At 35.4% G+C, this 144,179-nt stretch overlaps 5 protein-coding genes across 46 annotated transcripts in view; 3 read left to right on the top strand and 2 right to left on the bottom strand.

The window, feature by feature from the left end:
- Slob (Slowpoke binding protein) overlaps positions 1–13,634 on the top strand; it is a 531,959-nt gene extending 518,325 nt beyond the window's left edge. For all 19 annotated transcript variants that reach the window (XM_073969636.1, XM_073969624.1, XM_073969623.1 and 16 more), the window contains one exon: positions 10,060–13,634. In XM_073969636.1, coding sequence (XP_073825737.1) covers positions 10,060–13,327 — 3,268 coding nt within the window. In that variant the 3' untranslated portion in view covers positions 13,328–13,634. The remainder of the gene's footprint in view (positions 1–10,059) is intronic.
- A 10,611-nt stretch (positions 13,635–24,245) lies between these two features.
- Positions 24,246–30,011, bottom strand: LOC141392431 (uncharacterized). The gene has a single exon (XM_073965374.1). It carries the CDS (start codon positions 30,009–30,011, stop codon positions 24,246–24,248), a length of 5,766 nt encoding a protein of 1,921 aa, XP_073821475.1.
- A 29,228-nt stretch (positions 30,012–59,239) lies between these two features.
- Rim2 (replication in mitochondria 2) lies at positions 59,240–125,462 on the top strand. Of its 24 annotated transcripts, none has more exons than XM_073969605.1 (8): positions 59,240–59,761; positions 59,866–60,791; positions 118,361–118,556; positions 118,788–118,858; positions 119,069–119,200; positions 119,284–119,557; positions 119,626–119,846; positions 123,077–125,462. In XM_073969605.1, exons 2-8 carry the CDS (start codon positions 60,745–60,747, stop codon positions 123,201–123,203), a joined length of 1,068 nt encoding a protein of 355 aa, XP_073825706.1. In that variant the 5' UTR covers positions 59,240–59,761; positions 59,866–60,744; the 3' UTR covers positions 123,204–125,462. The 24 variants fall into 24 exon arrangements, with proteins under 24 accessions (XP_073825706.1, XP_073825694.1, XP_073825703.1 ...); XM_073969602.1 differs by having other exon boundaries at positions 59,247–59,473; positions 60,645–60,791; positions 118,361–118,577; XM_073969599.1 differs by having other exon boundaries at positions 59,247–59,473; positions 60,303–60,791; positions 118,361–118,577.
- Positions 125,463–131,902: 6,440 nt separating this feature from the next.
- mRpL27 (mitochondrial ribosomal protein L27) lies at positions 131,903–132,608 on the bottom strand. Its single transcript, XM_073966096.1, has 3 exons — positions 132,450–132,608; positions 132,220–132,383; positions 131,903–132,154 (listed from the first exon to the last, which is right to left on the bottom strand). The coding sequence occupies exons 1-3, from the start codon at positions 132,511–132,513 to the stop codon at positions 131,951–131,953; spliced, it is 432 nt and encodes a 143-aa protein (XP_073822197.1). The 5' UTR covers positions 132,514–132,608; the 3' UTR covers positions 131,903–131,950.
- A 7,201-nt stretch (positions 132,609–139,809) lies between these two features.
- On the top strand, positions 139,810–141,317 carry LOC141393140 (uncharacterized). The gene has a single exon (XM_073966095.1). It carries the CDS (start codon positions 139,906–139,908, stop codon positions 141,118–141,120), a length of 1,215 nt encoding a protein of 404 aa, XP_073822196.1. The 5' UTR covers positions 139,810–139,905; the 3' UTR covers positions 141,121–141,317.
- The last annotated feature ends 2,862 nt before the right edge of the window (positions 141,318–144,179 follow it).

Genomic DNA, 144,179 nt, shown 5'->3' with positions numbered 1-144,179 from the left:
TCCATACTATGGTGGAGGGTATACAAATTAAGTTACAGTGTTTTGTTTATAAATGCAAACTAAAGTAAAAACAAGGAAATAATTTTTCTCTTACCCTCAATAAGTATTTTCATCTTCATAAAACGCTTGTCGTTTATCGCCATTTAATTTTGTCACCATTTTTAATTTAAATGCAAGCGCTTTATTGCAGTTATCCCATCATGAGGAAGAATATGCATATTGAGGCTAAGAGAAAAATTATATTCTAGTTTTTAGTACATTTATAAATAAAACACTGTAGCTTAATTTTTAATTATTTTTTATTTTTTAGATTTTACTATTCCGAACTTCCGAACAACATCCTCCGAACTTCTCCTTCTCAACTTGCCCTTTCCACATTCTACGAACCCCATAATCAAATTACAGACAATTCAGGCCGAAAATGTAGATCAAAACTTCAAGTACCTATATATGGGAGCTATACCAAAACCTGGACCTATGTATGGTTGGGAAGTTTCCGTACCATTGGAAACTCCAAATGCCATGTTACAACCAATTTGGACTAAAAATGAAGATAAAATCCTAAAAGTACATGAAATCGGGTAGTACAGCTATATGGGGACTATGGGAATAAGTGGACCCATTTTGGTTTTGGTTTCATATTCATGTATTGTCATCCAAATCTAAAAGTCGCTTCAGTCGTTGCACAGAAATTCGACGTCAAAGTTCAACTTTTAAATTATTTAATATTTTGTATCAAAATATGAGTGTTTTCGTTTTTATACCCTCGGCTTTTAGGCGAAAAAGGGTATATACAGGTACACCTTCATACGACCAAAAATGTGCCTCATCGAAATAATGAGTTTAGACTCCAAATAGGTTTGGAGTAAATCCGTTTCAGACAATTTGGAGTCGATCTCGCAATGTCCGTCAGTCTTAAATTTTAAATTTGGCCCTCGTAATATTTTGTCCAAACTTAGATCAAGTTCGGAGGTGGGCCATTTCGGTCTACTCCCTCGGGTACGTCCGCCATAAAAGTTTAATTTTTTTCGCAAAAAGTTTGCGCACGATGACACTCGATAACAAGGTCTATCGCACAATTTTTTTCGATGGCAAGTCCATACTTCCTGGGATAATGGACCAAAAGCTATAAAAAAAAGGCACTAACTAAACTAAGTAGTACGTTGAGTAACCCTCGAAGGGAGAAAGCGATTTGGTCCATAAGTTCCATATCGTATTATTTCTTACATACTCGGATTACGTCCGAATATTGACTACATCGGACCACTCTTTCGGGTTTATCCCACACAAAGTTGGGAAAGAATGCAGTTTTAGGACTAGCCTGGGATCGTTTTTAAATTTTTGGCAACACGTTGTGTATGCGGCCCTAGTTACGACGGTACATTTTTTTCGGGGTAGTCAGGTGTAGAACTGCCGAATTAGAGTTGCTTCACATATAAATCCCGCCGATTAATAGCTTTACTCCAGTTTATAGGTCCATGACTAGACCCTCTTTTGCAAGGTCATAACTGAATGGTCTTAGGTGACTTCAATGCTCATCATGTATTATGACATTCGGTCCTAGGTAATGACCAGAGGTGTATTACGTTGGTTGAGCAAATTTCTAGTTCTACGCTTTGCATGGGCAATGAGGAGAGCAGAGCAGAGAATGTCATAGTTCGCCAGACATAATTATCGTGTAAATTGGTTTGATAAATCAGACCATCTCCCTATAATCGTCTCTGTTAGCAGAATTCCCGACTTCATCACCTCAGAACGCAGGATTTTCATCAATCATGGGCGGGCTAATTAGCCTAGTTTAAGAGAACTGTCCAACCCTCCTGAAGTTTGGGTAGCAGAAGGGATGTTCCAGGACATCATCACAATTGCAGCCACTATATACCTGCTGGTCGAATACCCCAAGTGAGACGAAATTTCACAGAAGAGGCGGCGGGACCAGCAAATGAATGTGATGAGCCACGTCGAACCAAATGTATAGTCGGAATTATTGAATTGTGGGCAACGGTTATGTTACTCTGGAACAATAAAAAGAAGGAATATAGGACCTCAGTCATGTTTGGCGACGCTACGCCGACGCTGATCTGAAGATGTGCGCAAATTATTTGAATCGACAATTTGTCGATCACCACGGGAGTGCCAGGGCAAAGAACAGAGTACTGTGTCGTATTAGATCTCTTCCTGCCGAAGATCCACAACAATGAATAATGGATGATGTAGCAAAATCTACTAGGAACGCTAAATCATCCAAAGCCAAAGGAATTCGGAAACATAGAGTGTAACGGGGATTTCCCCATTGGGGGATGATATCTCCGTATATCTACCTTTCCTATATTTCACCCAATATAGATGGTTACGTATACAGATGATTGTACGTTCATAGCGTCAGGTGCCATTCCTAATGCAATTTGTTAAAGGCCGAACTAGCATTTGCTCAATTTTACTTAGTTTTTTTCGCCCTATACGCCGATGAGCACATAAAGTTAAATGCTCTGATCGATTGTAGCATAGTCCGATCATTAATTACCCCAAGATCCTAGGTGTAACATTCGACGGCATGTTCACAGCGTGCACGCATGCTATCGGTGACAGGCTGAGATATAGCAAAAAGGTCCTCGACTCCCTTGTCGACAGAAACCTTGTTGGCCATATATAACGCGATATGTCGATATGTGGTAAGCTAGGCGGAGCCAATGTGGTCCGCGACTAAATGAGTTTTCCTTTCAGACAGATAATTAAAAAAGGAAGTAAAAAATAGCTGTCAGCTTTATCGACAGAAGTATATCCTCAGCCTGTGACCCCTAATTTTAAAAATAAATAGCATTCTGGGACAAAGGAAGTTTTGGAAGCTTTCAGCGTAAATTTTTAGGTATTTTAGAGGTAGGTATCAGTAAATACAGTGGTCCTAATTATTCCACTGACAGACCCAATAAATACAACCTACACAGAATTAAATAAAAACATTGTAACAAAGTCTACTAAAAACTACATTGGGAAAGGTTTATCAGAGGTGACCCTAAATATGCACAGATTTCACTAGCAAATATATATATATATATAATAATTGTTCCACAAACATCCCAGACGGGACAAGAGAGACTTATCTCATATCAATGAGTGCTCCCCGATTCATATTAGCTCAATGATATGGTACCTACAGTTTACTGCCGAGTCCGAACGGCGTGTCTTTAGACACCACTTGCAGAGAAGGTTTACATGGCTGAAATACTCAGCAAATGTCGCCAACATTACTGACGGGTATTTTGCCACCGTTGTTGATGTTGCCTTGCCGGGGAATCGAACCCACGACCAGTTGTTAATGTTGCCTTGCCATGGAAACGGACACACGATGTGCAAGGCGGGTGTGAATACCATTGCACCACGGTGGAACCCAGCAAAAATATTAAACATTAATCTAATTTTGGAAGTCGTTCGTTTCGATATTTATCGTGCTAACCAGCCATTTTAGTTGGACACCGTAAGCTTTTTTAAAGATCTTGAATCAATATGACAAAAAGCATGGACTGAATGCTTACGAAAAAATTATACGTTTATAATCAGAATCTAAAGGATTACGTTCGATGAAAATTTCAAAATAATCCTATAACAGCCCTTAAACTGTACGTTTGAAAGATATATTAAGATGTGTAAGGAAGGTATCGACCAAATCGAATGTTCAATTCATAAGACATCGTGCTCATTTTAGTTGGTATATGCAGGATATTTTTGTGCTTTAGTGTGGCAGGTACCCGAAGGTCTGTAAGGTATATTGCAACATGTAAAGTTTGGACAAAATCAGCGACTCCCTTTTAGAGATATCGCCCACACAAACTGATACCCATTTGCGTGGCACGTCGTCTAATCTATGTCGAAGGCGCTTCCGTGACATCCTCGGCTACATCAGCAATATTCTCTGCAGAACGGATACTCCGGGGTCAGCCATGCCTGGCAGCATCTCGTGTTGTGCCAGTCTCTTCGAAGCGAGCGGCTAAACGTCTGCGACATAATTCACGTTGTGCCAAAGTCACCGACCGATTATTGGCCAAATAAATAGTCACCAATATTCCGCATTCTGGAGCACCAATATTCCGCGTTCTGGAGTAACATTGTTTATCAACGTGTATTTCGCATGTGTTTACTACACAAATGTCAAAATAGAACTGACATTAGGGGCCAATGGCAAAAATTATAGCATTTTCTGATAGGAGGATTACTTTTGCGCCACCTTGTATTAATAAATCCAAACTTTGACAAGTTCGACACATATTGTACGCTCCAGGAATGCGTAAAGAGGGTAAGATCTTCCCAATGCGTAGGAGGGTAAGAATGTGTAATGAGTGTAAGATCTTCCGAGGACCCACATCCGACTGCTAAGAGGATGTTGGAACGTCGGCCGGACAACCACTCGGTCCCTTTTGCTGAAGTGACTGCTCACCGGACAGTAGAAAGGATCCAACCGGGGATGACTACCGAAGTCATCCAAGGTTCGAAACCCCTAAATCCTAAAGTCCTAAATTGCCACGATGTGGAATCCAAGGACTTCCTCATCCAAAAAATTGAGGGCTATGGTGTACTGTGGGACGGCTGCAGGCTAGCCGCGGTTCCTGTTGACGAGATACCTCGTAGGATTGCAGCCACGACATGGGTGCCACCTCCGAATTCAGACTTGGCGGAGGTATTAAAGATGATCAGGAAGCAAAACATAGGACTTCTGACTGACAACTGCAGGCTGACATACTCCTTCATAAGTGGTGGAGGAACAGTGATGAAGTTCACGATGGACAATGAGAGTGCGAATTATATAAGGGACTGTGAGGGAGTCCTGTACTTCGGGTTAAGATTTAAATATAGTTCCCATTATTTATACGCTCCACCATAGTATTGAGGGTATATTAAGTTTGTTTTTCCTTTAGTAACATATTGAAATAATCATTTGCGACCCGATAAAGTATATATATTCTGAGCCGATCTATGCATATCCGTGCGTCCGTCAGTGGTTGTCATTCTAGCATCCACAACAATTATTTTAGGAGGCTGCAATTTTGGAAAAATGCGTCTTTTCTTTGCAGGAAGATCTAGTTCAAATTGGGGCTCCAAGTGGTCAGAAAATATATCCACCAACAATTGTCAACATAGGCCCATGTTTTTTATAGGCCCCATATAACGGTACCTCCCGATTTTCGGTATTTTGAGGATTTTAGCTTATTTTTTTTGGCCGAACTACCAGTAATTTAAGATTTGAGGTTAACTGTGGTCACAAAATATCTCCACCAGAATTGTCAACATAGGTCCACACTTTGGTATAGCTGTCAATTCCACGTTCAAAAAGTAGGTTACCATCTGCCTGATATCAAACACTCTTCTTTCAAGCATAATGTAGACTATAAACCTATTTTTATTATCGTACCCTTCATTCGCTACCCCCATTTGCCCATCCTCTACTGGCCACAACAAATCCAAAATATGCATTTAAATCACAGCTTGCAATACATCACCAAATGTTTTGTTATAAATCGTCTATTGGTGTTACTAAATAAAATATTTTAAAAATCTATCCCCAAAGCAAAATTAACAGCTTTTAGACCTAAATATACATATACTCGTTCGTACATTACGCATCCACACAATAAAGTAAGTAAATACATGTTTTCTTTTTTAGCCAACATTCTATCTGACTGTCTATCTATCTGCTTATCTGTATGTATGTAGTTCATCTGTCTTCTGTTCAAGTACATAGTTGCATAATAAATATTTTTGAATGTTAATTGCATGTCTGTTGCTACATATCCCCTAAAGTGTGTTCTTTATTCAGACATAAGTTATATAGTAAGAGTTTATAGCTCTTAACTGGCATTCGACATGCTTTGCACAACTGCATACTGTCTCAGCAATAGCAATTATTGGCTTCTCGAAAAAACACTTACAGCTCTAGGACAATGTACTGCACTTTCGAATACTCTCACACACACTCCAAGACACACACATGAACACACAATTCATACACCATACTCCACAAAATAACAGTGTTGTATTTATGATAAGAATTATGCAATGTATATATACATTGGGGTGTAATGAGAAATGTGAAGTGATGTAAAAAACAAGTAAGAATGGCGCTAAGCTCGGCCGGGATGTTTTGTACTTTTAGTGAGGACTAAATAGCAACATTCACTTATTCCGGTTGAATAATGTGGTTAAAACTAAAGGAAATTTGTGTAACTTAAACGAAGACTAAATTTCAGTCATTTCGGTTGAACAATGTGACTAAAACATTCAAAATACCGAAAATCGTGGGTTGACGTTCTATGGGGGCTGTATGAAGACGTGGACCTATACCAATAAATTTCAGGTGGAAAGTTTTATATCCCAAATGTAGACTAAATACCACATTTCAGTCACTTCGGTGGGATATTGAAGCCACAAACTTCAAAATATCGAAAATCGGGAGATATCGTTTAATGGGGGCTATACGAAGACGTGGTGCTATACGGACAAATTGCAGGTGGAAAGTTTTATACCCTCAACGAAGACTAAGTAATAAATTTCCACCGTTTCGGTGGCATATTAAGGGCAGAATCTTGAAAATACCGAAAATCGGGAGATATCGTTCTATGGGGGCTGTGTGAAGGCATGCACGTATACCAACAAATTTCAAGTGGAAAGTTGTATACCCCCAACGGAGACTAAATACTTAAACTAAGCCACTTCGGCGGGATATTGAGAATACAAACTTTGAAATACCGAAAATCGGGAGGTACAGTGCTATGGTGGCTATATGAAAGCTTGGACTCATACTAACAAATTTCTGGTGGGAAGTTTTATACCCCCTACGAAGACTTAATACCACATTTCAGTCGTTTCGGTGGGATATTGAGGCCACAACCATCCAAATACCGAAAATCGGGATGTACAGTTTTATGGCTATATGAAAGCGTGGACTCATTCCAACAAATTTCTGGTGAGAAGTTGTATACCCCCAACGGAGGCTACATACCAAATTTTAGTTGTTTTGGGGGGATATTGAGGGCACAACCTTGAAAATACCGAAAAACTGGAGGTACCATTCTATGGGGGCTATATGAAGACGTGGACCTATACCAACAAATTTCAGGTGGAAAATTTCATACCCCCACCGAAGGCTAAATCTCAAGTTTCAGCCATTTCAGTGGTATATTTAGGACACAACCTTTAAAATTCCGAAAATCCGGAGGTACCGGTCCAATGGGGCTATATGAAGACGTGAACCTATACGAACAAATTTTAGGTAGGAAGTTTTGTACCCCCAACGAAGACTAAGTACCAAATGTCGGCCGTTTCGGTGGCATATTGAGGGCACAACCTTGAAAATACCGACAATCGGGAGTTACCGTTCTGTGGGGGCTATATGAAGACGTGGACCTATATGGACACATTTCAGGTGGAAAATTTCATACCCCCACCGAAGGCTAAATATCAAGTTTCAGCCGTTTCAGTGGGATATTGAAGGAGGTACAGTTTCATGGGGCTATATGAAGCCGTGAACCTGTACGAACAAATTATAGGTGGGAAGTTTTGTACCCCCAACGAAGACTAAGTACCAAATTTCGGCCGTTTCAATGGCATATTGAGGGCACAACCTTGAAAATACCGAAAATCGGGAGGTACCGTTCTATGGGGGTAAGTAGTTTTTAGCGTGGACCTCAATGCTCTCCAGATAGGATTGAAAACACTCTCTCTCTCTCTCTCTCTCTCTCGTGATCAGCACTTCTCCTTAAGATACCACTGAACAGTCCTTTGCTTGTCTTGGCACGTCATCGTCAGTGACTTGTCTGAACATCCACATCTGCGCTTGTGACATTCCTATCGGTAAAGATTCAGTCCATCTTATAGATGCCTCCTGAATCGGCAAGTCCTTGTTATGTTGAATTTTGTAGAACACAATTTCTTCCTCGATTTGAAATTTGTTATTGGGCTGGCACATTTCCATTGCTCGATAATCGGATTCAGAGTCTTGCTTGTGACCCGTGACAGTCCTGTACTAATCCAGGAGTTCGAACCTCGGTTTAAACGACGGACAAATGTCCAGATTTGGGCAGCTGCTGGGGAATTAATATAGGACACGTCTTTTCGTGTCTGTTGAATTTCCTCCCCTGTCATGATGCCTAGCATTGAGGTGGCATCCAACGATTACACCTCAACTGCCAGCAGACAAAGTTGAATACAGCTTGGGCTATACATTGCCATGAGGACGATGCTTGTACCAACTCTAGTTCTAATCCTGGTTTCATAGAATTCTATTTCCCTGGTTTCCTTTCTGAGTTGATACAGCCATGTCCGCTTGTTGTAATCACTCTAGCGTTCGCACTAATTGAGCTAGAACGCTATATTTTCCACCCGAGCGTTGTTCTTTCCATAGACAGATCAAGTTCGAAAATGGGCTTTAACGGTCCACGCTTTGGTATAGCCTCCATATAACGGTACCTTCCGATTTTCGATATTTCGAAGATTTTAGTTACATTTTTGAACCAAACTACCTGTAATTTGACATTTGAGCTTCCAAGTGGTCACAAAACGTCTCCACAAAAAATTGTCGCCATAGGTCCATTGTTTTAATATAGCCCCCATATAACGGTACCTCCCGATTTACGGTATTTTGAGGATTTTAGCTTTATTTGTGGACCAAATTACCTATAATTTCACGTTAGAGGTTCCCACTGGTCACAAAATATATCCATCAACCATTGTCACCATAGGTCCATGTTTTGGTATAGCCCTCATATAACGGTTCCTCCCGATTTTCGGTATTTTGAGGATTTTAGCTACATTTGTGAACTAAACTACCTATAATTTCAGATTTGAGGTTTCCAGTAGTCACAAAACACCTCCCCTAAAAATAGTCACCACAGGTCCATGTTTTGGCATAGCCCCCATATAACGCTACCTCCCGATTTTCGGTATTTTGAGGATTTTAGCTACAAACTACCTGTAATTTCACACTTGAGGTTCCCAGTGGTCACAAATTATCTTCACCAATAATTGTCACCACAGGTCCATGTTTCGGTATAGCCCGCTTATAAGGGTACTTCCCGATTTTCGGAATTTTTAGAATTTTACCTACATTTTGAGAACAAACTAAGTGCACTTTCACATTTAAGGTTCCCAGTGGTCACAATACATGTCCACCAAAAATTTTCACCATAGGTCAATGTTTTGGTATGGTCCCCATATAACGGTACCTCCCGATTTTCAGTATTTTGAGGATTTTAGCTACATTTGTGGACCAAACTACCTATAATTTCACATTTCAGGTTCCCAGTAGTCACAAAACTCCTCTCTTAAAAATTGTTACCATAGGTCCATGTTTTGGCATAGCCCCCATATAACGCTACCTCCCGATTTTCGGTATTTTGAGGATTTTAGCTACAAACTACCTGTAATTTCACACTTGAGGTTCCCAGTGGTCACAAATTATCTTCACCAATAATTGTCACCACAGGTACAGGTTTAGATATAGCCCCCATATAACGGTACCTTCCGATTTTCGGTATTTTGAGGATTTTAGCTACATTTTTGAACCGAACTATCCGTAATTTGACGTTTAAGGTTCCCAGTGGTCACAAATCTTCTCCTTCTCCACCAACATAAATCCACCGCCATGTATAATGAAGACATTTTTGATACATTTTCTGACCTTATCTAGGTATTTGCGTATCCCTGCGTGAACTTAACGCTTTTTTACTTGTTTTTCACACACTTTTAATTATTTTTTTTTCACTTTCCGCGATAAACTCCGACCCGTCCGCACACATGAAAGGTCAAATTGTCAAACCAACTTAAAAAAATATTTTTCGTACATATGTTCTTCACTACACCCTAATGTATACACAACATCACTTGTTAGACATCTTAGAAAAACAATTTTATGAACTTTTCTGAAGGAATTGTTTGTTAACCTCAGACACTTGACATAAATACCGACTAACCCAAACAATGATGGTTTTTCTTGTTCTTCTCTTTCTCTTATTTTCCCCCACGTTTATGTCACTCCTTCGAATACACAATGGCCATGTGGACGGACAATAGCCTAAGTCGAACAATGGAATCATTTGATTGTATATCAAGTGATTCGGAAGAAGGACTGCTGGATGAAATCATAGTTGGCTGTAATTATCAAACCAAACACATGATGCAACGTCTCAAATATCAACAGCATCAACATCAAATGCTTCAGCAGCAGTATCAACATCAGCAGCAACATTCCGCCTCACAGCCAACCCTGGCCACAGGCTATTATCACAGTCAACCGTATTTGTGTCATAAATCATCATATGAGACCATAGACTCACCCATACATTATTGTGACAATGCGACACAATTGGAGGAGCATGGTAGTCCAGAACAGAACCAGGGGAAGTATGGTGGTAATAGTAGGACAGAAAAGGAGGCCCAGTTGCAGCAGCAGCAATATCCTGTTATGATACGTTGTAGCTCAACCACAGAAAGTGAATTGAATCTCAAGATGGCCAGCCACATGAGTGGTGGTAACTCAAATTCGACAAATAATCGTGGCAGCATTTGTTCCTCGGAAAGCACCACCAGTGTAACCGGTACCACAATTATGTCCCATGAAGATACCGATCAATCTTCAATTACCACCCAACTGGAAGTGTCGGATTATGAGACTCACACCTTGAAAGAGAATTTGAGTTTGAATAACTTAACTTCAACACATAATAATCAGTCGGGGGCATCTACTTCCTCTAATTCTCACAGTTTGGCCAATGCCATTGGAGCCTCATCCTCCTCGTCGGTGGCCATAGCAGCTGCAGCGGCCTTGGGGCCCTCATTTAATCACCAACTAACCGCCGATATGTGTAACTTCAAAAACTCCAAGAGTCGCCGTTTGGAATATTCTCTGAAATGTTTGAAATATGGCCGCAGCAACCCATCGCAAGATTCAGCCTTCGGTTCCCTTACCGACAATGATCTTTCAAGTGGATCCTCATTTCGTTTGAGCAGCTTTCAATCGATTTCCTCACCCATAGATGAGGGTGTGGAAGATGTCATTATTGCCACAACAACAGCGGGACTTGAAACCTGCTTAGAATTGGCCACAATACCCCGCAATATGGTGTCGCAGGATTCAGCCATATCATCGCCTTGTCGTGAATCTTCACCCAACAATTTTCTGCACATTGAAGATGGTTCCTGTTCGGGAGCATCTAGTTCTTCGGGTTCAACTGGCAACCTAAGGCCACAACATTTCCCCGTATCACTATCACCCAAAATTTTGGTTACAGCCACCACAAATTCAAGTAACTCCAGCTTAGCCTCGACAAGTGGTGGCCCAGCAGCCAATCAGCAGCAGCAACAACAACAATCACAAAATACCACACAACAACAGCAATTTGATCCTCCAAAAATATTGGTAAATGATCAAAATTCCATTTACACCACATCACCCTCCAAGAAGTCGGGCACCATTGAAGTATTCTCGCAGAAATATCGGGTCAGCTCTTTTGAGGATATGTCACCGGCCAAGAGAAGCAGTTCGGGTGATAAGCAACATTTGAAAAATGTCAACCGTTTGGCATTTCGTTCGTTGGAAGAGGAAAGGCGTATCGACAATGCCTTTATACCCATTACCGATCGGGTACATTCCGATAATCGGGTCAATGTACACAGTGAGAAATACAAGAAATTAACTCATGCCTCTTTTCGCATTAGCAAGACCTCATCGCAGGTCACCATGTATGATACATCGCCAGGACAAATGATAACCTCTTCACCGGGTTCGAGTACCATGTTGGCCCAATGTGGCCAATCGCTGGAGCTGCAAAGACCAGCCACGGTGGTGGGTTCCTCGTCCACTTCTCGCCAGACCATGTGGCGTGATAGTAAATTCTATCGCAAAAATCGCATTGCCAAATCTAATGATTCGCTACTGGAAACATCACCCAATCATTCGGCACGACTGTCACCCTCTTCCCTGAGAGACAATCACTATGACAGCTCTTCATCGTATGGCAGCCGCAGCCACAGTCGACAATCATTGAATCGTGGCGGTTCCATTAATGAAATTATGGGTTCCAATCACACCTTGGGCCCAGAGATAACAGTTACCACCAGTTTTTGCAATCAACCGAATGCATCGTCGCACAGCAATAATCGACGTTATTGCAGCTCCAAAAGTGAAGATCTTGGCGATTCCAATGATTATTTGCGTGTTATGGATGCTCGCAAATCCTATTCCGAAAGGCATTTGGTCACATTCGAAACCACTCTCAAACAGACAGCCATCAATAATACCATGCCACTGGATGGCAGTGATCCTTACTATCAATCGGAGGATGATTTAAGTTTCAAAGATGACAATAATGTGTACGCCGCATCAGGTGGTGGCGGAAAATATCAAAATCAAAATATCCCCCCACCACCACCGCCACAGCCACAAAGGCTGCGACAACACTATCAGCATGGCAGCAAATCGCATGTACCAACTCATAAATACAACAGCTATGATTACTATCACCAAGCCTCCTCAGCTGCAAAGCAGTCGTCTTCTTCTTCGTGCTCGGGCATTTCATCTCTACCCAAATCAGGAGGCAATAACACTGCTAAGCGTTCCCACCCAAATCAGCTAAGCTGGAGTTCATGCTCCATAAATCGCCTAAAAACGACCAATATTAAGACCACCTCGTTGGCAACGTTGCCCAACTGCCAATCTGCGAATTTAAGCGGTTCTTCGCCCAGAACTGCTACGGCCTACAATCTAAGTCCCCAACATCAGGGACAAACATCATCTGCAGTGCCATATCACTATCATCAACAGCGTTCACCTTCACCCATGATGGCCTCGACTTCGGCTTCCACCTCGCCCACACCATCGTCTTCGTCCACAAATACCAACACCAATTCCCATCACCACCACTTAGATACCACCAGTAAATCTCCCAAGAAGTCGTCGTCCTCCACTACACGTAATCCCGTTGTGTTCAAATCTCTAACCAACTCTTCTTCGTCCTCCATTAATACAAATGCCACCACAGCTGCTGCCACAGACACGAGCAGTGATAATGGTAGCCACAATTTAAGTTTTGGCCCCGATACATCATCATCGCCCGATGAATCGCCAACACATCGCTCCATCAGTGGCATTGAATTGGCGAAAATATTCTCCATGGATTCGAAAAGTGATTCGAACAATTGCAGTGAGGAGAAAACGCCACTGCTGGACAGTGTGGAAATGTCTCCCATAAGTCCCACAGGTCCAGAGGATGATGATGACGATGTTATTCCGCCATCAGGAGACACGGTTAACGGCGACAGTACTCTTCATGACACCAAATAAACAGAAGAAAAAACCCTAAAAAAATTAAATTGTGATAAAAAAATTATATTAAAACGAATGGAAAAAAATTGCATAAAATGTAATGCGAAGTTGAATAGCACGAAGTTGGAGCCTAAAGTTCTTTAGCATCAAACGAAGTTCTGTTAAGTAGTTGAGAAATTTTAATCCAAATTCCAATGGTAGTAGTTTAGGAAAACAAAACTCCAACTGTTTTGACTAGCCAAGCCAAACCAAAAGATAAATATTACAACAAAACAACTATGCTTTCAATCAATCTATGATTAAGGTTAGGATATTTTTAAAGGAAGAGGAAGATAAACAGAAAATAAGAGAAGTATACAAAGGGAAAATATATTGACTTTCAATTTCTAACCTGTTAAACACAACGTATTTTTACCGCAGTGCCGAATGACCGCTGATTGACTAAAGTTTGTGTTGACTGACAAAAGCCAATACCGACTGAATACATTCAGTGTTGACTGACAAAAGTTTGTGTTGACTGACAAAAGCCAATACTGACTGACAAAATTCAGTGCTGACTGACAACAGTCAGTGTTGATTGACAACAGTCGGTGTTGCCTGCCAACAGTCAGTGTTGACTGACAACAGTAATTTTTGACTCACAACAATCAGTGCTGACTGATAAAAAACAGTGCTGCCTGACAACATACAGCAGTCATTGCTGACTAACAAGAGTGAGCGCTGGCTGACTAAACTCAGTGCTGATTGACTGAAAAAAGTCAGTGCTGACTGACAAAAGTCTGTGGTTACTTCAAAAAGCCTACATTCATTCAGTGTTGATTGACAAAAGTTTGTGTTGACTGACAAAAGCCAATACTGACTGACAAAAGTCAGTGCTGACTGACGAAAGTCAGTGCTGATTGACGAAAGTCAGTGCTGATTGACAAAAGTCAGTGTTGACTCACAGCAGTCAGACTTGACTGACAACACCCAGTGCTGACTGACAACAGTCAGAGCTGACTGATAACAGTAAGTGTTGACTGACAACAGTTAGTTTTGACTCACAACAGTCAGTGCTGACTGATAAAAAAAACAGTGCTGCCTGACAACTTACAACAGTCATTGCTGACTAACAAGAGTGAGTGCTGGCTGACTAAACTCAGTGCTGACCGACAAAAGTCAGTGTTGACTGAAAAAGTCAGTCCTGACTGACAACAGTCAGTGTTGATTGGCAACAGCCAGTGTTGATTGACAACAGTCGGTGTTGCCTGACAACAGTCAGTGTTGACTGACAACAGTAATTTTTGACTCACAACAATCAGTGCTGACTGATAAAAAAACAGTGCTGCCTGAAAACTCACAACAGTCATTGTGAGAGCTGACTAACAAGAGTGAGAGCTGACTGACTAAACTCAGTGCTGACTGACAAAAGTCAGTGTTGACTGAGAAAGTCAGTCCTGACTGACAACAGTCAGTGTTGATTGACAACAGTCAGTGTTGACTGACAGCAATCTGTGTTGATTGACAACAGTCAGTGTTGACTGACAAAAGTGAGTGCTGACCTAAAAAAAAATCAGCGCTGACTGGCAAAATTCAGATTTTTGTCTGGTTTGACTCACAACAGTTATTGCCGACTGACAAAAGTCAGCGCTGACATAAAAAAGGTCAGCTGACTGGTAAAAGTCGGATTTTTGTCAGTTTTGACTCACAACGGTCATTGCTGACTGACAAAAGTGAGTGCTGACTTAAAAAAGGTCGTCTGACTGGAAAAAGTCAGATTTTTGTCAGTTTTGACTCACAACAGTCATTGCTGACTGACAAAAGTCAGTGCTGACATAAAAAAGGTCAGCTGACTGGTAAAAGTCAGATTTTTGTCAGTTTTGGCTCACAACAGTCATTGCTGACTGACAAAAGTCAGTGCTGACTTAAAAAAGGTCGGCTGACTGGAAAAAGTCAGATTTTTGTCAGTTTTGACTCACAACAGTCATTGCTGACTGACAAAAGTCAGTGCTGACTTAAAAAAGGTCAACTGACTGGAAAAAGTCAGATTTTTGTCAGTTTTGACACACAACAGTCATTGCTGACTGACAAAAGTCAGTGCTGACTAAGAAAAGTCAGTCCTGACTGACAACAGTCACTGTTGACTAACAACAGTCAGTGTTTTGAGTGACAACAGTCAGCGTTGACTCACAAGAGTCAAACTTGACTGACAAAAGTGAGTGCCGACCTAAAAAAAATCAGCGCTGACTGGCAAACGTCAGAGTTTGACTCACAACAGTCAGTGCTGACTGACAAAAGTCAGTGCTGACTTAAAAAAGGTCAGCTGACTGGCAAAAGTCAGATTTTTGTCAGTTTTGACTCACAACAGTCATTGCTGACTGACAAAAGTCAGTGTTGACTGAGAAAAGTCAGTCTTGACTGACAACAGTCAGCGTTGACTGACAACAGTCAGCGTTGACTGACAACAGTTAGTGTTGATTGTCAACTGTCACTGTTGACTGACAACAGTCAGTGTTTTGGGTGACAACAATCAGTGTGGACTCACAAGTCAGTGTTGACTGACAAAAGTCAATGCTTACTGAGAAAAAACAGTGCTGAATGGCAAAAGTCAGATTTTTGTCAGTTTTGACTCACAACAGTCAGTGCTAACTGACAAAAGTCAGTGCTGACTTAAAAAAGTGAGAGCTGATTGGCAAAAGTCAGATTTTTTTCAGTTTTGACTCACAACAGTCAGTGCTGACTGACAGAAGTCAGTGCTGACTGACAAAAATCAGTGCAGACAGAGAAAAGTGAGTGCTGTCTTAAAAATAGTCAGCACAGACTGGCAAAAGACAGATTTTTGTCAGTTTTGACTCACAACAGTCAGTGCTGCCGGACAAAAGTCAGTGCTGACTGACAAAAGTCAGAGCTAACTGACAAAAATCAGTGCTGACTTACAAAAGTCAGTGCTGACTGACAAAAGTAGTCCTGACTAACAAAAGTAGTGTTGACTAACAAAAGTCTGAGTCGACTGACAAAAATCAGTGCTGTGCGAAAAGTCTAATTATAAATTTTCTTCAACATTCGTATTAGATTTAGATCTCTCTCACTCTCTCTCTCTCTCTTTCTTCCCATGAAAATGATTTGAGCAAGCAAGGAGAAATATACTCTTATGTATTTTAAGGAAAACAAGCTAAAAAATCTATTTTTAAGTATTAAGAAAAAGCTTTCTGCAAAAACAATAATTTCTCTATTAAAAAACTCTATACAAAAATTATTATTATTGTATATTTACCTTTACAATTATTTAAAAATATTTACTATAATTATTATTATTACAAAACAACAAGAAAAAGGTCCATTTAAAGCAAAAATTTAAGAAATAAATTCGATTTTTTATTAGGCTTTTAAGATATTTTATTGACGAATAAATAGAAGAACAACCAAAAACAAAGAATAAAAAGCGAAATGCATCTACTACATATTTTAAAGGAAGATTACAAAGAAAACGAAATAAACGGTATACATTAAAAAATAATAAACATACATACAAAACATATTTATTGCGCACTTTAAAATCACAAGCAAACAAAAAAACTCACACCTCCATCCTTATGACTAAATTTTAAGGATCTAATCGATGAAACAAAAAAAAAAAAAAGAAAAACAACAAATAAAATAATCATTTTTAGAGAAGAGCAAACGTTTTGAACTTCAAAAACTAAAAACAAGACTTTAGCTTCAGAAAATAATAAATTAAATTATATATTCGAAATAAATAAAACAAAACGTAAATATAAATGCGTCGTAATAAATTCTTAAAAATTGAAATTGTAGCTTCAAATTTTGAAAAATAAAAGAATCGCAAATTCTTATCAGAGCAAAACAAAAAAGAGATCTAGCAAAGATTTTCTTAATAGATTTAGGGAATTTAATCAATGTTTTCAAAGCCCACAAAGATAGAAAATAAAATCATTATTACAAATAAATAGTAAAATATAAAAAAAAGATTTTAAAATAATATTTAAATAGTTTAATAGTTAAATAAATTACAAAAACATGTTTTTTTTATTTTAAATTATAATTTTAGAAAAAAAATATAGAACAAATAAAATATAGCTTGATGACATTCGTACCATGCAAATCAAGTGAGAAAGAAGCTTTAATACTTTTATTTTGTTTTGGAAAATTTAAAATTTTAATGAAGAATTCAATTAAGTTTCTAATAAATGAAGATTGCCAATTTATTTATTTCATCTGGGAATGTATAGTGGCTTCAAGAAGAAATTTGTTTTAGTGTTTTCAATACTATTATCTGCTTTTCTCACAACAATTGTCTTAAACCAGTGCCGAACATACGCTTGTCGCTTCCCAGCAAACCAAATGTCGGATGTTCGACACATCTGTGGTGGGATTCTCTAACGCACCGACAGAAATCGGTAAAATTAAAATGGTTATAGTTCGGTAATTAACGAAATTTGTCCGTATATTAGCGACCAAAATTAAGTTGTGGCTAGGTATTACAGATGGCAACAATCTTTTCACTTATAATGTTGCGTTTTAAATTTGCCGATTTTTTCGGTAACCAAAAAATGCGTTAGAGAATCCAGCCCCTGAACAATTTCGGAAGCAAAATCGTTCAGATTTTGTTCCAATTTCTATGCGATTTTTCGTAGGGGAATTCGTTCAGACTTTGTTCCGATTTCGGAGAGAATGTCGGAAGTAAATTTCCCTTCGAATATACCAATGTTTTTCTTCCGTTTTCGGAGCGAAATGTCGGAAACAAATTTCGCACAACAACCAACTTTTGTATGTATCTAAGAGCAAGAGGTTGGTTTCATTTGAGTTTGTTGTCGAAAAACAAAGTGGTTTGTTATAAAATTCGCATATACATACAATTTTTAAATACAAATGCAACATATAATAATTCAGGCTAGTGCTGATAGATTCAACATATTCGTACAGAAGTTTACATTGTTCAAAATGATAACAAATCATAAGAAACGTTTGAAATTGAAAGGGCCTGTTCGGTAACTTCGCAAGTAAAAAGTATTTGTAAGTTCTTGCAAGTACTTGCAACTACTTCTCATTTCACTTTCACTGAACAGGTTTGTTATCGAACAGCATTTTGTAAAAGTTTGTAAAAATTTGTACAAATTTTTGGGTTATCGAACAGACCTATAATCTTACAATAAAAAAACATAACAAAGAAAAAATGATCAATAAAAAAGACGTCTGAGAAAATCCTTTTCCTTCGATATTCATGCAACATTATTCCGAAATCGTTCAGGAATATTTACGAAGATTCGGAAGGTACCTCCGATTCTCATACGACATTATTCCGAAATAGTTCAGAAATCACTCCTTTCAAAATTTATCGTGCGCACAATTTTTCCGAATATTTTTGAACATTTGTGGGGGAGGTACCTGAAGGAGTAGACCGATATGGCTTATCTTCGAACTTAAAATAAGTTTGGACAAAATATTACGTAGGCCAAAGTTTGGACCGAATCGGCAGATCCGTTCGAGAGTTATCTTGCGCTCCAACCACTACACACGGTGTCATAGGCTATTTTCTCAGGAAGTATGGCTATTTTCTCAGGAAGTATGGACTTACCCCAGATGAAACTTGTTCCGTCGTATGGAGAGCCGTGAATACAAGTTGCTAAAACAAAAATCAAAGCGATTCGAGAGCGGGTCCCAAACTGAACTTCTCCGAAATTTTGTGTGAGAGGTACCCGAAAAGGTGGACCGATTGAGTCCATATTGGAACCTCATCTAAGTCTGGTAGAAATTTCACGATGTGCAAAGTATGGACCAAATCGGTTATTCCCTTCAAGAGTTATCATGCGCACAAATTTTCCGAACATTTTCGAATTTTTGTGGGGGAGGTACCGGAAGGAGTGGACCCATATACCCCATCTTCGAACTTAAACTAAGTTTGGACAAAATATTACGAAAGCCAAATTTTGGACCGAATCGGTTGATCCGTTCGAGAATTATCGTGCGTTCCAGCCAGTCAGACAGACAGTCGGACAGACGGACACAGCTAAATCAACTCCAAATTGTCTGAAACGGATTTCGTCCAAACATACTTGGGGTCTAAAACCATTATTTCGATGAGGCACATTTGCCCGTATGAAAGTGTATATACCCTCGTTAGCATAAATGCTGAGGGTATAAAAACATACGGCAAATTAAAAATGTATTGTATAATGCTAGGTTTACATTTACGAAATCCACTCGATTTCAACTGTCAATTCCATAGCTCAAACGTCAAATGAAATCTCATCTGAAATCCATTGGATTTCATTTGACGTTTAACCTATGGATTTGACAGTTGAAATCGAGTGGATTTCGTAAATATAAACCAAGAATAATATTGAAAATGTTAGCACATCATGTTACTAATGAGCAAATAAATAATTATTTTATCGTTTAGACATCGTAAATATTACTCTTGGTTGATTAAAATGAACTTTGTATATCAAAACAAATTTAATTTTTTCGCCTTGTTTACAAATTTTGACATTTTAAATTAGTTTTGTTGTAGCAATTCACCGATGCATCTACCTTGTTTCTTGTGCCAGTTTACAACTTTTTGTATTTTCTAGCCACATGTTTCATAAAACAGAGTTGTATACGAGGATTTATGCCGGATTTAAAACAAATCCACTCAATGCGAGGATTTATTTTTGTATGGGAAATCTGGTAGATTATCGCTGGATTTAGCAAATAAATCCTGATAATGCGCTAAATCCGGCTAATGAAATCATATCCGGGGGTTTGGGTTTCAAATATCAATTTCATAGCGCAAACGTCAAATAAATACTCACGAAGTGGGTTAACCCGACAAAAAACTCTAATGTAATAGTACGGTTACACTAGAGTTTTTTGCCTGGTTAACCCACTTCGAGAGGATATATTTGACGTTTGCGCTATGGAATTGACATTTGAAATCCAAACCCACGGGGTTAATCCGGTTAAGTGTAACCGGGGTATAACCGTACTATGAAATCGTTTTAGTCCAATTTTCATGTTTGATAAACATTTTCCCCATATATATTTGTAATATTTTATGGACATTCGTCGAAAATATGGTGATAAAGTTTTTAATCAAAATTTTTGGGGGTGGCTTGTTTTCTGTGTACCATAAATTGCCGTTTTGAGTTAGAAGCAGCGTACGTAAAAATACTTTAAATAACATTTCCAATCGTTTCGTTTCGTATTTTCCATAGGAACAATACAAAACGAAACATAACCCACGTTGGCCGAGCTCCCTGTTTTGTTTTGTTTACATTCATGAGTGCGAACAAAACGAAAAGCGAAAAGTACTCAACTCCACAAGAGCAGATAAAAAACGGAATAGTACTAAACACATGTGAATAAATCAAAAACGTTTGGTGGTTGATAAAATTCACTGTGGTATGCTGATGCTAACTTATAGGGTTGTTAAGCAATCACATGTGTGTGTGTGAGTGTGTCATTGACAATACGCACGGCAAACGTTTCCCAAAAACACTTCTTGTTTCGGTGGTGAATGAAACAACTCGGCAAAGCATAGCCGAAGTTACATTTCAGCAATCGTACGGTTTCCACCTTTTTACATTGAAAAGTTTGTGGTTTTGTTTTGGTTGTGAGAATGAAACGATTCAGAGAAGCTGAAAAGTTTGTGGCTTTGTGTGGTTGGTACGGGAATCGTTTTGTTTGTTTCCGTTCATTGGTTAGAAGAGTTAAACACGAATTACTTTTATTTAAATTAAATACTGCCGACTAGGGACTTTGGCCTCAAGCATTACCAAAATTGTTAGCTTTGCCGAAAGTCTATTCCAAAACGTGAACCTATCTCCGGAAATTTTTGGTGGAGAAGTTTGTTTACCACTTTGAACCCTAAGTGGCAAATTAAATACAATTTAGGTCAAAAATGTCGAGAAAAACCCCTAACTACGTGGATCAGGCCGGTGTTAGGGCCTATTCCAAACGTGGTTGAAAAGTTTTTTTTTTACAAGTAGTGATATTCGGTAACGTTTTCCAATTTATCCAATAACGTTTTCCATTATTCAAAAATAATGAACCGGTGTTTTGTTTTCGCACAATTCTCCCATCCCATTGTTAATCGGTACAAAAAGTTGAGAGTGTATGAGTTTTCAAATATTGTTGTAGCACTCAAATGTTTGCCAGAAGCCCAGAGTATTTTAATATATTCTATCTTAAATAATTAAATTAGTTTTTTTAATTTTCCTCCGATCTTATTTTCAAAATAAAATTATTTGTTGGAATTAAAATGGTTTTCGAAAATTTAAACAGGAAAAAAGTACCAAAGCAAAGAAATATAGGAAAGTTCAACAATAGAAAATTTGAAATACAGAATACCTGCAAAATATACATAAAATAAAATAGATTTCAATATGATTTTATTAATAGATTTCAAATGATTTTAAATTGAATTATAAACAGTCATAATATCCAAATAAATACCTAGATATGAATTATAAAAATAAAAATATTACATTAACAAACGAAAAAAATCCATAGAAACAACATTTTAAATAATTACAAAACTTTTGAAAATAACAAAATAAATAAATCAGTGGAAACAGTAACCCAAATCAGTCACATTCTTACCTAAAATAAAAGCAAAAAATAGTATAATAATTAACAAATTTCAATAATTAAAACGAAAATAGCCATAATAAAAGAAAACGTTTTTCAGATTTCAAAAGTAAACTTAAAGAAAACATAACCTTAAAAAACAAATAGAACAAGAAAAGTCATTACAAAAGTAACTCAAATAGTTATCTAAGACGAAGAGAAAAAACAATCAAATTAACATTACATACACATACATAGATATATCAAAAAAGAGGAAATCGAAAATCCAAATCCAAGAAAACAGACAAAACAAAAAGAACGAATTAAGTCTCATAAAACCACAATATATACCTATATTTGAAATAAAACAATAATCCGTTGTAGCATTATATGGCGCCACAGACAAGAAATTGAAATGTTGGTATTTGTATATAGTCACATACCACACCATGAAATAAATTTAATGAAATTATGCGTCCTTAGATCGAGTTCCATGCTAGAGTAATTTTATGAAATTTCTGTAGTGGGGAGGGAACTCGACCTATGAACGCCTATAAAATGGGACAGTTTCGCCGTGTGTCATAAGACATATTCTATCACCGTTATAAATACGATGATCAAGAGTATTCTTTTATAAAAAAGAGTGCACTATTTTCGAATGCGTGGCAAATATTTTTTACGTATTTCATTGAGGTTTTGTGCTACAAATGGGAACTCTCTTCATATTTGCAATTCCAATTCAATCCAATGCACCACTTGATACTTGATCCATGGAGGGGAGTCTCCATGGGTCCAGTGGTGACATTGGATTAAAGTTTTGTCTGTAGCTCCATGTAATGACATTCTCAATTCAGCGTAATACGTAATATCCCCCTTTCACCTTTAATTTTCTATACAATTATTTATTAGCTTAATTATTGTATTTTCTATTAAATTTTTATTACAGATATAATTTGTATTTTTATTAAACGGACTACGAAAGGCGATAAGTGTTATGGCACCGAAGCCCAATGTCACTTTCACTGACGTTAGTTAATTCCGCTTTTTGTTTTAATAAAAAAATCACATTAATAATATTAATACAAAATAAAATAAAATCGGTGATATTTTTAAGTGTATAAAACAAAATGTTATATTTAGAAACAAAGAATGAAATTATAAATAAAGAAAAATTAATCGAAAACAAAAAAGGCAATTCAATTTATTTGTAGTTTTTTTTTAGGTAAGTGATAGGAAGGACAACAATTTTGAAGTTAATGCAATAATTCCATCAACAATCCAATTTTAACTTAACATAGCTTGAAAGGATGAGAAATAATTGAAGTTTTTTTCCTCCTTTGAACATAGACAAATAAAAGTATAGACCATAGACAAATAAAAGTATAGACTTCAAAATGGAGAGATTTAAGTTTTGCAATAGGTGTCGTCATGTGTCGCGCTGAAAAGCTTTAAAAACACTTTCACTCAAGGGTCAGTGTACCTACTCAAATGTGAAAATCTTAAAAATTTATCTAACATTTACGGTAAATGTTAAGTATTGTCTTTGCTATGGAGACTCTGGCTGTGGTGAGCAAAATCAATGTTTAAAACATTAATCCAATCTAAAATTGTCCAATAAATAAATTATTACTAGGCGTTTACACACAGACAGTATTGAACAGACAATAGCAAAGCTACAAACCATTTTCACCAATACATTCATATTTTTCTCTATACATATTTAAAAATGTATAAATGTATTGGTGATAAAGGTTTGTATTTTCGCTATTGTCTGGCCAATACTGTCATTTGTAAACGCCGGGTTAACTAATAATAGCAAACAAATCATAGATTTTTATATTTTGTTCAATTAACAAAAACTTGAGAGTATAGATATGGATGACATTGATTGTGGATTTAAGTGTTAATCGGCATTGGTCGTTGAATGCTTGTGTACATTTACGCGGATGGGTTATTTATGGAATATTTTAATAGGTAGGTAAATTTACGTATTATTTCCTTGCCGTTGGAAAGAATATGATAATATTGTTGTTGCAGTCGGAGAACTTACTAGAAGCCTGGTTAGTTCCTTTTGAGAGCACACCAAAGACGTTTGGGTTATTTTTTATAATGGTTTATTGTGAATTCAGTTTTAATGTAGTTTTACAGGTTGATATGAATTAAAGTTTATGGAAATGATAAATTAATTGTTGATTGGTATGATGATGGATGTACGAATTTAGTATTGGTGAATTGAAGAGGCGATGAAATATGATGAAAGAGTGAGTGAGTGGGTAGGTAGTTGAGTGGCTTCAAAATTGTATGAACGCACGGCTTCTCTTCTCCCGAACAACTGACAAAAATTCAAATGATGAAATAGATTTTGACATTTACATGTCAAAGATGATTAGTTATTTTCAACGGCGGTAATGTTACCCCTAATCGGCGGCAACATTCCCCCCTCCGTAAGCGGGTCCAGTTCTCCCGCCTTACCTTTCTCTCTATTGCCGACGTCCAACACAGCTATCTTGGAAACAGGGCGGTGTACAATGCCATTCTTAGTCTGGACCGTGGCACGTCTGACTTGACCATCTTTCGCAACGATACGGTCTATTACAACTCCTCTAAGCCAGCAGTTTCTAGGTTGGTGCTCGTCCACAATGAGAACCACATCTCCTATGTCAACTGGTTTCTGTCTCTCAAACCATTTACTTCGTCTTGTAATTATAGGTGCGTATTCTTTCAGCCAGCGCTCCCAGAAACGATTTGCGAACGCCTGGACTTGGTTCCATTTCTCTCGTAGATTGGTATCCTTCGTAAAAATTGGTTTGTAACCCGTAGATGAGCCAAGCAGCAGGTGGTTGGGGGTTAAGGCTTCATCGTCCTCTGACTCTAGGGATACAAACGTTAATGGTCTTGAATTTATTATAAATTCCACTTCAATTAATGCGCTTCTCAATGTATCGTCATTAAACTTATTATTCGGATAGGCTTGATGTAGCACGGTCTTCACTGATCTCACAAGCCGCTCCCATGCTCCACCCATATGTGGAGCTGCCGGAGGATTGAAGTACCATTTAATGTCGTCGAAACTCCTTGCTAATTCGCTTTCGCTGAGCCTTTGAAGTTCTTCTCGTAAAACCCTTTCTGTGGCCTTAAAGTTGGTGCCGTTATCGCTATAGATTACCCTTGGGTAACCACGTCGTCCAATGAAATTCCTTAGGCACATTATACATGATGACGTATCTAGGCTATGAGCGACCTCCAAATGTATGGCGCGCGTTGTCATGCAGGTGAATATTACACCCCATCTCTTCTCTGATCTTCTTCCAAATGTTACTATCATGGGACCGAAGAAGTCGATGCCGGTATAGGTGAAGGGCTTTTCGTAGGCTCCTAGCCTACCTTTAGGAAGAGACCCCATTAAGGGTATCTTGGGCGATGCTGTTGTTATCTTGCAATGTTGACAGTTCTTCCTCACTGTTTTGTATAAAACTCGCAATTTCGGTATGTGGTACTGACCCTTAAGAGAGTTGATGACGGTTTCGTGCGAAACATGGTGGTACTTCTCGTGGTAGTGCTTGATGATCAACGAAGTTACTTTGTGCTTCGGTGGTAACACAATGACATCTACATAACCTCTCAAATGTTCGGTGCGACCATGTATCTTGATGAGACCATCCATTTCGTCTAGAAATATATCTAAACTTCTTAGTGGTGAATCACTTTCAATACGCTTACCTCTCTTCAGGTTGTAAATTTCTATGGGAAATACATCTAACTGGGCTTGCTTTAATAGAACTGTTTTTGCTTGACATATCATCTCATGGGAAACTTCGTCTGGTTTTCTTTCTCCTCTGGATGACGCCCTCAGTTTCTTCATATACAGAAACCATTTTGCAGTGGCTCTGTACAGTCTTCTCCAATCAGAAAAATAGTCGATATTAATAGTAGTTGTGTGCTCCTTAGTGTGCACCTCCAAATAGTATGTTCTAACTTCTGTTGTGTCCGCTGTTCCACGATCCTTACATCGTGGCCAATTGTCTTCACTCTGTAACAGGAAATCTGGTCCGGAAAGCCACAATTCGGTGTTTGCTTTCGGGTTATCTTTCGTGGCTAAGTCCGCTGGATTATGTTTACTTGGCACCCATCTCCATTGTCTTGCGTGTGAGTTTTCTAGAATCTCGCCGACACGGTGCATAACGAAGGGACGAAACTTTCTTGGGTCCATGCGTAGCCAATGCAGTACGGTCTTAGAATCACTCCAATAAATGCAAGAGTCCACAGGAATACGATCAATTTCTTTGATTTTCGATGCGAGACGAATTCCTAGTACTGCAGCCTGCAATTCGAGCCTTGGTATGGATACTGGTTTTAGTGGTGATACCTTACTTTTGGCCATCACCAGGGCTATTGAAACTTGATCTCGTTTTTTGATTCTCAAATAACATATTGCTGCATAACCAAATTCTCCTGCATCCACGAATACGTGCAATTGTACCTCGTCCGCTTCTTGAAGATGGTCGGAATAGCAACGGGGAATTTCTAGTGCGGTTATAAGCGGTAATTTTCTTTTCCATTTCTCCCACTTCTCAGCTAGGTCTCTGTTCAATGGTTCATCCCATTCGATTCCGGAACGCCATATCTCTTGGAATAGTATCTTCAAATCTATTGTATATAAAGATGCGAATCCCAGTGGATCGTATATGGACATCAGTACCTTTAACACTTCTCTCTTGGTAGGTATTATTTCTTGGTCCAATATTCTTCGTTCCAACTTTGGGAATTTAAAAATATACTGGAATACGTCCTTTCTAGGATCCCAATGAACTCCTAGAATCTTTTCAGTACAGCCCAGCTCTCTTGGGTTCTGAGTGGAACTCTTGTTTTCGTGCAGATGGTCCAGTACAGCTTGTGAGTTGGATGACCAGTTTCTAATCTTAAAACCGGCCGAAGCATGTATTTGCGAAATTTGATCAGCTAAACGTTTGGCATCCTCCTCGTCGTCTACGCTGTCTATCAGATCGTCGACGTAGTGATACTTCTTTATAGCTTCCACTGCTCTCGGATATTTACCCCCGAAACGATCTGCATTTTTGTTTCTTATGAAATGTGCAATACATGGTGCAGCATTCAGGCCGAATGTCAATGCTTCCATTACGTAATGTCCCGGCTCTGGCTCACCCTCATTCCACCACAGAAATCGCTGCGCATGATAGTCTTCATTTCTAATTCGTATTTGGTGGAACATTTCGGCTATGTCTCCACATATAGCGACTTTGCCGACTCTAAACGTCAAGAGAATATCTAATAAAGATGTTAGAAGATCCGGACCGGCGAGCAGGAAGTCGTTGAGTGAAACTCCATTCGTCTTGGCTGCTGCGTCCCACACTAATCTGGCTCTATCAGGCTTGTTTGGATTGCAGGTAATGAAGATAGGTAAATACCAAACACGAGACTCACTTCCGCCTATTTCGTCTTCATTCAGCTTACGTGCATATCCTTTTTCTATTAGATTGTTAAACTCTTTCGTTACCTTTATTTTTAAATCACTGTCTTCATCCATTTTTTTCCGTAGACATACTGCTCTCTTATATGCAGTCCCATAACTATCTGGCAATGTTACTTCTTCACTACGCCATGGTAAACCCACTTCAAATCTGCCATCTATGTATTTCGAGGTGGCATCAAGTACTGAGAGAGCCTTTTCATCTTCTGTTGAGTGGATAGTCTTACTGGGTGACGATTCAAGTGCATACATTCTATTCACTGCTTCATGTATCTTCTCGTACTTCCCCTCACACTCACACAAATGGATATTTACCTGGTAGTCTTTTGAGTTTGTATTTACGTTGCCTTGTACAGCCCAGCCTAAACGTGTCTTCGTTGCAATGGGACAGTCCCAGGGACCTTCACATATCTTCAATGGAACAGCCAAATTCCAATTGTCCGCTCCAATTAGTATTGTTGGTTTCACCTTTTTATATGATGACAATGGAATCGATGATAAATACGGGTATTTTGCTTTTATCGAATCCGCGTCCAGTGACTGCAGCGGTAGCGACAGATTCCTTACTGTATGGACACCCTTCAACTTAAACATGGGCTTGGTTGCTGGATTGGATACACTTACACTTTCTACGTACAATGACTCCACCGTTCGCTTTGTTTCTCCTGTCCACTTCAGGCATATTGTTTCTTCTTTGCCGCGTAGATTCATTGCGTTGAATATGTCTTCTTCCATCAATGTTACTGATGAACCTTCGTCCAGGAATGCATATGTGTCTATATATTTACCTTCTGCATGTACTCGAATTGGTAATATTCGGAAAAGACTTGCATCGTTTTGTACTTGATGAGAATGTACATTTCCAACATTTGCTTCACTTTTCTGTTCACGATCGTTCATGTTCGTTGTGGCCGCTGCCGCCTCATGAAGTAGTGGATGATGTTTTTCTTTACATCCATTAATTCCACACTCTCTGTCGACGAAGCATTTTCGACGATGTGATCCTAAGCATCTTGTACATACTCGATGTTCACGAACAATTGCCCACTTTCTTTGGCTGGACAATTTTCCAAACAATGAACACTTTGACAGCTTATGTCCTACACTCTTGCATGAAAAACATTTCATATTTACTGGTGTGTCCTCTGTATGTGTGTTCAACGTCACATTCTTCTTTGAGAACACTGGGGTGGCTACTTGAGACGCAGCCATTGCTATAGTGTACAGCCATTCACTAAAACTCTTCAATACTGGTACACCTATCGGCTTCTGCGTCATCGCCCACTGTAGTTTGTAATTATTCGACAATTTGTCCAACAACTCTCTTACCAACATTGGATTGTTGAGATGTGCCTCCAGTTGGCATGCTTCTATAGTCGAGCAAATGTTTCTCACACACATTGCAAAATCAATTATCGCTTCCAGCTTATTCTTTGGTGGTGGCATTTGTCGAGCCTTGTCTATCATGCGATCCAAAATTAGTTCTGGCCTTCCGAAATACATTCGTAAAGTGTCAATTATTTCCGGCACCATTTGTGGCACTAGCAGTTTGTTACGAACCATTTCCCTTGCTCTTCCTTTTAGGCACTGCTGCAAACGAATCAAATTCTCTGCGTTTGAATATCCACCTATGGAAGTACTGTTTTCGTAACTGCTTATAAAAATGGGCCACTCTTCTGGATCTCCATTAAATGGGGGTAACTCCTTTGGTAGTATCTGCCTTGCAGATAATTGTTGTGGTGTTGGCTGATTAATTGTAACATTATTACTTGGGAATACAACTTGCTGAAACGACAAAACATTATTATTAAGTTGAGCATTTGGTGACTCGCCGTGTTGCTGCATGATTTCATATTTTCTTTGTAGAAACTGTTGGTTTAATTTTCTCTCTTCTTCTAGAAACTGCAACTCCAACGTTCTCTTTTGGTTGGTAACATCATTGTATTCTGTGTTGACAGTATTACTTTGTTGTTGGCTATTTGCTGGACTATAATACGATGTATGTTGCTGCAACATTGTTGCTGGTTGATTTTGTGTAACGTATATTCCGTTTGCGCTTGAGCATGATCTTGCTTGTTGAACGAATTGTTGTTGTTGTTGCACACCCGTTGGTTTCATTACGCCAATGCTTGGTGTGGTGCTTTTTGTTGATGACGTCATTATTCCCCCGCTGTACGTGTTATGCGGCGATGAAACAATCGTTGTCAATAACTGCTGTTGTCCCAATGGGACTGTTGATACTACCCCACTGCATATTGGTGGGTAGATTGGCATTGTTGCTTGACTATACAAGGATGTGCTACTTCTGTCGTCGCCACTTACCCTTGTATATTCTTGTGTTTGTGTCGATGCTGCATTAGTACTTGTATCTGCTGCCACTGGTGTTGAACGTTGTTGTACATTACTGTCGGACGATATGGTAAATGCACCTCCTTCCATGGCTGCAATCGTCTGCATTTCCAATGTTGAGGAATCTGATACAAACTCCGGTGGTGTACTGTAGTTCTGAAGTGGTGGTGACAACTCCTGGGTCACGTTCTGTGCTGACGACCTCGCCAGTTCCGCCACACACGATTCGCAATTCCAATCGAGGTTCTGTATTTCGTCACCTACCTTTGCACAATCGTAGTGGCACCAACCGTTGCAGGTGTCACACCGAACCATTCTGTCGTTATCCACTTTTCGGCACATAACACAGCTTCGAGTTTTCTTTTTTGCTGGCATCTTGTACTTTCCTTCTTACTGACCTGTTTGAATTCCTTTTCCTTTCAAGGCTTCTTCAGACAGTCAGGATCTCAATTCCTGGGATATCTTCTAGTCCAATCTTGACGATGTCAATCAGGAACTTTCCATATAATTTTGAAGAATTGTTGCAGTCGGAGAACTTACTAGAAGCCTGGTTAGTTCCTTTTGAGAGCACACCAAAGACGTTTGGGTTATTTTTTATAATGGTTTATTGTGAATTCAGTTTTAATGTAGTTTTACAGGTTGATATGAATTAAAGTTTATGGAAATGATAAATTAATTGTTGATTGGTATGATGATGGATGTACGAATTTAGTATTGGTGAATTGAAGAGGCGATGAAATATGATGAAAGAGTGAGTGAGTGGGTAGGTAGTTGAGTGGCTTCAAAATTGTATGAACGCACGGCTTCTCTTCTCCCGAACAACTGACAAAAATTCAAATGATGAAATAGATTTTGACATTTACATGTCAAAGATGATTAGTTATTTTCAACGGCGGTAATGTTACCCCTAATCGGCGGCAACAATTGTTCTTCAGATAGTTGGGTATGTCGGAAATTGTGTGGATAATGTGAATAGTATAAATTTTAGTTAAATTATTTTTTACTTGTTCAAACGGTTTAATTTGTTTGTTAATACCTTGCGATGAAGGAAGGTATGCATGCTTTGGGAACATTTAATGCTATTGCTGTGATATTCCAGAAAGTTGCATATACATTTAATCTTGAACAAGTTAAATTATTTTAATTTTTTTTTTTTCATTATTTTTATTATGTGGTGTTCGCATAAAAGAAAGAACAAAAGATTTTGCTGCATAAATACATGTGTTGCCTTAACTGTTAACTTAACAGTTTCTAAACTTTGTAACATGTTTTGTGGGTCAAAGAATGTTAAATAACATAATGGATAGTAAATATACTCAATTAATTAAAAAGCTTGTTTGAGTATGGTTACTGATTTCAAGCTTTTGCTAATAATGCAAAAATAGCTTTGGCACCGGTAAGTCGTTGGTCAGAGTGGCAAGTTTTCTTGAAACAAATTTCGTCAAAGGTTCTTTCCACACGTTAGAGTGAAAATTAAAAATTTGCATGCCCTTCTTATTTGACTATTCGTATTTGTTGTGTTACTCATACTAATAAAAACAAAACAGAAATAAATAAAATAAAAACACAAAATAATTAACATTTGCAATTCAATTGATATTAATAGTTAAATTGTTTAAATTGGACGTGCCACACGAATTAACAAGAATATTTGTCTTCTTTAAAATTTGTTCGTCTGAAGTTATACTGCAGGAATAGTAAGGCAAACACGAAACAGTTGAAACATTGTGTTTCTATACCAGAGAAATGCGTAAGTAGCTGATTATGAAACTCATAAGCCACATGCTAAAAACAAGTGTATGGGCGGCTTGCTACTCTACAAAATAAATGCAAGTGTTGCTTGCCATGCTCAAAATATTGTTACGGAATTAGATTTAACTAATCTCCGTGTAGACGTTGTTTTATTCCCCAGTACGGTTTGTACCAAATAAAACAGGGTTCGTTTTAGATTACGTTTCTACAATGCTTTATTTATTTTATTACACTTATTCAGAACCGACTTTAATTACTAAGCACACAGCAAGTCTCTAGTTAGCACGCAGCTATTCTTTAACCGATCTGTTCAGTTCAACGCTTAAAACACAACTCAACTCGTCATTGCCAGTTCCCCTGTATTTATATCCCACAGTCTCCCTCGTCTAGAATTATCCAGTAATCTGGCAACATCTCGAATCTGTGCAACGAACACACAGACGCACATTCGCACTAAGCGAACAACCATACTCACATACATACGTGGGGCGAATACAGGCGGACGACAAGCACAGTAATGACGTTATTACAACAACAAACAAATGCAAGAAAGAAGTAGCAACTAAACGATAATTACATGATTATGGCAAAACAAAATAAAAGCACATTAATGAAAGGCAAAGTAACATCCAGAATAATGAAGAGAGTTCTACATGGTAGTTGTTGTTGCTTAAATAAAGTAACTGCGTAATAAAACTTTACGTTACAATTCAAATTTTTAAATTAACGGAATTTAAACTAAATTAACTTAAACCTATCAGTTACATTCGTAACAATATGTACGAGTGTGACTAGCCACTCAAAAAATAAGTTATTTAAAAATGGATATTTTTAGCCACTTGGGTATGCTTTGCCAAGTAATTTTGAATACGCAATAACATTTTCTGATTTACTTCACATCTATTTATAATTCAACTGATTGTCTTATGTTCTCCGAGAGAGTGAGAGCAAAGATAATTTTCCAGCACTGATTTTCAAACGTTAGAAGAATATGCAAAAACACACAAAACATTCCAAGCAAATGAAAGCTCTGTTTCAGACCTAAAAAGTTTTTACAATTTTTACCACTTTTACACATTTTGCGTTCCCGTACACAAAATTTATATGAAAATCGTTTACGACTTTTACAACTTTTATCTATACTTATAAAAGAGTTCAGTAATGATGACTCACTGACTCACTGACTGACTGATAACACTGCTCAACAAAATTGAAAAAGTTGAATGTTTCAGACGAAGTTGCAGTTGTTTCTAGATGAAATCGGCGAGTTATTTTCAAATCCGGTCTCGGTTTTTCTCCATCAGCTCTTGTTTTTGAGATATAGCTCAAAATCGGTTTTTACGAGTTTTACCCAGACTTTCGTTATTTTCGGATACAAACAAATATTTTTTGTGGGTTTTTCGACATTAATATATTAAGGAGATGTTGTACGCTCGATAAGAATCGTTTTTGAAATAATTATGGTGAGTATATATCAAAAAATATAGAAAATATACGACGGACCTTGTAAAAATTGCATATTTTGAGTACTTTAAGCTGTAATTACGTCATCAGGGGAAGTCATAGGATCTTCATATTGTACTCCGGATATGCTTAGGGTGTTTACTATATAATCCAGTATTCAAATGTATAATATAAAGTTCATAGCGCCCATGATTCCGCCATAACTTAAAAACCATCATGAAGACTGCCATTGAAAAGTAAATGGTTTATGTGGTAATGATATCACTGGTAAATGATTTCCCTTTAGCAGTCTTCATGGCGATTTTTAGGTTATGGCCGAATCATGGGCGCTATGAACTTTATATTATACATTTGAATACTGTATTATATAGTAAACACCCTAAGCATATCCGGAGTACAATATGAAGATCCTATGACTTCCCCTGATGACGTAATTACAGCTTAAAGTACTCAAAATATGCAATTTTTTCTTATCGAGCGTACAACATCTCCTTAATATATTAATGTCGAAAAACCCACAAAAAATATTTGTTTGTATCCGAAAATAACGAAAGTCTGGGTTAAACTCGTAAAAACCGATTTTGAGCTATATCTCAAAAACAAGAGCTGATGGAGAAAAACCGAGACCGGATTTGAAAATAACTCGCCGATTTCATCTAGAAACAACCGCAACTTCGGTTGAAACAAAAGTCGTGTTGACCAGTGTAATCAACGCCCAGACTAAACGGCTAAAGCTAGAATCTTGAAATTTGGGGTGAGGGTCACTCTTGGTCCGAAGGTGTCAGATAAGGCTGGATTTTTGGAAATTCGAACTAGAACTGTACTAAAATTTACTAAATATGGTACCCTTTGTATTAGGCAAACGCGAAGAGCTAGAATTCTGAAATTTGGACTGAGGTTCACTGATAGAGAGCTAGAAAGGTGTACCAAATGGTTTTTGGAAATTCGAACTATAAGTGTACGAAAAGTACTAAAAGTTACTAAATTTAGTACCATTTGGTATTACGTGAACGGTTAGAGCTAAAATCTTGAAATTTGGAATGAAAATCAAGGTTTGGAAGATGAGTTGATATAAGGAGGTGGTTTTGAAAATGTGTACTCATGTGTACGAATAGTACTAAATGGTACTAAATTTGGTACAATTGAATTTGGGTGAACCGATCAAGTTGGAATTCTGAAATTTGGAATTACTATTACTGTTGGAGCATAGGTTTGAGATATGGAGGTAGTTTTCGAAATTCCTACGTATGGGTACGAAAGGTACTAAATAGTACCAAATAAGGTACAATTTGGATTTGGGGGAACGGATGCAGCTGGAATCCTGAAATTTAGAATTAGGATAACAGTCGGGGTGTAGGATAAAGGTATTTTGGAAATTCGTACTTTTGGGTACGAAAAGTACTAAATGGTACCAAATTTGGTACAATATGAATTTAAGTGATCGGATAGAGCTGGAATAAGATTGGAATTAAGATTTCTATTGGAGTATGGGATTGGGATACTTTTGGAAATTCGTACTCATGGCAACGAAAAGTACTAAATGGTACCAAATTTGGTACAATTTGGATTTTGGGTGAACGGATATATGTAGATGGAATCCCGAGATTTGGAATAAGGAGTACTGTTGGAGTGCAGGATTGATAAAGTTTTGGAAATTTTTAGTTATGGGTAGGCAAAGTACTAAATGGTACTAAATTTGGTACAATTTGGATTTCAGTGATAGGATACATTTGGAATCGTGAAATTTGGAATTAAAATTGATGTTGGAGTGTTGATAGAGGTAGGTTTAGAAATTCGTACTTTGGATACGAATAGTACTAAATGGTACCAAATTTTGATTTGAGTGATCGGATATATCTGGAATCCTGGAATTCGGAATTAAACTTATTGTTTGAACTTAGCACTGAGGTAGTTTTGAAGTTTTGCACTTATGGGTACGAAAAGTACTAAATTTGGTACAATGTGGATTTCGGTGATCTGATGCAGCTGCAATCCTCAAATTTGGAATTAAAATACCGTTGAAGTGTAGGATTGAGGTAGTTCTGGAAATTTTTGGTTATGGGTGCGAAAAGTACTAAATGGTACCAAATTTGGTACAATTTGGATTTGAGCGAACGGCTAGAGCTGCTATCTTGAAATTTGGAATTGAGATTACTGTTGGAGTTTGTTTTGGAAATTCGTACTTATGTTTACAAAAAGTACTAAATTTGGTACAATTAAGATTTGGTAGTCTTAGGGGTACGAAGATGGTTCAATGCATGGTACAATTTTGTATTGGACTAAGGACTAGACCTGGATTCGTGAGATTTAGAATTAAGATTACTGTTGTTATTTGGTACAGGATTTGGTACAATTTGTTATTGTGTAAAGGGAATTTTGAAATATTAGGAGGAGGTTCGTATTTACGAGTATATGTAAAGTACTAAATAGTACTATAAATGGTTTTGGGAGAACATATACAGTTGGAAATGAGGATCACGGTTGGTGGGTTAAGCCGTCTTGGCGCTGAGCACCCCAATTAAAATATCTCAACAGTTATGGCTGGCTCTTGACGTGTAGGCGTGAGGAAAATCGGACTTATGTGGTACGAATAATACTTATATGAAAATAAATATCAAATAAAATAGGTATTAGTACAAAAATTTTTCCATGTTCACCGTTCTATATTATATATTTGTTTTGTATATCCTTTCCGCATACGAAGTCGCGGGTACTTTGCTAGTCACTTTATAAAGTACGGGAACAGGCCAAAAGAAAACGAAATAACAACAAATAAAGTTACAATTGTTTATTTTTTGTAGTGTTGTGTGTGCTTCCACTTGATAAGCCAATTGGCAAAATATCTACGATTGCGACTTCTGTATACAGTGCTAAATACGATGGACACTTGTTTTACTTATTACGCACAAGCAACAGTCTTGATGCGTCGTAAGTGTTTTTTTTTTTTTGTGGTGGTGGAAAAAATACAGAGTGCAATGAAACATATGCATTTAAAAGCGAAAGGCTTAAAAAACTTGTGCGTGCTTAATTGGCTTACGGGGCAAGTAACTCATTGATGATCTCTGTTCTATACAGTTTTCGAATAAGGATGTCTAAGGAAGGGAACAACATGTGGAAAACTTCAAAAATTGCTGTTTGAGTTACTGGCAACTTTAGCATTGACCTCACGCTAGCGCCAAATGTTTAGCAAGCCTCCAAAGTTGCCATTATATATTAATTTTAAATTAACACTTATTGTTTTCTTTATGGCGTACAAACAAACAACATTTGTCCCATTTTCACATTTATGGTCTGTACCTTTACTTTTCAAAATGACAAAACCTCCAAAAGTAGCAAAAGTTATGAACTGAGTAAAAATTGATAAAACTTGAAGATTCCTGCACGTAAAGTTACAGAGCTTTAATGTTATACATCAAAGCGTGATAAAAACAAATGTGCCGTATCTTCTAAAAAAATACTACGCACATTAAAGCGACTTTAAGAAAACTTGAAAAACCATTATTTAATTTAATTGTCCAGGGACGCATTTTGTAGAAACTAATGTTTATAAATGTACAACTGGCAATACTTCGTCGGTGTCATGCTTAAGTGTTCCATACGCCATTTTTTACTTTTGAGATACAGGTGGTTTATACAGTTTTTCGATATACTCTTTCTGAATTTCTAGTCGGCTTCGATCTGCTCTAGCTTCCGAGATATCCACGCATCGACTCGTAAACTTAAACTTTTTTCAGTTATGAAATTAATATTTTAAAAACTTACAAGTTTAAAAATAGATTTCAATAATCTTAACTTTAATTTTCGATCATGGTAAAATGAAAAAGGTAGTATCATCTGACAAAGGTAGGTAGATGCAACTCTGAATGCCTGTACTTGACCGTGTCAAATAAAAAACAACAAAAGTAGTTTATGACATTTCATAACAAAAAAATTTAAATACATTTGTTTATTATAAAGGCCCCCACTCATTTATCAGTCTGTGCCGTCAGTCCGATGAACCCTTTCTGTATGTGTGACTGACAAGTGTGTAGCACCAACCATCAGTCAAGTCTAAAAATCTTGAATTTCTCCTCCACAAATTAATGATTTCTACGTTTTTAGTGTTCCTACACGAACATTATTTTCTGTTTTTCAAAATTGTTTATTGACAATTTGAAAATAAACTCAATTCACCCAGACTGATGGGGGTTCATTTTGAAATCAAAACTATTTTGATTTTCATCAGTCTTGACAAAGTCACACATACATTCTCAAAATTTCAAAAATTTACACATACTACCATAAATGCTGGCAGTCAGACTGACTAATGAGTGGGGGCCTTAATACTTTCTTGTGTTTGGGAAAATAGCAGATTTTAAAAATTCCGGCTAATATTACAACTGGTACGTCCCCTAACCATTCATACCGTGGAGTGAATCTTTACTAACATTCACCACATCTCCCAGCAACAACAATAGGCAAAAACACATCAACATCAAGGATATTTACTATAACTGCGTCCCTTGTTTTTTATTATTGGTGCTGGAAACTTCTATTCTCTGCAGTACTGCGAGCTGAATACACCCAATCTAAATGCCAATGTTCAGGCAGGACCTCAGGCGACGTTATTTTTGAACATTAACATCAGCAGTCGCAAGTATTATTTGCTCAACCAAGCAAAACTAGAAATGATGCCACATTAAACCCACGGAAGAAGAAGCATGTGTCTACAACAGAAACCCTAACCAAATATTAGACCAAAAAAACAACAGTTACATCAGTTCTTAATAAAAATACATTAAATCCTCTATAATAACACGAGTCCTTCTTTCTATAAGAAGAGCTTACCATTTCAATAAAAGAAGCTTTGCACCTCCATGGTATATTCTGGTGTTTAAGTGAATAACCTTTCCTTTAATACCAGAAAGACTTTATGGTACAATAACGAGACCTTCTGGATTTATATAAGAATACCTTTTGGTCATCTTTCCTAGGAAACCCTCCTGGTCTCCATTTTAAGAAAGCTTTTTGGTTTAATATATAACGGTTTTTGGTCTGCTCTAAAGAGACCACCACCATATTCTGCAAGACTCCCTTACGACTAATTGTAGTCGTCTAAAAAAATAAGAAGTTTTGGTCTTCAATTGTTCATCTGCAAGAAGCAATTTTCGTAGTTTATAAAGAGGTCTTCTAGGTTCTTTCATAAGAATCGCTTATTGGGCTTATACTAGAAAGTATATGAGTCGTTCTTCAAGAAATACTACTACAAACAAGTAAAGATCTTAAAGCAGGCAAGACGAACTCCAGTAGGTCTATTCTGTAACTTTTATCAATTTAAAAGTTGTTAAAATTTCTTTTGTTTTTGTAACAACTACAAAACAAACAAATGAAATTGTTGTAAAATAAACAATGAGTAAAGTTGTTAAAAAGTTACTGAATAGGGGGGCAGGTTTATTAATATTAACTTCTGCCAAAGTCTGTATCGTGGACTACGTGGTGATTTTCTCATTCTATTTTAGATTTAGGTTAAATAATTCATTGAATATATCAGCCAATAAATACTATATTATTGAAATCGGTGTTTATATTGTATTGTGTAGGGCGATATATTATTGGTCCACCAACAGCAACATGTCTAATTAGTGTGGCTCCAGCTCCAAATTCAATTTGCATAACACCAACATGTCTAAGGCAGGCAGCTGGTTGGGAAGCATTTCATTACGATTTCTCTTCTCGTTTCTATGGAAACGAAAGGAATACATCTTCTTTTAATAGCACGAGGATTAAATAATAAATTTTAAATTCAAATTTGCTCGTTTTCATTTTTTATAATGTTTTTTAAGTTTAATTGACGTTTTTAGAAATGTTGGTATTTATACACAACACATAGTCCCAATTTACATTAGGCGAGTTTACTTGCGGCAATTGTCAGTTTGTAGGTGAGAGAGGGGGTTGAGAGGCAAAGGGTTACCATATGCCTCACCTATCTCTCCTACAAAATGACAATTGCGGCAAGTAAACTCGCCTAATGTAAATTGGGACATACATTTATGACAATGTCTGTCAAATTCAATTTGACAATGAACGTACTTCAAACTTAAAATATAAAAAAAAAATTTAATCAGCCGTTAGCATGAAATTCCCTTTTATTATTCTACCATGTTTTCGATTGAGAAACATTTAATTTATTGAGGCAAAGATGAAAAAAATGTTGTCGCTTTATTCCATGTAATGTACAATATTTCACATTTGTGTCATAAGTGTGGATTCGAACAAATCGACAAAATATTTTTTTTAAATATCTCTATAACTTTTATATTACAACACATATTCCTCTATATTTTTCTAATAATGTTCCATATACTATTAATAATATTTCAAGTCAAAAATATAAATATTTCCGTTAGTCATTTCCACTCAGTTGAAACGCAAAACATTAAAATGCGAGCTCAATACGAGCCAATGGCGTATGGAACACTTAAGCATGAGGCCGACGACATGTGAATACAATATTTACCTGCATCCGTCATACAGTTGCCTTTCTTCATAGCAATGGTACAGGTATTTCAATACTAAACACTACAATATTTTACATGGCCCTGCCACACGACGAAATAATTTTCATCAAATTATGTGCACTTAGATCGAGTTCTATAATAGGGTAATTTTATTAAATTTCTTTAGTGGGTAACTCTACCTAGAAAACCGTATAAAATGGGAAAGCTTTTAGTGCAAATTCCACTTTGTGAGACAAAAGACATGCTTTATGCCTTGTTCAGACTGACGGTAATTCGCTCTCTATTCGTTGTTCGACTGCAAATTACGATGTAATTACTTCACTTTCCATACAAAATTTTGAGAACGAACAGCGATTTGTGTACGTTGTTCAATTTAAATTACCTCAGAACGACGATAAAATATGTCCCATCTCTAACAAATGAGAAAATTTATCGAAATAAATTAAATATAACAGGAAAAATATAAAATTTCAAACTTATTAAAAACCCAAACATTTTTAGAAAAACTACAAAACATGAATGAAAAGTTATCGGTTTAACCACTAGTATACATTCCAATTGTAGCAACTTTTCTCTTCTCGTTTATTGCAGTTGCATTTCTTGTCCATCGTTTCAAATACGCGTACAAATTTAGAAACAAAAATCAAATGCCTGCCAGAAAGTCTGTATACCAAAAATTTATTTTGGCAGGTCTCTCTCTCGTTAATTTTGAATGTAGAAAAATTAAAAAATTTGCTGAAAACACCAAATTGTGAGAAAAAATAGAAAAGATGAATGAAAATAATATAATTAGATATTAAATAGTTATCTGAAAGAAGGACAAATAGTTTTTCAGTTCAAATCAATTAATTTTACTCGTCTTTTGGACGGAACTTTCTTTAAAATCAGTAAATAAAAAGTATGAAAATATGAATCATGAACGGGTTAATACGTGTACGTAATTATGAGTGCGAACAACGTGATTCAAATGCTGGTATGAACATGACATTACACAGGTATAACAAACAAGACAGAATTTATTAACAATTTTATGATTCAATTTACCATTATCTTAGTCCCGGTCAAAATAGAGTAAATTTCATTAAAAAATTTCATGTAATTAGGCGTTTTTTAAATGATTTTACTCTACTATGGAAGTCGATCTAGAGACGCATAATTTCATGCAGTTTCCTCAATGAAATCACTCTAGTGTGGACCGGAACTTACATTACTCAAATAAAAGACAACAAATTTTCCAACATTTCAACGCCATCTGTATAACCTGACGACAACTATTTGCCAACTCAATTCAAAAAAGCTTTAGAACAAACTTTTCGTTGGGGAAATACGATATTAGGAATGCACAACAGCGCCATCTCCGGCTATCAAATAATTAGTACAGTGGCGCTGCAAACATTTTGAAGTCTATACCTTCATTAGTCTATGGCAGATACACAAACCACGAAGCAAAACGATAAACCACTAAAGTTTGTTGAAGAAAATGTAGATGGCATTGTCTATAAGCGTTTCGTAATTTCGGCCAAAATCAAGTCCCTGTCCACACTAGCGTGAATTTCATTAAAAAATTTCATGAAATTAGGTGTGCTTAAATCGAATTCCCCACTACAGCAATTTTATGACTTTACTCTACTATGGACGTCGATCTAGAGACGCATAATTTCATATCAAAATTTCAGTGAAATGACTGTAGTGTGGCCCGGGACCAAGCAAAATTTACCATGATTTTACATACAAAAATTAAAACATCTCATTTCGTGATTTCAGCGAAATCAACATCGAAATCACAGTACTCATGATATGCAACCCTGATTTTGCCTAAAAAAGTACCAAATATTGCAACACATTTCACGTATCACAATAAAAAAGGTAGGTGGCAAGTTGCTGCAACCAAAAATTTTTTTATCGAAATTTGTAAACAGGTTAACAGGCCTACAGAAGGTCGGCCATTAAGGGTACTGACTAGCCATAAATCCTCGACTGAATTTAATAAATCCAGTACAAATCTCATTGCATTTAGATATACATATTGGAGGATTTAAATGGCAATCAGCTGATTTTTGTTCATAGCACAATTGCCAAGGTAGATGCATCAGCCCATCTGATCGAATTTGAAACTTCAAAAGAATTTTTTGTAAATTGAATTCGACTAAAAAAACATACGTCAAATTACAAATTTATTGTTCAATACTGAAAATGTTAGCACATTATGCTACTATTGCTAACTAGAGAGCAAATAAAGAATTATTTTATCGCAGTTTGCCCATCTAAAATAAATAAACGAATTATTTTATCGTTTAGACATCGTAAATATTAGGCTTGGTTGATAAAACTCAGCTTTGTACATCAAAACAAATTTAATTTTTCCGCCTTGTTTACAAATTTAACATTATGCTACTATTGCTAACTAGAGAGCAAATAGAGAATTATTTTATCGCAGTTTGCCCATCTAAAATAAATAAACTAATTATTTTATCGTTTAGACATCGTAAATATTAGGCTTGGTTGATAAAACTGAACTTTGTACATCAAAACAAATTTAATTTTTCCGCCTTGTTTACAAATTTTTACATTTTAAATTATTTTTAGTGTAGCAATTCACCTATGCATCTACCTTGTTTCTTGTGCCAGCTTGCAACTTTTTAGCTTTGTTCCCGTACTTTTTAATAGTAAAACTCGTAAAAGAGAGAAAGAGGGAAAAATTGTTGTAACACAAAAGTTTTTTCAAAAAGTTCGGGAACGCAAAAATGGAAAAAACGTCAAAAAAGCTGGAACAAATGTCAAAGTCGGCATACCAGCCAATCAAACGCCGGCATCCATGTTACTATTTTTACACGCTCTAATTTGTCGAGTAAAAAGTTTTTAAAGAGAGCGGCATTCAGCGCCATTTTTGTTTAAAGAGAAGTGAACATTTTACAACTTTTCTGTGTACGGGAACGCTTTTTCGAGTAAAATGTGTAAAAGTCGTAAAAATTGTAAAAACTTTTTAGTTCTGGAACACAGCTTTTGTATTTTCTAGCAACATCCCAGCCAGCATTTTTTGAAAATTTTAATCAAACTCGAGTCTTTTTTGATCCGACTGCACGATTAAAAAGTTGGAATATGAGCTCATTTTCTGATCATAAATGACTCATTTGTCGGGAGGAAAACGTAACCTCAGGCGACTCTTCTAAACAAGTCACAAATGAGTCTTCCTCTGCATTAGTTTCGAGTCATTTTTGCCCATTTTCTGATGGTATATAAAGTCTTTTTCGAGTCGTATTTTAATCATTTATTGGTGATTTGTTGATTAATTTGGGACTCTTTTTCGAGTCTTTTTTGAGTCATGTTTATTATCGTTTACGAGTCTTTAGGGAGTCATTTATGAGTTTTTTTTATTAGACGAAAACATTAAAAGAATTTTCTTTTTATTCTTCTTTTTTTGTTCTTTCCTTTGTTGTGTTGTCTTTTCTGCTTTGCTATGACTTTTAATTATCCCCTTTACCCGAACGTGTGTTGTGTTTGTCTATAATCTTAATATTATACGTTACATTTACATCAAATTTTTGTAGAAAGTGTATATGAGAATTATTTTCAACAAAACAAAAATAAAACAAAACAATCAGTATTTAATCACCTTTCTGTTCAAAATATGATCAGAAGAAACGTAATTATAATCACTTTTCAAATACTTGGATGACCATTTTTTGATTAAGCATTTTTCAATCTTCTGATGATCAAAATGTGACAATAAATAACGAAAAAATAGTCACATTTTAAACGCCTAAATGATTTATTTGTGATTACTACACATTTGTTGTTGTATTTTAATTTGAACTCTTTTCAATCGTTACAGGGAGTCACTTTGGAGTCCCTTTCTGATCATACAAGCGACTTAATCATTTTTTGATCACCAAAAGGACTCTAAAATTACCCCTCAATGTGATTTTTGAAAAAACAATCTTCCAAATGCTGGCTGGGATGTTGCAAAAATGCCAGATTTAAAACAAATCCACTCAATACGAGTATTTATTTTTGTATGGGAAATCTGGTAGATTTTGGCTGGATTTAGCAAATAAAACCTGATAATGTGCTAAATCCGGCTCATGAAGTCATATCTAAATGGGCTATTAACAACATTTGACAACAAACATAATAGATTTTAAATTATTGTGATTTTAGTTTCTTTGTATTTTAAATCACAATAATAGGTCTGTACGATAACTCAAAAGTTTGTACAAATGTGTAGAAACTTTTACAAAATGCTGTTCGATGAAAACCTTGTTCAGTAAAAGTAGTGCAAGTAGTTGCAAGAACTTGCAAATACTTTTTATTTACGAAGTTATCGAACAGGCCTAACGTTTTTGACATCAAACATAATAATCAGCTGGGCTTATTGGCCGAACTTATGTAGGCCTTGCAAGTTAAAAAAATTAATTTACATTTGGTCTGTTCCAGTACTGCAAGAATCTACTAATTTTTACTATTTTTTCCGATAACATAAAAATAAAAATAGTAGCTTCTTGCAGGTTCTGGAACAGAGCATTTGTTACAACGTTAATTTGTATTGAATTCCTGTGTTTATTCATGGTAAAATTAGCAAATGAGCGAAAAGTCAAAAACAGTGTCGGAACTGAAAATTTTCAGAAAATGCCAAAACTCTAGCAGAAAGTCAAAATCAACGTATCAGGCAATCCGATGTCAGCAAACAAGCTGCTAGTTTCTACTCGGCCAAATTTGTATAGAAGAAAATGTTATTCTGCTCAATTTTTTTAAAGAGAAGTGCGAGTTTATTTCTCGGACGCATTTCTTTAAAAAATAGTGCAAGTACTACGATAACAACATAAAGGAAAATATGTTATCGTAAAAAATAGTAAAAATTTGTCGATTCTTGCAGTTCTGGAACAGAAGATTCATCAATCATAATTTCTAAATATGATGCTTTAACGATAAAACAATTTTTCATTTGTACATTTGTTAGTATTATGCCAAGTTTATACTTGCGCTCCAAAATCCACTGGATTTCACGAAATCTTGAAATACACCCCGGTGTTTACACTTATTTTTTTGTTGATTTCGAACATATCACAATAATCAAGGTAGATGCATATGCGCAGCTGATCGAACATGAATTTTCAAAACAAGTTGTTGTAAATTGAATTATTCATCAAAATATACGACAATATAGAACTTTGCAACTTTATTTCGAAAATTATCGTACAATTATCTATATATCGTATAAATTGTGTATAGTATTAACAAATGAAAAAATACAAAATGATTTTATCGTTGAGACATAATAATAATAAATTTTGATAGATAAAATTTGTGTTCAGAACTTGCAAAATATTAATATTTGCAGCAGTTTTCCCGTTTAGTGCTAAAAATGTGTTCCCGTACTCCGAAATCTAGCAAGATTTGTACTTCTCTTTGAACAAAAATAGCGCCGAATAAAACCCTATTCTCCTGTTTTTGGCAATACAATTTTGGCCTAGTATAAACTAGCTGCATGTTAATTGGTATCTAGATACGATAGCTGATACGTTGATTTTGACATTTCTGCTGCAGTTTTTGCAATTTTCGTCATTTTTTCGTTCCCGTATTTTTTTAAGAAATTTGTATGCGGAAGCAATTTTTTACAATTCGCTCTTTTTTTAACATTACCATTAAAAAGTACGGGAACACAATGAAAAATAGCATTGTAACAAAGTAATTTAATATTTCTTTCACATTGTTTACAAATTTTGATACAAATTTTTTTTTTTGTTGCAGCAATTGACCATCTACCTTGTTTATTGTGATACGTGAAAAGTGTTGCAACTTTTGGTACTTTTTTAGGCAAAACCAGGGTTGTATATCATGTGTACTGTGATTTCGATGTTGATTTCGCTGAAATCACGAAATAAGATGATTTCATTTTTGTATGCGAAATCATGATAAATTTTGCATGATTCCGCGCGAAATCACGAAACGCCTTCGAAATCACGAAAAGACGCCGAATGTAAACCAAACATTAGGCTATGTTTAAATTAGCAATAGGTTACATTAGAGTTGTTTGCAGGTTAACCCACTTCATGAGGATTTATTTAACGTTTACGCTATGAATTGACATTTGAAACCGAAACGCACTGGGTTAATCCGGTTAAGTGTAACCGCAATATTATAGCCTTTTGCAGGGTTAACCTTCTTTATGAGGATTTATTTGAAGTATAAGCAATGGAATTGACATTTAAAACCCAGTGGGTTTTTCAAATCCTGTTATATATAAACGTACTATTATAATAATTGTTCCACAAACATCCCTGATGGGACAAGGGAGACTTCTCTCATATCAATGAGTGCACCACGATTCATATTAGCTCAATGATGTGGGACCTACTGTTTATTGCCGAGTCCGAACGGCGTGTACTAAGACACCACTTGCAGAGAAGTTTTACATGGCTGAAATACTCAGGAAATGTCGCCAACATCACTGAGAAGTATTTTGCCACCATTCAAAAATGTGATGTTGCCTGGCCTGGGAATCGAACCAACGACCTTTAGCGTGCAAAGCGGGTGTGCATACCATTGCTCCATGGTGGCACCCGTACTATTATACACAGTAATTATGACATATGTACAGTTTTACGATGAATTTCCAAAGTGTTCCTTATGCTTAGTTTACATTTACGAAATCCACTCGAATTCAACTGTCAATTCCATTGCTTAAAAGTAGGGCTGCTCAAAGGGCGCACTTCTGCTGTCGGTGTGTGTCAATTTGCTCACTCACACAATTGAAATAGAGAGCTTTTGTTTTTGAAATGAAAATTTTCATGGTTTAATAAGAAAGGTTAGCTAAAGCTTTGTGTCAGTTTAAATTTTTTCTTTCGAATATTCCTAAAACTTCAAAACAATATACACAATCTGTGTAGGTGTGTGTAATATTTGAATAATAGGCCGTTTACATATAACAGGGTTAACCCAGTGGGTCTGGGTTTCAAATGTCATTTCCATTGTGTATACTTCAAATAAATCCTCATAAAGAAGGTTAACCCTTCAAAAAACTATAATCTAAACGCCGTATAATATGCCAAACAATTTTAAAAACAATCGAATTCAATGATTTTTAAAATTGTTTTAAGACCATTTGTATGGAAGAAATTCTTCAGATTTGCATTGGAATAAACATTTAATCATATCCACCATTCGATTATGTGGAGAAACCATGGCACATCATTCATTTTTCGCGTTTTTTATAAAATGCTCAAAAAAGATATTATAAACAAACACACTTGTTGCTTTTGTGTTTACTGATTTGAAGTAATAGGAATTCAGGAAAAACCAGGGCTCTATAGATTGTTTTCATTTAAATCTACCTCTTTACTTATACCATGAAAAATTTCAATACACACATTTTTCCATTACACAAGACAACCCAACAAACCAACATTACTCGAACAAAACAACATATTTGAATTATAATTTCTTGAGAAGTCACTGGAGAATAAACGAAACATTATTCTCTTGAAAATAATGAATTGTGTATGCTAATTATTAGCTTATCCGTGTAATTGTAGAATGTATTTATACGAATTATTTTTCGTAAATTTTATAAAATCAGACTGAATGGTATGTTGGGAACTATCAAAATGTTTGTGTTTCAAAACCAACACAATAACAAAATATGTTTGTAGTTGTATGAGCAACCCTACTTAAAAGTCAACCGATATCCACCCGATTTCAACTGTCAATGGAATAGATAGTTGAAATCGAAGTCTTGTGCCACACGCTGAAACTTGCACTAAAAACGTTCCCATTTTATAGGGGTTCATAGATCGTGTTACGCACTACAACATTTTAATAAAATTACTCTAGTGTGGAACTAGATCTAATAGCTCATTTATACCCCGGTTACACTTAACCGGATTAACCCAGTGGGTTTGGATTTCAAATGTCAATTCCATAGCGCAAACGTCAAATAAAACCTCTCAAAGTGGGTTAACCCGGCAAAAAACTCTAGTGTTATAGCTCATTTAGACTAGCCATAAATCCTCGACTGGTTTTAATAAATCCAGTACAAATCTCATTGCATTGAGATATACATTTTGGAGGATTTAAATGGCAGTCAGCTGATTTTTGTTCATAGTACAATTACCAAGGTAGGTGCATCAGCCCATCTGAACGATAGTGCAACGTCAAAAGAATTTTTTGTAAATTGAATTCGTCTCAAAAAACATACGTCAAATTACAAATGTATTGTTTAATACTGAAAATGTTAGCACATTATGCTACTAATGCTAACTAAAGAGCAAATAAATTATTATTTTATCGCAGTTTGCCCATCTAAAATAAACAAGTAAGAAAAGAGTTAAGTTCGGCCGGGCCGAACTTTTTATACCCTCCACCACAAATTTCAGCCATTTCGGTGGATTAATGTGACCACAACCTTCAAAATACCGAAATTCGGAAGGTAAAAATTTCTGGGGGAAAGTTTTATAAGCCTAAAGAAGACTAAATACCAAATTTCAGCCATCTCGGTGTGATAATGAGGCTAAACCCTTCAAAATATCGAAAATCGGGAGATATCGTATTATGGGGGCTATATCAACACGTGGACCTATATATAAATTGTATAGTAGAAATGTTTCTTAGTCTCTGGAAACACAAATACAAAGTTACAACAGACACTTTGGTCAAATGGGTCGGATACATTCAAAATATATTAAAATGACGCGTACTATAAAGGGGGCCTTATGTGGGGGCTAAACCAAAACGTGGACCTATATAACCCAACTTTGGTAGGAATGTTGTCTGGCCTCTGAAGACACAAAGTACCAAATTACAACCAATACCGCGGTCAAATGGGTCTAATACGTTCAAAATATACTAAAATGACGCGTACTTTATATGGTGCCTTATATGGGGGCTATACCAAAACGTGGACCTATATAACCCAACTTTGGTAGGAATGTTTTTTGCCCTCTGGAGACACAAAATACCAAATTACAACCAATTCTGTGTTCAAATGGGTCTAATACATTCAAAATATACTAAAATGACGCGTACTTTATATGGGGCCTCATATGGGGGCTATACCAAAACGTGGACCTATATAACCCAACTTTGGTAGGAATGTTTTTTGGCCTCTGGAGACACAAAGTACCAAATTACAACCAATTCGGTGGTAATATGGGACAAATATCTTAAAAACTCCTTAAAACGACGACGCGTCACGCGTCATTTTGTATGGGGGCTATAGGAAAGCGTGGACCTACATAGCCCGCTTTCAATACCAAAAGTCCTACGTAAATATAACATATTTTCCCAAAGTTTCATCAACCTACTTGAATCCGTTCGGACGCTAGAGTGATTTTCACAGACGGACAGACGAACGGACATGGCTATATCGATGTAGAATTGCACGCTGATCAAGAATATATATACTTTTTGGGGTCTACAATGATTATTTCGAGTAGTTACAAACGTAGTGACAAACTTAATATACCCCCATCCTATGGTGGAGGGTATAATAAACGAATTATTTGATCGTTTAGACATCATATATATTAGTCTTGGTTGATTAAAATCAACTTTGTACATCAAAACAAATTTAATTTTTCCGCCTTGTTTACAAATTTTTACATTTTAAATTATTTTTAGTGTAGCAATTCACCGATGCATCTACCTTGTTTCTTGTGCCAGCTTGCAACTTTTTGTATTTTCTAGCAACATGTTGCTAAAAACAGAGTTGTATACGAGGATTTATGCCAGATTTAAAACAAATCCACTCAATAGGAGGATTTATTTTTGTATGGGAAATCTGGTAGATTTTGGCTGGATTTAGCAAATAAAACCTGATAATGCACTAAATCCGGCTAATGGTGTCACATCTAAATGGCATATATATAAAAGACGAAAATTGATTTTTTATGTTTCTTTTTGACATTGCTGCCAGATCTACCATTTTTCCGTTCCTTTACTTTTCTGGTAAAACTGTTCATGAGAGAGCAATTTTGAGCAATTTTGACACTTTTCTCTTTTACCACCCTTACCATTAAAAAAGTAAAAGAACAAAGCTATTGTCAGTTTTAAATGACAGCTTTGTTGGTGCTTGCTAGTGTGGCCGTTCATTTTTGTCATTCATCATGCAACCACAAAATATTTTGTGGTTGCTGGACGCTTGGACAGTTATCGATAATTGCAAAAAATCGTCATTCAAAACTGACAATAACTTTGTTCCTTTACTTTTTTAATGGTAAGGGTGGTAAAAGAGAAAAGTGTCAAAATTGCTCAAAATTGCTCTCTCATGAACATTTTTACCACAAAAGTAAAGGAACGGAAAAATGGCAGGTCTGGCAGCAATGTCAAAAAGAAACATAAAAAATCAATTTTCGTCTTTTATTTCACAGTTTTTAATTTAGTTTTGTCAGCTTTCGACTTTTTCTTAATTTAGTTTTGTCAGTGTTCGACTTTTTCTTCCATTTTCTTTTTCATTGTGAAATAATCGTCAAACAAAAGTCGAAAAATCAGTTCTGCCATTTTTTACCTGCAGAAATTTTGCTCGTAGCCTGTGGTAGAAGAGAAAGCCATTTTCGCTCTCTCTCCACTCTCACTCTCTTAAAAATTGCTTCCAGTTTTGCCACTTTTCGGGGTTACGGAACGCTTTGCAGGTTAAAAATGGTAACCTCAGGTAAGTAAAGGAACACAGCTAATGTGTATTGTACTTTACAGAATCACACTACTGGTGTGATACCACTACCTGGGTAATGCTTGGTTTACATTCGGCGTCGTTTCGTGATTTCGAAGGCATTTCGTGGTTTCGAGCGAAATCCAGCAAAATTTATCATGATTTCGCATACAAAAATGAAATCATATCATTTCGTGATTTTAGCGAAATCACAGTACTCATGATATACAACCGTGTTTTTGCTTAAAAAAGTACCCAAAGTTGCATCACTTTTCACGTAACGTAATAAACAAGGTAGATGATCAATTGCTGCAACCAACAATTTTACAATGTTAAAATGATATTTTTCATTGTGTTCCCGTACTTTTTAATGGTAATGTTAGAAAAAAAAAACGAATTGTCAAAAACTGCTTTCGAATACAAATTTCTTAAAAAATACGGGAACGGAAATTTGACGGAATTTGCAAAAACTCCAGCAGAAATGTCAAAATCAACGTATCAGCTATCATATTCAGATACCAATAAACATGCTGCTAGTTTCTACTATGCCAAATTTTTATAGCAGAAAACCGGAGAAGAGGGTGTTGTTATTCAGCGCTATTTATGTTTCAAAGCGAATATCTCCGCTTCTATAAGGGGTATATCCAAAGCAAACCTGCTAATGAAAGTCGAAAATATCACCTTTGCAACGATGTAACGTAGGTTGTCGTAGGTGGTCAAACAACGAAGATATCGCAATAGCCGCTAATAGAACACAACTTTTCATTTTTGAGATTTTAATAATAAGTCCCGGGCCACACTACAGTAAATTCATTGAAATTTTGATATCATGGTTTAATAAGAAAGGTTAGCCAAAGCTTTATGTCAATTTAAATTTTTTCATTCGAGTATGCCTAAAACTTCAAAACAATATAAACAAACTGTGTATGTGTGTGTGGTGTTTGAATAATATGCCAAACAATTTTAAAAACAATCGAGTTCAATGATTTTTAAAATTGTTTTTAGACCATTTGTGTAGAAGAAATTGGTGAGATTTGCATTGAAACAATCAGTTTATCATATTCACAACTCGATTATGTGGAGAAAACTTAACTCTTCATTCATTTTTCGCGTTTTTTATAAAATGCTCAAAAAATGCATTGTAAACAAACCCACTTGTTGCTTTTATTTTGAAGTTTTAGGAATTCAAGGAAAACAAGGGTTCTATAGATTTTCTTTATTTAAATCTACCTCTTTACTTATACCATGTTTGATATGAAATTATGCGTCTCTAGATCGACGTCCATAGTAGAGTAAAACCATAAAATTGCTGTAGTGGGGAATTCGATTTAAGAACAACTAATTTCATAAACTTTTTGAATGAAATTCACGCTAGTGTGGACCGGGACTAATGACGAATATCGCAGCTTTGGTTCGGGACCATCTAAAAGCAAATCCTAACTATGAAAGTAAAAAATCCCATCTTTACAATGATGTAAAGCAGGTTGGCGTAGGTATCCAAATAACGGAGATACATATAATAGTCGGTAATACATCCCATTTTTTATTTTTTTTATAATCACGCAATTTTGATTGGATCGTCACGGTCCCACAGAGGAAAAAACCTTTTGATTTTTGATAATGGTCGGATATTATTCAGGGGTCGGAATGTGAAAAAACGTATTTGGAGAAAAGGCCTACGTTTTATTTCAAAGCTAATATCTCTCTTCTGTAGGAGTAATATCGAAAGTAAAACCTGGCAAGGAAAGTAGAAAATATCACCTATACAACGATGTGAAGTAGGTTGTCATAGGTGGTCAAACAGCAGAGATATCTTTATAGTCGGAAATGCATCCCTTTTTTTCATTTTTGTGCAATCACACTACGAAATTTTGATCGGATCCTCACGAAATTTTGGGGGTTGATGGGGGTCTAACAGAGAAAGAAGCCTATTGATGGTTGGAGTACATCCCACTCTTCCATTTTTTTTATTTGGGTTGTACTGACGATGCACTAAATGCGTTTCAACAAAATTAACCTGTGTTAATGAAGACATTCAGAGCAAAGGCGCTAACTAGGCGTTTACACAAGACAGACAGTCTGCAAATTCAACCCTGATTTACTAACACATACATACATTTGTCGGCTGTCTCCTAGCTGTCCATCATTTTTTTCACAGACAGTAGGGAAGACAAATTTTTGTCATTTTTGTAAAAATAAGTAAGATAATAATTGAAATGTGTTGAAAACAAAAGAACATGAACAAGAAGAAAATATGTGAACGGAAAACAAAAAGAAATCGACGATTTTCATTCATTTTTTACAACTGTTTTTTCAGTTGTCTGGACGCCTGCGTCACTGAGGCAAGTTTTGGGTTTTTGACAATCAATACATGTACTCAACTGTCCTGTCATGTGTAAACGCACGGTAAAGGCCTGCGTACATAAGCTGCCTTGCTTTCCTGCTTCATTTCTGACATAATAAAAATAAAAGAATAAAGAAGGCCGAGCAAATTTCGAACTGGGTTGCCCTTTTTTATTCTTTTATCAGAAGCAAGCAAGGTAATGCCAAGTTTACGCTTGCGCTCCAAAATCCACTGGATTTCACGAAATCCTGAAATACACCACGGTGTTTACACTTATTTTTTTTTTTGTTGATTTTAAACAGATCACAATAATCAAGGTAGATGCATATGCGCAGCTGATCGGCAAAACAAGTTTTTGTAAATTGAATTAGTCATCAAAAATATTTGACAATATACAACTTTATTTCGAAAATTATCGTAAAATTATCTATATATAGTATTAATTGTGTATAGTACTAACAAATGAAAAAATAAAAAATGATTTTATTGTTAAGACATCATAATAAGCTTCGTTCCCGTACTTTTTAATAGTAATACCCCGGTTACACTATTGAAGGTTAACCCACTGGGTTTAATAGATCCAGTGGGTTAATCTTTGCTGGTTACACTTAGCTTTTCGAGGATATAAACTGTCAGCTGATGTTTGTTTACGTATACATACAAAATAACTAATAAAGTCGTGTTTTACACTTTTACAATTTCTCGTACGAGGTATCGTCCCCTCTTTGCTCATATTGGTATATTTTACACACAGGGATACATTTTTGTATCATAGTATCAAGCGTACTTTTTGTTAAAAAAGTGTCTAATGTAAAAAAAATAATTTTATGATTTTCAAATAACTTTAGATTTATTAACTCCATAAAATCTCATGCGACCAATCGTAAACGTGTAAAACACGACTAACTCTGTTGCAAAAACAGTTGCAACTTTTGGCACTTTTTAAGTAGAGTTGGATTTTTTTGCACAAATACCGGATACAACACTGTATTTTTGGTGGATTTGTGCCGGATTTAAAATAAACCCAGTCGTGAGAGGATTTAATTTTTGTATGGCAAATCTGGTCAGATTTGACCAGATTAAGCAATAAATCCTCATGAAGTGGGTTAACCCGGCAAAAAGCTGTAGTGTAACCGTGCTATAAAACTAGTAAAAGAGAGGACTGTAAAAAAATTATTCTCACATAAGTTTTTTGAAATAGTTCGGGAGCGGAAAATGGAAAATACGTCAAAAAACTGGAAAAAATGTCAAAGCCAGCGTATAAGGCAATCGGACGCCGGCAACCACGACTAGTTCTGGAACAAAGCTATAATAAATTTTGATAGATAAAAGTTGGGTTCAGAATCTGCAAAAATATTTCTTATTGCAATAGTTTTTCCGTTTAGTGCTAAAAATGCGTACTCGTACTCCGAAATCTGGCAAAAGTTGGACTCCTCTTTAAACAAAAATAGCGCCGAATAACACACTCTTCTCATGTTTTCTGCCATACAATTTTGGCCTAGTAAAAACTAGCAGCATGTTCATTGGTATTTAAATACGATAACTGATACATTGATTTTGACATTTCTGCTGGATTTTTGCAATTTCCGTCTTTTTCCGTTCCCGTATTTTTTAAGAAATTTGTATGGGGAAGCAATTTTTGACAATTCGCTCTTTTTTCTAATATTACCATTAAAAAAGTACGGGAACCCAATGAAAAATAGCATTGTAACAAATAATTTAATATTTTTTTTTTCACATTATTTACAAGTTTTGATACTAAAATTTTTTGTTGCAGCAATTGACCATCTACCTTGTTTATTGTGATACGTGAAAAGTGTTGCAACTTTTGGTACTTTTTCAGGCAAAGACAGGGTTGTATATCATGTGTACTGTGATTTCGATGTTGATTTCGCTGAAATCACGAAATGAAATGATTTCATTTTTGTATGCGAAATCATGATAAATTTTGCATGATTCCGCGCGAAATCACGAAACGCCTTCGAAATCACGAAACGACGCCGAATGTAAACCAAGTATAAGCAGGCAAGGCAGCTTATGTACTCACCCATTAAGGGTTGTTTACACCATCTATCAATGTCGTATGAGATGTCAAATTTTCTACCTGCGAATGTTGTACAAATAGTGTGACCACTATGAAAATTTTCATCTATCAAAATGATTTGGCAACTCATATGTAAATTTTTCATTTAGGGAGCGCTCTATTTGATACGGCATTCTCGTATGTAAACATAAATTTATCAGCTGTTTTCTGGCATTCTCAAAAAAAAATTGAAAAACAAAATCTTTTAAAAAAGAAAATGGAAAGTTATGTATATTTAAGTATTTAGAAAAGTAAATAAAGGGTGTTTATAATGTTATTTTCAGATCGATTGGTCGAAAGGAGCAGTGTTGGAAATTATTGCTTTGTGGCAAAACATGAAGGCCTCTATAACCCCAAAAACCTATTCTACCACAACAAACATGCTAGATAGTCATTTTTCTTCAACCAAAATTAAAAATTTGCGCAAATTTGTAACTCAACAATAAATGTAAACAATGACAAAAACAGCTGTTTTTATATTTATAGGTTATGTCATACGAAAATAACACTTGTAGGTATGAACGCACAAATTGAAAGTTGTATGGATGACGTCAATTTTGACAAACATAGAGAATGTCGAATAGGTGAAAGAAATGACATTGACATTGACATTGATAGATGGTGTAAACAGCCCTTTAATAGGTACTTTACACGATATGTTTTTTACATATGAGTTGTCACTTTGCATATACATTTTGTATGGGAGAAGTGACAAGTCATATGTAAAAAAACGTACCGTGTAAAGTACCCATAAGCTATCCCAATTTTAATATTTTGCATTTTACCAATCAAAAGCATATGAACAAAGGTAGTGGTGTAGGGTATCACATAGTCGGCCCCGACCCGACTATAGCCTTGGCTCACTTGTTTATTTTTTCATTTGTTAGTATTATACCCAATTAATACGATATATAGATATCTTTATTGAAATCCAGTGGATTTTGGATCGTAAATAGAAGGTTACACTACAGCTTTTTACCGGGTTAACCCACTTCATGAGGATTTATTGCTTAATAGTACGGTTACACTACAGTTTTTTGCCGGGTTAACCCACTTCATGAGGATTTATTGCTTAATCTGGTCAAATCTGACCAGATTTGCCATACAAAAATTAAATCCTCTCACGACTGGGTTTATTTTAAATCCGGCACAAAGCCACCAAAAATACAGTGTTGTATTCGGTATTTGTGCAAAAAAATCCAAATCTACTCAAAAAGTACCAAAAATTGCAACTGGTTTTGCAACAGAGTTTGTCGTGTTTTACACGTATACGATTGGTCGCATGAGATTTTATGGAGTTAATAAATCTAAAGTTATTTGAAAATCATAAAATTATTTATTTTTTTACATTAGACACTTTTTTTAACAAAAAGTACGCTTGATACCATGATACAAAAATGTATCCCTGTGTGTAAAATATACCAATATGAGCAAAGAGGGGACGATATCTTTATTTCTTTATTTCTTTATTTCATAATAGTCTATAGAACAATGTTCCTTACAGACTAGGACTAAAAATAAAATGTACATATAATTTACTTGTTATATACATACATAAGAAAGGGAATTACAATAAAAATCTTTTTAAAGTTTCTTTGAAAGTGTTTTTTGATGCGCTAAATTCAATAAGGCAGGATCGATTAAGATTGTTATAGTTTATTAATGCCCTATTTATAGGGCTATTTAAGGTATAATTGGATCGATGACAATCAATATGAAACATGTTAAAGTTCCGAAGATGTCGTATTGGCACGTTGAAGGTAATTTTTTCCAAAAGACAAGAGCAATCAATACTATAGTTGACAATGTCATAGATAAAAATCATGGAATGCAATTTTCTTCTCCACTCCAATATATCCAAATGAATGAGGAGACAACGGGACTCGTAACTTGGAAAAGGCTGAGTGAAATTAATATTCGATAAGGCATATTTAATAAATTTTCTTTGTATTTTTTCCAAACGGTTTATTTGAATTTTAGTATAGGGACTCCAAATAATGGATCCGTATTCTAATTTAGATCGGATAAAAGAAGTATACAGGAGTTTTAACGTATAAGGATCTCTAAACTCCGCAGAATTACGTTTAACAAAAGCGAGTAAAGAATACACTTTAGGTATTAATGAATCAATGTGAGGGGTAAACGAAAGCTTATGATCAAAAAGAATTCCTAAGTCATCTTTTTCATCAACTTTATTCAAATTGTGACTACCAATCATAAATGTAAGTTGAATTGGATTTCTAGAACGATAGAAACTGAGATGAAAACATTTATCAACATTGAGAGTTAAATTGTTTTGGCAACACCATCGATTAAGATTATTAAGATCATTTTGAAGTTTAAAAGAATCCATTATTGAATTAACTTTCAAATAAATCTTCAAGTCATCAGCATACAGTAAGAATTCTGTATGTTCAAAGCAAGTATGAATATCATTGATAAATATACTAAACAGTAAGGGTCCAAGGATGCTTCCTTGAGGAACGCCAGACGTTTGAAAGTATGCCATTGACTCATATTCACCTATTTTTACCACACATTTCCGATTATATAGATATGACTTAAACCAATTTAAACATGAGGAATGAATGCCTAAATTATACAGTTTATTCAACAGCAAAGAATGAGAAATAGTGTCAAATGCCTTAGAAATATCCGTATATATCGCTTCAACTTGGTAACCCGAAGCAAAAGACGACAGGCAGTATTCCACAAAAACAGCTAAATTAGAAATTGTTGATCTACCTTTATAAAAACCATGCTGCTGTGGTATAATAACAGGATTGAAGAAAAAGCTTAATTTATCATGTATAATATTTTCAAAGATTTTAGCAACAACAGTGATTTTTGCAATAGATCTATAGGATGTTACATTCTCTCTGCAACCTTTTTTGAAAATCGGGCTAACAAATGTGAATTTCCATCTATCCAAAAACATCCCCTCAGATAAAGATTTATTGAAAATATCCCTGAGAGGTACAGTTAGAGACTGAGCACATGCTTTAACTATGAAAGATGATAGTCCATCTGCATCCAACTTTTTTGAACTTTTAATTTTATTAATGCCACTAAGGATATCAATATTCGATAATGTAATGTTACTAAGATTTGAATTAGAAAACATAATAGAGCCCATATTACTGGCAAAATCTAAATTGCATTCAGTATTATTAAAGTTCGATTTAAAAAATCGTGCAAAAAATTCAACAATTTCTTGAGGAAGATTTGAATTACTCCCCTGATAAGACATCGAGGAAGGAACATCGAGAGTTTGTTTTTTTGATTGAATAAACTTCCAAAAATGTTTTGGATTAGATTTGATATCATTTTCCATTCTCTGAATATACTGACCATATAGAAATTTATTTAAAAAATTAAATTCTTTTTGACACAAGTTATATTGGCGAAAAAGTTCCTCATCAGATGAATTCATATATTTTTTATATAATTTATTTCTTCGATTTTTTAACTGTTTTAAACGTTTGTTATACCAAGGATGAGAGTAATATTTAATAGATTTTTTTGGAATTAAACGATCGAATATGTCATAAAGCACTTGTAAGAAATATTCATAACTTTCAGTTGCATTAAGATTTACAGAACCCGAAATCCAATCCAAATCCTGAATACATAAATTTAGCGCATCAAAATCAACAGCGTTAAAATTATATTGTTTAATATTATTAATCCTCTTATCTTTCAAGAATACAAAATTATCAATTCTTATTGATATTGGCAAATGATGGACAGTAGTAGGAGAAAATGGATGCAAGCATTCATATAAAGCATATTTCATATCAGATGGAATGAAAAATAAATCTAAAATTTTATGTAATTTATTAAAAATTGAATTAATTTGTGTTAAATCAATACTGAATAAGGAATCTATGAAATTAATTTCATAATCCTTATTTCCTCATACGAGAAATTGTAAAAGTGTAAAACACGACTTTATTAGTTATTTTGTATGTATACGTAAACAAACATCAGCTGACAGTTTATATCCTCGAAAAGCTAAGTGTAACCAGCAAAGATTAACACACTGGATCTATTAAACCCAGTGGGTTAAACTTCAATAGTGTAACCGGGGTATAATCTGGTCAAATCTGACCAGATTTGCCATACAAAAATTAAATCCTCTCACGACTGGGTTTATTTTAAATTCGGTACAAATCCACCAAAAATACAGTGTTGTATTCGGTATTTCTGCAAAAAAAATCCTACTCTACTTAAAAAGTACCAAAAGTTGCAACTGTGTTTCCAACAGAGTTTGTCGTGTTTTACACGTTTACGATTGGTCGCATGAGATTTTATGGAGTTAATAAATCTAAAGTTATTTGAAAATCATAAAATTATTTAATTTTTAAATTAGACACTTTTTTAACAAAAAGTACGTTTGATACCATGATACAAAAATGTATCCCTGTGTGTAAAATATACCAATATGAGCAAAGAGGGGACGATATCTCATACGAGAAATTATAAAAGTGTTAAACACGACATTATTAGTTATTTTGTATGTCTACGTAAACAAACATCAGCTGACAGTTTATATCCTCGAAAAGCTAAGTGTAACCAGCAAAGATTAACACACTGGATCTATTAAACCCAGTGGGTTAACCTTCAATAGTGTAACCGGGGTATAAGTGTAAACTTGGCATAATTGTGCCATGAAACATTTCTTACGCCTACTGTATAGATGAATAGAGTCAACAATATTGCCGCCGTTATAAAACAAAACACTCGGCTAAGAAATTTATCAGCTGTCATTGAATTTCAGACGAATCACACAATTTTACGAGGACTGTCAACAACAATAGAACAAAACACGAACGCGCGCGTTAAAAAAGAACAAAAACGAGTGAAAAATATTAAAAACAATGTAATTTGCGAATTCAAATCCATTACACAAATGAATTTGCAATATTTATTTTGTTTTTCTTGACGTAAAGAAGAAGAAACGTCAGTCTAATTGGAAAACACACACCGAAGAGAGTGAGAGAAAAATAACAAATTATGCAAAATTAATTTTGCTTGTGCAAATTGTTTCGAGAACAAAAATACACATGTGAATGAAAATAAGCTACATTTTTATTGAAGATTTTGTGAAATTGTGTGAAAAAACCTCATAACGATTATAACAGATTTTGCAAATTGAGTGGACGAGGTAGAAGAAGAAGAACCACCCAATAAACCCCCCTAGTGTGTGCTGCACTTCGGTGTCAAGAAAATTGTGTGAAACAAATTTCCGGGGTAACGTCGACTCGAAACCAAACGAATATTGTAAAAAAAATTCGACTGAAAAAATTACATAACTTTTTAATTTTTCGATTTAGAAAAAGAATAGCTAAAACTTATAGAGCAATCTAATTGGTTATATATTTTAGCGTTGGAATATTCTGCAAAAACTCTAACCAAATCCAATCTGCTCTTGTGTAACAACATACAAAACTAGACGGCATAGGAAAATGAAATAATAAATATCCAAATAAAAACGAATCATTTGTCAACTGTTCCTCCTTGCCATCCATTTAACTGGGAGCTGATTTTGGGCTGCAGATTTACTCATTACTTTGAACGTGATTTAACACAAAACATACATACACACACATTTACATCTTGTATTTCTCCCTCTACCGCCGTATTCACACCTCGTTATCAAAGGGGTTAACTTCGTATCTGGGATAAAAACAAAACAATCAAAACATAACCTGAAGACAACGGAAAAACAGAATCTTCGAAGAAGGGGCTCCACCTCCGCCCCTTTGTGCAACAACAATTTACTTTGTGAAAATTAAAAACAAATAATATTTTGTCTTCGCAGCTTTTTTATTGACATATTTTTTGGTGAGAAGTTAAAATTGTCATAAGTAAAACAAAAACAACTAAAAATACCTACCAGCAAATACGAAAAGCCATAACTCGATTTTTTACCGGTTTTACTTTGTGTTTTGATTGCATATTCTTCTTTGTGTTTCGTCGTTCGTTGTTATCGTTCTGCGCAAAGCAAAAAAAAAAAAAAAAACAGCCGGTCGTTTTTTGTTTTCGATTTTGTTTTGCTTGTTTAAAACATAATAAAAATATTACGCATACCATAAGCAGCAAAGTGCAAAGTACACACAAACACACATACATTTTAATATACAAACGCATCTAATTTTGACAGTTTCCAGTCGCTGTATTTTGCGCGTAAAGAAAAAGTTGTAAAAACAATAACTTTTTAATTAGTGCTGCTGAATTCTGATAAGAAATAATAATCTTTGAGAATGTCCCAAGGACAAAAGGATACCATCATACATTTGGTAGCAGGCGGGTAAGTACGAAAATGTGATATGTTTATTTTGTTAAGAAATAATTTTATCTTCTACCTTCGTTTTAGAAGAAATGCATAGTGAAAAAGAAAATATATGGCTTGTTCCTTTACTTTTGAAAATGGTAAAACCGGCAAAAGTAGCAAAAGTTGTAAAATGCTCCAATATGAATTGTATTGTGTCTGTAGTAAAGGAACGCTTTCCGAGTAAAAAGTGGTAAAACTTGAAGATTCTTGAACGTAAAGGAACAGAGCTATATATAGAAAACTGTGAATGCAGTTACTTCAACTATATTAAAAACTTCGGCAAGTGATAATAGTGAGGATTAATATAACTTACCTATGGGCACACTCTACACTCGAGTATCCCTAAATGCTAGGTATGTGACATGGGCGTTTTTGGCGTATTCGAGCATCGATAAAATAAAGTGCTAAAGCCGAAACACAAAAAAACTTGAGTAAAGTTTTGCGTTCATTTCTGGTAAAAGAATAAAGAAAAAATCGATGATCTTCCTTTTTTTGTTCTTTTGCCAGAAATGACGCCAAACTTTACTCAAACATTTCCAAATCTTACAAAAGTTTCCCCAGACCAGAGTTTCATAAATAAAAAGTTTAAACTGTTTCGGATACATCCCACTTCAGCTTCCTGTTTTGCCCTTCATTATATTTCTGAACTACATATGGTTGATTCATTACCCATTGTTTTAAACAAGGCTAAAGGAACGTTTTCTTTATGTCTTCGAACAGTTTGGCATGGTTGACAGTATTGAAGGCCATCGGTAAGCCAAGAGTCAACCTAACTTGTTCGATTGCATGTCCTGTTTTGTTTCAGTCCTCGGATATTATGTGTGAATGTAGTTTGTAATCTGTTGCAATAATGTACATTTACCGGAAACCATGTTGATGTTGGGCAACTGCTTCTCATCAGGGATCTCAAGAATCTTCGATACTGGCGTAAGATCTTTGGTATGAAATTTTGGACCATATATAGTTATTATTGGTTTAAATCGGTTAACAAATGGCTAAGTTATAGTGGTTTAAGTCTGAAAACCCCCTCAAGAAACTATAACTGAATTTCTCATTTGGACGAAACCAGTTTCAAACAATTTAGAGTTGTTGTCCGATTTGGTCCAAACTTTGTAACTCGAAATATTTTGACCAAATGAAAAGTTCGAAAAGGGTCATATAGGTCCACTCCTTCGGTTACCTCCCCCACAAAAATGCTAAATTTGTACTAGCGCCTGATGTTCAGTTCTTCACAACACACCAGCTCCCTTGCCTTCTTAAATCTTCGACACATCTGAAAGAAAGAGTTGTTTCTATATATCCTTTCTGAAGGAAAGGGTGCTTCTATAGAACCTTGCTGAAAGAAAGGATGCTTCTATAGACGCTTTCTGGAAGAAAGGGTGCTTATATAGACATTTTCCAAAAAAAATGTGCTTCTTAAACCCTTTCTACCAACAAATATCGATAAAAGAATAAGAATATTTTCGCGACTGCGTATGGGACGCACCATTTTAACTCATCGACATCTTATAAACAAAAACACTGACAACAAATGTCCTAAATGCGGCGATGTTATCACTGTTAAACATATCCACCAAATATGCAGACCATTGGGTGAACAACAATGTTGCTTTTTACAAAACCAAAGAGTCAAAATATTGGTAGCATATTAATGTTTTTTTTTTTTTGCAATAATTCTCAATTGACATTGTATATATGTAAAAGCTGATGACCATAGTAGTTAATGCTTTTTACTGTATATACTCTTATATTTACTATAAATTTATATAAATTTATAGACCCTTTCTGGAAGAAAGGGTGCTTCTATAGACCCTTGCTGAAACAAAGGATGCTTCTATAAACACTTTCAGAAAAAAACGATACTTCTATGGACCCTTTCTGGAAGAATTTATGCTTCTATAGACCCTTTCTGAAAGCAACGATGTTCCTATAGACTCTTTCTGAAACGAACAATCCTTCTATAGAAACTTTTTGAAAGAAACGATGCTTCTAGAAACTTTCTGCTTCTGAAAACCTCAGAAAAGTTCAACATTTTCGCTTAACAGAAGTTTAAGGGCTATTTGACAATTGCTTTGAAATTTTCATCGAAGGGCTAGTCAACTTTTTTCGTGGGCATGTTCATGCTTCCTTTCACAATTATCCAACTAGAATGGCTTGTGAAAACCATAACTATCGAAAGGAATAACTTAGAAAATTAGATTCAGTTTCAAGATGATGAAATATGTCGATCCATTCCTTTAGGTACCCTCCTTTTGTCTTTTGTCACATCTGCCCTTAGAACATTTAATTCAACCACTCCTGCTACTATTCTTTGACAATTAATTGAGTTTGGATATTACAATTGTATCTCTCGAATCCAACCTTTTTAGAGTTTGTCATTTTGGGTTTGACCTGGTTTATTGATATTTTCAGTATTTTGATAAGAGCACAAATAAAACTTGAATGTGTAACCTTGCAGAATTGTCTTCGAGTGAAGAGTGATTCTTTTAGTGAGTGTGATTAAGATGTCACAAACATACTTTGTAAAATTTACAACAACACTCTCAACATGTTTTCTTACTTTCACAAATTAAATAATTGCGTCATTTGGCCGTCCCCGTGGCATGATCATCTTCTCCTTATTGGCCGGGAATTTCATAATTTTCAATTGCATCAGCAAAATCTCCTATAAACTTGTGTAATTTGTAAGATATACATACATACGTACCATGTATTTAAGCACAATTGTGTATTAAGAACATTTCTAGAAAACATGACGTTTCCTTCATATAAACAATTGTATTGTGTAAACAATATTTCTCTTTTTTTAGATGATATGAACATTTGTTTATTTTTTTCTACCTAAGATAGTTGCACTTTAGTTGCACTTTATTGAGATATTCTTATCTATTTGTGTGTTTGTTTGCTCTCTATGGTGGCAGCAATATCGTAAACATTTATATAAAAAGGGATTAGAGAAGATATGGCATAGAAAATCCTCCTATGACATTTAAAATATTAACCTTAACTAAATAGTATCTTTGCACACAAATAAGACAATGTGTGTAAATAAGAAGAAAAGGTCTTAGATAAGACAGAGGTTTCGATTTGTTTGAGTATAAAAACTATTTTATTTAATAAAGATATCAAAGAAAATTATTTTTTACAGATTAGATTGATGGAAAACAATATTTTTAAGAATTTTGATTGTGTTTTTAAATGGTTCCTAGACGGTGGAATTAATTCACTTTCCAAACTATATTTGAAGTGGTACCTCCGATAGTTTTCGAATTTTTTGCAGCAAATTTTTCTGGAACAAGTCTGTAATTCCTGAGATAATAATCCAAATGGTGTAAAAGCCCTGCCGGAACAAACTAAAATGAGAGATGACTGACGATAACTTATGAAATGAATATCCGATTTGGCCGAAACTTCACACTCGGCAAAATTTCTTCCAAAAAGTTCTTCATCTGAAAACAGTTCAAAATTTTCCTTAAAGCTCTTTGTAGCGACATATTTTTATACCCTCAGCCTTTAGGCTATGAAGGGTATATACACTTTCATACGGCCAAAATGTGCCTCATCGAAATAATGGTTTTAGACCCCAAGTATGTTTGGACGAAATGTGTTTCAGACAATTTGGAGTCGATTGAGCAATGTCCGTCTGTCTGTCTGGCTGGCTGGAGCGCACGATAACTCTCGAAGGGATGAACCGATTCGGTTCAAATTCTGGCTTTCGTAATATTTTGTCCAAACTTAGTTTAAGTTCGAAGATGTGCTATATCGGTCCACTCCTTCCGGTACCTCCCCCACAAAAGTTCGAAAATGTTCGGAAAATTTGTACGCACGATAACTCTTGAAGGGTGTAACCGATTTGGTCCATACTTTGCCCATCGTGGAGCGTGTACCAGACTTAGATCAGGTTTTAATATGGACTCAATCGGTCCACTCTGTCAGGTACCTCCCACACAAAATTTTGGAAAATTTCAGTTTAGGAACATCTCTCGAATCGCTTTGATTTTTGCTTTAGCAACTTGTATTCACTGCCCTCCATACGACGGTATAAGTTTCATCAGGGGCAAGTCCATACTTCCTGAGAAAATAGCCTGAAAGTTGCAAAAAACCCCTATGACACCGTGTGAGGAGGTTGGAGGGCAAAATAACTCTCGAACAGGTCTGCCGATTCGGTCCAAAGTTTGGCCTTAGTAATATTTTGTCCAAACATAATTTAAGTTCGAAGATAAGCCATATCGGTCCACTCCTTCAGGTACCTCCCCCACAAAAGTTCAAAAATGTTCGGAAAAATTGTGCGTACGATAACTCTTGAAGAGAGTGGCCGAATTGGTCCATACTTTACACATCCTAATATATCTACCAGATATAGATCAGGTTCAAATATGGACTATATTTGTCCACTCCATCCGGTACCTCCCACACAAAATTTCGGATACATGTTCACTTTAAGACCTGCTTTCGAATCACTTTGATTTTTGTTGAAGCAACTTGCATTGCTGCCTCAATTGCGATGGTAAAAGTTGTTTCAGGGGCAAGTTCATACTTCTTGAGCAAACATCCCTGAAGTTCTAAAAAACCCCTATGGTACCATATGTAGTGGCCGGAGATCCATTCTTTTTAGTATCTCCTCCGCAAAACTTTTGATATTAAATCTTAATCAACATTTTTGTCAGTTCAAACGCCTAAAATTTTTAAAAGTCCCTAAATACATGCGTTTTTTGGAAAAAAATTGTTTCAATATACACAGGCTGAGGGTATATCTCTGTCGGCAAAGCCGACTGATACTTTTTTACTTGTTCATGGACAAGTCCTACTTCCTGACATAACGGTCCAAAAGCTTTAAAAAAATGTAAACTTACTAACTAAATCATATGGTGGGCACAATGACCACCGAAAGGAGTGCCTGACATTGGTCCAAACTTGGTACATCGTAATATTTCTTTCAGACTTAAATCAAGATCGAGAATGGACTATATCGGACAACTTCCACAGCCTCTCTCACAAAAGTTCAAAACTGTCGCTTGAGTACAGTTTGAGGATTTTTTTTAAATTTTCATCGGAGGAAGCTAATTACAACGTATATGTATTCTTGATAAAAGAAAAATTCTGTGTGGACTGGCCGATCCTCGGTTGCAATCACCTTAATCCTTCACAAATATCCGAGAAGGGGCACTTCTCTCATATCAATGAGTGCACCCCGATTTATTTTATGGGACCTATTGTTTACCGCCGAGTCCGATCGGCGTGTCTTACGACACCACATGTAGAGAAGTTTTACTGAGGGGTATTTTGCTACCGTTGAAAATTTGATGTTGCCTGGCCTGGGAATCGAACCGCCGACATTCAGAGTGTTAGGCGGGTGCGCACACCATTGCACCACGGTGGCACCGAAATCACCTTAGGGCCCCAAATAATTCAGCTAGAACGCTACGTTTTGAAACCCGAGGGTATTTTTCCATATGCAGTTCAAGTTCGAATATGGGCTAAATCGGTGCACGTTTTGATATAGTCCCCATTTTTTTAGGTTTTTGATGATTTTTGCTACATTTTTTTGTTTCAACTAGATGTAATTTGACATTTGAGATTCCCAGCGTTCACAAAACTTCTTCACATAAGTCCATATTTTGGTATAGTCCCCATATAACGGTACCTCCTGATTTTATGTGTTTTAAAGTGTATAGCTACATTTGTTGGCCAAACTACCTGTAATTTGACATCTGAGGTTCACAGTGGTCACAAGGCTTAGCCACCAAAAATTGTCAACATAGCTCCAGGTTTTGGTATAGCCCCCATATAACAAGACCACAATAATTTGGTACAGAAGTAGTTTATATTACTCCTAGAATGTTTGGTATTGCAAATGGGCTACATGTGTCCACGTTTCGATATAACACCCATAGAACGGGGGTACCGTTGTTTTCGGTACTTTTGAAGGTTTTATTATAACTCAATTCAGACACTATGTAATCGGTTGGATTTTGGGCTGGATGATAGTATTATGATCCGGTAGTCGAAGGAGATTCTTGTTTCCTGTAGTGAGATTCTGTAACTTATTTTTGCTGTTATCGATAATTGTCGGTAAATTTGATAATTAACGAAATGTTTCGGTAAGTTAACGATGAATAAAAAGTAGTAGCTAGCCTCTACCGACACAAACAGTGATGCCAACTTTTTTTGTGTTTTTAGTCATAATTTTGCGATTTAATTTTACCGATTTTTGTCGGTAACAGCAAAAATGAGTTACAGAATCCCACTACTGGTCTACGATATAGAGACCCAAAACCTTTCTGTCCACCATACCACAGATGCGTATGTTAGAGTCGGTCTAATTATGCTTTTGTATAACTATCTTAGGATTGCTACTCCATTTTCATCCTATAGCTCTCCTACAGGTTGATCAATAATTGTGGGATTTATTATCCCTTTCCTGAATGTGATCTTTCCATTTAAGTTTCCTGTCCAAAATCACTTCCAGGTACTTTGTTTGAGAAATGTTTATTTGGCAGGGCAGTTGAAAAGGTGCAATGTGTCGTGCGGGCCTGGAATTCCCGCCAAAAATTGTTGACCTATGTCCACGGTTTGAAGTACACCCTATTTCATGTATTATGAAGTTTATTCTCGATGTTTTTGTCTCAAATTGGATGTAATTTGCCATAGATCCATGTTTTGCAATAGCCCCAATATAACGGTACCATCCGATTTCAAGTATTTTGAAGTTTTTATCACGTTTTTGCCTCAATTTGCGATTAATTTGGCTTTTATAATTTCTAGTGGTCAAAAAAACTTCTCCGCCAAAAATTGGTATAGGTCCAAGTTTTGGAAAAGGCCCGATTTGAGGAATCGAGTGTAATTTGATATAAAAACTTCTTAGTGGTCATTTCTCCTCCAAAAAATAGTTTGAAGTTATTATCGACGTTTTAGGCAAAATTTTTACGTAATTTAGCGTTTGAAGTCTTCAAAAAACATATCCAGTAAAAATTATGGACATAGGTTCACGTTTTGAACCTATTTTGAAGTTGTCAACCCACGTTTTCAACCTATTTGGCATTTATGTTTCGAAGTGGTTGGTTAAAAAACTTCTACTCCAAAAACTGTTGTCATAGGTCCACGTTTTGAACTGATTCCTTTTTCGTGCCTGACTGTAAAAGTATTTTCTCAAAAATTCTAGGCTAACTCTGGACAGGTGTATATGTTTTTAGCCTGATCGGATTTATATAAAGCTTTTTGTGCATAATTTATGTGAAGCCCAAATCAATCATTGTTTATTTGTGCAATTATTTGTTGTCCGATACATATACAATATAGCAATCAGACAAAAAAAATGTCTGCCGTTCGGTCTCGGTCGTAAGAGAAATCATTGAGCTAATAATTTAATTAGTATAAGAAGAGTTTTTTCTTGTCTCTTCTAGGATGTTCTTTGGAAATCCAGATTTTTTTTTTGAACGAAAATTAAATGAAATGTATTTTCCGCAAAAAATTGCTATCAATCGCCAAGCCACATCATGCGTTCTTTACGTGCGTTTTGTCGTATTTTTTTATTTTTGCTTTAACATTCTATCCGATAATTATCAACCTCAAGAAAAAACGTCAATAAACGAAAATAAGACATACAACAACCCCACAAGCATGAGAGATAAAATTCAAAATATATTTCAAAATAGCAAATCAATTCGAAAACTGCTAATCATTATGATTTTTTTTTTTTTTCTTGGCAATGAACTTTAAACAATTTCTTCTGTGTAATACCTATCTCTTCCAGTTTGTATATTACGTACGAGGTGAAGACATCGTTTGTCTGATATCGTTCGTTATACATATCGTAATATAAATTGATCTATATGGAGATATTGTTGTAATCTATTTAATGTTTGTGTGTCTGTAACGCGCAAATTGTTGGCCATTGTCGGACTCTGGTTTGATAAATAAATTGTTTCCTCACTCTCTGTGGAAGTTTTAAATTCTAGAAGCAATTTGTAGAAGGCATTTGAAATGCTCAATTTCATAATATTGATGCGCAATAGCTGTGCATTTTCAAAAATATAGTAAAAGATGGAATTTGGAAATTTGTTTTTAGCGTTCGCTCTAAAATAATGTCATTAAAATAATGTTTTTATTTACAAAAAAGTATCTTCTGAAAACGCATATATTGCAGAAGAGGATATTTAAAATATTGAGATATAACAATAGCCGAAGATAACCCAAAACTCTTGATAAATACCTATTTCTCCAGTACAATGAAGTAATTCCAATATTGTGTTTTTTTTTAACGAAAACTAACTTAAATATGTTGTCCTAGTCTTATGGGATTTTTTCATTTAGTTTTGTCTAAAATTAAGCGTTTGTTTACTTCGTGCCTATATAAAATCCCTGTGTATACATACGTTTATTTTTTCAAATATATTTTTAATTCTTGTTTTTGTCATCATCACACAATATACAGAAAAATGCCGTTTGGTATTTTGTTTGTTTTCCCACATTATTTTTGTTTATCGTCTGCGAACGTTGTTGACGCCGACGCCAAGTGCATAGCCTATATCAAATAAAAAATAAAAAACGCAAAACAAAACAACAACAAGTCACTTAAAACAAATTGAAAATTATACCTACGAATTTAAAAATAACTTTAGAATGCCGTGGCAAAATAAAAACGATAATTTAAGCACAACAGCAATACACAAGGTACAACAATACAACAACAGTAGCCACTATGTAAAATTGTTTCCGCAGATGTGCGATTTTGTTTGGAAACGAAGAGAATGTTTTTAATTGAATAATTGTCTCATCAGGTGAATTCTTCAAAAAAAAATTAGCCTCAACTACAAGGTTTTATACAAAATCTACAAAATTTTCTGTATATTTTCCGATTTCCATCTTGTAATATTTTGTCCAAACTTTGAGTTTAAAGATTGGCCATGTCGGTCCATTTCTTTTGATACTTCGCCCACTCTTAAACATTTATCACAATCTTCAACCTACCAGGATGAACCAATCCCACGGCAGCGGGGTCTTTCGTACCGGGAAGTGTTTCGGCCAGCGGCTGCCAACCCAGCATCTTATGCTGCTACAACAACAACAAAAACCAGGATGAACACAATGAATCTGGACCGAGTGAAGCAGTCACCTAAACTATTAGATGGCTGCGCATCCTTGAACTTAACCTAACCTAACTTCCTCCACAAAAGTTCAGTATTTTTCGCTCAAATGATGGCCACCATAAACCTCGAAGGGAGAACCGATTTAGTCCAAACTTTTCACATTGCAAAATTTCTTCCAGTTTCGAATATGTACTATATCGGTCCACTTCTGGAGGAATAGACCAGGTTCGAATATGGACTATATCGGCCCACTCCTCGGGGTACCTCCCACACATAATTACAAAAATTGTCGCAAAAGTGCATTTTAAGGACAAGTCTCGGATAGTTTTTAGTTATACCCTCAGCTTTTATGCTAACGAGGGTATACTCGTATACACTTTCATACCGACAAAATGTGACTCATTGGCCCCAAATATGTTTGGACGAAATCCGTTTCAGGCAATTTGGAGTCGATTTAACAATGTCCGTCGGTCTGTGTGTCTGACTGGAGCGCAAGATAACTCTCGAACGGATGAACCGATTTTGTCCAAAATTTTGGCTTCGTAATATTTTGTTCAAACTCAGTCCACTACTCGAGTACCTCCCCCATATAAGTTCGAAAATGTTAGGAAAAAATGTGCGCACATTTGAAGAGAGAGAGACAATTATGGGGAGATGGTCTGATCCAAGGGAAACGACGGGATGCCAGGTAACGTAATTTGTCAGACCAGGTGACACGATGACTTTTGAAGAGAGAGACAGTTATGGGGAGATGGTCTGAAATTACAGGTTACCAGGTAACGTAATTTGTCAGACCAGGTTGTTGTTGTTGTAGCAGCACGAAACTTACGTTGAAGCATAGGTTTGATGCTGAGTTGGCAGCCGCTGGCCGAAACACTATGGTTTCGGGTCAATCCGGTACGTAAGAACCCGCTGCCGTGGGATTGCACATTGGGCCCAATGGCAGGTTTCTGAGGCAAAAAGTCTAGTTTTGAAGTCATATATTTGTATAAATTAGTAACGGGATTAGATTCTTAACACTTTGAGCCACTTAGAAACAAAATCATTTCAACCTGGCAACGCTTCGTGGTCACATACCGAGCTGTCAAAGATATTGCATGTTACTTTGTAAAATTTTATAAAAATTTATCCAACGAAGAACAAATTTGTTTCGCTCGGCAATTAAAAACCGCTGATTTAATAAACAGTTTTTTTTAATGGATAAAACGTGTAAAGGTATATAAATTAATATTCTGATTAAGAAATAAAAGAAGTTAGATTTGGTAAGGAATATTTGAAGTAGACTTGTGGTGTATTTTTTGTGTAGTTCGTATTGTAGTTTAAATAGTTTTTGGAATAAAACTCGCGGTATTGCGACGTATTGTCGAAACTATATATATATGATAGAAGGTAATAGTGAGTACTATATGTGTAAAAAAATTTCATGTCCGTATGGATCCGAATACTTATAGAAAATTACTTACAGATAGCGTGACACTTAAAAATGTGGATATTTTAATTTATTAGACTGGGTTGGGACTGGACGATGCTCAATATGACACAAGTCGCCAAATTTTATAGTAATCTTATCCGAGTTACACCAAGCATTGAAATCTTCAATATTCTAGATCTTTAAATTTAATAACTGGTACTACAAACACCTACTAAATTTCAAGATCTTAACCTGTAATTATAAAGTTTTCAAATAACGGACGCGATCGCGGTTTTCTACTTCCAAAACATAAATTAATGATAGAGGTCACAATTACTATTGTTTTGTATACCAATGCGTCTAATAATCTCTGAGATTTCGCGTTTGGCTAAAACTTGTTGTGGGGGAGGTCCCCCACCCCCTCCATTTTTCGGTATAAAAAGTACCTTACGATCTATTCTCAGACCTTATGAATCTACAAACAAAATTTTATCAAATTCGGTCCAGCCATTTCAGAAGATTTATATTTCGAACATCATGGTATACCTGAAAAGGTTTCTATATATATGTAGATATATATCTGAACCGATCAGAGCCAAATTTTCAGGACCTGATTCTAACCTGAACAGGATTTACCATATCAAATTTTAAGGCGATCGGATGCAAATTGTCACCTTTGTGGGGCTTAAAAATAAAATCGGATTAAATCGGATGAAACATATACATGAAAACTATATCTATATCTGAACCGATTCTTACCAAATTTTGCAGAAGTACTTTTATGCCCATTAAAAACATTGGAACGAAATTTGGTAGCTCTAGCTGCTTCCAGTGACTTGTTGCCTCAAAAACCTGTCATTGGGCCCAATGTGGATTGGTCAGACCAGGTAGGTGCTCGATGGTTATGTCTGGCGAACTGTGACACTCTCCTCTAATTCTGGTAGGGGCGTCCTCATTGACCGTGCAAAAGGTAAAGCTATCAATCTGCTCAACCAGCGCTGTAACCCTCTGGTCGTTTCCGGAGGCCGATTGCCACATCTCATGATGCGCATTAAAGTCCCCCAGGACCAGACGATTATGGCCTTCCAAAAACGGACTAATGTCAGGCACGTAATCTGAGATACAGCTATTTCTCGGTGGGATGTATACGTTCAGCAACTCTATCTCGGCAGTTCTACACCTGACTGCTACACCCATACATTCCATGTATGGGTCATTAGAGACAGGATCAAGCGAGATAGGTCTGTATTGGACAGACTGGTGCAAGAGGAAAGCTAATCCCCCACCTCCACTTCTGGTGCGATCCTTCCTTAGAACGTTGTAACCATCACAACGTTGCAAGCTACAGTTGTTGTTGAGCTTTGTTTCTTGCACCGCCTACTTGACCTTGATATTCATCCTACTCATGAAATCCACTATTTCCTCTATCTTACATCGGAGTCCATTGCAATTAAATTGCAAAAAGGATGCATTTTCTGGGATTGGAACAACAACGGCTGGTGTTAAATGCTGCGTGTGCGGTTGCTGTCAAGGGGACTGCGGAGGAGTTTCGTAATCTGACGACGAGCGAGTTTCGTAATTTGATGACGACTCACTGGGGACTGTATTCACGCAGCATGCAGCAACATAGTCCCTGTCGCAGTCCCCCACGTGGATAAGTCCAGAACAACCCCTTACATGCACGCACTCCTGATGTCTGTCTATTCCATCTCACCGAAGGTTGGATATGGGTGAAGATCCGCATGTGACAAACCGAGCACAAATATATTGTCCTGGGTTTTCTTCCGTCCCGGCACGGACCAAAAAAATTCGGAGCAGTGATTCCGGGATATCCTGCTCTCAACACAGAAAAACGAACACACATACAAACATATGTACACTGAGGTGGCAGCCGCTGGCCGGAACGCTGATGTTGTGTGGTTCCGGATCAATCCCGTACGAAAGAACCCGCTGCCGTGGGATTGTTGAATCTTGTTATTATATGTTGAATCTTGTAATAGCCTCCACCATAGTATGGAGGGTATATTGTTTGTTTTTCCGTTTGCAACACAATAAAATCATTTGTGACCCTATAAAGTATAAGAATAAAATTCTGAATCGATCTAGCCATGTCCGTCTGTTGTAATCACTCTAGCGTCCGTGTTTTGGTATAGCTCCCATATAACGGTACCTCCGGATCTTCGGTATTTTGAGGATTTTAGCTACAATTTTTAACCAAACTACCTGTAATTTGACATTTGAGGTTCTTAGGGGTCACAACACTTCTTCACCAAAAATTGTCAACATAGGCCCATGTTTAGGTATAGCCCCCATATAACGGCACCACCGGATTTCGGCATTTTAAGGATTTTAGCTACAATTGTTGACCGAACTAGCTGCAATTTGACACTCGAGATTCTTAGGGGTCATAACACTTTTCCACCATAAACTGTCAACATATGTTCATGTTTAGGAATAGGCACCATTAACGGTACCTCCGGATTTTCGGTATTTTGAGGATTTCAGCTAGAATTTTTAACCGAACTAGCTGCAATTTGACATTCGAGGTTCTTAGGTGCCGTAACCAAAATCTGTCAACATATGTGCATATTTAGGTACAGGCCCCATATAACGGTAACACCGGATTTTCGTTTTTTTGGAATTAAATTATAATTTTTGAACGAACTAGCTGTAATTTGACATTAGTGGTTCTTAGGGGTCATAACACTTCTCCACCATAAACTGTCAACTTATGTCCATGTTTAGGTATAGGCCCCATATAACGGTACCTCTGGATTTTCGGTATTTTAAGGATTTTAACTACAATTTTTGACCAAACTAGATGTAATTTTCAAGTCTTTAGGAGTCACAATAATTCTTGACCAAAAATTGCCAATATAGGTTCATGTTGGCAACCTAAGCCATGTTTTGGAATAGCCCCCATATAACGGCACCTCCCAATTTTAGGGTTTTAGCTACATTTTCTGACTGAATTTGACATTTGAGGTTCCCTGCGGTCACGAAACTTCTTCACCAAAAATTGTCGACATATGTAGGTCCATGTTTCTTTATCGCACTCATACAGTGGTACCTTCCGATTTTCGGATTTCAGTATTTTAGTAATAATTTGATATTTGAGTTTCATAGTAGTCACAAAATTTCTCCAAAAATTGTTTCAACATAGGTCAAAGGTTTGGGTTGGCCCTATAAAACGGTAGCCCCGATTTCAGGTTTTTAGTTTCTATCTACATTTTCACGCCAGATTGGGTGTCCTTTGGCATATATGGTTCCCAGTGGTTAACAACTTCTCTATTAAAAATTGTGAACATTGGCCCTCGTTGTGGTATAGACCCCATATCATGGTACAGCCCGATTTTAACTGACAGAATTAGCTAAAATTTGTAATTTAGGGATCCCAGTGCTCAAAAAACTACCTCCACATAAAATTGTGCAAATTAATTATTTCATAAAAGTTCAGAATATTTCATGTTGGAGGGTATAAAAAGTTCGGCCCGTCCGAACTTAATGCTTTTTTACTTGTTCCACATTAAATTAAAGTGGAATTTAGATTTCATCAATTGTTCGACTTAAAGATTTTTCTTTCAGTTTCTCGAAATCCATATCCTTCTAATTGCAATTATATTCCAAGCATCACTTCCTGGAATGTTATTAGTATTAAATATCTGTTCTGTGTCGACATCGAGTGGAAATATTTTACGTTAATTGAATTGATTGGCTTCTCTGTAATGTATCCTTTGGGATTACATGTTGGAAGATAGTAATTCAACAGAATGGAGGATTCTTTGTTGTAGTCGTAGTACACACACAACCGTACATACATGTGTTTTATCAATACATTGTCTTGTTGTTTCATCATATTCAATGGTAATACTTCCATTTATATCTTACATGAAACGTATTTATGTAATAAATATAATATACAATACGTACATTACAAAATTTCCTGGTACTGGAACAATGCCAGCATATTACGGAAACCCTAAGTCTGGCAAGTTGTACAAAATAAAATACCATACAGGGGAGACCTCTCTCATATCAATGAGTACAGTCAGATATTATGTTCATATTATTGATATGGAAGCTCATTTTTATTACCGAGTCCGAAAAAGTTGCTCCCTTTTAAGGTTAAATAAGTTTAGGGATAAAAATAAATAAAAAAAAAACTGCTGAATTATCGACATTTCTGTGTTCCCATGGATATGGAACTATTCCAGGATACTTCAACTGGAACTGCATCTTATCATTCAAGAATGATTTTTGGATTATTTTACTAAACTTGACATACATCCGTAGACCCTAGGTCTCAAAAATGTATTTGGACTATAGTTTCATGTATGAGTATATGTAAGACAAACACAGGTGGAGGGAACTAAGGTTTCTGGACATAAAACTTGCTATGTAAAGTGGAACATGAGCCTTGAAAAATAAATTCCTTGTAGTCTATATTGACATCCCACTGTTGTTGTTGTTGTTGTTGTTGTTGTTGTTGTTGTTGACATCGGATAATATGTATGTGTTTTTGTTTATGAATAGTTTATTAGGTTTTGCGGCGGCGGGGCAAAGCTAGCTGCATGTCATTTTCATTTTTATCTTGTAATGCCAAAGAACATTATTGCCCTTGAATAGCTGCCAAGTAGAAAAAAAACTCATTTGCCATTTATGTTGTAATAAGGAAAGAAACAAATCCATGACAGAGACATGAGTACCTACCACTTTTCGCATTAATTTACGCCCATATCTAAAATGAAAAAATGATTGATTGCATCGAGGAAAGAAATGATAGTACGTAAATACAATACAGGCAAATTGATATTTATTTATTTTTTTTTTTCAAAATAGTCCGGCTTAAATACATTGTTGTTGTTTCTTTTTTACATTTTATTAAAACAACTATTTTATTAGTGGAGAAAATTTGGCATTGCTCGACAAAGGGGTAAGACAGGGAAGACTGATGAGCCTTTCTACAGATTCTCATCGGTTTCCTTGTTTTATTATTTGCGGATAGGCTCCGCTTATTCTTATTCTTCAACAAAAAAACTGTTGATACCTACACATCAATTGTCCATGACCAAAGAAGTAATTTCCTTTAGGAGTTTTTCTTTGTCACCCCATATAACCGCAAAAACCTTTTTGTTTCGTTCGTATATTTTATTCAGTTGCCCGGTCCTGGTTTTCCTGTGTCCAAATTCAAAAATTCTGCAACCAGGACTGGCTGCGTCCATAAAAAAACAAGAGACAGGTGAGTGGTGTTAGCTGGGCAGCTAAACAAATGCAGGATGTCGTGCTGTCTCAATCCACATGCAGGGCATGTGTTGGGTATCATGCCATTAATTCGGGTCCAATATGAACTGAGGCGGCTGCATCGTCTGTATCTTAACTGGGCTAAAACCACTTATGTTTGGCCTGGTAGCTGGCGTTCTTCTGCTGCGATGCATGCGGGGTGGTTTCCGAGTACGTCATCTACACCTTTCTACTGTCTGCCCAACTGTGTGAATGCAATTCAAGCCTGCCTGATAGGCTCCTTCTCGCATGTTCCTTTGGACTTCTCATTCCAGATCATGAAGATCTCTTCTGACGTGCCTGGTTGGGGAACCCTGTCCCCTAGATCGTGGCTGGGATCCTCATGGCTATAACACCCAAACAGGCACCGGTAAAATCTTTGCTCCTTATGAAGAGGGCGTCCACTGGTGGCATGAGTCGGCACCCTGTTGCATGCCTCATGGCGGCATTCTGGCATAAGAGGACAACAATTTTTCATTGTCAGCACCCCGAATGCTGCTGGCCAGAGACTTGAGAACATTGTTCGTACTTATGATCGCCATATTCCTCAGATGGAAGAATTACACCAAATCAGCTATATTGACATTTAACCTATCACATATGTCTTCGACGATAGGATCCGATGCCATGATCGTACAATTTTCCGTAAACATTAAATTACCTATGCCTTCCGAAGCGTGAAGAAAGCTAAAGGTTAAACGATTTTCGACATATCTCCCTACCTCATGAAACTACCTGTTTCACACTATGGGTCTCCCACCTTTTACTTCTGAATTCCACAAATGACTGTCGCCCACACATATAGCCGATTATCCAACGTTATAAGTATGACTATAGGGAAATCTTCTCTATATCCTCGAACATCTTGGCATGATAATGAAAGCCTTGGATAGGTCAAGAGCCATAATGAACGACTTCTTCTTTAGTTGCACGACTCGTCTCTGCGTCGTTTACATCGGCGTCGTGTCGTCGTTATCTCAATAAGTATGAACTTGCCCAAAAAATGTATCGTTGTAAAAAGGGCTGCGAGCACAACACACTGCAAAAAAATCATGACGATCCGAGAAGTGTTCCTAAACTGCCAAAAAAAATTTAAAATTTTGTGTGGAAGATACCCGAAGTAGTCGACCGATATGGTTGATATTGGAAACTGTTATATGTCTGGTAGAAATATTTCGAAGTGCAAAGTATGGAGTTATAGTGCGCAAAATTGTTGCGAACAATTTTAAAATTTTGTGCGGGAGGTACCCAAAGGAGTGGGCCGATGTGACTCATCTTCGAAGTTAAATCAAGTTTGGACAAAATATTACAAGGCCCACATTTTAGACTCAATCGGTTGATTTGTCCGATAGACATCGTGCGCTCCAGCCTGTCAGACAGTCAGACGGACGGAAGAACATGTCTAAATCGACTCCAAATTTTCTGTAACGCATTTCGTCCAAACATACTTGGGGTCTAAAACCATAATTTCGATGAAGCGCATTTTGGTCATATATAACGTCGTTAACCAAAAGGCTGAGGTATAAAAAGTTCCTCAGGTAAAACTGTATTTGATGTACATATTTTGAAAAACATATTTCTCAGTTTGTAACTTCCTTAACATATTTGCTCTGTTCCAGAACCTGCAAGAAGCTACTATTTTTTACTACGATAACATTTTTTCCTGTATGTTATCGGAAAAAATAGTAAAAATTGGTAGATTCTTGCAGTTCTGGAACAGACCAATTATGAATTTAATAGGTTCTAGCAAACATGTAAACATAACAAATTTTCTTCAATTATATTTTCAAAAAACAAATTTTCGCCATGCATCATCGTCACGGTAACAACAAACAAAAAAATAATATCTTTAAATAGCATTCGATATAAAAATTTCACGAATACGCAGCTGTTTTCGCCGATTGTTGCTTCTTTGTCAAATTATTTTCATTTAGGAGGATGAGGAAATGTCTTTACGAATGAGTCGTCGTCGCTGTTGTTATTGTTTTTTTTTTTTTTTTTTTTTTTTTTTTTATTATTTTCACTCATCAGTGATAAATCACACAAAACAGTTTAAAAATTATACCTACTATAATTTGCGTATTAGAAAAATTATTATACCTATATGCAGTATTTTCTATTTTCAGTTGCGGTTTTCTGTTTGTGTTTCATTGTCTGTCTTCCATAAACAAATGACGACAGGTGGTGTGATAATTGTGGTATATTTTGTATCGTCTACCACCAATTGATAAGTTGGCTTTTGGTTCAAACGTTTGGAATTGTACGTTTCATAAACCCACTGGGTTTCGAAGGTCAATTCCATTGCGTATGCATCAAATAAATCCTCATAATGAAAATTAACCCGGCAAAAAGCTATAATATACACAGGCTATAACTCCTCGAACTAATGGAGGTAGACGGATTGGCATCTTGCTATACCTTACGACTTCCTATACGAATGGGCAGTTATTTTGAAAACAGAATGTTTCTGCTTTAAAAAAATTTCGGCTTACCTCACAAAGTATCAGAGATGTGACCACATAAAGAGTAATCCAAAAGTGTCCGTCAGCCAATCTACTCGCATTTAAACTAAGTAATCACACTTTCGATCAGGATTTGGAATGAGTATTTCCAAAAATTTCCTTAATCGAGCAAAATTAATCGCCTCCAAAAATGTTATAAAGTGAAACCCGGATACCTTTGCATTAACTCTAAAGCCACACGTTGAAACTTTCATACGAAACTTTCAACGTGTGGCTTTAGAGTAAGGTAACAACGTAATGCAAATCATCCTTATACCCCGGTTACACTCAACCGGATTAACCCAGTGGGTTTGGATTTCAAATGTCAATTCCATTGCGCAAACGTCAAATAAATCCTCTCAAAGTGGGTTAACCCGGCAAAAAACTCTAGTGTAACCGCACTATTACCTAATCTTCAATAACCGACTTATCACTATAAAAATTAATGAAATTTAAGCTCTGTTCCTTTACGTTCAAGAATCTTCAAATTTTACCACTTTTTACTCGAAAAACGTTCATTTACTTCAGACACAATACAATTCATATGGGAGCATTTTACAACTTTTACTACTTTTGTCGGTTTTACCATTTTCAGAAGTAAAGGAACAGACCATTAGTGTAGCTTATATTAAATTCGCCTATGCCTCACATTACAGTACTCTCCTTCTGTTATTATCATTCTCGTCTTTGATATTTTGTTCTATTTAATTAGATATAAGTTGATATATGTATGTTGTTGTTGGTTTCATGGCGCACATAAATATCTACATATATTTTTCGTGAGTTTCTTGGCAATTGTTTGTGATTTGGCTTAAACGTTTCATAGTGCTTTTTGTTAAATAGTTGTCGCTATAAACAAGTGCACCAACGACGACGACTACGAAGAAAACGACGAAATGGTGGGGCTGTTGTGTGGCTATAAAAAGAAAAGGTTTACAAACTCTTTCTGGCACACTGACTTATTTCAATGCAATCGATGTGACAGACAACATTGAAACAACAACAGCACCAACCAAACAAAAATGTTTGCGCCAATTGTTAGCCCCATGTTGACGACGACGCTGCTGCTTGACGGCGGTGGCAGCCATTGCCACCTCAGTCTACTGCCGCTAATAGAAACAAATATACAAAAATAAACAAAACAATATACATAACAACAATAATAAATAATGCAAACAATGGTATAATGTATAAATATGTATGTAAATAACAATGTCAACAACATTTTAATTCGGTGTGTGGTTTTTATGTTTTTTTAAATAGAGTTTTTATTTGTTTTATATACCTATAACATCATTGATTATTTGTGTGTTGAATAAGTTTGCTTCTTGAAGATGTTAAGAAAGAATAGGAAAGGATAAAAAATCCTTGCTCATTATGTCCATGAAAAATATATGTATCTAATGTACAGTCGAAATAGCTTATAACGTCGTCGTTTATAACGTCATATCGGTTATAACGACGACATCCAAAAGTCCAAAATCTCTGGGGCCCTTTATAGCCCTATCGCTTATAACGACATATCGGTTACAGCGACCAATTCCGTCGGTCCCTTGACCGACGTTATAAGCGATTTCGACTGTATGTATGTTTTTTCAGTCGAACTAAGCGCCTAGGTCTTCATTAAAATTCAAGTGATATTCTTAAGTCACTTGAGATTTTGGCCTTCGCCTACTGCGTGAGCGATGCGCAGGTTCAAATTTAAATGACTTCTATGCGGAAGAAGAATATAATTTATGAGCTGCTTTCACGTGTACAAATGTTTCTTTATATTTTGATGTTATGCTCTGCAAAACTACCCAGCAAAAAAAGTCATTACCATATAATGACTTTATTCAGTAAAATTTGGCAGTTGTACCTACTTACTAATTGACCGTAAAAGTCATTATTTTTACATGGGGATGTCATAGGAGGGAAGTACTTCCTGAAATATGTTTTTAAGTACATACTTAAGCACATACCGGCAGTCGAAAAAAAGCTATTTTTAGAACAATTGAGGTGAAAATATATTCAAATTCAACACTCCACATCTTTTTCTTTTATTCCGCTCCCTGCTGGTGTCGAACACACGAACTTCTGATTTGTGGCCAAACACACTACATACTAGGCCACCCATACAAACAGTAAAGGTTGTTTAAAAACATTCATGTACATCAACATTTCTTCGTAATTTTGTCAACAAAAAAACTCCAATGCCGACGGTGAGCTTTGAACACACAAACCTAGGATTTGTAGTCAGACACACTAGCCCTGTGCCACCGTACTTATTCCTTAGTAAGTAAGTAGTAATTAAGGATGTAACTAGTTATGTGTTAACTGTTATATATGTACTGTCTGATAATGCGGAGGGTAATGAGTACTCATTACCTGGTAATGCAGAAAGTAATGACATGTGCTTACCAAATTTTTGCTGGGTAGTTTTTATAGACCAATGGTTTTTATTCTTCTTGCCTCAAGTTTATGTTGATTACACCGATCAACACGATTTTTTGTTTCATTCGTTTTCTTTACAGTTTCTAACTCAAATTGGCCAGTTATTTTCATTTTTCGGAAGCAGTTTTTCTCCATCACCTTTTTAGTCACATTTTTAAACCGACTTAGCTATAATTTGACATCTAGGGTTCCTAATGGTCAAAAGACTTATATTCCAAAAATAATGGGCATAGGTCCATGTTTTGGTATAGTTTCCATACATCCCGATTTTGGGTATTTTGAGAATTTTAGCTTAAATTTTTAACCGAACTTGTTGTAATTTGACTTTTGAGGTTCACAGTGGTCACGAAACTTCTCCACAAAAAATCGTCAACATAGGTCCTTGTTTTGGTATAGCTCCAGTATAACAGTACCTCCCGATTTTCGGTGTTTTGAGAATTTTAGCTTCAATTTTTAACCGAACTAGCTGTAATTTGACCTTTAAGGTTCTCATTGGTCACGAAACTTCTCCACTAAAAATCGTCAATATAGGTCCATGTTTTGGTATAGCCCCCATATAACAGTACCTCCTTATTTTCGGTATTTTAAAGATTTAAGCTACAATTTTTAACCGAACTAGCTGTAATTTAATATTTCAGTTTATCTGTGGTCACGAAACGTCTCCACTAAAAATCGTCAATATAGGTCCATGTTTTGTTATAGCCCACATATAACGGTACCTCCCGATTTTCGGTATTTTGAGGATTTTAGCTAAAATTTGTAGCCGAACTAGCTGTAATTTGACGTTTGGGGTTCTGAGTTGTGATGAAACTTCTCCACAAAAAATCGTCAACATAAGTCCATGTTTTATTATAGCTCCTAAATAACGGTATCTCCCGATATTCGGAACTTAGAGAATTTTAGCTACAATTTTTAACCGAACTAGCTGTAATTGGGCATTTGATGTTCTCTGTGGTCACGAAACTTCTCCACAAAAATTCGTCAACATAGGTCCATGTTTGGTATAGCTCCAGTATAACAGCACCTCCCGATTTTCGGTATTTTGAGGATTTTTGCTAAAATGTTTAACCGAACTAGCTGTAATTTGACATTTACAAAAAATTACAAAAAATCTTCAACATGGTTCATGTTTTGGTATAGAAATTGTGACATTTTCTACACATCAAATTCAAATTATGAGCAAGATGGGTTATATCAATCCTCGTTTTGGGATAGCCCCCTTATAACGATAACGATACCGATACGTTTGTAGCTACATTTTCTGGCCATGGACACCTACAGTTTCAAGAAACTCATCTACCAAATTGTGGGCATAGGTCCACGTTTTGGAACAGCCTCTATATTACGGTACCCACCAACTTCAGGTATTTTTAAGTTTTTAGGTACATTTTTAGGCCAAATTATCTGTTATTTGACATGGTGGAGGTTATAAAAACTTCCGCCCGATAATTAGTGTTCGAGATAGAGTTGGCACCGCAAACGCTTTTTCCAAAATGAGGGCTTCGTGGACGGTAATTTGCCACAAACGATATTTTTCAACAAAAAAATACAGACACTATATTAAGATGAACTCTTTCAGATGAAAGAAAAAAATCTACCAAAAAAGTTTGGTAGTTTTCTTGGAAAAGAAAAATTGCCTTTTTGGGCTTTACAAGTGGGGGTCATCCCTTAAGGAATTTTGATATTATTTAGCTTCATTTGGTCACCGAATTGGTTGTTATTTGAGATTTTGTGTTTCCAGAGGCAGGAAGACATTTTCCCAAAAAACTGTCTATATAGGTCCACAATTTGGATTAGCTCCCATATAACGGTACCGCCCGATTTAAAATATTTTTCAGATTTATCGAGGTTTTCTGTCAAATTTGAATGTAATTTGTCATATACAGTTTCCCGTGGTAAAAAATGTTGCTACCAAAAATTGTAATTTGGTATTTAGGACGGGTACACGTTTTGGTATATATCCCATATAACAATACCAGCCGATTTTATGTATATTTAAGGTTTTATTTTCGGTCTTAATTGGCTGTTATTTGGCATTTAGGGTTCTTGGTCGTTAATAAATTTCTCTACTAAAAGTTCTAAACAAGGGTGGGTGAGTCCACATTTTGGTATAACCCGCATATGAGGGTACCGCCGATTTCACATATTTTCGACATTTTCGGCCCAAATTGTATGTATTCAAAGTGGTCATAAGACTTTTCCACCAAGAATTGTGGACTTGATCCACGTTTTGGAATAGACGCTGTAAACGACACCGCCCGATTTCAGGTGTTTTGAAATTTTTATCCGACAACACAAATCGGATGTAATTTGGTATTTAGAGTCGATATTTAAAATTGTCGACATAAGTCTACGTTTTGGTGTAGCCCACACATAACTGTACCGTTCGATTTCAGGTATTTTGAAGCTTTTTCGACATTTCCAGCCCAAATTACATGTAATTTGTCCTTTCTGAAAATTTCTCTAACGAAAACTGTGTTCAAAGGTCTACTACCTTTTGGAATAGCCCAACATATAAAGGTGCCTCGCGATTTTAGGTATTTTTAAGTTTTGGTCTAATTTTTTGGCCCAAATTTAATGTAATTTGTATTTAGGACTCACAGTGGTCAGACAAGCTCTCTACCAAAAATTGTAGACTTAGCTCCATGTTTTATATGACCGCCATATAACGATTCCAGGTGTTTTTAAGTTTTTATCTTTATTTTCGTTCTAAATTTCCTGTAATTTACCGTTTAGGGTTCCCAGTGAAAAGCCTTCAAGAGAATCCTAAAACCAGCGTGCCCAAGTTTTTGTTAATCTTTATTACTCACGTCCCATCTTTATCTTCATACATACATATCGTCACCATAAATGCCCGAAGACGTAACCCACAAAACCAAAACTTTACAGGAGAAGCAAAAAACGGTATAAAATTAAAAACAGTTTTATGGAATATTAATCTTATGAAGGCGAGTATATGGGATATTATCGATCATATACGAAGGGGAATTAGTAGTGAAACCAAAACCGCTGAAGTGCTTAGTTTTAAGATCCTCCATTACAACAAAATCTGCAATATTATCCCATCTTCCGAAATGCCATTTCTTGAATAGCATTGTTGTTTTTGAACATAGAAGCTTGAAATTTTGCCAGAGCGTGTGTTTTAGCTTTATGTATCAGATTACGTCAAAAAACGAATTTCGATTTTCATGTCGGTTACGTCTTCGGGCATTTATGGTGACGATATATCGATCTATTATAAAATAAGTAACTGAACTTAAACAATGCCATTCAATGATTTTGAAAACGATGCTAATTCCGACAATTACAAATTTCCTTAATAAATAAAAAATAAACAAAAAGATGTATAACAAAAGAAAAAACCCATTGTTCAAATGTTGTCTTACAAAATAAAAGTAATGAAATACTTAAACCAGGAGACAATGAACTTTTGCCACCGACACCCACCTGTTTTTGTTCATGCGGTCCGATAGAAAAGGGTCGACTTCGACTTTCTACCTGCAAATTATAATCAATTGTAATATTGATTGCCGAGCAGTTAGCATGCAAATGTAAATTGAACTTATTTAAATTTACAATTATTTGTTAGAGTACAAACTCAACCAACCTTAAGTAATTATGTGCAATTGTGAAATTTGCAGTAATTTTATTCAAATTCCATTTTGACGTCATATTTTACATAGACTTGAATTTGTTTCCTACAAATAAAATAAAATAAATATTAGTCACATGCCCGGTCGATCACACCATTATCATGAACGCAAAGAAAATTAGCAAAGTTCTTCTAACAACAACAAAATCGCAAAAAAAATGTGTCAAGGTTAGATAAAGCAAAAAAGGGGGACGAAGAATTGAACGAAGACAAAAAAACAACATAGCGCAGTTGGTAACTAAGAAATAACCAGAAGAAGATATTCCCATGAGCGTGGTAATGGGACTAATTAAAGTGACAGATTTGACAGCTGTATGTATTAGATTTAAGTTATTACAGATATTTCTGAAGGTGATATTACTTAAAATGGTTTCTTAAAAGGGTTTCTGATATTACTTAATTTAATTTTCGTTTTTAATTAAACACTAAATTTCTAAAAAAAAAAATGATAGAAAATCGAACTAATTTGAATTCGAATCGTCTTAGAGAAACAGGCCCATATATTTATTTCGACCAGATTGTGTGACAAATATTTAATTAGACTGCCCAAGTAAAGTATTTGTTTCTAAAATTGCAAGAGACCCCGGATGGATTACGAAAGAGGAGCGAAAAAAAGAAACCACGTACATTGGCACTTTGAAAGTTTACGTCGGGAGGTAACCTAACTAGAGAATCTAGAGAATATTATATTTAAGATTCTTTTGGAATACTTTCATTTTATGTGTACAGAGCCTTTGGCAATTTTGCTGACAACAATACGAGGATTTTGTTGTCGAACAAATAGACACTTACATGAGTCATTATACGGGAATGGAATACACAGAATTTTTGTTTATTTTACACCGATTAACCGTGAAAATCTTTATGGTCCGGGATTATAATTCATTCGACCAAATTTCGATGGACAAACACGATGCACAAATGAATATTTTAGAACAGTTTAAAACTTTAAAACTTATTTATAAATATTTACAGTGTTGTTCCATTAACCGTAATGCCTACTGTCCCGACCACTATGCATAATCGAGGTCCAACTATATTAGCAATTTCCATTTCCGCTTTTTTTTCAATTTCCATTATGCTTTTTTACACAATCCACCATAACTCCTTGAAATAATCATTTTAGACCACATAAACTATATATATTCTTGATCAGCGTGCAATGATACATCGATATAGCCATGTCCGTCCGTCTGTCCGTCTGTGGAAATCACTCTAGCAACCGAATGGATTGAGGTTGGTGGATGAAATTTTTGGAAAAATCCCTCCGGATTTTCGGCATTTTGTGGGGGTATTAGCTACATACTTTTGGGTGCCAGTCAACATCAAAATTTTCAACGGTGGCAAATACCCCTCAGAAATTTTGGCAACATTTCCTGAGTATTTCAGCCATGTAAAACTTCTCTAGAAGTGGTGTCTCGGACTCTAATGAACTAATATGAATCGGGGTGCACTCATTGATATGAGAGAAGTCTCCCTTGTCCCGTATGGGATGTTTGTGGAACTATTATTATTAGCTACATACTTTGGTCGAACTACCTGTAATTTATCATTTGAGGTTCCCAGAGATCTCAAAACATATCCACAAAAAATCGTTAACATAGGTCCATGTTTTGGTATAGCCCCCATATAACGGTACCTCCCGATTTTCGGTATTTTGAGGATTTTAGATACATTTTTTGACCGAACTACCTATAATTGGACGTTTGAGGTTCCCAGAGGTCACAAATTATCTTCACCAGAAATTGTCAACATAGGCCCATGTTTTGGTATAGCCCCCATATAACGGTACCTCCCGATTTTCGGTATTTTGATGATTTTAGCTACATTTTTTGACAGAAGTACCTGCAATTTGACGTTTGAGGCTCCCAGTTGTCACAAAACTACTCCACCAAAAATTGTTATACATAGGCCCACGTTTCGGTATAACCCCCATATAACGATACCACCCGATTTTCGGTATTTTGAGAATTTTAGATACATTTTTTGATTTAACATTTGAAGCTCGTCATTGTCACAAAACTTCTCTACCAAAAATTGTCGACATAGGTCCATGTCTCGGTATAGCCCCCATATAACGGTACCTCTCGTTTATCGATATTTGGAGATTTCTACTGTTTACCGAACTCTCACTTCTACAACATTTTCTTTAGAACTTGCGGTTTCCAAGCAAAATCGTGAAAACCTTAAAAAACTCTAAAAATGTGAACTTTGACGGCGATATATTTAAAAAGCGATCCGGCTTTTTTATGTATTCAGGGAATTTACAAATTTCTTGTGGACCTTTTTGGACGTACCACCTTGCCTCTTTTTGTTGGCAAGGTCGTACGTCATTTGGATCAAAGCTAAAAAGTGTTGCGGTGGTGGTACCTGAAGGAATAGGCCACAATGTCTATATTAGAAGTGGAGTCATTCCTTTCTATAGATAGCGCGCCCACCAGCCGTTACAGTTGGTCGCCGCATAATTTAGAGCTTTTGGACCATTATATCAGGAAACATGGAGGCAAGTTCAACATAATATCGCTGTAAAAAGGACCACAAGATGTGCCTTCGGTAAAAATTACGAGAATCATCACTTAAATATGTCAAACTTTTGTTAGGGAGATACCCTAAGGAGTGGATCAAAATAGTCTATATTTGAACCTGATCTATGTATGGTAGAAATATTACGATGTACAAGGTATGGACCATATCGTTTACTCCCTTCGAGAGTTATCGTGCGCACCATTATTGCAAACAATTTACAACTTTTATGTGGGAAGTAGCTTAATCTAGGCTTGGAAAAATATTTCTACTGTCATTTTATGGACCGAACCGGTTGATCCGTTCAAGAGTTATCGTGCGCTCAAGCTAGTCAGGCAGACAGACGGAAGAACATACATATCTAAATCGACTCCAAATTGTCTGAAACGGATTTCATCCAAACAAACGTAATGGATATGTGTAATATGTATCTTTCAGGTAATTACTTACTAACTTAGCTGACCCATTACAGAACATTTGTTCCATAGACCGAACTAAGAAAAGATCTCCAATTCTCTCTGTTTAGTGCTTCGCTTTCTGGAATATCGCGTCTTGTCATCTCTTCATCCACTTGTTTGCGCCATCTATTCTTTGGCCTGCCAATGCTGCGTGCACCGCCATGCTGACATAATTTATACGCCTTTTTAGCGGGTTCATCATCGCTCATTCTTATGATATGGCCTAGCCAACGCAATCGCTGCATCTCGATACGTTTAACTATATTGACGTCGTTGTATAGCAGATACAGCTCGTGGTTCATGCGACGTCGATATTCACGCAGGTTGGTCGGTAGATCTTTCGAAGAATTTTTCTCTTAAACACGCCAAGCACTGCCTTATCTGCTTGCGCAAGTACCCATGCTTCGGAGCCATACATTAGCACGGGTAGTATCAGCGTTTTGTATAGTGTTATTTTTGTTTGACGAGATGTGGCTTTGTTTTTAAATTGCTTACTTAGACCATAGTAGCATCTGTTGGCCAATACAATTCTTCTTCTTATTTCACAACTGATGTTGTTTGTTGTGTTTATGGCAGTGCCGAGGTAGACGAAGTCTTTAACTCAAAATTGTAGGTTCCAGCTTCCACAGTTGGCCCGAGCTCTATGGACGCTTTGCGCGTCGACACCATCAATTTGGTCTTTTCGCCGTTTACCGCCAGACCCACTTTCGCAGATTCTGCTTCGACCTTCCTAAAGGTATCAGTTACTTCCTTTACTGACCGTCCCATGATGTCTATGTCATCAGCATAGGCAAGTAACATGTGGCTATTGGTGTAAATTGTGCCATTTCTTTTGACATTTGCATCTCGTATTACCTTTTCCAGCAAAATGTTGAATAGGTCACACGAAAGGCTGTCTCCTTGTCTGAAACCTCTTTTGGTACAAAATTCTTCGGAGAGGTTCTTTCCAATTTTAACTGAGGACCTAGTATCAGTTAAAGTCATCTTACAAAGCCGGATGAGCTTTGCGGGGATACCAAATTCAGACATTGCGTGGAATACCTTTGATCGGAGGGACTGTCGAATGCTGCTTTATAATCGACAAAAAGGTGAAATGTGTCGATCTGCATCTCTTGGGTCTTCTCTAGGATTTGCCGCAGGGTAAATATCTGGTCAATGATGGACTTGCCAGGTCTAAAGCCACATTGGTATGGTCCAATTATTTCGTTGACCATTGGCTTTAGTCGTTCGCACAATATCCCTGACACTATCTTATAGGCAATAGGGAGAAGACTTATGCCCCTATAGTTGGAGCATACAGTCTTATCTCCTTTCTTGTGGACGGGACATAGGATGCTCAGGTTCCAATCGTCGGGTACGCGTTCTTCCTGCCAGATGGTGCTAACTAGCTGATGCATACACCTTATCAGCGCGTCGCCTCCGGTTTTAAACAGCTCGGCTGGTAAGCCATCGGCTTCTGCTGCTTTATTATTCTTCAGCCGGTTGATTGCTGTTTTTACCTCATCTTGGCCGGGCGGTATACATTCTATACCATCTTCTGGGATTGGATCTGTGGTATCATCGTCTTCGCTACTATTGGATACCAGCAGATTGGAGAAATGTTCCTTCCATATCCTGAGCACGCTGTCTGTATCTGTTACCAGATTACCTTGCTGGTCTCTACAGGAGGATGTGCCTGTACCAAAGCTATCTGTTTGATGTTTCACACTTTGGTAGAATTTTCGGACTTCATTCTGGCTCCTGTACATCTCGATTTTTTCACACTCCCGCTTTTCCATTTCTCTCTTTTTCTTGCGGAAAAGACGTTTCTCTTCTCTCCTTTTCTCCCGATATCTCTCCCGTGCGCTACGCGTTGCTACTGATTGTAAAGTAGCTCTATATGCCGCATTTTTCTCTTCGGTAGCAGCACGACACTCCTGGTCATACCATGAATTCCTTTGTGGAGGTCTCTGGAATCCAAGTATGGATTTTGCGGCTGTTTGCATGGAGTGGGCAATATGTTGCCATTGTGCTGTTATGTTATCGGGACAAGGAGTGCTCGCGTTAAGCAATTGGGCTAGTTGAGTGGAATATGCTGTGGCTATCTGTTGTGTTTGCAGCCTATCGATGTCCAACTTCCGCGTTGTGTCTGTTCGTGCTTTATTTGCAACGTTTAGACGGGTACGTACCTTTGCTGCAACAAGGTAGTGGTCCGAATCAATGTTTGCGCCTCGGAACGATCGTACATCCAACACGCTGGATGAATGTCTTCCATCTATTACAACATGATCAATTTGATTACTTGTTCTTTGATCTGGAGACAGCCAGGTGCCCTTATGAATATCGAGATGATTAAATCTGGTACTGCTAACTACCATGTTTTTTGCAGCTGCAAAGTCTATCAGCCTCATACCATTGTCAGATGTTTCACTGTGGAGACTGAATTTCCCGACTGTTGGGCCAAAGATATTCTCCTTTCCAATTTTGGCATTAAAATCGCCTAGAATGATTTTAATGTCATGGGCAGGGCAACGGTCGTATGTTTCTTCTAAGCGCTCGTAAAATATATCTTTGGTCTGTTCGTCCTTTTCTTCAGTGGGAGCATGAGCGCAAATAAAGCTGATGTTGAAGAATTTAGCTTTTATTCGAATTGCAGCAAGCCTTTCATTTACTGGGGTGAAGCTGGATACCAGATGTTTTAGTCTCCGACTAACTACGAATCCACAACCAAACTCATGCTTTACGTCATGGCAGCTATAATACAGTGCGTCACCTTTAGGTGTTGTTGTGACGCCTTTCCCAATCCATCGTATTTCCTGTATGGCAGTAATATCGGCCTTGTACTTTTCAAGTACGTCTGCCAATGCGAAGACTGCACCTTCTCTATAAAGAGTGCGAACATTCCAGGTGCAGATTCGCAGATCATGGTCCTTAAAACGTTTGCGGGGTTCGTCAACTTTAGAGGGGTTTGTTTTTCTTTTCTTTCGTTTTTTCATAGTAGGATGTTTTTTCTAGGGGAGGGTTACTAACCCGACGTCCAAACCCAAGTTTTTAACGTTCTTATGGGTGAACGCGCGGCACATGTTAGCTCACTACCTTTAACGGGTGTTAAAGGCAGTTCCCCAGGTGACACCACGGGGAGGTCAGTGTCCACTTGAGATGAAAGAGGGACCAAGATAAATCCTGGGCTTTGCCATGTTAAAGCCGGTCAAGACCGTTGCTTGGTATCATTCATCCCCTACGTCACCCAAAAATTACTTAGTAAAATATTTTTTCTGGTAAAATTCAAATATAAATTCAGGAATTTTTAATTAAACTTAAAATTCAAATCAGTCATCTGATAAAAAATAATGTTTTAGCTAGGCACAATGTTTCAAATTAGGCACAAACACACCATCAGTTTTGAATGACATTATTTATCGATTACTAACGGTCAAACAGCCATGAAAATCTTCGTAAATGCGTGGTGATAGCGCAAAATTAATTTAGTAATTAAAAAAATATTGCATATGCTAATATCAGCGATATATGCATGTCGGACACGGCTAAAAAAATAAGTTCAAATATCATTGATATATATATATATCGGAGTGCACTTCCCTCATTGTACTGGAAATGACTAACATTCATCTTCGACTGTACATAATGTTGCATTTTGTAGCCAAATACAAGTAATGGGTTCATATTTGCTATAGGATTTATATTTTTATGCAAATATTTCCTATTATTTGTCATTTAAATAGAAACGAAAACAAGCAAATCGTTACCCTAAATGCCAAAAGTCGTAACTAACAAAATAATAATTTTACAGGAGAAGGAAAAAACGTTATAAAATGAAAAACTGTTTTATGGAATATTAATCTTATGAAGGCGAGTATATGGGATATTATAAATCATATAGGAATGGGAGTAAGTAATGAAACCAAAATCGCGGAAACTCTTGCTTTTGGGATCCGTCATTACAACAAAATCTGCAATGTTACCCATTTTTCGAAATGTTTTTTCTTGAATAGTATCGTTATTTTTTTAACGTAGAAACTTGAAATTTTTCAAGAGCATGTATTTTAGTCTTAGGCCATGTTTATATCATAGCCTTTTGCAGGGTTAACCTTCTTTATGAGGATTTTTTTACGTATACGCATAGGAATTGACATTTGGATCCCAGTGGGTTTGTTAAATCCGGTTATATACAAACGTACTATTATGTATTAGATTTAATCAAAAAACTAAATTTTACTTTTTTGGAGATACTACTTCGGGCATTTATGGTGACGAAATGTAATTAAAGCCAATAACCTTATAATTCGTGAAATTTGAAATTTATTATATTATATAGACAACATACAAAGAGATGAATGAACCACCAAAAATCCGTAGATGAATGTTCTCTGTATATTTTTTTCAATTGAAAATCTGTTTCATTTCAAATGGCTTCAGATGATTTCCTTGTCTTGTCATCGTTCTGTTTACACAAAAAAAAGCAAGTTAATGTACCGCGGATATAGATTTTTTGACAATTGGCATTTGTTCAATGAGAGAAGATTTTCGCAAATAATTAAAAAAAAAGAAATCGTATTAAATTTAAATAAAATTAGTTTGCAGTGGAAAGTTGTATATGTTTTTTTAATAAGTAAAATAGTTTCTCGTTATTATATTTTTGTAGAGAATATACACAGTAGAATCGCGATAATTCGTACCTCGATAATTCGTATAAGCTGTCGGAAACTTGGAAGCCATTTCCTTCGCATTTTAACCCCACTAATTTGAAATCCTCGATAATTCGTATAAAATGGCCGGTCTCTTGGATCACGAACTATCGAGGTTCTACTGAATTTCATTAATGTACAGTTGGAAATTGACGCCGTTCGTTTCGAACGATAACGAATTCTAAAAAAACAGTGGTAGCACTTCAAATTTATACACGTTTAAATTATTTATAGACATCTACAATGCATGTGAAAACGACAACAACAATTTAAATAAATTATCTATATTGCAATTATAATCAGAAGTAATAAAATCGATTAAATTCATTTATTTCACAATTTTGTTTTGGTTATTTTGTCTGGTCTTCGTCTCTAACTACATCAAATCAATTTGTGGAATTTGTTGTTTATTTGTCATCACAAATATTGTCCTTTTGATAATGATAATGTTATCTATCAACCGTCTACCGCTAAAAAAAGTATATCAAGGCCTTATTTTTATTATGCTTTCTCTTATCCCACTTGTCCAAGAATACAATTTCAACAACAATCCAAAAATATCTTCAGGTTTTTAAGTTGATTTGGTGCAGCAAAATAATTTTAATTTCATTCATTTATCCTGAAACTTTGAACACCATCTGCTTTTGTGATTATTGTAGAGCTGGCAAAATTATTGACATTTCCGCCATTTTCATCTCCAAATTAATGGCAATGACAACTTAACGATAATAACGATAGCAATTTATTTTTTCCTACAAATATAAAAACAAGTGAAATATTTTGTATTTTAGAAATTCGTTCCTTAAAATTACTATTTTTGAGAGTGGAATTTCTATTCAAGTTATTTTTTAAAAATTATTGTATTTGTTCTAAGATTTATTTATTATTATTGTAAAAGTTCATATAAATTTACAAAAATATATTTTAAAATAAATAATAAATTACACTGTGAACCGAAATTTTGGGGGGGTGGAAAATTCCTATTGGAGATGAAAGCCCTTGGTGAGTATATACAGAACCCCGAAGGACAGATTCGCCGTGAGTCGAACTTTCGCGATATGGCGTGATGAATATTTTGCTGGAGACCCTAAAAGCCATCTAGAATCAGCGTTATATCTTTGTTCGCTGTTGTTTAAGCTTATATTTAAGATGACATGTCTTCAGTCAAATCAAATGAGGATTTTTTTCGTAGAACATTTCGACCTTCTAACTCGCTTCCTTCAATGTCCTTTTCGTCCTTTATTTCAAGAACCGCAATGAAAGTGGCACAAGATGACATTTTTCAGCTTCGGAATATTCTACGAAAATGTCGCTCGGAAGATTTTAGCTACGGTTCCCAAAGACATAAAATCGATAAAATCTTGTTTAAGCGGACGTTTTTCACTTTTACCCGAATCTTGCTCAGACAGCCCTATATCTATTTATTTCAATATATTATTGTTAACCTATTGATGACCTAGAATTCTCGGAGTCATTAAAACAGTTGTATCTTGTTTTGCTAAGCACGTTAATTTCATTATTTTTTGGAATAAAGATCCGGATATCCGAATTATGGAACCGGTTATTCTGATATTAAAACCGAATTTTTATCCGGTTTTTATGAACCGATTAACCGTATATGTATATCATTAGAAAGCTATTAAAATTGAAAATCAGATAGGACTAATATGCATTAGACGTTTTAAGCGGTTATGATGGTGGAACAAAAAAACCGTATTTTTGAAGCGTTTCTTAACGTTCGTGAGGATACATTTCCGTGCGTGAAAAAAAATATGATCTTGACCTGGGGGGTGGAAAGTTCTTTTTGGAGGTGAAAGCCCTTGGTGTGGACATACAGAACCCTAAAGGGCAGATCCGCCGTGAGTCGAACCTTTGTGTTATGGCGGGTTGAATTCTGGGATGGTGATCCATAATTACAAGTGTTAAAAGTTACGTAACTGAATTTCAAGTGGGTTTAAGGTGCTAATGGGAGAGTATGTGCTAAGTCAAATCGATTTAAGACGATTTCTGTAGAACATTTATTGTCTTACTTTTATCCTGCCTTGTTGTTTATGTCCTTTTTGTTGAAGAAGGTATAAAAATATACTTTAAAGAAAAGGAAAGGTACAATTTCGGGGTTAAAATATTAAAACAAAAAAATCCTCAGCCGATTTGGCTAGGGCATATCACGAAAATGATCTTACGCCGACATAGCACATATTGTCCCAGTAGAACCCTAAATTGAAATTCAGTTACGTAACTTTTAACACTTGTAATTATGGATCACCATCCCAGAATTCAACCCGCCATAACACAAAGGTTCGACTCACGGCGGATCTGCCCTTTAGGGTTCTGTATGTCCACACCAAGGGCTTTCACCTCCAAAAAGAACTTTCCACCCCCCAGGTCAAGATCATATTTTTTTCACGCACGGAAATGTATCCTCACAAACGTTAAGAAACGCTTCAAAAATACGGTTTTTTTGTTCCACCATCATAACCGCTTAAAACGTCTAATGCATATTAGTCCTATCTGATTGTCAATTTTAATAGCTTTCTAATGATATACATATACGGTTAATCGGTTCATAAAAACCGGATAAAAATTCGGTTTTAATATCAGAATAACCGGTTCCATAATTCGGATATCCGGATCTTTATTCCAAAACATAATGAAATTAACGTGCTTAGCAAAACAAGATACAACTGTTTTAATGACTCCGAGAATTCTAGGTCATCAATGGGTTAACAATAATATATTGAAATAAATAGATATAGGGCTGACTGAGCAAGATTCGGGTAAAAGTGAAAAACGACCGCTTAAACAAGATTTTATCGATTTTATGTCTTTGGGAACCGTAGCTAAAATCTTCCGAGCGACATTTTCGTAGAATATTCCGAAGCTGAAAAATGTCATCTTGTGCCACTTTCATTGCGGTTCTTGAAATAAAGGACAAAAAGGACATTGAAGGAAGCGAGTTAGAAGGTCGAAATGTTCTACGAAAAAAATCCTCATTTGATTTGACTGAAGACATGTCATCTTAAATATAAGCTTAAACAACAGCGAACAAAGATATAACGCTGATTCCAGATGGCTTTTAGGGTCTCCAGCAAAATATTCATCACGCCATATCGCGAAAGTTCGACTCACGGCGAATCTGTCCTTCGGGGTTCTGTATATACTCACCAAGGGCTTTCATCTCCAATAGGAATTTTCCACCCCCCAGACTTTGAGCTCCAGTTTGTTGCACAGTGTTATCGATTACTAGCACATGGCTCATTGACCCCCTACTGGAGAGCAAGAAAACATCTTTGGCATAGAAATTAAATATATTTGATTAAAATGTATTTTTTATTCGAAAACTTGTTTTAACCGGTTCCGCTAATAGATTACATTATTTTCTGTGGTTAATCAATCATTCAATTATTTTTATTTTTTTTTTTCTAAAATATTGTGCGTATAAAGAGCCTCGCAAGTGTTTTTACGACTGTAACAATTTCATTTGAAATCTCTGTAGCATAACAACAGAACGAAAGAAATCACAATTTCATTATTTCAATATTATTTTCAAAATATAATTATTTTCAATGATTGAGAGGTCTTCAAAGGTTATCATATTCCACACGGTTCTGTGTCAAATAAACCAGTTTGAACTGGTTCGCCGCCCGTCTATTATTTGTAGAATAATAAATTTCAGAAGAAAATAGTTGAAAATTGTATACTTGGTAGCAAGTGCGGATTTTTCACAATAAATTGGGATTTTTTTAATTTATTGAGAAAAATACACTTCTCTGCAATTCGAACCTTGTAATTATTTTGATTCCCACATAAAGCCTAAACCCGTACTGAGAACTAGACACCGTTAGAGGCAGGAATTTTGTCGTGGTCGCATAATTCCAATTTGATTGGCCGTTTTTGTTTTATTTATAGTAATTGAGCCGACCTAAATCAAATCGATGTTATAAAATATGTATCGCAGTCTATATTGTTATTGTGGGTCTGTATTGTTGTACCCCATCCATCCACCACCCTCTTCGCTTATAGTTGCTCAGCACAAATACTGCAAGCTACTAGTCACCAATAAAAATTAAAAAATGAAATATTTTATTGCTCAAATTACGACGTGCAGTTATCATTTTTTATTTACACTTGAGCCATATTAAATAGCAAAAATCGCTTAACATGTAATACGTTGTCGGTGTGGCTTTGTTTAATTATTTGAATGCACACTCCTCCCTCCACCTTGGGAATGTCGGTGGTAAACACCGACTAGAGTACATGCAAATTAAAACCAATTATACAAAAAAACATGTAAGAACGGCATTAAGTTCGGCCGGTCCGAACTTATTATACCTTCCATCACGAACTGTATTGAAGTAAATATGAACAATTAGTAAGTACTAAGCTCTTCATCTACGTTAAGTCTAATTCCTTGGAGGAGAATAACAATTCTAACTGATCATAATCACTTTATACTGAAAATTGTCTGTGTGCAGGTTTTCTACCCACCGTAAGTGCGATTTTATGGTGGCTATATGAAGACCGTTACCCACAAATGTGTGGTGGAAAGTTTTATACCACCAACGAAGACTAAACACAAAATTTCAGCCATTTCGTCGGTATATTGAGGGCACAAAATGCCGGAAACGAGGAGGCACGGTTCTATGGGGGTTATATGAATACGCGGACCTATACAGACCAATTTCAAGTGGAAAGTTATATACCCCCAACGAGGACTAAATACCAAATATCATCCATTTCGGTGGGATAATGAGGCTAAAACCTTGAAAATACCTAAAATCGGAAGGTACCGTTCTATGAAGGCTTTATGAAGATCTGGACCTATGTCGAAAAAATTAAGGTTGATAGCTTGATACCGCCAACGAAGTCTAAATATCAAATTTCAGTCATTTCGTGTTCTATTGAGGCTACAATCTTCTAAATACCGAAAACCGGGAGGTACTGTTCTATGGGAGCTATTTAAATATGTGGACCTATCCCGACAAATTTCAGGTGGAAAGTTGTATACCCCCAATGAAGACAAAATACCAAATTTCAGCCATTTCGGTAGAATATTGAAGCAACGCACTCAAAATATCGAAAATCGGGAGTTACCGGAGCTATCTGAAGACGTGGACTTATACCGACAAATTTCAGGAGGAGAGATTCACTCACTCAACGAAGAATCAATAAAAAATATCAGCCATTTCGGTGGGATAAAACCTTGAAACTACCGAAAATCGGTAGGTACCGTTCTATGGGGGCTATATGAAGACGTGGCACAACTTTCAAAATACCAAAAATCGGGAGGTACGTTTTTATGGAGCCTATATCAAGGCGTGGATCGATACTGACAAATTTCAATTGATCTTAAAATGTGACTAAAAACGTCAAAAAACCTGAAATCGGGCGGTACCGTTATATGGGGCTATACCAAAACGTGCACCGATATAGGCAATCATCCAACTTGACATGCCTGCAAACAAAAGACGCATCTTTACAAAATTTTAACGTCCTATCTCTATTTTTGAGAATGCTACAGTGCACTATAGGTAATTTGCCCTATTTTTGAGGCAAACTCAAACTTTTTAAATTATTTATGTGTAAAAGTGAGATAAAACAAAGATTTTTACAGATAAATTCGGATATAACGAACAACGGTTATAAGCAACTACGTATATAACGAACAAAGCTATTTTTTCCAATGCAATTTTCATTATTTTTCTTATACACAACAAACTGTTGAAAACGATCACGGTAGTAAGTAACAAAAATTTTGTCCCCGCGAGTAGATTTTCCAACGAATTATTACTACAGTTTTGTATATTTTTTGAATTTATGTTAATAAATACGAATTTAGTACTCCTTTAAACCGTATCAATGATTAATATGTAAAAGAGAGATAAAATAAAGCTTACTACTGCCGCACCGTTTATAGAAAACCACGGATATACAGAACAATTTGTCGCCAGTACTTATTTTACTTGCAATGAAATTGGGAACAACAATATGTTTTATATTTATTATTTATTTCCTCACACCAAACTTCCACAATTTTAAGACTTTTTATTGATGAGTAACCTAACAAAATCTCATAAATATCAAAAAACGGGTAAAATCGGGTTTTGAAACCTAGTAATACCAATGCAGAAGACTTTCAGTAATGTTTTCTAGGTGGCAAAATCACGACCAAACACGGCCAATTTAGTATAAGTCTATATCAAGTGAATTTAAGAAAAATAAAATATTTATTTCTGGCTTTTTAACTTTTTTGGTCGCTACCCAAATTTTTTAACTATATTATATATAAAATAAATTCCTCTCGTAATTGCCAATCTATTCCATTTTACATATATTTAAATTTGGTTTATTTTTCCGCGGTTTTAAATACATTGAAATATGCCTCACAATAAATATTTTTTTACTTTTTCTTCGAAATTCTCATTTTGACTGCAATTTAAACCGCGATAATGAGGCTATATTGAAAAATATCATTCATATTAATAAATTTTGACATGTTCTTTTTTCAATGCCTACTAAAAAATTATTATTATTAAAAGTTGCAAAATCGACTTTTTGCCTCAAAAACTCTGCAAATTACCTATAGTGCAGTGTTACAAAGACGGACGGACTAGCATAGACTCATCACATCGACTCAGAATTTTACCTTGATCAAGAATATATGTATACATACTTTATAGGTTCGCAAATGATTATTTCAATGGGTTACAAACGGAAAAAGAAACTTAATATAACCCCCCCCCCCCCCCCCCTCCGTACTATGGTGGAGGTTATAAATATACCAAAATTAATATCTCGACCAGCCGAGTCGATGTGGACATTTGTGCCCGCCAAACCTTTTGCCTATCTAAACCTTGTAATCACTATACGTATAGATTGGGGTCCCAGAGAGGAAGAAGCTAATTGATTTTTGTAATGGTCACATAATATTCACCAATCGGAATGGGCAAAACATGTCTATGGGGAAGTAGTCAAGCCCTTATATCCTCCACCTTAAAATGGAGGGAATATTAACATTGTAATTCCTCTTGTAAAACATGGAAATATTCGAAGGAAGCCCTATACAATTGGTATATTTTCGATCAGCATAAAACTCTATGTCGATATAATGATAACAATATCTCCCCGTCCGTCCGTCTGGCTGTTGAAATCGAGATATAGCTCAAAATATTTGTGATACAGATTTATAATTTGGTGTAGAAGTTTATATTACTCCTCCGATATTTAAAAATTGGTATATTGCTCCTTTTTTATATAGCCCCCATATAACGGTATCCGTGATTTTCAATATTTTTAAAGTTTTAGCCGCATTAGTAAAACATTTGATATATACAGTGGTGTGAAAAATAATAAGGAGAGTGACATTCACAACTTTTGGTCGCTCCTAAAATGTGTAAAATGGAAGAATTTCCGATGGAAATTTGTTTTTGAAAATGTACATGTATTGCAATATGTAAACGTTTCCACAACCATTAATGTTATTTTTTGCTTGGTAGCATTTAGGGCTTTAAAAAAGATGAGGTGCCGATGTAATTATCAGGGCATGGAACATAGTTAACATTAGGGGGTTCAATAGTATTATTTTCCTTGATTCATTGGTTCTTTTTCTTCGCCTGTTCATCTGATTTGCAGCACTGCTCAACTCATATTAGCCTTTGTTAGCCCGCAACCTTTAACAGATAGCTCCGCAAATAACAACTCAGGAAGAAATTTACCATGTCAATGTCAATAAGGACAGTTGCTTGTTACCATTCAATCCCTACGTCACCCATCATTAATATATATTATTTATAAAAAGTTGTTGATTAAAAATAAACAGAAACCCGTATACCTTTTTTCTTTATTGATCAAACTGCGCACAACTGTCGTTTGCTTTCCTGAAGGCATATTAAATTTCATTATTTGTTTATTTGCAATTTCATAATAATGACAAATTGTATACGTACGTGCTTGTCACGCTTATTTACCAAATTGTAATGAAAAATGCAATTATTTAATAAATATTTCCCCGCCCTGAAAATTCTCAATTTATTGAATAATTGCTATAATTTTCGTATTTTTTTCAGAGACATTTTGTATACCCTCCACCAAAATATGGAGGGTATAATAAAATTTGGCCCATAGCATTGAGCAAATATGAATCGGGGTGCACTCATTGACATGAGAGAAGTCTCCCTTGTCCCGCCTGGGATGTTTGTGGAACAATTATTCTTATTCTTATTCTTATTCTTATTATTATTATTATTATTATTATTATTATTATTATTATTATTATTATTATTATTATTATTCTTATTATTATTATTATTATTATTATTATTATTATTATTATTATTATTATTATTATTATTATTATTATTATTATTATTATTATTATTATTATTATTATTATTATTATTATTATTATTATTATTATTATTATTATTATTATTATTATTATTATTATTCTTATTAATATTATTATTATTATTCTTATTATTATTATTATTATTATTATTATTATTATTATTATTATTATTATTATTATTCTTATTCTTATTATTCTTATTATTAGTATTATTCTTATTATTATTATTATTCTTATTATTATTATTATTCTTATTATTATTATTCTTCTTCTTATTATTATTATTATTATTATTATTATTATTATTATTATTATTATTATTATTGTTATTATTATTATTGTTTCCACCTGAAATTGGTCGCTATAGTTCCACGTCTTTATATAGCCCCCATAGAACGGTACCCTCTGATTTTCGGTATTTTGAAGGTTGTGGCCTCAATTTCCCACAGAAGTGGTTGAAATTTTTATTTTTAGTCTTCGATGGGGGTATAAAACTTTCCATCTGAAATTGGTCGCTATTGTTCCACGTCTTCATATAGCCCCCGTAGAACGGTACCTTCCGATTTTCGGTATTTTGATGGTTGTGGCCTCAATATCACGTCGAATTGGCTGAAATTTTATATTTAGTCTTCGTTGGGGGGTATAAAACTTTCCATCTGAAATTGGTGGCTATAGTTCCACGTCTTCATATAGCTCCCATAGAACGGTGCATCCCGATTTTTAGTATTTTGAAGGTTGTGGTGTCAATATCCCACCAAAAAGGCTGAAACTTGGTATTTAGTCTTCGTTGTGGGTATAAAATTTGCCACCTTAAATTTGTCGGTAGAGATCCAAGTCTTCATATAGCCCCTATAGAACGGTACCTCCTGATTTTCGGTATTTTGTAGGTTGTGGCTTAATAAGGAGTTATATGAACAAGATGAGCTAAATGAACGAGAGGAGATAAATGAATGAGTTGGCTTTTCCGAAAGTTGTCAATCAAAACATTTAATAGTATATTATTTTAACACAACTTTGTAAAAAGAGAACGGCGGATTGAAACATCAAAATCTAATGGAATGTGATATGTAACAGTTTCTTGTGAACTGGTGTACCATTCTAAAAAACTCCGGTTCAATCTTCCTCTATAGCATGATACAATAAGAAGGTAGCATTATCAGCCCAGCTGAAGCCCAGCTGGTGGTAACATAAAATGTGTCAATTGCATTGAATTTATGTCAAATTTTGACATCTTATGTTACCAAAAACGGCAGTTGCTGCTACCTTCTTATTGTATCATGCTCTATAGTTAATTTACATATTGTATGTACATTCAACACAATATTCTACTTTTAACATAATTTCTATCTATTCAAAAACACCTTGAAGAAAGTATTTATTGTGGCATTATAAAAAAAATCACATTAGACCAAGACCATGACCTTGTTCAATACACTTTAATTTCCTTGTTATTGTGGTTCGACGACATATATTCCTCCTTCTCTTGCTAAAATAGACAACTTGCTGTACTCGATTTGTTTTAAAGAAACAAAAACAACAAACAAGCCGTACGTAGTAGGCCAATATTCATATAAATTTATTTTTGTTTCACATTGAACTTGCTACTAGAAAGAAAGTTGACGTATGGCTGGCTGGCTGCGTGTTTATGGAGCTTCTGTGATTCAGAGATACGCACAAAGCAATCTTATCAAACCGAATTTGGACAATGGAAATTTACAAAAAAAAAAAATATGATTTTTTTATTTGATAAGTAAAATATATATACGAGTACATACGGCTATTGACTGATAGAAGGGAACTTTGAAGGAAATTATTTTGGAGAAATTTGTTGTTGCATTTGATGGATTTTATGGGGAATTGTCATGAATTCTATGAGGTATTGACACCATCATGTGACGCAGAATAAAACAACTGTCATGGGGAACAGAGGTTAAGTCCATGTATTTTACTTCTGTACAAAATAAACCTACCGTAAAAAATGCTTTAGGCATCAGCAGGATGCAAGTAACCAGACAGACAGTCGAGAGAAATAAAACAATAACAGGTGTGGGCATTTTGGGGCCATATCTCAGGAAATATTGGCTTCCTTTAACAAAAAATTTGTAATGTTGTAATCATGATTACAACAACTAGCCGCTATTAAAATTTCAAGACCAGTAGCGCTATTCTGTAACTCTCTACCGATGGAATTAACGGCAAATGTTGATAGTTAGCGATATTTGTCGGTAAGTGCTATTCTGTATACAACTTTTTCCGATTTTTATGTCGGTAATTATCGAAAATCATCGAGTTGTTAAGTCTAAAGGGGAGTACACACTATCATTCACAACTGACAGTCAACGTACTTTTAGTACAATTTTCGGGCAAATAACAACTTTTATTTAGCTAAAAACGTTAGAAATACAATATATACGGTGTTATTTAGAGATTACAAAATAAATTTTTAAGTTAGGCTTTGATATTCACGAAATAGACCTCGATGACTGTCAGTTTTGCTTGTCAATGTGTACTATACTTTACGAATAAAAGAATTTTCATATTTCAAACAAAATATCAATGAAAATCAAATTTTTACGAAATTATTTTTGAATATATTATATGGCAAATAAAAAGGTAAGCTGAGATACATTTCTTTACGTATAAAAAAGAAAATTCTGCGACATATGGAGGATCCTTTCAATCTAAGTAATATGATACTTTAATAGGACACTTTACAAATTGAAAATGGATACATTTTATAAAATAATATATTGGGGGTCATTTGGAAGCTTCGAGAATTGCGGGAAAATCTCTGAGAAAATAAAAACTATTTTCAGTACGAACAAAATATTTTTAGAGATATATTCCGTAACAGTTGCTACCCATATAAAAATGTATTCTTGGTTTCGATTAACATCAACATTAAAAGAAAGACGAATATCACCATGGTCGTATTATTCCCTGATAATACGTAATACTGAAATAACAGATCAATATACAGAATTTAAAAATTCCTGTTCAAAATATACATATTAAATGTTAGGATTCTACATTTTTCGTTTCACTCTAAAATCGATCGTAAAAACGGTCCACATCATAAAAATTCTGAAAAAAAACAATTTAACCAATTTTTCGAATATCACACCATGTTTACATTAGAACTTGCCGGGTTATGAGAATTAATGTACTTGACAAGGAAATCCACTGGAATATGTAAACGTACATTTATAGTTTTAACTACGATTTGTAATTTTTAGGTTGAATTTTTCTTCATGTTATTTGAAACATATGCTCTGTTCCACAACCTGCAAGAAGCAAGAAGAATTATGTTAACTTTAAATGAGCATTATTTCGTTTAAAGTGTGATTTTTCCCATTTCTCCTAGAAATAACAAGAACCTTTAAAAATTAAAATAATTTATATACTTCGTATAGGCTTTTCATTTTGAAATGACGTGCATCTTCTTTAAAATTCCGTCATTCTACCGATATTCGTCGCTTAAATTTTTGTATCGATAACATTGATTTACAGAAGAGCACTTTCGGTATTTCAACCGATCATATTCGCTAATTAACGATATCGGTTCGATAGAAAAAAAGTTACAGAATCCCACTACAGATATATAGCAAAAGTGTTGAACCTGAAACAATGTCAACATAGGCAACATGGACCAGATCCATCTAATCTAATCTGGGGATCATTACTTTCGATTCCAGGCAGGATTTTTAGACATTTTTTCATTATGCCAAGAAGCGTACATTTGCCCCCAAAAACATTATATCGCTGTAAACAGGATTACAAAAAGTATCTTCTCGCTATGGCTTAAAACATTTGTCAACACCTAGGAAGTGGGCCAAGGAGTTTATTAGCTCTTGATTTTCAAAAAAAAAAAATCCTTCGGTAATAATTTAAAAACGGAAATAAAGCGAAAATTTTGAACATTTGTGAGGGAGGTACCCGAAGGTGTTGTCCGATATAGAAATTCTTCTGTATAGTTTTAGTCAAATCGGATACTCAATTCGCAAGCAACTATGATCATCGGTGTTTTTAATTTGTGCTTGCAGGATTTTTTAGAGCTTATGGGCCGTTATATCACAAAATATGGACTTCTTTTATACACTCCACCACATTTTTTTTTCTCAAAAAGCATGTCCTTGCCCATTAATCACTATAATAACATTTATTCCTTCAAATATAAAAAATGTTTACCTACAAATCGATTTAAAAAAATATTTTATTTTTTTTTTCAAAAAATGTATGAAATGAAAAAAATCTTAAAAATTGTTTCCTTTTGCACGAATGAATAAACAAATTGAGGTAGGATGATGAAATTTGACACAAATGCCTCTTTTGCTTGCTAGCAAGTCAAATTCGAAGATAGGCCCACGTTTTAAAAGAGCCCCATATAACGGTACCGCATGATTTCAGGTATTTTTGAGTGTTTAGCTACATTTTCTTACCGAATTATTTATAATTTCGTATTGTGGACTAAGGCCCACCAAAATTTTTGCCATAGGTCCATGTTTTGGAGAGCTACCATATAACGGTACCGCCCGACTTCAGGTATTTTAAAGTTTTAAACTACATTTTCTGTCCGAATCAGCTATAAAATGCCAAATTATTAGGTTTCATAGAGGTCCGACATCTTCCCAACCAAAAATTTTGAACATAGGTCCACGTTTTGGAATTCAACGGTACCGCCCGATTTCAGTTTTTATATACACTTGGATACGACCAAAAACGTGCCTTATCGAAATAATGGTTTTTAGACCCCAAGTAAGTTTTTGTACGAAACCTGTTTCATACAATTTGAAGTCGATGAAGCCATATTCGTCTGTCTGTCTGTCTGGCTGATTGGTGCGCACGATAACTCTCGAACGGACCAACCGATTTGGTTCAAAATTTGGCTCTGGTAATATTTTGTCCAAACTTAGATAAGTTCGATGATGGGCTCTATCGTTCCACTCCTTCGGGTACCTTCCACACAAAATTTCGGGAAAGTGCAGTTTAAGACCTACTCTCGAAGAGTTTTGATTTTTGCTTTTTTGCAACAACTTGTATTCGCTACCCCCAATACGACTGTATATTTTTTCTGAGGGAAGTCCATACTTACTGACAAAATGTCCAAACTTACTGAGGAAACCCCCTACGGCACCGTGTGTAGTGGCTGGAGCGCATGATAACCCTCAAACGGATCAGCCGATTCGGTCAAAAATTTAGCCTTCTTAATATTTTGTCCAAACTTAGTTTTAGTTTGAAGAGGGGTCCACTCCCTCGGATACCTGCCCCACAGATGTTCAAAATTTATCGCGATAACTCTCGAAAGATGTTACCGAGTTGGTCCATACTTTGCACATCGTAATATTTCTGCGAGATATAGATCAATTTCGAATATATACTATATGTTTCAACTCCTTCGGGAACGTCCAACACAAAATTTCGGAAAAGTGCAGTTTAATAGCTACTCTCGAATCCCTTTGATTTTTTTTGTAACAACTTGTATTCGGTACCCCTCATTACGACGGTACACATTTTTTCAGGAGCAAGTCCATACTTCCTGAGAAAATAGCCTAAAAGCTGTAAAAACCCCTATGGCACCATGTGTAGTGGCTGGAACCACGATAACTGTCGAACGGATCAGACGAGTCGATTCCAAACTTAGTTTATCTTCGAAAATGGTACATATCGGTCTTCTGCTTAGGGTACCTCCCCCAAAAAAGTACATAATTTCTCTTGAGATGCAGTTTAGGGTCTGTTCGAAGATCGAAATTTACGTTTTAAGCAAACTGTCCTAAAAACCTATTTAATTTTGTTTTATTTCTAGAAACAAAAAATTTGCTCTACAAAAAAGTAAAATTATTACTTATAAGAATACATGTTTTCTACAATTCTTGTTTAAAACAGCTTGGCCTGTAATTTGTATGGGTCCAAAGGTGCATTTTCACTAAATTTTTTAAAGGAAAAAAATACCAATTCATTTATGTGGCTAAAAAACGAATCCTACAATTTTGAATATCGGATCGAATTTTGATACATGTAGCACCAATATGCATGTTTTGGCCGATTTTAGGCCCTATATAGCTATATCAGAATACGATCCGATTTTCACAATTTTTTAGTATTCGTTTTTTAGCCACAACAATGAAGTTTTTCCATCGATTGGACCATAATTGTAGCCTGTTGAAGCGAGTTCAACAAACATGAAAAGTTTATTCCATATTTAATTTAAATAAATATATTTTAGTCTGGTAACCTTTTATACAAAGAGCTTTCGCTCTACGTATAAAAGGTTCCCACTTCCATTTCGTTTCCACATAAAATCACAGAATAAATATAACTGCAAATGTCTGCAGCAATTAGATTCTAACCACTTGTAAAAATTAAAAGATAAGGTTTTTGGGTCCGTTTAATGTACATAGAAATTAAAATTTCTACTATACAACTAAAACTAGCTAAAAGTTTTAGTTTAAGAACATCATATCTTTGGTATTTTTCCATTCAATTAGTTATTGTTTTTTTTTTTTTTACTTAAAATCAATTTGTTGAAAAATCTACAACATCCGAATCGCAATTGTAGTAAAATTAAAATAATATTCTTTGGCAAAATTATTTTCTTGCTAACGTCAAATGTACATTAATGCGGTTCCGCAAAATATAAAAATTAAATTTCACATGAAATATGTTCAACGATCAAAAATAAATAATAGATAAGAATTTTTTGCGTGAATATTGTTAAAAATTTTAGGTCAGTAGGCATATTCTGTAACTTTTTAACAACTTTACTCATTGTTTATTTTACAACAATTTCATTTGTTTGTTTTGTAGTTGCTACAAAAACAAAAGAAATTTTAACAACTTTTCAATCGATAAAAGTTACAGAATTCCTATACAGAGTTACTTTATTTAAACGTTAGTATGCAGTTAATATTTTTTCATGAAGCCATTCTAATGTACAAACATATGGTATGTATGGTTATACATATATACCAAAGATTATTTAAGTGTTTTAAAAATAAATTAACATCTTGAGGCACGCGTGTACTGCAAAAAAAACAAACAGAAAAGAAAAATCTAAATAATGTTTTATGTCATCAAAACAAAAATAAATAAATTTAGTGAATTATGCAATTAAAATTGTTAACGTCAGAGGAAAATTTTATAACGTGTCTGCATATTTTTCTAATCAAAAATTTCCATGAAAGACGTGTGTTATGTAGAAAGGTTTGTAATGCATTTATTTATAAAATTATATTACATTTAGATTGTTAGGAAATTTAGGGGATTTAAATTGTCAATTCCATTGAATATATGTACGTGTGAATGTAAGAGCTGATGGCCTTTGTAGCTAATTCTCCTGTACTCCTTGTAATTATCCTTATATTAACTATAAGTATAATTGTAAATAAATAAATAAATAAAATATGTAAATAATATCTTCATAAAGGGTATTAAGCCGGTAGAACCTCCGATTTAATAATATTATAACAATAATAACAGATATGTATATTGATATTAAACTAAAAATTTACATATCAGCCTGGACGGACCATTGTTGACATTGATGCTCCAAAACCATATGTCAAAAATACAGCGATACAATTTAACCTTAATATATTTAAAAGTATTAAATAAGTTACAATAATAGTACAACACTCATTGAATACTTAATATCGCATAGTTATGGGAATATCTCAATGACACGTGTTTCTTTACCAAACGAACAGGTGACACTCGAGTGGTAATCACGGAAGTACGTACGTAAGTACTTGAAATTAAAGAGGCGTTCATAATATTCAAATACTTATGTAATTTACAGCGTGTAATAGTATATTAGACCGGTACTTGGTATTCTATATCTCATCTGTTAAATTGTTTTATTAATAACAGCTTCAAATGCTCATTTGATAAGATATTGTGAATACTACAATTTGATAAAATTTAATCTCTTAATATGAATTTGCATATGTCACAAGTCCGAGGAAATTTATTTGTAAACTTCAGGTGCATCAGCCATTTAAAATGAAACAATGTGTTTAAAATTGGTGGAGTCCCAGTGGACCAAATTCGATTTTTATACCCTACACCACTATGTGGTAAGGGGTATTATGTGTTAGTGCATTTGTATGTAACATACAAAAGGAAGCGAGATAGACCCATAGTTCCTTCTAGGGATATACATAGAATCACTTTCTGAGTCGATTTATGCATGTCCGTCCGTCCGTCCGTTCGCAACATACAGGTCGCATTTGTTGACCGATTTCGCTGAAAATTGGGGAATACCATTTTTTTAGCCGTCGGAAGATCAAGTTCGAAGATGGGCTATATCGGTCCAAGTTTTGGTATAGCCCCCATATATATTTTCGGCCGATTTCACGTATTTTCTGTAACACACACGCTATATATGTCCGATTTCGATGAAATTTGGAATGTGTGACTGAATTTGGTCTAAAAATAATTGTGCCAAATTATATCGAAATCGGTTCAGATTTGGATATAGCTCCCATATATATGTTCGCCCGATTTCACGTATGCGATGTACCAATCACGCTATATACGTCCGATTTTAACCCAGATATGCCCATTGCTTGATCGTGATCATTTTAAAAGTATTTTTATATTATTTTAGAAGCAAATGGGAAATAATGACAGTATGTTTATATGTTTTTTAAAATTTTTTTGAAAAAAGTGGTTTTTGAGGCCACTTTTGGACACAGGGATTTATCTTATAACTGGGAGTTATGGGACACAAAACATTTGACATATAGTCCAAAGACACCTTTTCGGCATCTAGTTAACGTTTTTTCGTAGTAGGCTCCACATCGTGTATGTTTTCGTTATAAAACTACCAAATAATTAATCTGTCATAACGCAAATCATTGTAAAAACTAAGCGATAGGTGGCAACTTCGATGAACTAGACCTCAAAACTCAAAAATAGTAGCTCAAAATAATGGAATCACATAATATCCCAAGAGCTACAGATGTGTACTGAGTATATCACCAAAATAAACGGTACTTTGATAAACATAACATATCAAATTAGCAAGAATTTTGTGTGTCCTATATATAGGACGTTGGGCATATCTGGGTTAATGAAATTTGGAATGTTTGACTGAATTTGGTATAGAAATAAGTGTGCCAAATTATATAGAAATCGGTTCAGATTTGGATATAGCTCACATATATATTTTCGGCCGATTTCACGTATTTTCTGTACCAAACACGCTATATATGTCCGATTTCGATGAAATTTGGAATGTGTGACTGAATTTGGTCTAAAAATAAATGTGCCAAATTATATCGAAATCGGTGCAGATTTGGATATAGCTCCCATATATATGTTCGCCCGATTTCACGTATGCGATGTACCAATCACGCTATATACGTCCGATTTTAATGAAATTTGGAATGTTTGACTGAATTTGGTATAGAAATAAGTGTGCCAAATTATATAGAAATCGGTTCAGATTTGGATATAGCTCCCATATATATTTTTGGCCGATTTCACATATTTTCTGTACCAAACACGCTATATATTTCTGATTTGGATGAAATTTGGAATGTGTGACTGAATTCAGTCTAGAAATAAATGTGCCAAATTATATCGAAATCGGTTCAGATTTGGATATAGCACCCATATATATTTTCGGCCGATTTCGCGTATTTGCTGCTCCAAACACGCTATATAAGTCGGATTTCAATGATATTTGAAATGTGTGACTGAATTCGGTCTGGAAATAAATGTGCCAAATTATATCAAAATCGGTTTAGATCTGGATATAGCTCCGATTTATATTTTACATATTCACAGTGGTGTAGGGTATCATATAGTCGGCCCCGCCCGACTTTGATCCTTTCCTTACTGGTTTAAAAGCAAAGTTGTGCAAAAGATGTATTAAAATTTCTCATATTGAAGAGGGTCCGAACAGTCGTTGTAAATGTGGTGTGTGAGCATTAGAAATTGTTTTTTTTTTTTTTTATTTTTCACCCCACAGCACAGTGGCCAATATACCGAAAAACCTGGGCAAAAACTCTAAAAATGAATGGGTGTTTTAGGAGTCGCTGATTTCATTTTTCATATGATTAGCCCTCATGCTGCTCACTAAAGGGATCTTTTTGGTCCCTTCTCCTATAAAATAGGATCTAAATATTCAACTTAATATTCTACAAATTTGTTCGCCATAAAATTTGACTATAGGTCCTAGAATTCACCAAGAATCTATCTCTTATTTAAACTCCATAAATAAGTAAAAATCAAAAATACATGTTAGGGTTAAAGTCGTAATTCATCTGAGTTTATGCAAAATTGTCCCCCAAAGCATTATTTGAGAAGAATTATGTCAAAGACAAAAATGTTCTCAACTAAATTTTACTATAAGTCACCAAGAAAATGAAATCTCTATTTGCATTACTACCAAGGAAATATCAGTATCCATTTTGCCAAAAAATTGAGACCATTAAGACTAAAATTGGATGCCAGTTTCTAACATTTCTATATTTTTGAAATTATTTGTTAAGATTCCTTGGAATCCTTGTATGGTATCTTTGTCAACTAACTAGAATGTACATAATATCTTCATAAAAGATTTTTTTTAAATTAAATCCTTTGTGGGGTCTTTAAGACGTCTTTGGGGTTAATTAATTTAGTCTTTTTTTCAAAAATCGTTAAAAATCTATTAAATGTGATCATATCAGATCAAACTATTCTACAAATTTGTTCGCTTTAGCTGATGACCATAGTAGCCTATGCTATTTCTTTTCTTATTAACACTGTATTTACTACAGTGTCATTATTATAATAAATAAATGAATAATTTGTTCGCCATAAAATTTTACGATAGGTCCTAGAATACAAAATACTCTAAATTTTACCTAAATGCCAGGAAATTACCATATACTACATTCTGACATTCTGAATCAACAAAAATCTCTATATATCTGCAAGACGAAATATCACATTAAAACAAAACGTGCAAATTCGTGCAGTGTGTTTCGATGGAATTTGGTAAAAAAAAAACTCTTCCCATTTTAAGAAATGATAAGTAGACAGCGGAATTTTATGCAACCCCTATTATTGGTCCGATTCATGTCAAATTTTGGGTCTGGGCATATTTTTGGCTTCTGATTACATTGCAATCGAAACATATTACATATGGAAAATGCAACAAATATTTCAATAATAGGTACAAAAATGTCTGTGTGTACAATTTTTCTGTTTAAAATTCTCTTCAGACAAGTCAATAAAGAAATGTATAACCACAGCCACATCCTTCAAAATACCAGAAATCCGGAGGTACCATTCTATGGGGGCTATATGAAGACGTGGACCTATACCAACAAATTTCAGGTGAAAAGTTTTATACCCACAACGAAGACAAAATGCCAAATTTCAGTCATTTCGGTGGGATATTGAGGCCACAACCTTCAAAATACCGAAAATCGGGAGGTACCATTCTATGGGGACTATATGAAGACGTGGACCTATGCCGACAAATTTCAGGTGGAATGTTTTATACCCCCAACGAAGACTACATACCAATTTTGAGTCATTTTTGGTGGGTTATTGAGGCTACGATTTTCAAAATACCGAATATCGGTAGGTACCGTTCTATGGGGGCTATATGAAGACGTGGACCTATGCGGACAGATTTCAGTTGTAAAGTTTCATACCCATATTTATCTATTTATTCTATTATTTCTATTCTATCTCTCTTATCTATCTTTATCTCTCCCCACTTTTCTAAAGGATGATCACAATGGACCGTAAGGTCTCCGAGTGGCGCAGTCACTTTTAGTGGCTGCACATCCTCTAACCTAACCTAACCTATACCCATAACGAAGACTTAATCCCAAATTTCAGCCATTTCGGTGGGATATTTAGACCACAAATCCTTGAATATATTTTTGCATATGCTAATTTTATGCAGATATTTAAAAATACGTCAAAATATGCACGATATGCAAAAAATGCAAAATATGCAAAAATTTCTGGGCCTAATTCGTTTTATTTTGTAATAAAACGAGTTTCTGTCTAATCAGATTTTCTCTACGACCATCCTAACCTAAGTCGACTTAGCATGTTTTCAAGTTCTTTACATTTTTATATTTAACGTTCTTTAACTTAAATTCTGTCAAATTTTGGTAATGATCGGACAATCCGAACAGAAGTTTTAAGCAAATATTTACTTAGCATAGTACTGAAGGTCAAAGAAATTTCCAAACTTTTAGAGCTTGTCCTGCAAAACTCGCCTTTCAGAATTAGCAAACTATTATTTGGAGGTGTCGAACGTCCTTTAACTTAAATTCTCTCTAATTTTGGTAATGATCGGTCAATCCGAACAGAAGTTATAAACAAATATTGACTTAGCATAGTACTGAAGTTCAAAAAAATTTCCAAACTTTGAGAGCTTCTCCTAAAAAACTCACTTTTTAAACTTAGCATACTATTATTTGGAGGTGTCGATATATGCATTTGCATAGGATTCCGCAGTCTAATGATAAGGTACCCAGTCCAACTCGATCTTACTCACAACTATTTTCATAATTTAGGCTGACTTCCATATCGTCAGTTGCTTTGTGTTATTTAAACTTCGTCAAAATATTTCAGTTGCACACTCATGCATAGTTCCTCGAAAATGCAACTACAGGTTTGTTTTTTACCTGCGTTAAAAATGTGAATTTTTTGACATTTTGAAACACGTAGCTACTACGGCGTTAAGAAATATAATACTTCACACATTTGCAGTCATTTGAAAAGCAACTGACGATACGGAAGTCAGAAGCTACAGTGTTTTATTTATAACGACCATTTTTAATCGAAATTCAAGCGTATTATTTGAGAGATTCCATCATGAAGAAGAATATGCGACTTGATGCTAAGCGAAAAATCATTTTCTACCTTTTAAAACATTTATAAATAAAACACTGTAGCTTAATTTTTTATTATTTTTTTAATTTTTAACTTTTTGGTAAATATAATTTTTTTGACCACTGAGAACACATAAACAAATTACAGCCAATGTTGGCCGAAAATGTTGATAAAAACGTTAAAATGTCTGATGAAATCGGGTGGGGGGATTTCTTTAATGGGGAAGTGTCTGTAGCATTGTGAACTCCAAGTAGCCAATTCGGACTAAGAATGAAGATAAAATCCTCAAAATACCGGAAATCGGGTGATTACATTACATGGCGGCTATAGGAAAAAATGGACCCATATTGGTTTTGGTTTCATATTCATGTATTGTCATTCAAATCTGAAAACTGTGCAAAGTTTTAGTTCGAATGGTCAACTGCAACTGTGTTAAAAATAAGTTACAAGATTTGAACTAAACATACACCAAAGCAAGTTAAATAAAACACAGTAAAAACGCACACTTCATTGGCGACACTGAACGTTTTAAATACTTTTCACATACCTTTTATTACAATTATACAATTACAATTATAAAAAAAAAAATTAACTCCCAGCAAAATGTTCGATGCCAAAGATGCTATTCAAGAATGGGTGCAAGTGAAATGGAATGTCATTTTTTCAGCATCTTCACTCATTCTTTTTACAAGAGCGTGACCCCCAAAAGATGCAATTCATTTTCAGATCCTAAGCATGTCATCTTTACTAACTCGATGGAATGGCATCTTCAACAATTCTTTGGAATGGCATCTATACTAATCCTTTGGCATGCCATCTTAACCAATTCCCAAGAATAGCATTTTCACTAATCTTTGGCATGTCATTTTCACCAACCCTTGGTGGCATGTAATTTTCACGTCTTGTTCGGAAAATGGAAAATGCTGTATTGAAAAATGATTTTAATTTTTTTATTTTATTTATTCAAAGGAATTAATGAAATAACTATAATTTATTTATCATCATAAAGTTTACATCTATATTTGCAGTTTGTTCTCGTTGTTGTAACAGTAGTTAATATGTTTGTATTCTCATTTTTCTGCTTAATCTGACTCTTGGACTATCAGTCGTAAGAATGTGGCTATTTCGCTATTTATATGGTTTGGTGGGGCAATTGAAAAGGAGCAGTGTGTCGTGGGGGCCTGTGCTGTATGCTGGGCAGATGTTTTCCACGGTGTCATCAGTACTTGCCCTATAGGAATTTTGACGGCTGCACCATCCCGAGCGTATTGTCCCAAAACTACTCTGGTTTGTCCTGACAGCTGGCGCTTCTCAGCTGCGGTAGATGGTGGATGTTCTCCAAGGACCGCATTCACACGATAACTGTTTACTGCATCTGCGACTGTATTCGTGTGAATGCTACTTAAACCTGGTTGAAAGGCTTGTTGCTCTAGAGGTTCTCTCTTGTAACGTTAGACTTCTCTTTCTAGATTATGAAGACCCCCTGGCTGCCTGGGCCTGTGGTCTGAATTCTGCTATCATCGACCATGACATTCAACTCTATTGTTCCCAACTCGGCCGCCCAGGTAGTGAACAGAGAGGCCGTAGATTTATTGGCTGGTATTTGCATATTCCTCGCGTGAAAAAAATGGTAAGATCAGACAAAAAGGAGCTCAGTCTTTCACAAATGTCGTCAGGGAAGGCACCTGACGCCAAGATAGTACAATCATTCGCATACGTTACGATCTCAATGCCGTCTGCAGCGTTTGGAATTCAGAAGAGGTTTTCTTCACTCTACGGGTCTTGGACTTCTTGATCCTAATTTTTACGTACTACTGTCATCCACACTTAAAATTTATTATCCAACGTTTCAAACTTGGACGGTGCGTAGTCTGCTCGATGACATCAAACAACGAGGGTGCTTGACAATATCAAAGGGCTTTGCTAAATCAAGTGTCACTATCACTGTTCTATCGCACAGCTTGCTCTGAGTGAGTCTTCGGCTAATATGGAGATGGCCTTCAGCGCAGTTGTTGTGCTGCTTATGGATCCTATGCTATTGATCGGCAACTGGAAAATTATTTCTGATGGTGGAAGAACTAAAGCCACAAGGGTCCTTGCTACGGGCGACAAAATCGGCCTGTAAGATTCACCTTTGCTGGCATCCTTTTCGGGCTTCAGTAGCTGGCCTATTTTCCAGACTTCGGGAACGATGTGTTTGGCAAGCGACAGGTTGTAAATTTAAGGGAGAAACTTGACTTTTGGCTGCCCAAATTTTTGGAAATGTATACACTTTTGTTTTGATGTCGCTACATGTAGGGATGTACAAATCGACTTGTTTTTTTTTTTTTGTAGTGATCTGTACAAATGATTCAAATGCTGATGAAAAGATCGGATCTTTCACGACTTCCTTTGCATGGGTTTAAATGCTAATGAAAAGATCGGATCTTTCACGACTTCATTTGAACCAATGCAAAAGATCCAGTGAAATCATGGCATCTCATGGAACCACTTCCATAAAATTTTGCTGGGCTGTTATTGTATTTTGGATATTATAATACCCAGCAAAATGTTCGATGACAGATCATGAGTTGAATCATAGGTGCAAGTGACTTGTCATAGGTGCAAATTTAGGTGAATCACCGATGAAATTTACAAGGGAGTGACACCTGATTTCACCTGTTCATTGTCATGGCATTTTGCACCAGTTCATTGTCATGACATGTTGCACCAGTTCATTGTCACGGCATCTTGCACCAGTTCATTGTCATAGCATCTTGCACCGGTTCATTGTCATGGCTTCTTGCACCAGTTCATTGTCATGGCTTCTTGCACCAGTTCATCGTCATGGCTTCTTGCACCAATGCTTTGGATCCGGATTTTTGCCAATCAGAAATAAAATTCGCAATACAATTATGTAATTTGTTGAATTAATAAGAATACAATGCGCAGATGATTTGTATCGCCAGATGTTATTTTTCTTTATTTTGTATGTAATTTTCAAAATTATATATTATATTAATCTGCAATATCATATTTATCTCTTCCGATGGCTCCAAGATACTTCTTTCAACTTGGTGGTTCCGTTTTTCCAATATTCGATAAATTATGTGTCAATCTCTGAACCAAGCTCATCGTTTGGGAAATCTAGTATAAATTTGAATTCTGTTATTTTATTTCAAAAGAAAAAGCTTATCCTGTAATAGTTACCACGTTATGGTCTCTTTTATACTTATTTTACCGATCTCCTACTTTGCTTCTCTCACTTTGCATGCCATGCTTGTGATATCGTGATCTTTCCATTGGAGTTTTGTTCCCTCGGGTCGCATAACGTCAAATGGCTCGTATTCATATGCCGGTGGCATCTTTATCCATCCTGTTAACATGGCCCAACCTACCCAATAATTGCAGCTCGATATGTTTTACTATATCGGTGTTGGTCGGCTGGGGAAGCTCGTGGTTTATAGACCGGGTCTTTTTCATACTTCTTTTTAATATCCACAAAACGAAACAGGTTTCCAAACACAAAATATATTTTTCTTTTGTTTTATATCAATTTACATTGTATTTTTAATTAAAATATATAAATTTTGCCACTATCGACCACTTTCATCTGACTTTTATTTTCATTTTAACAATTACTTTTGCAAGTACACAATTATTCGGGTATATGAGTATTTGATAATTTATTGTGCGGTTACTTATCAATTTATTTGAACTCATGATAATATTGTGACAAAGATCGGATCTTTCACGACTTCAATTGCACTCATGAAAATTCGATGAAAAAGATCGGATCTTTCATGACTTCGATTGCACTCATGAAAATTCGATGGAAAAGATCGGACCTTTCACGACTTCAATTGCACTCATGAAAATTCGATGAAAAAGATGGGATCTTTCACGACTCCTTTCGCACTCATGCAAAAGAACCAGTGAAATCATGATTTCACATGGAATCACTTCCATTTAATTTTGCTGGGTAATTTTATAAACAACATAAATACGACACGTTGCGAGTAAATTTCCAAATAGGGTCACTTTGACCTGCTTTTTCGAAAGATTGGTCACTGTGCTTGGGTCATAATAGCTCAACTCGAAAGAGAAATAATTAAAAACATCACAATAAAGATGGTATACTCCCTAATAAGTAAAAAAATATCATACCTCCAACCAGATCAATTGTTTCTGTACGTTAGAAATGATGTAAAACAAACAAAAAAAAGCATCATGTGAAATTTCTAGATTCAATTAAGCTGTCCTCCTAGTATATAGTTATCAAAAATTTCCTTTCAATCTATTCCAAACTAATAATTCTCACTTTTCTTTTCTTCTTTTCAGAACTGCTGGTACAGTTGGTGCTGTTGTAACATGTCCCCTAGAAGTTGTTAAAACCCGTTTACAGAGTTCAACAGCATTTTTAACACCGCCACGGATAGAACACAATTCAACGACAAATGCATCCTCCGAATTGCTGCGACCTGAACAAAGACGTAAACTCAGTACAACAATATTGCGTAACAGGTCCCAACCACAGGTGATTGGGGGTGTCCGTAGGGTAGTACCACCATATTATTACTATTATTCCCTCTAAAATAAACTCTTTATCAACAAAGTCTATATAATTCTTTTCTTCATGATGGTCTTTGACAATCTTTCTTCTTCTCTTTAAATAAACTCAACTTGATCTTTTTTGCTTTTAGTTTTTGTCATTTATTTTTAAATTTTCAAAAAAAATGTTTTTATCTTATTTGTTTTCTATTTTTAGATAATGGCAATATCACACTGCGGCATCTCATCAACATCCACCAAAAGTATGAGTATAATACAGTGTCTGAGGTAGGTCATGGTATTAATAAAAATAAAGATTTAAAGAGTAAGCCGCAAAAGGTAAATTTGCCATGGCTTAAACCCCCTACTACCACCAATTATTTTATGGCCGTGATTAACAATGTGTGGTTTGAGGTGATGCCGTTGTTGCACACATTCGACGTGTTCATCGGCTAATATTTCTAATATGTATTTACATCTCCCTTCATCTTCTTCTAGACACATAGTACAACATGAAGGACCCAGGGCATTATTTAAAGGTTTAGGACCGAATCTCGTTGGTGTGGCGCCATCACGTGCAATTTATTTTTGCACATATTCTGAAACCAAAAATTTCCTTAATAAGTTAGGGTAAGTATGGTCCAGTATCTTTTTTGGTTAGTTGGACATAATTTTTCAATTTCTTTTTACTTTCATCTTCTTTATCATCTTAGATTAGTACAACCAGATTCTCCACAAGTACACATTATGAGTGCAGCTAGTGCCGGTTTTGTTTCCTCAAGCTTAACCAATCCAATTTGGTTTGTAAAAACACGTTTACAATTGGACTATAATTCAAAAGTAAAAATGACCGTCAGACAATGTATAGAACGTGTTTATGCCAGTGGTGGCATAGCGGCCTTCTATAAGGGTATTACAGCGAGTTATTTTGGCATCTGTGAAACAATGATACATTTTGTTATCTATGAATTCATCAAATCCAAATTGGTAAGTTTTTTTCAAGACTCCAACATTTTTAATAGATTTTTGATGATTTTTTGCTTTTAATTCTCCAGATTGAACGTCAAAATAAACGTACAACGGATACCACAAAATCCTCAAGAGATTTTCTGGAATTTATGATGGCTGGTGCCATATCAAAGACTGTTGCCTCCTGTATTGCATACCCGCATGAAGTTGCACGAACACGACTGCGTGAAGAGGGCAACAAATATAATACATTTTGGCAAACCTTACATACTGTATGGAAGGAAGAGGGTAGACCTGGTTTATATAGGTAAGTTAGGAAAAGTGATATGAAACACCTAATAAATTATGAATTCAAAGATTCCCAATTGGTACATTAGGACAGCAATTCTTTTAAATATGTACATTGTAAGCTAATTTTCTTTGTTCTAAAATTCGTTCCTAAAATTTGGTATTGGGAAGCAAGTGCCCTTCCAGTACAGGAATACTTTCTGTATAGGAATAGAGCAGTCCTTAAGGATGTGACTAGGAGTGAATGTTCTATCATTAAACAAATAAGTCTAGAATGGAATAGTTTAATTAACTTTTTAGCAGCTATCAATTCTAAAGTGTTTAGGACATCGTTAATAGCAACAAAGCCGGTTCCAAGCTCTGTTGAGAAAGATGGAGGGATCTTGTCGCGAGCCAGTCAGGTGGACTGATTATTCCAGTAGAAGGGAGACGTGTTGATACCTTGGCGCTTCAGCGAGTATTAGGCTAAGTTGTCAAGTCCTTGCCGTGGTAAGAAGGCTATACTGCGGTCGATCTTAGTTCCTGTACCGATCAATATCTCATGGATATACGAACTTTTACTAAAAAGCCCCAAAGCCCCAAAGAATCCCAAAATAAATCTTTGTTGTTGTTGTAACAGTGTTTATTATTGTGTGTTTGCGTGTTCGTTCTTCTGCTCAATGTGGCTCTGGATCTATCTCCAGTTCAAGAAAATGGCTGCTTAGATGGGATGTAGCTACAGATCCACTGGAGTTAGATGAGTGGGTTTGGCAGGGCAGTTGAAAAGGTACAGTGTGTCGTGTGGCTCCATGCCGAATACTGGGCAGATGTTTTGCACGGCGCGACCAATATCCGACCAATAAGAATTTAGGCGAGTGTAGTTGAGCCAAAACTACTCTGGCTTGTTGTTGTAGCAGCATAAATTTAATGCTGGATTGGCAGCCGCTGGCCGAAACACTATGGTTCCGGGTCAATCCGGAACGAAAGAACCCGCTGCCGTGGGTTTGTAGCATAGCAGCATATGTTCCTCAACTGCGTCCGTGTAAATTCTATTCAGACCTGCTTAATATGCCTGTTGATCTAGGGGTTCTCTCTTTTATATTGTTGGACCTCCCTCTCTAGAGGGAGGTCCTGATATGCCTAGGTGTGTCGGGCCTAGCTAGCAGATGGTGATTGGGATGGATCTCACGGTAACACCCGAGCAAGTACTGCAACGAAAGCATCTCATTGTGTTGCTGTACTGGAAGAATCTTTGCCTCCTTATGTAGATGGTCCACTGAAGACTTGAGGAGGCACCCTGTTGCTGTTCTCAGGGCGGCATTCTAACAAGTTTGAATCTCTTGAATTTGGGGACCAAACTGGCGCCGCATAGCTTACCGACCTATCGCGTTATATGTGATTCTTTATTTTGTTTCTGCATTCCGGTTTGTCGCAGATAGCTGCGGCATGCGCGGACGACGTGAACGTTGTGTCGAATGTTATTTTATACATACATGTGTTTGTATAAAATAAATCTTCGACTGATTTGGGTGTTATGCCTTGGTACCCTTAGTCTTCACTTCAGCAAGTGCATCAACATCACTCCCCTGACTATCGCATTAACAGCGAATCTCTCACTTCTGTCGCCAACAGCTCAAGTTCTTTTGAGACAAAGAAACAAATGGTAGCTAAGGGCGGGAATGAAATCCCGAAACTTGACGAAAATTTTTAGTATTTAATGGTAATGCAATTTTTTGGTCTGAAAGACTTTTCGCATTCCAATGTATGAATTATAATTAAATAAAATAAATAAATAAATGACTGCCTTAATACACAGAGCAGGGTATTCCTCAATCTCATTGAGGTGAAGATAACATCCTAGATCGCACTTGGCATAGCTTGTCATTGACAGAGAGGGATGAAGCTATGAACACGACTGTGATCCATGTCTCCATCTCCAGCAATTCCAGCCATGATACTGCACCCCAAACCGGTAGAAAGTTTACTGAACAAACCTGTCGCGTTGGGTCGAACGTTTTAGTGTGGGACAAATCCGACAAACTTGTACTTCTTAGGTTAGAAGCATTGGATGAGGAAAGTGGTAAGGGAAAATCACCCATCATGTTGCCGTTCTTCAGATTCTTGTTTAGCTGATGCTGCTCTACTAATCAATTGATCTCGGAAGTCAATTCCCAGACCCTGGTACGACAGACATATTCTCGCTCCACTGCCATTAGAGTAGGTAATTATTGTTCCAGCAAGAATTACCTGGCGGCTGCAGTATTGATGATTGTTCTAAACTAATTCTTCAATCGATTTCCGATTCCTTCAAAGGTTGGCGTTCACCAAATTGATGAAAGTTAAGGTAATCGATCGAGCTATAACAATCACCCATAATCATAATCAGCTCAGTGGGCACAGGTCCCTGGAAGAATAATGGGTCGAATCATAAAATGAACAATCTTGCATACTTTGATACGGAAGCCATTGCAATTAAAATTCCAAAAATATGCACTGTGGGGTGTGAGTTGGTGCATTGGTACATGGATTATCGGAGACAGCAATAAGGCGCTAATAGCAATGTTTATGCAGCATTAAACAACAAAGTGCCTGCTTATTATAGTCTTTGTGAAACAACCTTTAGGGTGATCCCAAAAAAGTTAGAATACAAAATACGAATTGATACATTTGGCGACCAAGTAACAAGATATCCAGTCAATATGTGAATCAAGGCGGTACATCTTCCCATTGGAACCAGTTTTTACACCAAACAGTTGTTTTATTTCTATACATTTTAACTTTACAAACTGAACAGATTCATTCATTATTCCTGGCAGAACACGTTAAGTGAGCCAATAAAGCTTAGTGCCCAGTCCATATATGAGACTGCATCTCAGCAGGTGTATGACAGTATTCCCAAACATAAAATCGCAGGGTACTTATTTTTCAGCAATGCGCGTTTAACACCACAAAAAAAATTCATCTCAAGCTCTGAATTAGATGGAATGACAAATTGGAAATACATTTTCTCTTATGCAAATAACTTTCTCTTAGAACAGCAGTCATTGAGTTACAATATCTGGCCGAGATGGTCGCGGATTGTTATGGCGCATCAATACAATCGTCGTGGGAACATGGATAAATATGAAATTAGGTCTGGTTTAGTTACATAAGATAACACAGTTAGGTTATATTTTATTATTACAATGTTTAAAACTTTTTGCTTGTGTAATTGTGATTTGTCAGACATTTTTATTAAATCAAATTTTACTTTCATTTTTCTCATTGCAGAGGCTTAGCTACACAACTTGTGAGACAAATACCAAATACCGCTATTCTGATGGCGACCTATGAAGCTGTGGTTTATGTATTAACACGACGTTTTAATAGTAAAAGTAATGAATTCTATGACTTTTAAAAAGGATTATTATTACTTAAGTCAACTACTTCCTACATCTTCCCCCAACTTCTACCTAAGACCCTCCTCCCCCTACTATTGTAGTTAGGTTTATATAGTTATAATTAACTAGAAACACAAAAAGAACAGCAAAGAAATTGTTTATTTTTTAATTGTTGTATGTTTTTTGAAAAAAAAAACTCAAACTTTTAAAGTTTGTTTTTTATGAAGCTAAGCTAACGTTTTGTTTTTTGGTAAAGAAGACTCAATTGAAGAAGATTCCTCAATTTCTTCTGTTTTTGATAACAAATACTTTGAAAATTATTTAATAAAACAAAACATAAATTACATTTTTTGGCCTGATTTTAGGCTTTGTGAAACCAAAAAAAAACCTTATCTGAAAACAAAATTGAAAAAACTATCATGTAAAAAAATGGAAAAAAACATTAGCGCTTTGTAGTTTTAACTAAAAAAAGTTGCCATGCAACTTTAAAATAAAACAATAAATTATTTATTATGGAAATTTTGAGAAAATTGAAAAATTGGCTAATTTCTAAAAAAAAACTAAAAACAACTGAACAAGAACAAATAATATACCAACGAAAAACTATAAAAAAAAACATTGAAAAAGTAACAAAAACAATCTTGGATTTAGGCCAGCACAAAAACAGATGCTTTTTTATTAAACAACCTAAACAACAAGATCAGCTATAAAACGCACGAGTTACTTTCTAAGCTCAAATCAATGGATTTCGTGATCATCTATGCATACATGCCATACTGTCAAAAAAATGATGCGCTCTTTAAAACAAAAACAAATCAAATTTGAACATTTTGTGATTTTATCGATCTTTAGTTATTAATATTATTATTATTTTGTTTTAATTCATTATCTTTTCAATACAATACAAACAACCTGTTAATGCATACTGTTTCAACACTACAATTAGAATGCAACCAATGCAATGAATTTTAGGTTTTAAATAAATAAAATAAATTTATGTTGATTATACATCAAACTTAAATTGATAATAACACTTTGTAAGAATGTTGGAACCAATCTAGTATATTGATAAAATTTGTGAGCTATGAATGTTTATGTTTGAGGGCGCTTGGGTGTGTTGTTAGCAGCGTCTCCACTTGTGACCATTAGACCTAATTGAATGTAACATAATTTTAAAAATATGAAAGAGCGAAAAGAAGGTTCATTGATTAGAAAAATATATATAAGGAAGGTAAACAATATTAAAAAGCTAGAATATACAACGCCTGTGATTCTTGGAGGCACTTTGATTAGTTCTACGTAACCTTCTCGAGAAAATAAATTCTATGGATGGTTCTATATCTGAAAGGTAGGAGGGATTGTAAGTTTCGTAGAATCTCCAAACAGTAAATAATTTTGACATTATAGCATTGGTTAGCTGAAAATTTCGGGGTTTCCTTCTATCAATCAACATTGCTTTCATTACACTTGCAAGTCCTAGGTCGTACTTAACTGTGTACAATAATGTCAACACTCTAAAAGGTTCTTGTTTTGAAAGCAATATAGGCAAATAATGTTATCTTACATTGTGTTATTATTAAGATAATTTTGTAGTACTCTATCTTTTGTAAAAGCTGTCGTTTTTATAAAGAAATTAAGGTTCCTTTTTTGATACATATTTTTCAATGGATAATTAATGGAATAACAGATGTATTAATGTATTAATATGGAAAATACAAACTAATATGTTTTTGGACCGTTTCTAAAAAGTTCAACAATATGTATTTTGAGGATGTTTGTATTAAAAAAACAAAAACACATCAGTCATTAACTTTCATTAGATTTATAAATTTTAGATTTTTTAAGAATTTTCTTGTAAAGAATTACATTTCGTGTCTTAAAAAATCCAAACGAATATTTAAAATATGTTATGCTTTATGTATATAATAGGACTTGTTTTTTTTTTTTCATTATAATAATTGATGTGTGTATAAGTTAAGTTACTTTACATACAGACTCTTTTCCATATTCCTTAATTCATCATCTACATACTTGTGTACATTGAACTTGTTTTTGTTAAGAAAGTATAAACAAATAAAAATTGAAAATATATTTCTTGTTTTCTTTTAATTATTTTTTAAAGAAATTGTAAAATGTTTTGTTTCTACACATACATACAAATATATTTATTATTAAAAAGCGAAATACAATATTGACCACAAAATTGTCAACAAATATTTTCAGACTAATAAATGTAAAGAAATAAAATACACATATTATTGAAAAAAAAAAACAAATCGTTTTAATTCGCAGTTTATGGATCAGTAGTTGAATTCTTTAACACATTTTGTCGTTATCGACAAAAATCGCTAACATTAAAATGCCTTAAAATGTTGGATATTAACGATATTTTCTGTTATGTAACGACCAAAGTAACGTTTGACGACAACTCCTACCTATTGCAACAATATACGGGCATGTTCTGGCATACACCTCTGCACCTCACGTGTATCGAACACACCTAAAGCAGTTCTGCAACACACTTTACACCTAGTTGGGGTGTATTCATCACACTGTAATTTTGATGGCGAGAGCCGAGTGAATCCTTATTTTTTAAAGAAACTAATTGAAAATTACCACAAAAAAATGCATAATACTAAAATTTAATGTGTTCTCAATGAGCTTTTAAAAAATATTTAATTTTCTTAACAAAATATGCTATAAAAAGTTATTTTTCTTAAAGTACCATATTCAACAAGTGTGCTCTTTAGAAGTTCGTTTACGTCTGTTTCGTAATCAAGCAAACGAACAAAGCGTACATACCCACATACGCATGTGTATTCGTTGATGCGCCAACACAGACTGATATGTTTTCCATTGTGAATGATAAAGTTGAAAGCTCTAATACAGCTTATGAAAGTTCTTTCGTGAAATGAAGCGTTCAGAGCACACTTCGACTAACTCCATAAATCAAAAAGTTGAGAAAAGCAGTGATGAAATGTATATTGTTTTTTAAAATTCCCCTGATAATATGGATTCAAATATATAATGTAGAATGCATAATTGCAGGTATAGCTTTCATCTAACGGTATATAAAATAAAATAAAAACAATAGTCAACAAACAATCGTTAGTAATGTTGTGGTAATGGTGGAGTTAATCGAAGTGTGCACTGAAAAAAGTAATAAAGTTAGGTTTTGAATTTTTTATTAACGAAAAACTTAGTTTTATACACATATATTACAGGTTTCACATAAAAATTAATGTTGGCAGTTCGGTTATAAAACAATATTTGTAATTAATTCATGTTAGCTTTATGTTAGCGTCATTCTTCATGGCTAGGTTTACGACGTTTTCGACGTATGTAATATACGTCAAAAATGTATATTATATACGTCATAATTTTCTAAAGGCCATCTATGGTTTCAACAAAAGCCGAAAGAGTATTGCATGTACACGTTGCGAGCAGAGCTACATTTGAATGTGGAGTTAATCGAAGTGTGCACTGAAAAAAATTGCATATTATTCAGTGGTCAATAAAAACTTGTTATTTAAAGGTGCTCATCTTTATTATTCAGGAAAGATATTATAATCATAAATAGATATGGCGATATCAAAGGCTTTGACACTAAAATCTCAAATTTTTCAAAAAGTGGAGTTAGTCGAAGTGTGCACTGAGCGGCTCAAATATGAAAGCTCTTTTCACGTGAAATACAGAAACGCAATTGTTTTTACAGGTGAAGTGCATGTGTGATGTGAAATGAATACACGGTGAATTTCAGAACATGCCCGATATATTTTCCAGAACCTGCATGAATCTACAGATTTTTACTACGACACCAATTTTTTCTTTATGATATTGAATAATAGTAATTATTAGTAAATTCTTGCAGTTCTGGAACAAACATACAGTTGTCAAATTGAATTTTGTACTTTTCAATCATAATTTTTGCCGGTAATCAAAAAAGAGTTACAGATTCCTACAACAGGACAAACGGGTTTTCTTACAATTATGGAGGGCAATCATGACTATTCCCATTGGAATTTTTCCGCACGGAAAATAATTTTATGGGAACAAAAATGGTGATAGAAAATTTTTTAATTGGGGAAAGGAAACAAATTCCTCACGGTTTTTTTATTCCTAATTGCCCTGATATCTTATTATTTTCCCACAGCAAATTTAGTAATAGAATTTGCTATTTCCGCATTAAAATTTATACTTTCTACAAATAAAACAATAGCTGAAGGTTCAAAGCACTGTTTTTGATTGATTTTGACAAGAATTTCCGTCTTTTTTGTCATTTTAATTGCACGATTTTCTCTTCTGGCAACGCAACTACAGTTGAGTTGCTATCCATAATCGACCCCTTAGTCTTCATGCTGCTAACCTTCGAGAGAAATCAGCCCGTTTCACATTGGCTCAGATCTCCTACCATTTATATACAGTGAGTGTCAAAAATATTCGGTTTTCAATTTCACCAATAATAACACCTCAGTATTTTCGAACCCCATAACCAATATTCAAAAAACCAAATACTTAAAAAAATGTTGGTCCTGTGGCAATTAAAAAATGTAAGTAACATGGATCCATGGCAACCCTATAAGCGAGAATAACAAAGAAGAAGTTGTTAACCCTGTTTTCTATGCGTCAAAAATATTCGGTTTTTGTAAATTTTGTTAAATATTTTGGCAAAAAACCGGTCAATATCGAACTTTTTCTGCAATATTAGTATAAATTTCAATAATTGCGAACAGAATCTTTGTTCCTGTGTGCAAAAATATCATATTTCATAGCAAATTATTACAATTTAGGGCTAAGGAAAAACGCTTTCCTAGAAAAGAGAAAACTGTTCATATTTCTTTATAAAAACGGCAGGAATAAAGGGAATTTTTGCTTATTTTTGAATATTTAGTCGAATACATTTGAAATAATGTGCAAAAGTCACGAAAATATAGAAATAATTGATTTTGTGAAACACATAACCCAGCCAAACCAAGGACTGGGAGGGAAGGTAGAGGAATCTTCTGAAAAATTACGGCTAAACCGCCCTTAATTTTCCCGAAATTGGTCACCGAGTCCTAAATGACTTTCAAAAGATAGAAAATATGCACTTACATTCCAAAAAAATCGAAAGGATAAAGCCTTTCATGGCCTTGTAACACATCACACACCATCGGCTTATTTACATAACCAAAAATCTAGTTCAAATTTCGCCTTGATGTACCTTCAAAACTTGATGTACATCAGAAACCTGGTGAAATGGAGTTAGTTTTGAATGTCTAAGCAGGAAAATCAGTATACCACCAAGTTTCCGGCCTTTCTGTGTACTCCAACACAAAAAGTACGAAGGAGCTTATAGGAGACATGTATTTATCAATGACTTATGATGTGTTACAAGGCCATGAAAGGCTTTATCCTTACTATTTTTTTGGAAAGTAAGTGCATATTTTTTATCTTCTGAAAGTCATTTAGGGCTCGGTGACCAATTTCAAGAAAATTAAGGGCGGTTTAGCCGTAATTTTTCAGGATATTCCTCTACCTTCCCTCCCAGGCCTTGGTTTGGCTGGCTTATGTGTTTCACAAAATCAATTATTTCTATATTTTCGTGACTTTTGCACATTATTTCAAATGTATTCGACTAAATATTCAAAAATAAGCAAAAATTCCCTTTATTCCTGCCGTTTTTATAAAGAAATATGAACAGTTTTCTCTTTTCTAGGAAAGCGTTTTTCCTTAGCCCTAAATTGTAATAATTTGCTATGAAATATGATATTTTTGCACACAGGAACAAAGATTCTGTTCGCAATTATTGAAATTTATACTAATATTGCAGAAAAAGTTCGATATTGACCGGTTTTTTGCCAAAATATTTAACAAAATTTACAAAAACCGAATATTTTTGACGCATAGAAAACAGGGTTAACAACTTCTTCTTTGTTATTCTCGCTTATAGGGTTGCCATGGATCCATGTTACTTACATTTTTTAATAGCCACAGGACCAACATTTTTTTAAGTATTTGGTTTTTTGAATATTGGTTATGGGGTTCTAAAATACTGAGGTGTTATTATTGGTGAAATTGAAAACCGAATATTTTTGACACTCACTGTAAGTATAACAATGCAAGCATTCTTGTAACAACTCGAAGACCATGTATTTATGGGTCGATTCCCTATTGCGAGGCGAGTCATGTCGCGTCGTCTATCGTCTCTGTGACAAAATTTAAAAAATGCACTACGTAAAGCGATAGCAAATAATCGTCGATAACAAGTTATCGGTGATGTAGCGGAGCGTTTTTTGTTTTGATTTCAATAAATTAGAAAAAAATATCAGAAGTACACAAAAGTTATAGTTTTCTAAAATGATAAGCTCAGTGGAACTATTTTTTGATGATAGTGAAGAAGAGGTAGTTAACGTAGCATCTATCAGACAACACTTAAGAGATAAATCTAATTCTTTAGAATCGGCATCAGTATTGCGAGTTTGTTTGGTTTTCAACATTCATCAAAATAATTTTATTTTTTTAGGTTTAAAGCTTCCAAAAGACGCTGTTATTTATATAGTGGAGGCATTAAAAATTACTTCAAAAAACCCACAGATCAACAGCAATACAGCCACTACTTAAAGTGTTTTTTGCAGAAGGAAGCTTTCAAAAATCTCATGGCAATGACTTTAACCTCGGGATGGCTCAACCCACATTGTCAAAGGTATTAGACGAAGTTCTGGAGTTAATAGATGAAAAACTGTGTACAATTTGGATTGTTTCCAAATTAACAGAAAAGGAAAAGCGTCAAAATAAAAATTATTTTTATTCAAAAACAAATTTCCCGGGCGTTGTCGGATGCATTGACGGAACACACGTACATATGTACATATAATGCGACCAAAGGAAGATGTTCGCCATTTATATCTGAATAGAAAAGGATATTTTAGTTTAACCGTTTTGTTGGCAAGTACGCTGTCAATTTCTACTTCATTTTGAGGTTTTTCATTTTCTACCTCAGCAGATTGTCCAATTTCACTGTTATTATCATCCCATGTCTCTTCAATTCCGTAGATCGCACCTGCAGTATTTAAAACCATATTAATTTGCAGTAAGTCTGCTATTTTTCTTGTGATGGTCCACCTCGTGTAGCTGTAATGTTCTTATTTTAAGAAATTTTTTCTTTTGTTTGGATTTAAAATGAGTCCATTCATCTGGTGTACGCACACAACTATTTAATTGATCCACAACATCCTTCCACACCTCATCAAAAGTGGCTTTAGTTTCGCCAAAAAGTCTGACTCCAGGAGCTACGTTCAAATTGCTGTTTTGTAGTAATTTTTACCAATATAAGTACTGAAAACCCAAAAAATTTATATAATATTAAATAAATTCACTTAAAATAAATGAAACGTTTCATTTTTTTCGTTTTTATTCGTTTGCAAAAATGAACTTTATGGCGACAGAATTTGACGTCGTCGGTCGACTTTTGCCATACGTAATGGAAAAATTGCAACTGGCAACGCGACACGACTCGCGTCGCAATACGGAATCGACCCATTAATCTTCTAGACTTCCTCTTTATAGAAATATCGCCACCTTATTTTTTTCCATACACCACACTGTGGTAAGGGGCATTATTCCTTTGTGCATTTGTTTGTAACATGCATAAAGAAACGAGACGGACCCATAGTTTCTTTTAGGAATATACAGTTAGTAAATTAAATTATTACAAACCCAGAAATATTGCAAAATGTTAAATAAAAAAACGCTTTATTGGTATAAATAGTTAACATTATTAATATATTTATTATCAGTTTCAATCTTACAAATGTTTATTAATAAAATAAAAAAGCAGCTAAATTTCTTGAAAAGACGGTACTAATATTACGTAAGCCGACCTCGGGCATCAATAGAAACTTATAAACGTGTCAGAATTGAATAAATAAGTTTCGGAATATCACATACCAATAGTATATTTTACCATTCTTCTTTAATGTGTTTTATTATATAGCTCCTATTAGTGAGCGATCTATTCCCGGTTTTTTTTTTCTTACGGCGTAGCAGTAAATTTTCGATGGAGTTAATATCTGGACTTTAGGCTGGGGTGTCGATGACGTTAGTGCAGTTGTATAACAACCAAGTCCCACATATATAAGATTTATGTTTAGAGTCATTGCCATGGTATTATTTATATTGCAACTTGTTTGAATTTTCAGGGTCAATAAACTCAAAATTCCTGACGCGGATGGTTAATTTTTTTTTAAATCATCCAAATAAATTTCCTTTTCGATGTTTCCTCCAAAATCTGGGTGTTACCAACGACACTGCTATATACAACCCCATACCATAAATGATAGTTTTCCGAACTTTACGGTATGTATTAATACAAATTATGTTTTTTCTTTTTTTGAAACAAAATTAAAAAAATATATTACGGGACTTTACCGAAGCAGCCACTTTTGGTTGAAATATACTTCATAAGGGTACAAAACAAGATATATAAACATATCCCAAGATATTCGACGTATGTATGTCTTTAAAATGAAGTACATAACAAAAAAATGTTGAAATGTGATATTGAAATGAATCGGAGTGGATACTGTGGCTTCAGTAACGAGATCATCCTGACGATGTGATCGGCCATCGACAGATTGAGAGATTTGGTAAGAAACTACTCCAGCCCTTTCGTCATTACCATTTGTACTTGCTTCGATTCTAATTCCACAAAAATATCTTTAGACATGTGTAGACATGTGTTTTAATTAATTTTTATTTAACATTTTAACAATTAATTTTAAAGCTAAACTTCATCTACCAAACGAAAACGTTGATGTTGTTTCTCGGGTACCACATTGAAGAATTTCTTATGAATTGGTTGACCTTCTCGGCCAGCATAATGACGTTGGACCCATGTATGATCCCAGTTTGGATCTAATGGTTCACACGTAACATAAACCTTGCCATGATCCATGGCAAATAGTGTACCATTGCGGCCAAAACCAACCTGAAGTAAACAAAATGTTATGGGATTAAACATCCTCTTACAGTTGTATCAATAAATATACAAACATTTAATCCAGGATGAAATCTGGTTGTCAGTTGTGTTGCCAATAGTGTTCCCTGTGAAACCCAGTGACCATCTTGTACCCTCCATCCACGATGTTTGGGTCTTGGATGGCCCTTCTTATTGCGAGTACTACCACCGGTTTTCTTGCTGGCGTTACGTATAGTGGCTAGAATGTATAAATCACATTTATTTTAAACGGACAAATATCCGATAAATAAACACTGATATTTACTTAACAATGGTTGTTCCACCTTCAGACAACCCAGTGAAAGTTTTTGCATTATTGTAAAGGACATTTTCTGTTAAAGTTTCCCTTTTTTGCACGAAACAAAACGATGCTCACACTTCCCACAAAATCAGGTTAAATAATTGTTTTTGTCATCAGCTGATAGCTGCAGAGTGCGAGACGATACGACAAACTCTATAACATGGCACAATTACCCAGGTAGTGGCATCGTAAAATTTTGAATATGTTATGTCAAAACTTTCTTTATGTTGTTGGGGAAATTACAACAAAAATAATTTTTTTATAAAGGGATTTGACTTTTCATATTCGATCAGCTGGTGTGATACCACTACCTGGTAGTTCTGCCATGCTCTATAACATGCATGGTACAATAATACAGGTAGCATTATCAAGCCAGCTGATGGTAACATAATGTGTCAATTGCATTGAATTGATGTCAAATTTTGACATCTTATGTTACCAATAATTGCCGATGCGGCTACCTGTGTATTTGTACCATGATAACATCCCAGCAAACCAATCGTACCGACTTCGTAACGAAATCGGAACAAAATATCGGACGTATCGTCCGAAATCGTAACGATATCTTAACGAAAGTTGTATGAAGTGGTTGACATAATTTCGGAACAAAATGTCGCAGCGACATCGGATCGATTTCGGTCCGATTTCGTAACGAAATCTGAAGAAAATCCTTAAGAAATTCGGAAAGGAAATTTCTATCCGACATTCGTTCCGAAATCTGAACGAAATCGGTACAAAATCTGAACTATTTCCTCTTCGAAAAATCGTTTAGAAATCGGAACGAAATCTGAACGACTTTGCTTCCGAAATTGTTCAGACGTGTCGGACATCAGACATTTGGTTTGCTGGGATGGTACCATGGTACAATTACTTAGGTAGATGCCTCAGCCCAGCTGATCGAATCTAAAACGTCAAAAAACTAGAAATTCGCCGTGAAAAATCAAAACAAAAACCATATGATTCGGTAAGTAAGAGATAGCATGTGTTCACTTCCCTGTACAAACACAAGCGATTAAAAGAGACAACAAGAAACCATTCGGCGAAAATTTTGACAGTTTACATTACAAAAAAAGTTGTTTTGTTGTAGCAATTCGCCGATGTTTCTACCTAAGTAATTGTACCATGGTTTGAGGCGAATTTCTTTATTGTGAATTAAGGTAGATGCATACATAAAATTTTCCGAGAAAAAGTTGTTGACGCAGTTATTTTTGTTTGGCGTAACAGAAAATACCAGCTGATCGATCTTTAACTGCCAAAAATAATTTATTTTAAATTAAATTCTAATACAAAACACAACAAATGTTGACATTTTACGTGTACAACATTAAGTTGATTTGTTTTTTTTTTTTTCGATATACATCTACCTGCTTCTCTACAGTTTGACATTTCTCTACCTCACAGCGAATTCAAATGGCATATATGAATTTTGACAGCTCAAATCAAAATCATTTGTTTTTGAGAGAGGACCTTTATAATTGGGCCATGGATTTTTCACGGCGAATTTCTAGTTTTTTGACGTTTTAGATTCGATCAGCTGGGCTGAGGCATATACCTAAGTGCTTGTACCATGCATCTACCTTTCTTATTGTACCATGCATGGAAAAGTGTCAAAATTGTTCAAAATTGCTCTCTCATGAACATTTTTACCAGAAAAGTAAAGGAACGGAAAAATGGTAGATCCGGCAGCAATGTCAGAAAAAAAACGTAAAAAAAATCAATTTTCGTCTTTTATTTCACAGTTTTTAATTTAGTGTTGTCAGTGTTCGACTTTTTCTTCGGCTTTTCGTCAATTTTGTGAAATAATCGTCAAACAAAAGTCGAAAAATCAGTTCTGCCATTTTCTACCTGCAGAAATTTTGCTGGTAGCCTGTGGTAGAAGAGAAAGCCATTTTCGCTCTCTTAAAAATTGCTTCCAGTTTTGCCACTTTTCGGGGTTAAGGAACGCTTTGCAGGTTAAAAATGGTAACAAATCGTTAAAATGGTAACCACAGGTAAGTAAAGGAACACAGCTATTGAAAATTTTAGGTATTTATAGATCGAGTTCCCCACTACAGCAACTTTATGATATCACTCTACTGTGAAACTCGACCTAGGAACACTTGTTTTCATGAAATTGTTTCAATCATGGTACAATTACTTAGGTACATGGTACAATAAGAAAGGTAGATGCATCGGCGAATTGCTACAACAAAGCAACTTTTTTTGTAATGTAAACTGTCAAAATTTTCGCCAAATGGTCTCTTGTTGTCTCTTTTTATCGCTTGTGTTTGTCTATAAAGTGTAGACATGCTATCTCTTTCTTACCGAATCATATGGTTTTTTGCATGGTACAATTAAAAGGTAGATGTCTCAGCCCAGCTGATCGAATCTAAAACGTCAAAAAACTATGAATTCGCCATGAAAAATCAAAACAAAAAACCATATGATTCGGTAAGAAAGAGATAGCATGTCTACACTTTTATAGACAATCACAAGCGATAAAAAGAGACAACAAGAAACGATTTGGCGAAAATTTTGACAGTTTACATTACAAAAAAAGTTGCTTTGTTGTAGCAATTCGCCGATGCATCTACCTTTCTTATTGTACCATGGTTTTTTGTTTTGATTTTTCATGGCGAATTCATAGTTTTTTGACGTTTTAGATTCGATCAGCTGGGCTGAGGCATCTACCTTTCTTATTGTACCATGCTTAGGTAGATGCCTCAGCCCAGCTGATCGAATCTAAAACGTCAAAAAACTAGGAATTCGCTATGAAAAATCAAAACAAACAACCATATGATTCGGTAAGTAAGAGGTAGCATGTGTTCACTTCCCTGTACAAACGCAAGCGATAAAAAGAGACAACAAGAAAACATTCGGCGAAAATTTTGACAGTTTACATTACAAAAAAAGTTGCTTTGTTGTAGCAATTCGCCGATGCATCTACCTTTGTAATTGTACTAGGCGTCTTTTGCCGTTATTTTAAATTCTCTTTTCAACTCTTCCAAAAATATTTCCAACTCATTCAGATCTGTGGCAGCAACTAGACCGTCATCTACATAAAGAGCTAATATTAATTTCTTTCCTTCTTTGTCTCTTATGTACACACAGGGATCTGCTTCACTTGCTATAAAGCCGATTTTTAACAAATATTTCCCAAATCTGCTGTTCCAACAACGGAGAGCTTGCTTTAATCCATAAAGACTCCTTTTAAGCTTACAAACTCTTCCAGTACCATCATCAAAACCATCTGGTTGCTTCATGAATATAATTTCTTCAAGATGACCATAAAGAAAAGCGGTGGATACATCAAATTGAGAGATATGCATCCTCTCACTTGCAGCTATACTTATTATAGCTCTTATTGCGGCGAGCCTTGCAACTGGACTGAAGGTTTCATTGTAGTCTATACCTTTACATTGTTTGTACCCTTTGATAACAAGTCTTGCTTTAAACTTGTCTATACTTCCATCGGGGTTAGTTTTTACCTTATAAACCCACTTCGATGGCAGTGCTTTATTTCCCTTGGGCAGTTGACACAAATCTCACGTGTTGTTTTCTTTCAGGGAATTCATTTCAGAGTTCATTGCCTGAATCCATTGTTCTTTTTCAGTACTTTCAATAGCATCGCTAAAGCTCGTAGGGGTTTCAACTTGACTCATAAAATCTTGAGCAGCCATAACATAGTCATCAAACTTCGAATTGTGCAATGATGACCGATCTCTTAAACGGTTTCTTATTGAATTCTCATTTGGATTTTCTCTCAACTCAAATCCTCGGGATTCGCTCTCATTGGATAAATTTTCTTCGGAACATTCTTCAAAAATCTCATCTTCCCAATCCGATTCAATACGAATATGTTCAACATTTCTTGATGTACATGGCTGATCGCGATTTTCTTCTAAAAAATCTTCTTTTATTCCTTCATAGGCTTTAAATGGCAATTTTACTTCTTCACTTGTACTGTTTGAATATTCTATTTTCAAATCTTGGATAAGATCGTCGCATTTTGTAAGTTCTTCTCTAAATTTTACATCTCTAGATAAAATTATACTGTGATTCTCTTTGTTATAAATCCTGTTATATGCTGTTTATATTAGAGCTTTTTGCAGGGTTAACCTTCTTTATAAGGATTTGTTTGAAATATAAGCAATGGAATTGACATTTAAAACCCAGTCGGTTTGTTAAATCCGGTTATATATAAACGGGGTATAACGCTCCTCAGTGTCATAACCAATTAGATATCCTTTGATTGCTTTTGAATCCATCTTCTTCCGTTTCTGGCTGGGAACATGGACATAACATTCACATCCAATTATTTTTAAATGAGTAATCCTGGGTTTTCTTCCAAACCAAAGTTCATGTGGACTTTTACCATCAACTGGTGTCCTGCGAGTTCGATTCAAAATATAAATAGCTGTACGAACTAATTCAGCCCATATAGCTTCAGGAAATTGAACATTTTTGTTTGCGTATTTAAAAGTTCGGGCCATCTCAATGACAGTTCTATTTTCCCTCTCGCTTGCCCCATTCTGCTGCGGAGTGCAAGGAGCAGTTAGCCTCTGTATGACTCCACATTCCTTAAGTATTTCCCTTACTTCAAAATTATCGAATTCACCACCATTATCTGACTCCACATTCCTTAAGTATTTCCCTTACTTCAAAATTATCGAATTCACCACCATTATCGCTCAAAAATTCTTTTATTGGATTGCCTTGATTTCTTGAAAGAGCTAGGACTTCCTTCAATGCGTTTTTAACTTCAGATTTTTCCTTCAAGAAATATCCAAAACAATATTTACTGTAAGCATCTTTAAATATTACTAAATACTTCTTTTTACTGAAAGACATTGAAAATGGACCACAGACGTCAGCTGACATTAACTCGCCTGGACTATTAGATACCTCTCTAGTACCAAAAGGTAAGCGATGTGATTTGCCATAAACACATGATTCACAAATTTGTCTGTCAAGTTTGACATTAATGCCCAGTTCTTCCCTTAGCTTCTTTTGTACATGGCGTTTATTCTGGTGTCCCCAACGCTCGTGATATAGTTGCAATGTGTTATCTGATTCCGTTGAGTTTATTTCGTTTGGTGAATTCGGGATTACTGTTTCAATATCAGCTTGATATAATGTGCCTCCTTTTTCTCGATGACCAACTAACATAACTTTATTATTCACCAAAAGTTTGCATTCTGTTGCAGTCGACGTGAATTTACTATTTGAACACTTGTCTTGAGCAGATAATACAGAGAATAAATTCCTTGATACTTTTGGAACGTACCAAACATCTGTTAGTGTAATATCCTTGTTGTTGATGCTTGACTTGATCTCGATTGTACCTTTGCCAATTACATCTAACATTTCACTACCGGCAGCTTTAATCTTGCAACACTCCTTGAATTTCTCAAAAGTTTTAAATAATCCTCTATTATTTGTGACGTGTCGTGTGGCGCCATTATCAATCCACCAAGTGTTTGAAAATTCATTTTTAATTGAGTTAATCTCTTCACACATTAATGGTAGAATTTGCTGTTGAGAACTCTTTGCCTCAGTATTCTTTTCTTTTATAGGCTTACCATCACTTATCCATTTTCTACAATCGCGTACCCAATGACCTCTCTTATGACAATAGTTGCAAACACCATTCCTCTTGTTCGTTTTGGTATTATTAATTTGAGGGACTCTTTTCTTGACATTATTAACAACTAGTGCTTCTTCATCCTTACCGACATCAACACCTTTGCAATTTCTTTGGTACATGCACAGTTGAGCGGTCATTTCTTCAAAATTCTTTTCTTCATTTTTAGTTAGAAGCATCCAGCTAGACTTGAAAGTGTCAAAGTGACTTGGCAAGATTTGAAGTATTTTACAAACCAATAAAACTTCAGGGAGCTGATTTTCCTTACGTCCTTTTAATCCATTGTTGAGTTCTATCCACAAGCTTTTTAGCTTTGCAATATGTAGGCTAACATCCTCACTAGAATTCCATGCAAAAGAAAAGAAATCAATGCATATCTTGAAAAGTTGATCCTTTGATCTTGCTTCATATTGAACCATAAGGGATTCCCAAGCTTCAGCAGCAGTTTCTTTATCCATTATCTTTTGGTAAACATTGTCACTTACTGCGCTGCCAATCATCGACTTGGCATAACTATTTGCTTTTCTATACAAATCTGCATTTTCCTTGTACAGCTTCTTTTCTTCATTTGTGGCATTAGAGGACATTGGACTAGGATTCTTCAATTTACCTTCTATAACGTCAATAGCTCCTTCGTGATAGTCTAATAAGTCGCGCATCTTACGCTTCCATATGGGATAATCAGTTTCATTCTCCAAAGGCTTGATATGCTTAGAAAAATCCATTTTCTCTTTAAAATTATCTCCTTGAATCTTGAAATTCTTGATAAATTGTTGTCTTCTTCCTTGACTAAATTGCTTGTCTTAAGAAATTCCTTTTTGAGTTTCTTCTAGGATCTTCAATATCTTGCTGAATTGTATCCTAATGTTGCCTCTTGACAAATCCTCTTTTTTAATTTTCTTGAATTTGAAAATATTTAATTTATTTTCCAGAGACTTCTGGGCTCATAACCTTTTGTAGTAGAAGTTTTATTTGGAATGAATAAAATATGTATGTGAACAATTTAAAGTACTAACAATATAAAATTCAAAAAATACTCGATTCACACACTGGTTTATAAGAACAGTAGTATAACATATCTTAACATAATACTTCAACATTTTTCTCCAAAATGTGTTCCCGTACACCAAAAAAGTTGCAAAATGTTCACTTCTCTTTGAAAAAAATGGCGCTGAATGGCTTTCTCTTAAGAAACTTTTTACACGACAAATTTGAGCGAGCAAAAATGTGCAACATGTTTGCCGGCTTCTGATTATTGATACGCAGACTTTGACATTTGTTCCAGTTTTTTGACGTTTCTGTCATTTTGCCGTTCCCGTATATTTTGGAAAAATGTGTATGTGGAACTCATTTTCGACATTTTGCTCTTTTGACACTTTTATCATTAAAAAAAGTACTGGAACGAAGCTAATACGGCGTTTATATTATAGTTTTTTGCAGGGTTAACCTTCTTTATGAGGATTTGTTTGAAGTATATACAATGGAAATGACATTTGAAACCCAGACCCACTGGGTTAACCTTGTTATATATAAACGGCCTATAATGTAAGCTAATGTATTGCCAGTTAAGATGAAAAAGGGCATAGTGTGAACACAGTATTACCAACCAAATAAGGCCGTCATCAGACCATGTGCTTTTTCACATGTATGACATCAGCTGTTCTGTATATTAGTATACCCAGAGTGACAAAATACATGTGAAAAAGCAGATGGTCTGATGGCCACCTAATACGAACACAGCTAGTTTGTTTTTGGAGGTCAAAAACTTTTGAGAACTATTGGGATAAAAGGATAACTATGGATTCAGTGACATCAACATCGCCAGAACCATCATCAGCATCGCCTGAACCAAAACCATCGACTGTTCCAACACAACTATTAAGAGAAAAAATACGTGAATACACCAAAAAACATAGGGAAGCAATACGTGCTGAAGTTTCCGATTCAGTACGATTTCAATTGGGCGAAATTAAAGAACGTATTCAAGAATTGGACAATGTTACAGAGAAAGATGTCAGTGGCCTGGCGGGTCGCATTAAGCGCAGAAAACATGCCACCATTGAAGATATGTACCGGCTTTCTCATGCTTTCTTGCAAGATGTTGCAAACATACAAGCCTTTAACAAAATTCCAGGTGCGCTACAAGTACTGATCAAAGAACTGACGGGAAATGATTCCGAAAGGCAAATGTCAGCCGCAGAATGCCTTTGCAATTTATCACTTGGTGAGGCACCTGTTTGTGAGAAAATTGCATCGCTTGCTGGTAGTTATCTAGTAACCTATTTACACAGTAATGAATCTCAATTGGTACGTTTGTGTTTGTGGATTATAGCAAACATTTTAGCTACGGGTCAAAAAAGTGCAACAGTTTTAATGAAAATGCAACTGCTACCAAAATTATGGAAAATGTATTGTGACGATGAAATTGCAGATCCTCTGCTTGATTATCGCGAAGATGCGGCAATTTGTTTACAGCTTATTTCATTAAATGCTGATAACTTATTGACTGAAGATGAACGAAATTTTGTTCTTCAACAAATGGCGGATAAAAGTCCAACTTGTGTCGCCGCAGAATATCATCTTGCCATAATATTTCATATGCTTTTCACTCAACCCGAATTAGTTTCTAAGCTAAATCCAGCTGATTCATTGTATCTCTTGAATTTTTCATTAATTAATTTAAACAACACAAATAATTTTCTTACTCAACCACAACGTTTAAAGATTTTATATTCCATACGAATTTTAGGCAATCTCTTAGTTGCCCAACCTTTAATTTATTCTACATTGTTATTACAAGTCTCCTGCGTTTGGAAGTCGAGTATTACTTCATTATTAAATAAATTGTTTGCTTTCCATGACATACATTTAAGGCAGGAAGCTTTATGGTTGTTGAAAAACATTTTACGTCTGGAGGAAGAGGATGCCTTTATGCCACCAAATATTTTGGAACAGATACATATATTTGAAGAATGTATGCCTTTGCCTGCCTTTGCCGGAGAAAACCATTGATGGAGAAATGCCAACAGCCGCCATGGCTGTTTAAATGAATTTTCTTGTTATCTATTCATAATTTATTTGTAAATATTATTAGTACAGTATTTTTAACTAAACTGTTTCTCTTTTATATCGAATTGAATTCTTGAAATTTGTATAGAATTACAAACTCCATTTGAATAAATAGTTTAAAAAGGTCGAAAATTTAAAAATTTTGGTCCTAATTCGAGCTTTTTATTGAAGACCAATATAAATATATCTTCTGTGACTGATAAAACATAATCATTAGAACAGAAAGAATGGAATGCTGAGAAATGGAACCGACATAGGATTAGGAAATTAGGTAGTCTTTGAAAATATGTATTAAAAGCAATAAGAGAATATTACGTTATAGCCTCCACCATTAATTATATTGGAACCAGACTTCAGCAATTTTGTATTTTATACCCCTAACTACAATTAGATACCAAAATCTAGTTATATCGGTTGGATAATGCGGCTAAAACCTTGGTTTGGTTCAAGTATGCACTCATATACCTTTAGGACATCCTGAATAATGGATAGTATTGTAGTTGAAGTTATGATGGGTTGATGAAGGTGCTGAGGTGAAAAGTATGTAATGATTGTGATAATTTGTGTTTTCTGATTGAAGTTATGTTAATGGTATTGAGCTGTTGAGGAGCGTAATGTCTGGTGATGGTTGGGTTATCCGGCTCTGAAGAAATAAGAGAACATAAAAGGATCAGATACATTTTCTAAGCTATGTTAAGCCCTTGGCAAATTGGTATATCGTCGGTGTCGTGTTTAAGTGTTCTTGCCTGATTCGAGAAAAACTCAAGTTAATGTTTGAGTCTATACAGTCTAAAAGTGGTGCAAAAATTCAATACTTTAAAAGCACAATTCTAATCAACTAAACTCAAAGAATATATCAGAAGTTGATTTTAGTCAGATATCTCTTATAGTCTAGAAGTTATGGCCAATTTTTACAATTGCAAAAAGTTGCTGATTTCTTTCAAGGGTTCTTATTTTCGTGTTTTTGGCACACACATTTCACCAAACCAACTTTTTTCAATTGTGTTCCACCTCCCTTACGTGAAGTGCTACTGAGAACTGGAAACTCAGGGGTTTAAAAAAAAACAGTGGTATGAGAAAGAAAAACATTAGATACCATTTTTAATGTTTCCTTTACATTTGTTTAAGGCGTTGCCACTTGTCACTTTGAAGCATCCCGATTTTTTGTTTAGTTTATCTTATATGTTTTGTGTTATGAAGAGGCGTTAAAATTAAGCGAAAATAAATTTAGTTTCATATAACAGTACAATCAGCCTTATTACGGTTGGCGTAGTCGTATCCAAAATTGCAAATTGACGTGTCGTAACGTCTAATTGGTATTATGTATGTCGTACACGACATTTTCGCAACGACTAATCGGTATTATGTATGTCGTATACGAGATATTACAACTCTGTATGCCATTCTTTTACAATTTTGCTACCACGAGAGGCGTTTTATTACGAGAAACGCTGTGAAATTAGTCGTTAGAGATTTTGTTGACGACAACAGACAAATTTCTTAAAACGTTAATAAAAACGAACAAATAAAATGGATTTAAACAAAAGGTATGTGTCTATATAACAAGAAGATTATATATTCGTATAAATTTTATAATATTGCACATGTTTTAGAACAAAAGTCACCACAAAAAAGCAGTTTGACACAATGGTCCAGATTTTGCAGAACAATCCAAATTTGGCCAGAGGTTACAGCAATGGAATAAAAAAATTAGCGTGAAAGAAGAGTGGAATAAAATTAGTACGAAACTCAACATTTTAGGACCGCCAGTACGAACAGGTGAGGGTTGGATGAAAGTCTGGGCTGACTACAAATTCAAGTTAAAGAAGAAGTTAGTTCACAATAAGGCGGAATGTCGTGCTACAGGTGGAGGATCCTTCAAGCAGTACATACTAACAGACACGGAAGAAGCAGCATCAAGCATGTTACAATTGGATACAATTGTAAACGCGGGCAATCAGTCAATTGGAATCCAGCAGCCTTCAACGCTTCGAGAAACAACCACTGAGGAAGAACTGTTTGAAGCATGTATAATCCATGAAAATTTAGAAAACCACGATCCCTGCACAGTTACTCCCCAAAGCGTAAGCAGGTCTCATGCAAAAGAGCCGCAGGTCGTAGTGAATCAGGATCCCCGCACAATAACCCCTGTAAGCATAGGAATCACTCATGAAAATGAGCAACAGGTCCAAGTGAACCAGGATCCCTGCACACAAGTCACAAATACCCCTCACAGAAATGGATTTCAGCAACTGAGTATCAGTCAGTTTAAATCGTTCGGAGTATATTCATCCTCATCGTCAGATATAAAATAACCCACACTTAACATTTTTATGGTTTATTAATAAATACCTAATTGTTTTTTATTTTAACTGACTCTATTTTTTTGTTTTCTTTTTTTATAACAGGGTGGCGTGTAATAGTCGAAAATGTTAATAATCTTCAACACCCTGTATTTTTGCAATCTATTACAAAACAGACGTAGTCGAAAATTTTACATAATACCAAAAATTATTGACTACGACAACGCCTACGACTACGTCTACGACACTTGAACGCCTACGACAACGCCAACCGTAATAAGGGTGAATATTTAGATTTAAAAACTATTATTTTTCAGTTTTTAAACCAAATCCTTTAAAACAATTTGTTCCATATGCCACATTATTCGCAACTTGAAAAAATTGGGCAATTGTTTGTTCCAAACGCCATCATTTTTGGTGCGGAACAATTCGTTTTTGTCTCTTTGTTCCATACGCCAAACGACATGGATATGGAACTAAAAAGTTCAAAGTTGTTTTGTTCCATACGCCAGGCTTTATGGATATGGAATAAAATGATCAATTTTTCGGTGTCGCAAGGCGGATATGGAACATATTGGCATCTGAATTTCTCAGAATCTATAAGAGATAAGAAAAACCGACTAAAAAATCCGAAAGAGCACGTTTCAAAACCTTGTAATGTAACTTTATATCAAAATGTCAAAAATGGCGTATGGAATA

Source organism: Musca autumnalis, unplaced genomic scaffold, assembly GCF_047663935.1.
Source record: "Musca autumnalis isolate F117 unplaced genomic scaffold, ASM4766393v1 scaffold_2, whole genome shotgun sequence".
NCBI lineage: Eukaryota > Metazoa > Arthropoda > Insecta > Diptera > Muscidae > Musca > Musca autumnalis.
Note: the sequence above shows the minus strand (reverse complement) of the source record. Positions and strands in the feature narration are given on the sequence as shown.

Coding starts and splice junctions, on each gene's coding strand:
- LOC141392431 (XM_073965374.1), bottom strand. CDS start 30,011: ATGGTTCGGTGTGACACCTGCAACGGTTGGTGCCACTACGATTGTGCA.
- Rim2 (XM_073969593.1), top strand. CDS start 60,745: ATGTCCCAAGGACAAAAGGATACCATCATACATTTGGTAGCAGGCGG. Junction 119,201..119,283: donor AATTTCCTTAATAAGTTAGG/GTAAGTATGGTC, acceptor TTATCATCTTAG/ATTAGTACAACCAGATTCTC. Junction 119,558..119,625: donor AATTCATCAAATCCAAATTG/GTAAGTTTTTTT, acceptor TTAATTCTCCAG/ATTGAACGTCAAAATAAACG.
- mRpL27 (XM_073966096.1), bottom strand. CDS start 132,513: ATGTCCTTTACAATAATGCAAAAACTTTCACTGGGTTGTCTGAAGGTG. Junction 132,384..132,449: donor GGTGGAACAACCATTGTTAA/GTAAATATCAGT, acceptor TATACATTCTAG/CCACTATACGTAACGCCAGC. Junction 132,155..132,219: donor GATTTCATCCTGGATTAAAT/GTTTGTATATTT, acceptor TGTTTACTTCAG/GTTGGTTTTGGCCGCAATGG.
- LOC141393140 (XM_073966095.1), top strand. CDS start 139,906: ATGGATTCAGTGACATCAACATCGCCAGAACCATCATCAGCATCGCCT.